Here is a 108,835-nt window from a genome sequence, read left to right on the forward strand (position 1 = left end):
TTGCCTACGAAGGAGAACACACTTAACCAAATTCTACTGTATTTTACTTGGAGTTGTCTCTTTTTAAACAGGTTTACATAAAACTACATTGTGTTTGTGCATTATGAATATTTTACTGAGGCCGAACAGCGATCTTAATGAGCTCAAACTGAGCTCAATATTTGATTTCCGAATTTTCGCTCAAATCATCACCTGTTCATAATTAGCCTCTGGAAAACCACAGTGCTTAACATTGTCAATGTTAAGAGTTTGGAAAACTGCAGCTTTTGAAGAGGCAAGTTTTCCAACGGCTGCAGATCATATGTGTCCACTTGCTAAAGGGCATTCTTTCTGATTTAACTGTAATCCTGTCTGGAAACAAGTACAGGGGCTGTTCTCAGAAAGGCCCTCACGCCGGCTTGACCTTATTTGTAAAGTTTCTTCCTGCCCTTCCATAGGTTTCATACCTATTGCAATCTTGTTTCAGAAATGTTAGTAAGAGTAGGTACATATGGAGCTAAAGCTAGCAACAGTAGCCTGCATTAGGCATTTTGTAAGTGGTTTCTTTTTTAGAGAAACAGAAAGTATTTTAAATTGTGTTTGGAGAGAGGAGATTTATTAACACAGTTCCTCCATCTTTGTTACCCCCTAGGGAGTGGTAGAAATAATGTATTTTTTTCTTTATTATCAATCAGTAACATTTTGATAAAGTATTTGAAGAAATAGAGTAAAGTGGGTTGAACAGTGAAATAGTTAAGTAGTTACGCAATAGTTTCCCTTCTACATTTGCCACACAGGAGCAGGAAAACAAGTCACAGGTCTACTGTAGGAAGGCTGCTGAACTAATGCAGTAACAGCTTGTTCTGCCCTGTTTCTAAGTCGCTATGTACCACTTGCACTTATACCTTGTTACTTTTAGAAAAAAAGCCCCAGGACCTGAATAAGAGTGTTTCCATATCCTACTATACTTCTAGGTCATGAGGTTGCATTAGGCAACGCCAATGTATATAGAAAAGGAAGAAGTGATGGATTTCCAGGTAGATGTCCTAGCTCTGTTGTAGCTGCCCAGATGCAACAGATGTGCTGGCTGTTCCTTGTAAGAGGAGGTGCCTTCTCTCTCTGCATCTCAATGTCAGGGTCATTTGGGCACCGAGCTCACTTAACTACCTGCAAGAATATTACCTGAGTCTATGGGTGGCTGATTTTAAGAAGAAGCAGTTTCACTGCAACAAGAGATGAAGCTCACTTCACCTTTAATGTTATTTTATCATTGGTATGATAACCTAACCAGAATGAACTAGGTTCTTCTCTGGGAAAACATCAAATTTTGATGTATCAAAATCTCCTGAGGGTTTCTGGGTTCCCTGTAAAGACATGAATGAGCTTTCAGACTGTATGGGTAATGAAGGCTCCATAGAGAAATTTTGCAGAAAGTCTCTCTTCAGGTCCCTGGGATCTTCTCTGGATGTCTTTCAGAAGCCATCAGCACCCATAAGTCCCTCCACCATCAGTGGGAGCTGGAGGTGCCAAGAACTGGAGGAAATCATGACACTTGTAAGTAGGTAAACAAAGATGGATTTAGAAAATTACCTTTGAGGGTGCAGGGGGGGCTTTGGCATCATGGCCTCCTATGTATATTTGCACTTATGATGAACTTCAGGAAACTCTCTGCATTTATCTGAGGTTCTCTGCTTCCCTCTTCCCACCCCAATTTTCCATTCCCCTTGTGAAAGACACCCCTCTGCTTCCTTGGTGATTGCAGGCAAGGCTTTTTGTGGGACAGAAGGGGCGTGCAGCACCTTGGCTCTGTCTCCTGCTTTAGGATGGTTACTGTGTGAGGGAGGCTGCCTGTCCTGACTGTTGCACGACGGGGGACAGGAATGATTCCTGTAGCCCATGAAGGCAGGCAGCACCCCAGCATTCACCGGTGCTCCTGCTAGCTGCTCTTTTCACTGGACTTCCCCTCTGCATTTTGGAACTACCCGCCCCCGACCTCAATGCAAGGCAAATGTTTTATTCGTATTGCTGAGTATACTTTATGAAAAGACTAATGCACCTATACGGTCATGGTAAGATGTTCTGGGCCTGATCATGTGAAATACCAGCAGGATTAACATTTAAGAATCTTTAGTCAGTCTGGTAGTTGCAAGCCCTGATATAAAGCATGCAGGATCCAGGGCATAACTGATAATGTATCTCATGAGATTGTACAAATTGCTCTAAGATCATTCCAATTTTACTGCTCAACTAATTCTAATTAACGACTACATTGAGGCAAAGAGGGTAAAGTACATGTGTGTATGTCTATGTGTATGTTGGGGGGAGATTGGTAAGGAGTTAAATAAACCTTTGATAAACTTATTTTTGCTATTTTTTATTTCCGCGCTCCAGAACAAAAAACACTGTGTCTAGAGGTAGTATAATCTGCCTCATTCTCAGGTCATCTGGTTCAGAAACACTCAGCTTTGCTTCACTATCCTGTTGCTGGAGCCAAAACTGTTCATGAGAAACCCTATAGTACAATGGAAGTACCTTCAGGGCACCATATACATTTATGTAAGTGTATCTCTTTGTGCATCCTTTGGCTGCCAGACCCTCTCGGCTTTGCTACCTATAAAAACTGTTCCCTGAGTACACCTATACACGTAGAGGGAATGAGTGGAGTTATTTGGTTTTATTAAATAATAAAACACAACAACAACCTCCTAGTTTTTTAACATTAAAAGCACAATATTCAGAAGTCTTCAGAGAGAAAATTAACATTGAAGGTACAGGACTTTCTCTCAATATATCTATATTTTTATATATGCTCTTTCAGAAAGTGGGAGATACTAGAATAATATGGCAATACATCGAGATAGTTATTTGAAGTATGAATTTCTACCTAATAAACCATCCAATTCAACTGAGGAAATATTTCAGAGAGAAAGAGAGAAAAAGGACCTGTAAAATCTGGATTTGGATTTGTTTTGAATAGCCCAAAGTCTGGGAATACATATATAGATCTGGACTTGAGCAGCTGATCTGGATAAGGAAAGAGGCAGTTTGTAAAATTTGGACCTGGCTGTTATGTTGTCCACTGCTCAGAAATACTCATTCCCAAGGTTTCAGGCCTATAAATAAAGATTGTAATGAATGATCTGCAGACTTTGGAGCTGGATAGAATTCCAGATTCATTTTCTAGACTCATTGTAGACAAAGTGTACCTTTTTAAAAAGACAGCTGAAAGAGATACTCACTGATCTTCTGCTAAAGATGATTCCAGTCATCTGGAATACGTACTTTTCAAAACAAAAGTGTATTATAATTTATATTATATTTCTATATGACAGCAAACAGCCTTTGCTTTCAGTGTTATTCATGAGCTTTGAAAAACTGATGTTGCTACAATCTCTTTGCTCTCTCTTTGAAGAAACAGGAATCCATGGAAAGCAGCTATACTTTTCTGTTTGGAATAATTTGGAGAAATCCGTTTTTAGATCGATGATGTTTTTCTCCTAGCCACTTCATGAAAAGCAGTAGTTTGTCAGCTCATACCGATTTTACATCATTGTCGTTTCCCAGGCTTGCAAGGAATTATAGGAGCTGAGTTCAGCTGGCCCTGCTTGATGGATGAGTTTATGCAGAGGAGGAACGGTGCACCAATGTTAAGCTACTGTGCACTTCATTCTGGGTTGCCTGTAAAATGTGTGTATCACAGCTGCAGTTATATGGTAATTTTCATGTTTTAATAGTGGTCTAGTACTTTTTTTTTTTTTAACGCAAGAAACTTGTAAGCCCTGATAGCCATCAGCGATATGAACCTTGCAGCCTCATCACTGTTCTTCTTTGTTCATTTCCTGGTCCGAAGCAGTGGCTTGCCAGAAGCTCATGGATATTTTAATCCATGCCCTGCTGGTCCTGTCACAGCTGCTAGGGGGACATGAAGAGACCCACAAGTTTAAAGAGGATTTTAGTTGACTGCCTGTGAAAATAGACACAGTCATCTCCTAAGGCAAAGGTTGAAAATGTCTGCCAGGGAAAAATGCCCATCTGGAAAAACTCTCCCTCTCATGCCACAGTCACTGAAAATTGCTGTGCTAGTTCACATAAGGGCAATACTCCCGTATTAACCTTCAGGCAACCCTTCTCAGTCCCACCACCATGAAACAGATGTCGAGAGAAGTCCTACCTTGTCAGCCAACCTCCTGCTGGCCTGCTTTGGGTTTTGCTGTCGTTTTTCTCTCTAATTTTCAGTCTCCTTGCGTGTGACTGAACCAAGAAAAACGCATGCTAAAGGAGAGCCCCTAGAAGAGCAAGGACATGACACTCACCATACAAAAATCCAAAGGCAGTCCAGGGAAGGTGGCACAAAAGAAGCAGTTCGCAAAGACACGTAAGCAAGACAGCACTGCTGCCAACGGCACGTCTATACTGGGAATGCTCCCCCAACAGATACCACAGCAAATGGTGCTGGCAGAGGGTCAATGGCTTGATGGAGCTGACATAGATACTGCTGCAAAAAAAGCAATAAGGCTCCATGTCAAGGCATTTGACAGCCTTCTCCCCTCTGCAACTACCCTACCTGTGCATGCAAACAGCTCTTCCGTGATGATGAACTGTGACTGTGGGTGCACACACGCTGGCCAAACTTTCTTCTCCTTCTGTCCCCCGCACTTCTCTTCCCCAGCAGGCAAAGCAGAGTTTTGCTAATGTGGCAGTGTCAATTCTCTCATTGTGGCATCAGCCAGGAGTGTGAAAAGCAATATCCAAAATGTTCTGGAAAGATCACAAATACTGAGAGAATATTCCTTCCCCATTGCCTGGGGATGTGCTGCCACTTAGCAATACTGTGGCCATGTTATTGTCTCTCTTGATTTCTCTCTCCATTTTGAAAAAGGATGATCTCTATTTGCTGTTTTGATTCAGTGGTCAGGAACTGAGTTAACCCGACCACGCTGACACTTAACACAGGAGTGATCCACTCCTAGTTAATTCTCTGTGCCCATGCACAAATAGACGTGGAAACACACAGGTTGTGTCTGTGCAGCGAATTCCAGCCAAACTTAAATCAAATCAGTCAAAAATTGATGAAGTTACAGAGAGAATGTTGCCAATGTTTATTAACTTATACTCATCTGAGATAAATTTCATTTGATTAACAGCCATCCCAAAATACAGGATACATCTACGTGTTTGAATTCATCTCATGCTTCTCACAGTTCTCTTCAATTGCATGGGACAACGAGCGCCATCAGTAAGTGTCGTTCCCTCCCTGCTTATGTCCCTCTGCCAGGTCACTAATGCAATTATTTGCGGAGGCGGCTCCACTGTCTCCCTTGGGAGCACTCCTTTCTCCCTTCTTTCTCACTATCAGCTAAAGTCCAAATCCTAAGAGATGTCAACCATCCTGGGAAGATCCTGGGCTCCCCTGACAGCTGTGTAAAGGGAGAGTTAGTACAGCCTTTCGCAGGAACAAGCTAAACCAGAGCAGGTGTAGTTGGTGTCAAGGCTTGATTCATTTTTCTTTTGGTATTTATTTCCTGCAATGCACCTTCGAATTTATTGGTCATGACGCTCCAAAAAGGCAATACTTCTCTTTCAGCTGCTTTACAAACATTGACTAACTAATCCATGCAATACCCCTGTAGATAGAAAATGAGGCAGAGAGATTATATGACTTGCCCAAAGCCACAGAAGGAATAAACGTCAGGCTTATTATGAACAGGGCATACAGATCAAAGGAAATACAATGAGAACTCAGGAGTTCCTGTCTCCCAGTCCTGTTTTTGCAACATAGAACAGCACTTCTTTCTTATTGTACAGCTTTTACATTTTTTTTTTTCAGTAAAGGATCTTGTTAAAAGCTGGAAGAAAATCCAAATAAATCATCCCATCTATCCTATATTGGTGAAGATGACTTACATTTGTGAAAGGAACTTGCACACTTGCCAGCTTTCAGTGAGAAATGGTGTTGTAAGATCACAAGCACACGAACTTTTTTCTCAAGTAAAGATAGTGTATCAGTTTACCTCATTGGCCTTAGCTACACAGGTGCAGGTTTTTTTTATATGTGTTTTAAACGTTTTATTCTTAATCACTTTAGTTGCAAATCTGTACTAACTGGAAGTTTAAATTATAAACTTCCCCATAATGAACGTTTTACCTTTTTTGTCATAGCATTTCTGGGAATGAGGAACTTGAAAATAAATGGGCTTGTATACCACATGCTACCTTCTTACGGACCTTTCAGTGGAGTTACTTACTGCACTTCAGTGATTTGTACGGCCCAAGAAAATTTCATGATTACTCCAACTGCGCTCCTTTTCAAACTCAGGTCAACAGCAAAGTTCCTATGGATTTTCAATATGCCAGGATCACACTTCTCATTTCTATTTTGATCTGTAATTACATTTCACTGTGGAGACCTTATCACAGCTCTGAGGTGTAAACTTGTAGAAACAAACATATGCTGCAGTTACATATTGCTTTAAGTATTGATAGCAAACATGCTCTGTTATACTTTGTTCAGGTTTTAAACATTAACTACATTTCCTTTACTGCAAATCCTTTACAGTAATAGTAGTACTGAACTAATACTGTTGTGTGTGTGTGTGTGTGTGTGTGTGTGTGTGTGTGTGTGTGTGTGTAAACACATATTCATACATATATATACATACATACATGCATACACACACACACACACATATATGTATACATATGAAGGAGAGAGGGGATAGATTTAAAACTGTACACAAACCCCTTACTTCTGCCTTTCCAAATGTTTAAATGAAGAGCTGTAGAATCAATGTTCTATTCAGAATGGTTTTCTATGAATGAGTTTCCTAAAATGACTCTTTAAAGAAAATGGGAACGGAGGAAAGGGCCGAGTGGATTGTGAAAGAATTGCAGGAAGAGATGTAAATGCCCTAATTTGGAACTGCCAGTTTGGATCAGAGTCTACCGGCAGGTCCTGTGCTGTGCAGGACTACGTGCTCGGCGTCGGGGTGCTTCTGCGTGACTGCAGGCTCCCCTGTACGCAGTGGGAACTCCAGTGATGGGAGGGGACCCTTTTCCTGCATATCATTTAGAGAGGATCTCATCTTCCCGAAGGATGTCTTCTGAGCACTGTATGACTTGCTGAATTCTGCTGCGTGATGATATTTGACTACTTTTTGCTGTTAATGTTTTGTATAGAGGTATACCAATCAACTCCTCCTTTGAGAGGGTGCTCTTAAATAGCTACAAACTAATTCAACATTTTTAAGAAGTGTTTTATTTTGCCTTTCAGCCTGCTAATTCTCTTGCACCCTTAAACTTTACACTTATAAGTTTTTATTCAGATATTTTATGAAATCAAATTATGCAGTAGTCTATCTTAATCAGTGAACATTTATTCCTCAATTCCTATATTAAGTCACTGAACTAGCCGAACAGTTTGGCATAGACTTAAGTCTCATTAACTGCAATGATACTTAAGCACATGTTTAAATGCTTTGATGAACTGAGGCCTAAAGCCTCTGTATTTTTATTACACTAAATTAAGCCAGCAGTTAAATTTTGCCATTTGGAAAAATGAGTTATTTCTTACACTGCTGTTAGGATGAGTATTCATTTAGGCATACTTTCCACCATATGATTTGACAGAAATACACATTACGTTCCCCCAGCATAAAGTGAAAATAAATAGCAGTGGAAAGGTAAACCCTTGCTTGTGGGGATGCTGGTGTTTCCAGAATGTCTGGATCATGAGGTTTTGGTAAATCAAACCATCACATATCAACCAGCAAAATAAGATGGGAGTAGGTAAAACAGTCAGTTGGTTACTGTCACTGCCTTACTGGATTTTGCAGGTTGAAAGCCTTACATATTACCTTCAATAGTATAGAAAGCATAGCTTGCTATGTTATTGGAGCACGAGGTTTATAACACACTTAGGTTCCTGCATCTCTTAGCTATGGTGTTTAAACAAACATAGTCCCTACCTGCTTTTTGATAGTTTCTTACATTCTGGTTACTTGCTGTGTGCTCACAGAATTAATGCCTAAGCCCATCAGCTTTATTTAGTTTTGGTTCTGCTGAATTTTGTTTCAGATTTGAGCAGAACCAAAAATGTGGGCAGTACTGTGCCACCCTGGTCGCAGTTTGACAGCTGTTGCAACCCTCTGGAGGACCCCTGGGGCCAGGAGAGCCCTGCAGCCCTGGGCAGGCCTTTCAACCGTTCCCATCCTGCCAGGGTGAGAGTGTAGCTAGCTCATCCCATTTCGTAATCAAGCTAAATCTTTGCTCTTCTGCAGTGCCTCCTATCTGGGTAGCCTTGACTTTTCATTATCTAATTAGGTATCCCAACATTTTAAGAAGCAGATGTTGCCTTCTTATGTGTACCCCACTTTATAAAGGGATAGGAGTCCTTTTAGACCAGCTAAAGAGTGGACAAACACATCAGAGCCTTGTGGCACAGAGTAAGACGTAAGAAAGGAACATTTTTCTTGTTTTGGATGAATTTGCTCAACATTGCTTGGCATGCTCTTTGATTTGCTTCACTGATGCCAAAACCACTAAGAGATCTCATCGATTATGCCCACTTGCAGTATAGCCTGACTTCAGCAGTGATTCGTTTAGTAAGTTGACAATACTTTTAATTTTGGATAGCATTTCACTTGTAAATGGGCTGATATACGCAGCGTGAATGTGGAAGTGTGGCTTCGTGCCTCACTCCTTCACTGTCACAGCTTCCCTGATGACATCTTCCAGGAATCAACAAAATGTCCGTGAACTAACTGTGAAGACTCATACGGCAGAGAGCTAACGAAGTGAAAAGGACTGGACAGCAGCATTAGTTGCACTCAGGGCCAGTGTATGTCTACGGACACTTTGCTTCCACGGAGATGTATAAACAGTGGTAAGATGAATTTATTTGTTAGGATGACAAAAATAAAAGTAAGAACTAGCTAGCTGGTAGGTGCCTCAGGGTAATGGTGAGTGCAGGATACAGTCCTGCAGGATGGAATATCTTCACCTCTGGCTAATGTCAGTGGCAGCACAAGGTTATCAGCACCGCCAGCGGTCTGTCTGCATGGGCAAGAGCAAGCCCAAAAAGAAGGGATTCTTCTCATCATACGACAAAAAAATAGTTTGATGTGCATATTGGAAACTTGCCCCTATGAGACACATGTCACTGCTTTCATTGCCCGTTTGCCTCATTATCACTGCTATTAGGGTTCAGATACGAGTTCTCATTCACAGCCGACCGTGGGAAATGACAAGGCTGAACTCCCAGTGTCACAGTTATCTCACTGACCAGGGACTGCAGCAGCACAAATGCAGGCTCACGGCCTCGCTTCAGAACAAAGCAGAAAGGGAAACTGGATTGGGAGTAAAATCTCATAAACACAGATAAATGCAATGAACGCAAGCATCGGTTCCAAAGGCTCATAATCTCATAATCAAGTCCTGCCTGAATTCTTAGTCCTGAACTGATTTTTGTGATTTTAGCTCCAGACTGGATGAGGTAGCTCACAATAAATTAAATAAAAAGCGTCATAAAATGATGGAATAGCCATACACAGCTCTTGCTGTTCTGGGCCAAAACCTCAGGAGGCATCAGGCATCTTCTCTAAATAAATTATTCTGCAGGTAGCTAGCTCTTACTATCATTTTTGTCGTCCTAATAAATAAAATCAATTTACCACTATTTATAAAGGCATACTGTAAATGGTCTGGGCTCCTTCATTTAATCTGAAGATCTGGCCCAATATTACTTGTGTTAAAAAAATCCTTTTGCAGAGAACCCTTAGAACTCCTGCGATTCCCCCACAAATGATCTCAAATTACAGTGAGGCGGGGGGAGGGGGGGTAAGAGGAAGTAAGGAGGAAAGGAAGAACAAGTATCATCATGATTAGTCTTGCCCTCCCCCCTCCATCCACACTATCGTTAACATTGCTTCCTTCAGAAGATGCAATATTGAAAAAAAAACCCTCAACAATCAGCCAGTTCTAATCTCCCAGTGGAATATACTGTACTACTACTGTATAGTTTTATAGCAGAATGTACAGTGTGATCCTAAACCAGCCTTGTTGTGTCCTAAATTTTACTGCACAAAGATTGCTTGGAGGAATAACCCCTTTTGTTTGGCACATTGGAGCCCAGATTGCCATGACTGTGGCTCATGTTTTGTTCATGTGTATACATATGTATACATTTTCACTTTCCACTCCTTTCATTTCTCTTGGAGCACTGAGGCTTGTGTATTTGCTAGTTTGAAATTTCTGCAGCAGAGGAGCTGAGGAGTTTTTTTTTTGTTTGTTTGTTCCCTGAACTCTTCTTGCAGTTTAACAAGTCAAATACAAAACACAGGGGGAATAAACATCCACGCGATGGTACTGTGCGTGATATCGCATCATTGATTGGATATACTGCATTGGAACATCACTCAAAAGAGCCTGTAACCAAAATAATTCAGTTGCCTGCAGCTCTGAGCTTTCAAATTAGGCTAAAGAGGTTCCCCTGATAACCAGCAGTGTTGAAGCTTTCAGTATTATTTAGCTGCCCAGACATCAGTAACGGTTTTCAGTTAGAAAGGCCCGGAGAGCTAACACACGAGTGAGGTAACCCACCTGCCCACTCAACACTTTATGATCAAAACGTCTGTCTAAAAATCTTTAGTTTACCAAGCATAACTGGGAGCAAATGCTGCTCTCCCTTCTTCAACACTATCACAGCCTGTGCAGCCTATTTTGCATCAAAAGATCCATTTGAAAGTAGAGATCCCTTAGAGCTAAATATTCTAAACTGACAGAAAAATTTCTAGTGGCACACCAGCCTAAAGCCATATTTTTATGAGGACATCACTTTCTATTTCTAAGCTTCAGTATGCACTCATGCTTCCTCATCGCTAGGAGCCATGCCACATCAAGTTGCCTCCTCCCAGCTTCTACGCTTTTTTTAATGGAGTCCAGTTTTCCCCCTAACTTATGGCTATCTCCCTGACAAACTGTCAGACACCTAAGTCACTAGGATGGAGGTGTCCTGGTGTGACGCAAGCCAGAAAGGACATCATAGGTATCATTAAAAAAAATACAGGATATCAATTTTTTAATCTGCTTATTTTTGAAAGTTGGGAAGGATTTGAAAGAAAACATAACATCAGAAAAGTCAATATGCAATTTGTTGTCTTTAAGTATAAGCTACGAGCCAGAGATAGGTAAGCCAATCCTCTCCCCAAAGAGCTTAAAGTCCGCGGGCCTGATCCTGTGTTGCTACCTCACAGCCTTCCTGTGAATGAGAGCTGTCCTGGACCCTTGGCATCAGCAATGCTTTGCACAACTACCCTTGGGTTGCAAACTCCTTGGGGCAAGTTCATGACTCCTTGTATGTCTTATTCAGCACTAAGCAGATTGCTGGTGCTTAAACAAACAGCAGTCGCTTTGTTGTCTGGCTAGAGCCTGACCTGTCATACTACTGGGTTTAAAGAAACAATAATAGACCTTTCTCAGTTTCATGCCATGTGAAAGCATTACTCTTACTGTAATGAAGCTCATTTTTTTTCCCAATGAAAAAGGTGTCAGAGTTTAGCTGCTCCCTCGCAGTGCCAGGGAGTTTAACATTCGCTAAAATATTCTAAAGGAATAGCCCAGGATTTCAGTCCGAAAAATTCCACATCCTTCAAAGAAGGTAGGAATTTTTATGTTAAAAGAAGAAAGATGTGCTGTTATAAGTCAGTAACTCAAACGCCTTTATCTATACAGCCTGCAAGACATCTGCAGAACATTCAGCAATTAAACATGCCCCCAGCTGAACAATAGTGTTACTGCTTGGTCTGCATGTAAATCAGGAAGAGTTAAGGGTGGGTGTTCAAGCTGGGCTCTGTTGTTGTCAATATCCTATGCCACAAACTGCCCTTGAAGTCACCTGGGTGCCTGCAAAGGGTGCTTGTAGGGGTCCCAGCCACCCTTCCCCCCCCCCCCCCAGTAAAACAGTGCTCAGGTCCTTTTAACAGAGAGAAATCCTAATCTGTCATCGTTTTAGATAGCTTAGATAGTCTGCCAGAAGACACTTGTTTGAGAAGGATAAGAGAAGAGGAGAGAGGGCATGGAGCACCTCTGGGCTCCTACTTCAAGTGTATATCCAGGCTTGCACAGAGTAGCTGGAAATTTTCACCCTCCGACAGCGGTGGTGGGGTTTTCCCAGAAGCGCCCGCACAGGTGGGGGCTGGTTTTTGGGCTGCTGCCCTCATTGCAGCTTCCCCTGCTTGGCAGCCTTGGCTGGTGGGTCAACGGAGCGCGTTTTCTGCCCCCAGCAAGCGGGCTGTCCAGCTGCGGTTTGGCGCTCGCAGGCATGCGTGTGTCCGTGTGCGCTCCTGCACACTCGGGGGGGTGGCAGAAAGCCGGGCAGAGAGGCTCTGCTTTTCCTCCTGCTGCATCCTTTCCCAGGCTGAACAGAGGATGCTGGCGCACGGGGCTATCCGTGGAATTTTTATTATAAATAAATCTCTCCTTTTCTCTAGTGCCTCCTGTGTGAGGATCCCAAAGTAGTTTACAGATGTTAAAGTATTCAATTAAGGCCCTGTGCTGCTCCAGTGAGGCAGACAACCCAGGGAGGGAACTGGAGGTGCCCACTCCCATGCACAGCAGCAAACGGCTGCACGTGCCCAAGGCATCGCGGCGCTCACCCTCGCCGCCGGCTGCCGGCCCCTCTCCTCGGCCGGGGCCGCTGGCTGGAGCGGAGGTGGCAGCCCGGACGAGTGCTGGCACCGGTGCTGGCGCAGGTTGCTTTCTGCCACCCCTGCTCCGCGGCAGCGACAGCGAGCCGGGCGGAGAGCCGGGCACGGGCATCCTCGGCCACAGGGTCGGGGGTTGCCAGCGCTCATCCGTCAGATCCTCAAGGCATCAACCTGTCAGACGACTTACCACTGTAGCACCTTTTTGCTCACATTAAATTGCCTGACGATTAAAAAGAGGGGAGGTGGAGAAAAAAAGCAAGTATTTACCTTTGCCTGTTGGGGCCTATCCTCCCACAGAGCAACCAAGGCCAAATTTGTCTCAGAGAGAGAAAAACACTGGCTTGCTCTTTGCTCCCAGTAGTAAACCCTGGGTGGATAATCCGAAGAGCACAAGAAAACGCATAGCTAAGTAGCGCAACACCTTGCAGTTTACCTGGGCTCAGGCTCATGTAGTTTTGTAGTAAGGGATCCAACCGGAGCCCTACCATCTCAGGTCTCACTAAGAAAGTGCTATTTGCCCTGCGTCTTGAACCTAATTTTAACACCTCTTTTTTTTTTTTTTTTAAGGGACACAGAATATCCGTTTCCCTTCAGCAACGTTATGGCAACAAACAGCCCATGCCTTCCTTTCACTTTCATTGTCAGTGTTTTTTTTTTTCTTTTTGGCTGTTTGAAAAGGATCCCAGAATTTAGCCAGGTGCAAAAGGCACTTACCTTGCTAGAGACGGTGTAATGGGGACTTACAGTATGCAGGCCAACAGCCTTGCATATCTTGGTAACCATATCAGCGTCTAGGAGAACGGCAGAAATATCCAGAAGCAGTAAATATAGTCAGGTATGCATGGGGCAAGCACAGACCATTAGCTAGGGACCTATAACAGAACATTGCCATCTTTAAAGGCATTTTTGTTTCTACAGTTTTATGACAGTTTTATGGCAATTCTGTAAGTACTGTACTTCACGGCTTCACAGTGGTTCCTTTTTATCTCTTGAGATTATTTGAGGATGTTAGGATGTAATATATGGAGAGAGGAGCAATCATTGCATAGCAAGCTACACATAAAAGAGTCATATAATCAATTGCTCTGATGTCATAAAAGTCACAGTCCACTGATCTGATGTCACCGTGATGGATTGGGACTTTTAATGCTTCATTTATGGGTTTAAAAAAAAAGGGAAAGGATGGTTATGTCAAAACACATGCTATTCTTAATGTGACATTAACAGAGCTAAATGGGATGCAGTGATATTTATTTATTTGACCACAGAAACGGAGATAAGGATCCGATTACACTCTTAGGAGCCTCATTGTATTTAAAGCACCTCAGAAATTGCATTCAGGTGGGTTTACAAAAGTCATCAAGCATGATCCACGTTCAATTTTAACAGCGTAAATGTAGGTTCTTCTCTGTGCTTTCAGAAACCAGTGGGTGAGGGCCAGGAGCTATGAATATGTACTCCAGCTGAGGATCTCATTCAATATTTCAATTAATAATAAGGGAACTATGGGCTCAGCCATGAGTTTGCCCCAGGTCAGGGGCAGCACACGACGGAGTTACCCAAGGAGCAGCCTGGGAGGCTGTGACTAGTTGAGCTGCAATCTGCTCCTGCTTCCCACATGCTTGGCAAAGGAAATACCCTGGACTTGCACTTCCCCTCGCTTGCAGTAACTAGTGCACAGGGGAGGGGAAGAGGAGTGGGGGCTGGAAGGAAGGTCTGCAAGCATTTTTGTGGGCAGAGGTAAATGGATACAGCAGTCAAACAGAGGTAGCTTTGCTCTCTTCACTCTCATCTGTGATCAGAGAAAGCTGCTCAAAGGGAGACAAATCACAGCCCTTAGTTTCCAGATGAGACAGTGCAAGATGGGTCATGTGTGGCCATAAGATTCAAGGCATCCATAGCTCTCATAACGTTAGGATTTAGCGCTAAGTGAAATCGGAGGAGATCGTCTGTCTCTTAAACTAGAACTGCTCATAAACGGGAATTTCCAGCTAGTAGAAATAAATAAAAATAACAATTGAAGTTACAGGAACTGAAGTGTGGACATTTACTATAGATAGGAAATCCAACATTTTGCATTTAGTCTAATCCATTTTGTTTAGAAGCGCCTTCTGTTAGGTAGCCTATACGCCCTTGGACCAGATCACTTAGAAAACTGGGCCTTTGGCAGCTCCTGAGGAAGTTGTCTCAAATTGGAGACGTGCGGAACAGGGAATGACTTCTAGGAAAACCCCAAAATTTTCAAGCATAAAAGGTTTGCAGAAATTGAATTTCTGCCCAAAGGGTAAAATTCAGGGCTAGTTTCTGACTAGAAATTGCTAACTGAAAAAACAAAAAAACCCCTGCATATTATCAGCACATATTTACCTCCCAACAAAGACACTGTTGATACCTGGCAGTGCAACCAGTTTAGGGTTTTACATTCAAGAGGCAATAAGACTTTTTGGAATTGGGCAGGTTGCTACTATTTTCTTAGCCATTGTGAGGTGAGGAGAGAGGATATGTTAAAAAAGAGGGGTTTAAGGCTGGCATTTCCCATCCTGGCTGTCAGTCCTGGCCCCCTTTTGAAACACTTGAGGTGGCTATTTCTGCTAAAAAGTTTACCAGTGACCTTTGAAAGTGCTGCTGACAGGTTTCAGGTTCTGTGCATGCTGGGATTAGTAGCTCATGGTTCCCAAAAAGTGACCTGGGCAGGCAGGACTTGGTCTAAGTTTGATGCATGTTGAGATTTTCTTTGCAATTTGGAGGACTGCAAACACACAGTTACTCTTTAGCAAATACCACAGCCATGAAATCACTGAATATGAGGCTGTTATGAGTAAGAACACCTCAGTTTGTGACAGGCATTCAAGTTTTTGCACCTGGCCAGGCTTAAGTCTGGAAAAAAAACAACCTGAGTCATTCCCATGCAACATTCTTGCTCGTCCTGGCTGCAGTTAAAAGATGATCCTTGTCACACTGCCAGAGAGAGACGTTATCACAGCTCTGCCAGTGCTGCTCTCAGCTGCCCTCTCCTCTCACCCTCCCTTACCTCCCCCTTTTTCCAGCCTCTGCTTTGCTTTCACTTTTTGACCGTAAAGTCCCCACATCATCACACTTTCCTTTGGCTCAGGAAAAGTGAAGGTGATGCCCTTGGAAGCAGATCAAGCAAGTTCTCCCAAGCGAATCAACCCCGCTCTGCCGAGGGCCGGTGAGGTCACACTACACAAGGCTCCCCCACCACAGCCCGGCTTGAACACGGCCCCTTCCCACGCCCCCCTGTCCACCTGCCTGCAAAGCAGGGATGAAGTCTCGGCCTCAGAGTGGGATCCTCTGCCTTCACGTGGAAGCCTGTTGCTGGCTCCCTGGACGAAAGTAAAACCAGTTTAACTTTGCATCCTGGTAATGTCAAACCTTTGACAGACCAGGGTTTATGCTGCCACCAGTAACCCAAATGGAAGCACTGCCTTGTGCTGTGCTACGTCTTTCTACCCACCCATCCATTCATCCATCCATCCATCTATCCATGCATCCAGGGTATTTTCTGCTCCTAGAAGGTGACTTTGGAAGAGACATCAAACCAAGGGATCCACTCCAGATATTTGTACTTGGGCTTATTTTTCATCATCTTTTTTAAAAGTCTCCTACAGTCCTTTCCCTTCATGTTGAAAGTAGAGTAAGAGAACTCAAATTTCATGCCCTCAGGCCTGAATAAAAGAATAAAAACAACACAATATTTGCATCTGTTTAGCAGTCTCTGTTCTAGAAGTTTCCATGCAGAAAAAACAGGGGGAAAAACCTCTCTCTCCAAGTTAAATGGAGTTGTTCAGAGGGTTCTGCAGGAAGGAAATGCGGAGAAGAAAATCATTGTCATAAATGACCTAAGAATTCATGGCCTGACGATTGGGAACACAAAGTCTAAAAAGGTTACGTTCTCCTGCTTCTCTGCCTACCCCCGATATCAATGAACATCAGCTAAAGGTGGCTGAAGAACCAATTTCATGCATCTACTGTAGAAGGAAATGAACTGAGCCAAGGGCAAAAATAAAATTATACAAATGTTATTATAGACTAGCCTGCTTCTGTCCTAGTTTAATTCAAATTTCAGTGCTGCAGGCTTTGCTGCTGGCAGTAGCCTTCCTGAATAAATCAACATTTGCTTACATCTAAATTATTAGAGAAACATGTGACTTTGTTTATTGTATAAATTATACGCAAGGTTAAAGCATTAACCGTTCAACTGGCTTTGTGCAGCCGCACGATCCTCCCCAGCCTGCCCCCCTGCCACCCCCCAAACCTTTATTGCCCAAACACCATTTTTTGGATGAGCCACCTCCGAGAGGCTCGATGCCCCTGGGGAAAACCCTCCGTGCCGGGCAGGGTGCGAAGGGGAGGTAGAAAGCGATGTCCTTCTGACTGGGCAGCGTTTCAGACCGACTTTGCAGGGTGTTTGCGGCTGCACGAGGCGATGGGGAGGGAGGCTTAGTCGCACCGACAGCCCCAGCCCAGGAGGCCGGAGGGGGGCCCAGCGATGCCCCTGGGCTGCACAGCTGCCGCCTCCGCTGCCGCCTGCCGCGGTTGGGGCCTCGGTGGTCACAGCGGGGACGGCCGCGGGCGCCCTCCCCGCCTCTCGCCCCCGGCCTGGCGCTTCCTTGCTGCTTCCCAGCCTAGAGAAGAGCAGTTTGTTTCCCCCTGGAAGTACAATCCCACCGCAATAGTCCTGAACGCCGCAGCGGTATTGCTACAAACGGCAATATCTGGGATTATTGCTACAAAGGATTGGAGGATCCTCTTTCTAAAAAGAAAGCAAGCAAAAAACCCCAAGGAGCCCTTCTTCCCTCAAGCCAGAGTTGTCTCGTAGACCGGTTGGTGCTGTGTTTTTTGTTACACGTATATCAGGATGCAGCAGCTGAGTAAATCATTTCCACAAAGGTATCAGATGCCACTAGCTCACAGTCTAGGATGTGCAATCCAAATATATGTCTCCTGGGTTTCTGCACCGAAATGCTGTCAGGATGTGTCTGTGGCCAGGCTGAACTGAATATTTTATTTACATTTCATTTACACTTACAAATTAATATGTACTTTCAATGCTGTTAAAGGGCCATTGAACAGAGCTGTAGTTTTATATTCAGCAACAGGATGTAATTTCCCTATCAATAAAATTGTTGTTTGTTTTTCTCTGCACTCGATTATTATGGAAATTTCACAGTTTCTCAGCTACAGTGATGCAGTGACGAGCAGGCCACTTATGTGGATTTTTTTAAGCATCCCAACTCTTTTCTCTTTATGCTAATGTTATTTCATGCTAATAGCAGTCTATATTTTGCTTTGATACTATTAAAACCTGACTGGCTTGAGTAAAGGGAATATTTTTGCAATGCTTTCTGGAAATGCTCTAACATAGCAAAACCATCCCCATTAAGAGTATGGTTTTGGAGGGGACTCCGTTCCCCCGCCCTTCAATCCAAAAACTGCGAAATCCTTTAGATGTAAATTAATTTTGCTGACTCCCTTTCTTATTTTCATTCTTTGTAAATGATAACTTACTGTGTAATTTAGCTATGCTGTAAGGAGCTCTTCTTCCAAGAGGAATTCAGGAAGCATATATTGTTTATCTCAGCCTGTGAACATGAGGTTTACAAATCCCATTACCAAATAATGGGATTGGAATTCCTATTTCAATTTTGTATGCATCCCTTTGCAAAAACGTGCCCTCCTTCTCCCTACTGAAGATCTTTCTTCTCCATCAGACTGGCTTTGCTTCATGATAACCTGTCCGTGTTTCCTTCCTGAGCATTGCCACAAATCTCAGTGGGGCTGTGCCCACAGAACCGGAGCACAGTCTTAAAAGAAACACCCCAAATCCACTTTCAGCCTGAAATGTAAACTAAAATGAACTCCATCTCCTTTGCCTGAAATATGTATCAAATCCATGAAAAGGGACTCACTGATTGAAACAACTCAGCGCAGAAAATGTAATTAATATTTAGGCATTTATAACTACAGAGTAAGGCTGTCTTCTCTAATCATTCACCTTCACGCCTGTCTTCTGATCCTTCCACCCAAATGGCAGTGAAAACAACACTGAGGAAAACGAGTTCAATTTCCCTGCACGGAGCCGGCTGGGGAAGGCTCACGTTCAGCCCAGCCCCGCAAATCCCATAGCGATTTTGCAGGAGATGTCTCAACTCCAGGGAAGTCTTCCTTGGTCTCACGCTGCTGCCTCAGAGCTCTTGCACCAGGGATAAATCTGGCACGGCGTCGTCTTCCCTCAGTCGGAAAATTTTCCTCGTCTGACTGACAAGCCCGGGCACCGAGGTCAGCTGGGAGGCCTGGCTTAACAGAAGGCTGTAATGAAGACATTTTCTCTCTCCTGGCTGACCTCCTACTGCCGACAGATTTGAATAGCCTCTTCCCCAGCTGACAAAATGAAATACAGGCTAGCAAAGATCAAAAGCACTTACCATTTATCTATCTAGTTATTCATAACGTCCCCCATCACCATGGTATCTGAATGCCTCCAATGAGCTGGGGAAAGTTCCCCGGGGCCAAGACCCTCAAGTGCTTCCTCAGAGCAATCAGGATTGCTTTCTGAGGGTTTCTTTTCTCCTTTCCCCTACTCAGAATTTTTATCCGTTACTGTGGATCATTGTGTGGATTAAAGGGAGGATTGAGTCAACTGGGCAAAAGGCTTTTGACTGAATTTGCATAAACTCTCGGCTGGCTCCAGTGTTCTAGCTTATGATCAAAACACTTATTTTAGGAATAAAAAAAGTGACTTGAGAGAGCAGTTAGCTGTTTCTAACCACAAAGCTGTATGCAAGAGCCCTGCAAAGTAATGGAGACAAAATTACTGTTTTAACACTAAGGCCAGATATGTTTTACTCACTGAAAAGATAGGTAAGTACATGGAATGAGACATTTTTACAGAAGGATACAGAATTTCACGGTGGGAGTTTTTTCCTTCCTTGTGATTTGTACAGCACTTTAACTGTCACTCACACAAAGCCAAGAACTCATTGTTGTTAGTAGCAAGGAAACAAAGTGCAACAATGCATGTTAGATGAGTGACTCACCAAACAAGGCCCATTAGAGAGAGAGACTGTGGCAGGTGGATGTTTGTAGAGAAAGGCAGAAAGATCATTTGTTGTAACAAAGGATTTTAATCATTTTGGCCAGGAAAAAAATCTCTGAACGTGTTTCTACTTGGTTGGATACTGTCCTGTTCTGTACTCATTCACCTCCCCAAAACGTGTCAGATCAGATGATGGTTGTACGTCCTCGTACACGTAGACTATATTGGGCTCAATTCATTTGTCTAAACAGCAGGGTCTGTGCCATGGGGAGTGTGGAGAGCATCGCACTTGGCCCACAGTTGCCATTGCAGAAAGGAAAAGGCTCCTGAAGCCATGTCTGCCAGATGCCCGTACCAAAGGCGTCACGGGTGGCATCAGATGACTCCACATAAACACTGGAGTTACGCCCTCTGTGTCAGCAGCTCCTGTTCCACCCCAGTTTAATGCCAGCTGTGGTTGCACAAAACCCAGAGATGTTACAGTTTGGGTGCTTCCCAAACTGTAGTATCAGTACATCCAGGCTGTCTCCTCTTATTCTCAGGGTCAGATCACGTTGAAAGTTCACTTTTTCATCAGAGAAGAGCTAACAACACTAATAACACTTCTTTGGAATCCAGCCTTCAATCCTGACTCAAAAGTAGACAACTCAATATTATTGAAATTCTGTCTAAAATCTTCATGTTCACCTGCCACTAAGCTACATAAGGCATAGCCCTTTAAGTTACAAGAATTAATCCCCCTGAATAATCAGTGCAATTGAATAAATACAGTACCAACTCCTGCATTTTTTCCCGTGATTTTTACAACATTCGGCATTTATCTTCAAAAGCCAGCTCCTGAGGTGATTGCATAAAGATTGCAAGACTTTTTAGAGCAAATATAAATAAAGAAAAAATGAAAACAGAAAAAGGTATTTTCTTTAAAAAACATTCCTATAATATAATAACCTCAGGATTTTGGAAATCTGATTCATTATTTCTGAACACTTGGTTCCAGCACGACTAAAAATATCGTAATGTAGATTTTCCCAACCAGGAACTGGAACTTCACACAAAAGTGAATATATTTTCAGTATATGATATCAAAAGCCAAACTCTAAGCAAATTTGGCTCTTCATTTTCACTTGCAGCCTGTTCTTGCTTCTAGTATTCCAGTCTAAAATAAAAACTAAAATAAGGGCTACCAAGGGATTGCAAAATGATGATCAGGTAAGACTAAACAAGGAACAGTCTACTATGTCCTGGTGTTACTAGTCCTTGATTATACTAGTTTCCTCTGAGACTTCAAGCAAGTCTGTCGATTGGTCTGTGTTCTGTTCACTATTTGTTAGGCTCTTTTTACATCACTTTTCCACTTCTCATTGGTCTCATGAGGCCAAATTCTTTATTATTTGAGAGGCATTGAGATACTTCAATGATGAACAAACTAGCATATCTACTAGCAAACTGCAAAAAAAGTTTAGTGAAGGGATGCCCGTGTCTGCATCTTCTGATTTGCATTAAGCAGCTGATGATTTATTAAGGACTTGTTATGTGGCTAACCTTATGATTAAAAAGAAACCCAAAGCAAGAGAGAGGAGATCCTCTACTGGATTATCTTATGGAAAACTCAATCAAGCCATAAAAACAAGCTAAAAATAAAACTAATATGTACTTCATTGACCCCAGGCAGTTGCAATTGGATAGTGTTCTTCAGTCTGTCCCCAGCAGTCTTGTGTGGTGTTGCTCTATGACAGGACTAGCAAGTGCATTCTGCTTGGAGGAAGATTCATTTCAGCCTAAAAAGAGTCACATTTCAGGTGCCTAAAGTTCTATAATACAGTCAGAGAGAAATGGTCGCTCTCATGGAAGTACCTACCTACATCTTCATTTAAACGTAAGCATGACAAGAGATTCTGTACGGATCACTGCTGTGAAGGGCAGAAAAGGATAGCTTTAACAAAATCTGCCCTTTACTGCACAGATGGTGGCAGGCATCTCTGTATTTTCTAATTCAGGCTGTATAGGAAACCGCTATAGCAGAGCTGTGTTTCAGTGGACCACTTTGGGCTTTTAGCACACAATTTCCTGTGTTATTATAAACACATAAATCTAGTTTAGGTAGAAGCTAACACTGAGACTCACTGTAGTAAATACAGTAAAACTATGCTACAGCTGTCAAAGCAAATTAAACTGGTATCTGGTGAAGCATCCTATGCTGGTTTATTTGGTAATCTTTAGTTATATACTTGTTAATTTGCAAAATTCAGAAATTGATAGCGGGGCTTCCACTTGCTAGTACTAAATAGTCAGGTTTTGTCATAAGTGCAAAAGCTTCTTACAAGGGTGTTCTGAGCTCAAAACTCTTCTACCCATACAGGATATCACATAAATCATACACAGAGCAGTATGAAAGTTAATAAGCTTCAGTGTACTGTATGTATAAACAATCTTGATTTTTTGGTTAGGAGCACAGTGTTCTATCACATAAGAAACCTGGGCTGTGGTGTTAACCTCACCTAGCTCAGAGTTTAGGAGCATCACAGAGGTGATGTTTTCAGCCTTGGAGGGATAATGTATCATACTTGAGCACCTTGTTCACAGCAGTGCTGCAGTCCAGAAATAGGCTATCATCACTTCTCGGGGCTGATGGCTTTGTGCTGCAAGGTAGCAGCAGCACCTAATGCTGTGAGGAGCGGGGGGACCTGGGTGTGGAAGGACAGAATTTAATGAGGAAAAATAGTTCTTTGCAGTAGTGCTTAAAATTCCTCAAGCTTTGTGTCTCAGTCTCCTCTGGGTAAGCAACGATAGGCGCAAACATCTTGGAACTTGCACGTGAAAAAAAAAATACGTTTTTATATAGATTACAGTTATGTAGGGTCCATTCAGGGGCTTTACTAACAAGTGCTGTCTGCAGTGATTGCTTCAGAGCTATGCAGTTACACACCACCCCTAAAGAAAGGCTTGGCTTTCCTTTAGGTGTGCACATAATCCCTACCCTGCCCACATCAGAGGAGACCAAGGGGTAACACTGTGAGACATACGCTGCCAAGATGCACTCTTCAGTTCTCTGCCTTCCTCTGCCAGAGATGGTTCAACCTCCTCTCTCGTTTCTGGCTGAAGGGACCGCTAACAACGTGGGTCGATGAATGGGCTCTCCTATTTGTTAACAGTGCTCTGTCCAGTGGTGGCTCCAGCTGGGGAAATGACCTGCTTCTTTTCTTGCCTCTCTTCAAATGAAAGGAGTGGTCCATGATCCATTTGGAACAAGCTTCCAGGCAGTGAATCCCAAACAGGTATTAACTGCATCCTATGACAGATTAAATACCTCTGCCCCAGATAGAAGCACAACTGAAGATACACCTGTTTGCCTAGAGCTTTCTATCACATTGCTCTGCGCCCAGGGAGGCTGCAATTACATTGCTAAAGGTACTGACTGTTTTGGCTCCTGTTCTGAGGTGCTAAGCTTTTGTCAGACATCGGGCAGTGTGTTCTAACACAAGCTTTTGCAGTGATCAGCCACCCAAAAGTTAGCCACTAGCAAATAACATCTCTCTCCCCGCTGCCCCCGGATAAATTTAAGACATCTTTTTTGCTTCTAGAGGTCATGCTTGAAGCAGCCCATAACCATAGGTGGGGGAATTGGTTCAGCACTGCCACAGAGGAGTGGGCTACCTGACTTGCTGCCATTGCAAAGCTAATAAGCTTGGGCACAGTGCTGCAGGAACATGAACACAGCTTCCAGACAAACTGACCTGAAGCATGGAGCATGGGCAGAGGGAACAATATCTGTGCCCACACACTACTCTTCATTGTTTCATTGGGGAATTCCATCCTGCTGCTGATCAGGTTTGATTTTGCCTAGCTGGGAAAAATGATAAAATCAAATTCCAAAGCTTTATGACTAGAAGGAGAAATGGCTGCATGGTTTCTATACTGGCCTACTTTTCATATTTCACACCCCCTTTCCACTGCCATAAAACTAGAAACAGAAGAGTTAGATTAATGTTGATGTCAAATTTAGAATTCTCCCTTCTTATTGTAGCTACAGAAGCTTCTGAGATGTCCACAGGATGCAAGGATGGAGACGTGTCAGAAGTACAAGGGGCAGATATGACTGAGAGACAGAATTCACATGGTGGACCACATCTCCACACAAATTTGGATTAGTTTTAGGGTGGATGTGAGATTATGAACACTTCTGTTCAACTCTTTCTCTGTTTGTGATATTGCTCTTTTCATTATGCATAGAGGCAAAAATGAAGAACACAGCCTGCCAGCTTTCGGTCTTGTACCTGCAGCTGGTTCTGCAGAGTAAAACTACAGACGTCTATTCTTTCTACATTGAACTACACAGGTTAAAGATATTCCTGTTCTGGATGCTGGAAGTTACTACTCCTGCCAGAAGATATGATCTTGTGAGAGCTCTTGGCCAAATCAGGTAGGTGAGGTTATACAGAGGAGAAGACGGCTTTGTTAACTGTCCTTCCTGAAGCAGATGAGGAAGGGCTCGCATGCCCTTTTCCTGGCAGAACTGAGGTGACAATGTTCTCTGGTAGGAGTATGGTAACAACCAGTTGGGAATGATAGTCTGTGACAGGCACAGCTGCTTGCAGAGTCCATGACCTAATATGAAAACTTTAAATGTCAGTGGAAAGTAGCCAGTCAGTGGCAAGCATAATATTTACTGATGGGAAAAATCTAGTCAGGCTTTTAAGCACTAGAGGACTATGGCACATGGTATTGAGGCTGCCAGAGGGTTGCAGGACTCCTGGCTCTCATCTCCCTCCTCCAGCCTCTCCCTGCTTCTGGCCTCCAGCCTCCCCCAGGGGCAGGGTCAGCTGGAGGGATGGCCCAAGGGACGTCCTCTCTCCATGCTGGCAGCCAGCATGGTCTGTCCAGCAGCAGAGCTCAGCAGCTCTGAAATGAAAGAAAGCACACATGCAGCCTGCAGTTTTGGCTGCATGCAAAAGCAAGTGCTGGCCCTCAGCCCTGGCAGCGGGAATGCTGAAGTGCAAAGTGAAAGGAACAAAAGCACAGCTTCCTTTCTCTTCTCTTTATCTATTTATTCAGTTAGTTAATCTAGTTTGGGATGCTGACTGTTCTGTGGGCAGCCTGTGTTATCCCTGAGCTACTGCAACCTTGGTTAAATCCAAGTACCCTAATAACGTGAGAGCTGCGGCTTTGCATGGTGGTTCCACATTGTGCAGGCAGCAGTAGGGAAGTGCAGTTATATACAGCAACAGAGGCAGGCTGTTAACGTATGTGTTAAACCTATGTGCAGCTCACAATTCAGCAGGGCTGGCTTAGCCACATGGCTTTTTAAGGTGAATTTGCTGAAGAACTGGGAGTTGAGGGAGGGTCCTCCAGAAAAGACCTTAAAACTTGGAGCCATAGCACTTTTCATCTCAGTAGGGGTTTGCTTGGCAAACTTCAGCTGTGATTTTTCCTTTCCTTTGCGGCTCGCTCTTCCACATGTTAGTCCCGTTATTGTGATACTTTGGGTATATGATGGAAAAGGGCTTTCAGGTAAGAGCCCTCTTCAGATAGGAAAACAAAACAAAACGAAATATGTCTTTAGCACTGAATTTTGCCAAGTCACTATATTAAAACCCTTAATAAGAGCTGCAGAGCTGAGCTTCTAGACTCTCAGCTTTCTTCTTTTACAGTATCTCCATTCTGAGTTGATCCCTTAGCATCAGCAAGTCCAAGGTTCATGAACTAAAAAAGGAGAGCAAGAGGGTGTGAGAAAGAAAAAGGGAGAGAAAATCAGCCCAGATAGACACATATATATGTATTCATATATAAATATAAATATATGTGTGTGTGTGTGTGTGTGTGTGTGTGTGTGTGTATGTATATATAATCTCTTGATAAATGTTTTTCCGAAAGAGACATATACAGGGGTTCCTACTGCATTGGCCACTGCTAATGAGACTGCAAGGGACTTTTGCTCAGCAAGTGACAAAACTACTTTTGCGTTCTCAATAGATGACATTAGTAGCCTCACTTATTATTTCTAGCATCAGTTACTTGCCTCCCTTTAGGAAGCTGGGCTCGGCAGCCCCCTCAGTGATGGCAGCTATGGCACATGCTCCAGTGGCTTTCTTCTTATCGGTTAAAGGGCTAATGAGTAAGGCTCATCATAGCTGAACAAGTCAGGTTTTTCTCTGAGGATTTGTAATATGCGTACAAGGAGAATGGGGAGAGAGGTGGGAGCTTTTAATCTCTGAGTTTTATTGGCATAAGTACAGCTATGAAAAACAGGGGGTTTGTTGTTCAGCATGCCCATGTTTCACGCACAGTCAGGGAAGTGCTGATGAAGCAGTCACACTTGGGGGAAGAGGAGGAAAGGGGACTGTTTACTCAGTAGGGAAATTATAGAGCCACAGAAAAACATTGCTCATACTCTTCAAAAACTTGCCACCACTCAAAAGGCAGTATCTGAGGTCATCTATTAATAGGATTTACACTACTAAGCAAGCTGTCTGGAGAATACAATAGAAATTAGTTCCAGGGCACCTTTACTTCCTGATACTTTTGCAATCAAATAACAAACGAAAAATCAAGATTGCTATCTGTACTTCTTTGAATGAATAAGCTCCTGCCTGAAATTTGGTGGAGGGTAGGTAAATGCCATCCGATTGCCTTTTTTCTTTCAATCCACTTAAAAAATGGCACAAAGAATTCCTCACTGGCTTCAGTAAAGATATGGGGAAGGCAGTAGAGGTAGGAGGGAGCAGTCTTCCAGCTACCTCAGCCAAGTAGTTGGCTGCTGCTCAAAGCTGTAAGGTGTAGGTGCTGCACGCAAAGCCCTGGTAGTGCTGTTCCTGGGATGCGCGCCTATCTCTGGCCCATCTCATGAACTACACTCCTCGGGAATGCACGGGGGTGCAGCCTGCAGCAGCTGGGTCAGGACACTCCCGATAGCAGTCCCTACCCTCTTCACTCCCTACAGAAAAATGTTCCATGTAAACCTTTGCTGCAGTTAAAGAGCTGCCAGGCACATGTTGATGCTTTTTTTTTTTTTTTTTTGCCATCTGCTTAAGTTCTGAAATTCTGAATTTCTGCTTGACTTTCTCAGTGCGTGCTGGGGGGCAGGGTAGGCCACGCGAAACAACTCTGCTGTTTATGCCCTCGGGGTATGTCTACACAGTCTTCAGCAGGCAGATGTGGGCTTGCTTTGCCCATTCTCTACAATCAACCAAAAGCCACAGACAAGTGTTACCCTGCTGTGGGTCTCAGCTGCCTCCAGCTATGCAGCTTCCCGTCAGCCTGGAGCTACCTGCAAAATAACAAAGATGTGCCTTGTGAGAAACACATGGCCTGAACCCTTGACAAATCTCAAGACGGGATATTACCAGTGGATGAATCCTTCTCTCTAAGTGAGGGGATATGCAAGAAGACCTTGTCACTTGTCGCTCTGTGTGTGTGAAGGGAATTTTTGAGGGAATTTTTAGAGGAGTCATTTTACTAGGTGGAAGGAACAGGCATGTAGCAGAGGAAAGAAGTTCTAGCCCTCCTGTAGATACATTATTTTAATTATTTGCTAAAGGACTGAAAAGTTCCTAGAGCACTGATCAAAGGCTCACGGAGAAGGTACACAACTGGAAATATAAATTTCATACCATGTCGTCTGAAGACAGCAGTACTACAGACATAAAAGAGTAAGATACAAACACAGAAAACCCATAGTTTGTGTACACTAGGAGTGAAAGAACAAAGACCCTTTTAAGATAATGTTCTTCAACGTTTTCTTTTGTCATCTGGAACTACAACATGCCTACAAATACAGCAGCAAAATATGTAGACAGCTCTGAATGATAAACAACAGTGTGGGGGGAATTACATAGTGATCTGCTTTCTTCGGAAGAATGGCCCCATTTAAACAGAACGCATTTCAATGCTAAGAATATAATAAGAGCGGCATGGGTAGTGGCCCATAGAGTAGGGCAGCGGAAGCAGAGAGCACGTGGTGCGACCAATACTGGTGTGCTGCCTGCATTGCAAAGAGGAGATGGGAAATAGCACTGGAAAGAGCACTGAAGAGAGTCATAGAACTAATTGAGCTATGCTATATGATTACCTTGAAAGAGGGAAAATACCGGATACTAAGGAGCTCCTGAACCAGTGCTGGTGACTGGAAGATGGAACCACACAAATTCAAACAGGCAGTCAGGCACAGATTCTTAACACAGGGGGTGATTAAGTGTGAAGCAAGGTGGCCGGGTGGAGTTCTTGTTTCTTGGTATCTATCTTTACATCAAGACAAACAGAAGGATAAAAAAAACACGATCAAATAAATCTTTTCTTGTCTTACACTTGAGGAATCTTGGATCTTAGATCAGTCATCAAAACCTATGAGCGTAAGGAGATCTGTTACTTTGGGCTTATTTGGAATGACAGTATATCATGGTTCAGGATCTGGGTTGCTCCACACAGGAATTTTGATTTCATGTTTGCAAAAGGAGGCAGTTAAAGAATATAGAGTATCAGGTGACCTAAGCCAATGTGTCACAAAAACGGCACTGAAGTACCTTAAACTATTCTGATCTTGTTGTAATGGCAATAGCAGAGTCTTCATAGTAGAGCTAATGCTACTGAAATTTTTCACATGTGCTGATTTCTCTTCAGTTCTGCCAAAAATGGGGCACCAAATGCTTTCCATTCAGGGAAAGGATACATTTCAATTGCAGTAATTGAAGTAATCACTGCTTCACTACTTCTCTTGCCTGTGTTTCTAGCACAGGATTCTTGTGCCCTTTCTGCCCCAGTCTGTTGTGATTTTTGGTGCTGGAGGGAGAGCGCTGCAGACGATCTTGAAGGTCAAGTGAAGGTAGAGGAACTGCAAAACAGCATTACTTTGCACCTAGCTACAAGCTAATTGAGGCAGAAATAGTTGCAAACACACCGTCTGTGGCCTGGTAGCCTAAACCTCACGGGGACAAAAGGCTCTCTCCATTTAAAGGAACTTATTGGCTCTATTGCTTATTGGAACTGTGCAAACAAAAGAAATGAAACCCCCTCATGGGATGTGATGTTCTATTAGCAGATATTACCATCTTTGTTTACCCACTCCTATGCCACAAATCCTGAACATGTGCTACATGCCTTAGGCACTCATTGGTTAATTTAGTTGTGCAGAGTAAGGCAACAAAATAGTAATAATGAATTACACAACATGGTACAACCAGAGGAAAGATGCTCTACAAAATTTCTTTCTTCCTTTTTCGCTTGGTCTTTCCTCTCAGCCACAGATATAATATAAAACTACAGGTGAAAGTATGGTCTGATACATTAATAAATCTTATGAGAAACACTAAATAATTCATTAAAACAAATTAACAAGTTAATAAGAGCAGAAGTGAGTTAAAATACAATAAAATATTATTAATACATTTCAGCCAGTATCCAGAGCCTGTTTAAAGTGAATCAATGCACAATTAATGGGAAGGTGAATTCCAGATTCTGTATGATTATGTATAGGGCATATCATGCAATATCATCCGATCTGCAAGCTGTTTAATCTCTTTGTCACTTCTTAAATGGAACTAAATGTGATCCGGACTTCAGGCTGCTCCGTTACTGCAGTGATGGAAATTTTAGAAATAAGAGAAAGTGGTACTCAGAAAATAGCATATACTTTGCGAGATAACTCCCTCCCCCCGACAAAAATTGCAATTTTCTTTCTTGTAATTTTTCAGTTTAAACAGAAACTTTGGTTTTGGACAAAAACATCAGTTTTTTTTCATTAAAAAACACATTTTTAATTGCAAGAAAATCATCACACACTTGTTTTGAATGGACTGTTGGACACAGCATTGATCATGAAGCTTCCATTTGTTGTTATGAGATTCCTATGGCAGCAAAGAGTCTGAAAAAGGAGGCTATGATGAGGGAAAAAGCTAAAGGAAATTTTGGAGGCCAGGAAAATGAATTAATGTGCAACCCTTCTGAGATTTAAAGTGAGGGTAGAGCTGCAAGGTCTACTGAGTCAGTCCATTTCTACGCTATCCAGGGAGCTGTGATTTCACTGGAACTTTCCAGATTTAGAAAGGAAGAATTAGAAGAATCCTATCAGCTTCTTTTTTTTTTTTTTTGCACAGTAATAATTAGATATGTTGTAGTAAGTACTGTGTCTTCTTTTTTTTTCACTGTAGTTTATCATGTGTTTTATCCTTATCACATAGATAAACAACCCAAGAACTCAGATAAATTCCTAATTCAAAAAGGTATCAGGTAGAGTATAGTAGAGTTTTATCTAAGTAAGCAAACTGCCAGATTTGACTCTGAGAGAGCTTACTGTGAAACTTGAACTTTCTTTTGGGATAGGAACTGATGAGAAGGAAATGATGTGATCTCCTCCTTTCCCTTCCCTCCTCATTCACTCCCTTCCCTTTCTTCCCCCCACCGCCCATTCTCCAAAAGAACATATTTTTTCTCTTGTAGGAGTGATGAAAGAGCATCATGAGAAGGTGAAGGATTCTCTTTGTCAAAAACAGCACAAAAAAGCCATTCTGGATGAACCCCACTCTTTTTGCACTAAAACTGTGACGCAAAGGTTTTCTGAAGTCTTGGAACACCTGAGGAAGGGAGATCTGAAGCAGAAACTAAGAGCCAGCCACAGGCCCATCTTCTTCGATAAACCTGGGTCTAAGTGGGGGGGAACTTGATGTTACGGGAACCACAGCACACAGGGATATTGGGAGTGTGTTATAGCACCTGTCACAACCCTTAGGAGGGGTAGCAATGCCAGGAAACTCCTCCAGGCCACGGAGCACCCAGCACCGGGAGGGCACACAGCCAACTACTTCCTTCAATAGGGTCTGGGCATTGCGCTGGCCTTTTCAGTGCCTCGTGACCGCATTTCACCTTTGATATCTCAGAACAATGGTGTGCTCCCGAGGGACTTTTAAAAAGGGTATCGCTTGGATTTTCTTTTTACTTCGGTGGGTATGGCGGAAATGAAAAAATTGTTGCAGCAGAAACAATTTAGATTGCTGAGTTTTCACTCTCACAGAGAACACCATAACGGGAAGGAAAGCTGAGACCAAATCTTGGTTTCAATGAAAGAAGGATATTTTCCTCTTTTACTTTAATAAGCAATGACAGCTGCAAAGGCATGCCCAGCTTCATAATACGATAATTTGTTTGCCTTCCACCTAGCCATGAATAGGGTCCTTCCAACTGCCTGCTGTTAAATATGAGTAGCCCAGCCTGGAAGGAAGTGCAATACACAGCTCTAGACGTAATCTGTAAGAGAAACATGTGGATCGAATTGGTGAATTGTGAGAAATGGGCAGCTCCAGAGACCAAAGATGTAGCGGTAGGGAGTGTAGGAATGGGGGCATACAACCCTGGGCAAAGCTCGCTTGGTGCATGTCACCAACACATTCAGCACCAGAAAAGTAGTATCCCCAGCAGAGCTGATTCAGAGGAAAACCAGGAGCAAGAACATTCTCTACAGTGATCTCCTAGCTTTCCTTCTTCTCCTCCTCCAGTTTTTATGAGGTACAGTTGAGAGAGATGTCAGCTGCTTTGCTGTGATAAAACTCCAGATGCTGCTCTGAATAAAACTCTTCTCTGAAGTCAAAGCAACGGCTGTCTTCAACGCCCTGTCCGCTTGCCAAGCTGGAAGGAACCCATCCACCTTCTGGACAGGTGTCTATGATGGATTTGATAAATCTGCTCTGAACGTGCCTGACTCTCTCCATCACTGAAAGGCTTAGATATCCAACTTTCGTATAGCTGAGGAAGTTTCCACCATTGGTCCTTGGTAGCCTGTCTTTATTTTAATACTGCCTCCCTGAAAAGGTTGGCTTTTCACCAAGGGCTTACTCGTAATGCCCTTCAAGACAGGGAAAACTGAAAAACAAGCCAGGCTTTGACTAGTCCTTTGTAATCTGATGACTCTAGGGGAATTATATGTTCCACATTAAATTAGTACTTGAGTTACTGGCTAATATTAAGGTCCAATAGGACCAATTTGAAACTCTCTGTAGGGCCACCTCAACATCAAAGGAGCAGCTTCTGCCTGAGTGGGAAGATCAGGACTCCCCAGTGCAAGGGTGGCCCTGTGTGAAGGTGCTTTATGGCTATCCCTACTAAACTCAGCCCTGTGGAAACTCCCAGGTCTTCCCAGACTCATGGGAGGGGTTGCCTTCTGGAATTCAGCAGTTTGGGGTAATAAGGATAGGCCGAGTGAGAGTGTCCCTGCAGTGGTGCTGACCCAGACCAGCCTAGTAGCAGTTTTATTTTTACCTCCTATATTCAGTTTGAGACCTTTCCCTGCATTAGTTCTCAGTCCTGAGATGCAGATGTTCAGCAGCCTGCATTCTTCCGAAAATAACGTGTTATTTCCAGGGCACTGATCGTCCCTATTTAAAAGAAAGAACCCCTGTTCTTGAAAAAGAAGAAGTATGGCTCTCCTACTCTGCCATCTCTCCTAATGCGTTGCAGTGAGGGTTAAAGGCGTGTCTCCATCTCCTCCCCAAATGTCTTTATTAATAGCTTTCAAATATTGACCTCCTTAGGCCATGGACAGATGCGACTCTGGACATGCTAGAGGCTGCATAGCACTCAAGGAGATAAGACAGTTTAGTTTAACACAGCACGAATGATTCCAGCCTCAAGTCCCAATCAAAGAGATTTACAGCTGTTTTAAAAAGACAGTAATGTTGACTTGACTGGTGAAAGAATGCATAAAACCACTCTCAATAAAGGGCCTGGTTTTAACAAGTAAATAAATGTTAGAAGCACAACATACATAACTTGATTATTATTTCTTATAAAATTAGCATAGTATTCTAATTATAATGCATCAGTGATTTGTACTTTTGGAATTAACAGTCAATACCCCATAAGAAAGACACATCCTTTCGTTAAAACAATTAATAAAACAGACAGTGAAACAGATCTCCTTTGGCACCATTTAGGAGCAATTTAATACACCCTGTCCCTAATATTTTGCGATGCAGAAATCCTATTCTCTAATATCCTTCTCACGCCTCTATCCCAAAGGCTGTTAATTTTGTCTTTTCTATTTCTTTAACGTAACATCCCTTGCTCAGCACCTCACTGGATCAAGCCCTAGGAGACGCGTTAAACGACAAGAGCAAGAGAGCCATTCCCCTCTGAAAAGGGGACAAAGGCAATCCCACGCCTTGTAACAGGGGGATCTGCATAGGCGCTAATGAAGTGACCATCTGCAATCTGCGTGAAATAATTATAAGTTGCCTCCCCTGACTGCACTCCATGTGCTGGCACAGCCTGGTGGGAGGTGCACCTTCCTCTGCGGGCTGCCGACGCCGTGGCCTGCTCGCGGGGGCAGCGGGGGCTTGGAGGAGCCGATCATGTTTAGCCCTTCACTACGAGGCACGCAACCTGCTGAGCAGACAGGTGCTGGCTGTGCCGATGTCCATGGGCAATGAAGCCTGGTTGTCCTAGTAGCTGACATCTATATCTAGATCTATCTGGATTTTTAAACTGATACAACATGAAGAATGTCACTCTCTGTTACTGTGTATGTGTATCTTATGAATATCCTTTAAGCACAATGCCCTGACCATGTCTGCCCTCTTTTCCTCAGCTGATGGATTTTTGCCATTGTAGTGGGCTATTGTTTTTTGTCGTTTTTCTTAACTTATCCTTCAATTCAAATGCTTCTGGATGTGATTCTGGTTAGACACTTTCCCCAATATTGTAACAATTCAAATGTTTCTACTTACATTTTGAAACACTATGAACTTTCCCTCCTTAATAAAGCTTAGCTACTGAAACCAATGGATATTCTGCCTTAACTTCTACAAAAGCTTTAGAGGGAGCCTAATGCACTAAGTATACTCAAATACTATTGATGTCAGAAGGAAAAGATTACATTGGGTGTACTACAGTACTGCAATAAATTTAGCGGTTCTTTTCTTTTTCCTGTTTCAACCTTGTATGCAACTGCCTCTCTGCTGATACTAAAAATATATTGTTGGCTTTGCTTGGTCCAAAGTTTAAATAAAGCAAACACAAGCTTTTATAAAAACTATCTCAAAAAGTGTGTTCCCTAGATATTCTTCAGAAGGCAAGGATTACATATATTTTTACATCAATGTACATTCTTCAGTTGTATTTAAGACCCGGCTGCTACAGGACTAAAAGGCAGGTAGAGATAAAGACTGTGAACAGAAAAGAAATCCATCTAATTGAGTCTTCACTGCTTTGTTCACAAGAGGAAACAATTAAGCTGTCTGTTCAGAGGAGTTTCAGACAAGTACTGTGGGCTTCTCCTAGGGAAAGATCAGTAAGACAGGTCTTATCTAGGTCTTAGTCCATTTCAAGGAAGCAGCATCTTATAGCAAAGCCTTTTCTGTTCAAGATCAGAGCTGAAGTCAGAGGGGAGAGGCAAAAGGAGGTTGCAAATTTCAGCCTATTTCTGTTTAGATGCAGTCTCCCGCAGTCTGGTCCTCCAGCCACCTGGCCACCAGTCTCCACCTGGCTGGGGTGCATCAGGGAGGGCATCATGGCTCTGCTGTGATCCTCACCTGCCTTGGTTTCCTGGGAAAACCAAGGCAAGTATTTTCTAGCAATGTTGGTTGTGACGGCCTTCTAGCAGCATGGATACTGCTTTGGATAGAGGTAGTGAGGTCATGGTGTACTAATAAGCACCTATAATGACTTTCTGATGATGGGGCTGATGGGACAGTACTCCCCACTGGCAGCACCGAGTACGTGCATCTGATGTGCTGATAGCTGTCTGGCTGTGCAACATGCTTCCTCCTGCTCTCATTTCATGGAGCAGCTGATTCCAGGACTGAGCACACCATGGTTTTCCTAACAACCTGCCTGTACACACAAGTAGGGGTAACTCTAGACAAGTGTCCCTGGGAGATGATATCAGGCCCCTTGCTCAAAGTTGCTTTATGCTGCTCATCTTGCTATACAATCTGATACCTCAGACAGTCTTGTGCTTGTGCTTGTCTTTCCTATCACACCCTCATTCTTCCCAAGTCTTCCTTTGCCCACACTATGGTATCTATCCGGCTAACATACAGGGAACTACAGGAACAGAAATTGCTATGATATGTAGGAATAGTGGATAATCTGTTGGGATTATAGGGACATTTTCATATATCTTTAAAACTAAGTTTCATTTTTCTGTCTTTAGGCTATCTTCAGCATCCTTTATATCCTTGTAGATAAATGAACTTAGCAGAGAGACCGCCTCATTAAGTAAAGAAGTTTTCCTTTTTCCAGTAACCCAGCTGGCCCCCATGCAGGGTCTTCTGTGCCCTTGCAGATTCCCAGGTAGGAGCTCAAGTGGTGCGGGAGGGCTGGCACTGCCCCTTTCCAGTGGAAAAGTTACATTACTTTTGCCACTTCAAAACTACGATAGAAGTGCTTGGGCTGGAGCATACAGCCTCTGTCTCCAGCTTAGCTGGCTGCTCAAGGCTCCTTCCCTTGGGAGCTGCTTTTAAGATGAGGCTCTTGCCCTTAGCCACTGCCGGAGCTGCGCTACAGCTGGGCCTGTGCCTGGCCATGGCCCACCAACCCCAACCTACAGCAATGCCTGACACCCCCGAGGACTGGGGCTGCCCTGACTGGCAGCTCCCCAACACTGGCCCTGGCAGCCCCCTGCCCCCGCAGAGCCCTGGCATAACATTATCCATGCAGGAGGGCCAAAGTAAGACCTCTAAATCTATGTTTTGACCTTTCAGTAAAAAGGCTTGATTTTTGCAAACACTGAATAATCACAGTTTCCAGTGACTCTGACACGATTTGCAAGTGCTAACACCCCTGACAGAACGACTCAGTGCTGAACGGCCTATTTCCAGCTCTCAGGTTTGAAAGGCCGTGTCTCACGGCCCCACGCGACACCTGCAGTGATTGCTTGGGCTTTCTGAGACTGACACACCGGAGCTCTAACTCCTTGCTCCAGTTGTGCTCGATGGTGCAGAGAAAAGTTATTGATAAGATAAAAAGATCTTTCCTTCTGTTGACTTTTTAAATTAAAATGAGTGTTTTCAGCTGGCAGGAGCCAGATCTTACAGAACCACTCCTCTTGCAGCTGCCTCTCATCTTTCACCCTTACACTATCACACAGGTGGAGGCAGAGGGGCTGCAATAGATCCAGGGTGAGGAAGAGGCTTTGGGGAGGGCTCAGGCTGACACTAGGACAGAGGGAACAATTTTACATTGCTCTGCAGAAAGACTCTTGGGTTTCCCTGTCCCTTGGGCTCTGTAGCCTCACTAAACAAAAGAAAAATGAGAAAATTCTGCTGCAAAATTCATTCTTCCTCAGAGAGCCCCCTCATACCAGAGTATGACTTGAGGCTGGATCTGCCATGAGGTAGGTGGTGCAGCCAGTCTTTACAGGGTGAAGAGCATATGCTATACTGGACAATGCTAACAGTCCCCTTGACCTCCCTTTCCCTTCCCCACCTTTCCTATAATCCCACACCTAGGACTAAACACAGAGTAAGGTATGCTGCTGTTTTTAAGCAAAATATTTAAATCTATCTTTAAACAGATTCAGTGTTCCTGTTTTTTGATGTAGTTCAAGTGGTGTTAAGCAGTACGTTTTTCCAAAAGTAACATTAGCAGTAACATTTTTTAGAGGAAGGAGTTAGTCATTTTGAGCCAGGACACTCATTTTTAAAATCAAACCAAGCCAAAAGTGACTTTTAAGCCATGGTTTGGTACCACCAGGGCATCAGGCAAAAATGACAGAGAAGTGATTCATGAAGTGCTGGAATAAAACTACCTAACAGTAATTTTCAGACAATTATATAAACCTAAATCAGAGGGAAGATAGTATAACTTTTTATTCACTGTGTTCTTGTACTTGTATACGAAACTGTGGGGAAAGACTTACTGTGTTAACCAGTTTAAAACATAGAGACTTACCTTTCAAAGGTCGTTTTTTTAAGCAGATATATATTGCTAACAAAGGAACTATACTTGAGCAGTAATAGCTAATGTCAAAGATCTGCAAGTCCTAATTCAGTCCACTCATATTAGTGGAAATATTTCCACTGACTTCAGTATGCCGTGGATTAGGCTCTTGTTACAATACTTGTCTGATCAACAGCATTGTGCTTCAGGCACTACTGCAACAACTAATCCTTATGTGGACTTCCAGCAAATGGAATTATCCTCCTCAAGCTGGGGCTAAACAGCCTAAATGATGTGTGGGGGAGGAACTGGGAATTTAGGGTACAAACCAGCAGAAACCAGCCTAGCAGCACATTTACCACTCTAACCTAGCCTAAACCAGGTGGAAGCAAAATGTAGAGAAAGCAGGCAACCATCTGACTTGCTAGAAATTGGTGCCTTTTCTGGGCAGTATTTACTTTTTTTTTGCTTTGATCCTAAAGCATGAACTCTCCCTTGGAGCTAGGGGTCTGTGCGAGATTAGCTGCTTAAGACACCCTCATGTCTGGACTTTCCAGTTTTGAAAAAAATGAAGAATGGTTTTAGCCTTTTTTGATTTAAAGAAGCCTACATGTTTTTCATGGGCACTAACCACCCAAAAAGAAGTGAAACCTATTGAGAAATACTTACTTTCTTTGCTCATTTTTTGGTGACTCCATTGAAGCAGTCCCCCAACACCCAGAGGTCCCAGAAGTCAGGTACTAACACACTGTCTAAAGCTATGTCCATTGGCAGCACTGCTGTTTTCCCCCCAGGATCTTTTCTGTCCTAGTGTGATTTCAAAAGAGGTTCAGGGTCTTGAATCCTGATTAAAAGAAGGGACTTTTTCTAACCTGGAGTTAGTCAGCTTCATTTCCAATCCTTAACCCCTGCTTTTCTCTCTTTTGTGCTTGCTACTCAGTTAGCTGAGCTTGTTCTGATTTGCAGGAACCATTGCGTTACTGGGACGCCTGGACAGCAGAGGCACCAGAGACTGCGGGTCTAATGGGCAGCACGGTACCTGAGAAGAGTGGATGGCAGTTCCAAGTGTAATTTTGGTGAATTTTGTCTTCTAGACACTTTCTTAAGTTCTCAGTAAGGTTTGGTAGCAGCAGAACAGATTTTAAGAAAGTCCCCTTTAGAAACGTAAAGAGGCAAAACTACCTGCTTTTTCCAAAATAACCGAAAGCTACTGATCTGAAAGCACATTAAGTTTTGTATCACTGGAGGTTGTGGCTCTGCTGGACAGAGTAGTCATCCAGGGTAACTCCCTTGGTCAAAGTGGCCCCTCTGCGTAAAGGCTGTGTGTTGGAAAACAACTTTGCAGATAGATTATTTTGAAGTCAGTGGGTTTCACACACACTTTTTTTGCAGAATGAGACCTCATGTAACCTAGAGTTTACTGGCACCTTGCTAGGGAAGTGCCTGTTGTGTTAAAATGCTCATAACACCTGCAATGTCAAAAGAAAAGCATTATAAATGGAGACTATGCATTCTGCAGTGCAGAAGCTTTTAATGGCTAACCACTTACTTACTTGGGGCGTTAAAGATGAAAAAAATCCATGGCTAGAGAGAGTTCATTCCTCATAAAGGACTATTGAAATTGTCAGAATCTGTGTAGCAAACATAGCCAATAAAGGGAAAAAAGCTCAGAATACTGAAAAAAAAAAAAAAAAAAGAAAGTTGGTGATTTTTGCTAAAGGATCTTGTTTCTTTCCCAAGAAGAAATTGGAAGTGTGCAACCATGTTGCAACCTAATGTTCAGAAATCAGTTTGAGGATTTAGAGGATATTGCTAATCTTTTCTACCTTAGTACATCCCAAAAACAATCGCACCAATTAGTCAAGGTAAGTGTCTCAGATTTCTGCCACTGAGCTGCAGTATAACATCTGGGATTTAGTAAAAAATAGCAAATTAGGTTTCTGCTTTGTAGACTGCATTCTTCTAGAAATAGCAAGCTTGGTAATAACAGGGCCATGAGGTCCAATTGTAAATCAAATCCTAAAAATAGTCTCTGCTTCTTTTAATGCATTTAATTCTTTTGAGAGGTTAGGGAATGCCAATGTGAAACAGTAAAGACATTTATCTACATTCAGATACAATAGCACAACACCATCTAACATCTGCATAGCCAATAGAGGGTCCTTCCAAGCTGAATGAGCCAACTTCAGCCATCACTTTCTCCATGATGGCTCAGTCTTTAGATTGTCCAATACGATGGACGTTCAAGGTGCCAACGGAGACAAAGGTGTGTTTTTGAGATGCAAACATCTGCCTGCAAAGAGCTAGAAGGAGACCACCACTTCCAATTTAGAAATGCAAATAAACTATGGCGGGGGAGGAGGATGACTGTCAGTTATAACTGGTTCATATCAGTGAGCTCCAGGGGAAAGTTTTATCCTTGTTAATACACAAAATCTCTTCACGACACCAAATACAGTTAAAGAACCCAAATGGCATCTTCCTGAAATATCTTCAATCACCTGAGCTATATATATACATTCTTCTATCCAGTGGGAAATACTGGCCATATAATAGTTTGCAGCTGTGTTCCCTGACTTTGATGTAGCTGCGGGAGCTGGCAACCTCTCTCCAGATGTCTAATCTGCTGTTGATATTGATTGATTTGCCTACTGCTGCTTCCTGCAATTGTATAAACATCCATTTCTCATCCACTCTACGCTATTAAAATTTTATAAAATTTAGAAAGATAGCCTTGGTATTTCATGAGCTGTAGTCAACACACACTGAGCAGGAGCTCATTAGCCAGGTCTGAGGTGTGTGCTCAACCCAGAGAATGTCTATGCTGAGCACAAAAAGGCAATGACAAGTGGGATAACTGAAAAGCAGATTGAGGCTTATCTGTTGTGGATAATAAATATCTCCTATATACCTAAAGTGTTATTCATAACAGCTTCTTCCTGTCTTTGGATCTATTGAGCTCTACAGAAGCAGAAGAGAAACTAGCTTTCAATTTCTTTCTGTACGCAGTTTTGAATGACAACAACTCAGGCTCATTCCATTGTATTAGGAGCTGATATTCTGTAGGTAAATATTAGAAAGAATTCGAGATGTTGTTTATACTCCATAAGGGAAAAACTACAAGCAACAAGAATAATAACCTTTTTTTCCTCCGTCAGCACTTGCACTTTTCTGCCCGGCATATTTTGACAGAAAATGTGTTACTGTGATCTGACAGTTGTCAATTTTTTTAGCCAAACTGTGGCTAAAAGTGAAAGCCAGCGTCTTTCATGATGATTCTTTCCTACCTGGCCAACAATAATTCTGACCAACCCATTTCTGTGGTCAGGAAATAATTAAATCCAGGATGTTCTGGTAGGGGGATACAAATTCTTATTTTCCTTGCAGACAGTAGAAAGTGACCAGCTAAGCCTATCTCAAAAGATTTACTTTGTGTCCTCACAGAGAAGAGCGTATGATGGGTTTTAACCTTTCAGATTTTTCTTTTCCCTTTTTTATTCCTCATCTGTATTCAAGAACAATTAAGAGACTTGCCATGGAGGGGAAAAACTGCAGCCACCACATGGCCTCCTAATGACAGTAGTAAAAGGAATAAGAGATTAATATAAAGAGGTCACCACTGGTTTATATTTTTATAGTTTTCTCTAATGAGGTACAACGTTGGGTAACTGGTGTCATGTGTCATGTCATAATGCATCATATTCATATTAGGTTCTGTCATGTCACAGAGTATAATAGGAGATGACAGATACAATGAGACACTGTCAGCCTAGAAATCTTTTTTGGAAAATTTTTATCTATAAAGATTTACAATTTATCAAATATGTTAGGGGTAAGTTAAAAGGAAGAGAAGAGACAAAGAAATGGAAGAAGGAGTGAAAACAGTCTTTGCAAGACAAAGTGGGACAGGGCAAAAGGCCAAGTCTCAGAAACATCAGTCAAAAAGTCAAGCAAGCTGAATCCCTGTCACCTAAACCCACAAGATCAGCTTGGCAATAACACGGGAGCTACTCAGAATTTGAACTCCAGCATTTGGGACCACTCAGGTTCTAGTTCAGCCCATTATTTTTGGTTCATCCCAGGCCACCAGAGATTTAGATTCAGATGTACATTTGTATTACTAATGCCCTGAGAGCTCAGGTCTCTGAGTCCAGTTCTGAACAAAAGATTTCCTACTTCCCTGTGCCAGACCAGAGCTTGGCTCAGCAGATGCTGTGGGGAAGGAAGGGAGCAGAGTCATCCTTTCACACCTACCTGAAGGCCTGGGGCAGAAGGGCTGAACCAACACAGCCTGAGGCTCGTTCACATCTGGCATTTATTGCGGTTTCTGTGCATCCTACTTTGACTGATCTGCAGCCCCTATTGCATGAGTAGCATATACACTAGTATTATTAACTGCTGACTAAGCTGCCGCCGCACCACACTGCCGTGTTTCGACAGATGTGCCAAGAAAATCTGGTCAGATACCCCATTGTGCATTGTTCTGCTGCTGTATGATGGCATACAGGAGGACAATACAGTCTGGGGAATGAGCTATACAGCTCCCATCCTTCTCCCAGCTACATCCTACCACACATCTGCTTCTCATGAGACAGCCAGTGCCATTTCCCAGCTAGCAGCATGGAGGAGACACTGTCGAGTGCTATAATCCTCATGGTGATGAATATAAACAGGCATTTGTTAGCAGAGCTACAGTCAGGCTGTGACTTCACGGCTCAGGACACCTCCAGCAGAGCCTGAAATCAAGCAGACGTTTTACTGGGATTTTTTTTTCCAGGAATCTTCAGCTTCAGGGTTAGAGCAGGTACCACTCTCTGGAGGGCAGGATGCTGCTGCTCACTTGAATGGGCCACGCTGCAGAGTATCAAAGGATCATTTCCCAGCACACCAGTAAGAGGTGGCGTCATGACCAAGGCGATGGAACGGTTGCTCTGGGCTTCCCTCTGTGTGCTAGAGAGGCATGGCCATCCTGGCCTGGAGACTCATCGCACCACCTACAGCTATTGCTGGACTGCTAGCCAGTCTGGCTCAGTCACGCACAGGAGGTTTATTTGGTGAATTTATGTGATTCTGTCAGGGCCATGTACCTGCTCTTTGCTGCTGCCAGCCTCCAGCTGAACATCAAAAAGGGTTTTTTTCCAGCAAGGTCACAAGGTGTACTGCACCGTATGCAGCAGCATCCCCTGAGCACCCTTGCTCTATTCCCTGCTGTGAGAAAAGGAACTTGACCCCGAGGGCTGTGAAGGCAGGCGGTGCAGATATTCCTTCAGGAGGACCAGCTTACTCTCTGGTTAAAGCCCTATGAGCATGTTTGGATCAAAGCAAGGAAATTTTGCCATACCCATATGTTTCTGGAGGACTGAAGGACGAATGGAGGAGTCCAATGTTAAAGCTCATGGCTGATGAGAAATAGGTACATCTCATTTTAACAGCTCATTTTGCTTTGCAAAACTTCCGTAAGACAAAACTTTTGTTTATGTGAACAGCAAGGGGAGGCTAGAAGATGCACTAAGTGACCGGAAAGGGAGCTTCCATGAAACACTACATCTGCTTGAAGTGTACAGTCAGGGGTGCATTGTGCTGCTACGTTGCTATTCATGATGGCAGAGCATTAAACGTGTGCCTTTGTTTTTGGCTTTAATCCTAAATTTGATGTATGTACTTTTCATATGTGAGTTCAACAGTAAAAATATTATGCTTTTTGTAGAGGCTTTTTTTTACTTTAGGTAGAGATCTTATAGCCCTGGAAGTTAGTGTTTTAAGGAACCAACCAGGAACCATTGTTTTAAAAATGTTTTCAAAATATTTTTAACAATAATTAAAACTAAATATTTTGAGCAAAAGAAAGTAGGAGACAGAAATAACACGGAAAAGTTGAAATTTTTCTCATCTTTATCCTAAAGATTTCACCATTTTTTTTTTTTAATACACGGTGCACAGAAGCAAGCATTTGCAAGGTTAAAGTTATATCTGTGCAAGATGCTCAGGAATGTCCTCTGTTTCTTAAGGTTTAGGGATAGTGGGAGAAGGACCCACCCCTTCTGGAATAGGAAGTAAAGTGTGTCTTCCCTCAACCATGCTCAAAATTCTGTGCTTTTTGTTGCTGTTGTTACCTTGTGCATCTAGTAAATAACCTATTTCTGGTCCCTGTGGCAAGGAAGGCCTATCCCAACACCTGGAGAAATCCAGGACAAGTGATGGAGCACATGGAGTTCATGGCACAGAACTTGCCTGAGCATGGAGCAGCAGCACAGCTTCTTACTCAACACAGAAATTACAGGTTAGACAAAAGGGACATTGTCTTTTTTCTCATTTTTCCCCACTAACTGTCTGTGGTACAGTGGGTGCCAACACTGATTTAACACCTGTCTTCATCCTTATCCGGATGAAAGGGGACTCAAGAGATGACATGTTGAAGGAATTTGTGTGTGCATTCCTGGGGCGGATAGCGCAAGGGTGGGAGAGGCGGCAGAACCGCCAGGCAAGGTGCCTGCAGAGAGTAATGTCTCTGATCTCAGAGCCACAGGTGTGGGGATGCTGGGGAAAGCCAGGTTATTTGAGCACCTTTGCCTTAAACATTTTGTTTTTAACACCTCTGCATCAATATCAAGCGCACAGAATTCTGCAGTAACCCCAGGGTGGGGAGTGGTTGTGAATTTATTTAAAGTCCTTTAAAAAAGATTTTGGGGTAAGAGGGGAAATATTTGTATCGAATAGTCAGGTCTCATAAAAACTTCACATTAGCTCAAAACTAGAGGGAACTAGTGAAGCTGTGAGACATACATAGAAATAATCTCAGTGCTTTTACTTTTCTGCATCTATTGCTACAACAGAAGCTCTTTCCATTCCAAGTCCTAATTAATCTATGAAGTGCCACTGTTTCTGCCAGAAGTGGAGTTGGCAAAAAAGGGCTGGAAACGGGACAGGAAGGAGATGGTGCAATAATTACCATTAGAGGGTGTATAAGTGTGAGTTGTTCCTGATAACAGCAAACTTATTCAGTGGCTGTACAATATTGTATATCATAATTGTATATATATACAAAAATACAATTATTGTATAATATAATATAAACACAACACAATACAATACCTACAGTATAACACAATGCAATCCATAGCACGGGCTACGGACTGTAGGTCTAGCACGGACTAGGCTGCAGGTCTAGTCAAGGCTGTATTTATATTAAACATTTTGCTGTTTGCCACTCTAAACTGTGAAGTAAGCTTCCACTACTCTTTGGCACTTATGCCAGGTGAACTTCCCATGACCTGTAGCCCAGTTGACTCCTTTTCGGTTTTCTGTATCACTGAGGAAAAGCTTTCTTGTTCTATGATAAGAATAACTGTTCTTGATACATATTTTCCCCATTCATATATTTATTTACTACTCTAAGGAAAATCAGAGAAGATCCCCAAATACTGGTACTAATGAGTGCCTATTTTGTTATTTTCTACTTTGCTTATAAAATAAGGAGATGGAAATTAGGAAGCGTTTTGGTTTTTTGCTATCAACAAGCAGGGTATATACTTCGGCAGATAATCTTCCTGTCTAGTCAACTTGTTGGTTTGTCAGCTGCTACAGCATTTGTACTGAAATCAAGAAATGAGGACGTGGTAACATAGCAAGACTATCCTGCTAGCTAGCAGCTCTTTTGTACCTTATGAACTGATAGAGTTCAGCTTCAGTGCAACTTCCTACCTATCTGCAGCTGATTTTTACTAGTCAACAAAATATATAATGGGACATAGCTCCCCTACAGCTTGGATTTGTGCTGGATTCAGCTAATGCCTCTGGCTATGATTCCTAGTGTTTTGGGGGAATTTCTGGGCTCCCATATGCCATTAAGATAGGCAAATCTACAAAATCCCCAGCTCCAGGATCACTCTGCTCTTTGTTTGTCCAGGGTAACAGCAGTGCGGTGTTAGTGAGAGAATCCAAAAATACAGTGGCTGGATGATAGGAACTTCTTTTGAGAACACAATCCAGCACCAAATGCAAATGAGAAATCTGGCAAGATCTTCCAGGGAGTGCCATCCCTTATGGACAAACTTCTTTGAACCCTTCCCCGTGTTTACTTACTTTTTTCCAAAGCTTTTTCTCTATATCTGTGCAAGATTCTGTCTTTGGAGTCCAGGTCCAGAACTTCATCATAGTGAAATTACAGTGAAATAAGAGGCACATGGCTTGGTAAGTGGAGTTATGCATGTTGAGAAACCATAAGTAGATGTGGCATGTTTTAAATGGAAATGCACAGCTCTGAAGCTGGGACAGCATCATGATATAGGGGAAAATGTGGCACTAGGAGATGCTAATGGGATGGGGAAAGGCTGTGTCCCAGCTTGACATAAATTTAGCGTGTTTCGGAATCACTGTTCCCAACAATTGGCTACACAAAGCTTTCAGCAGTGTGGTAACATTTCAGCAGGATGTCCCTGGGACAGCAGAGGGCATGCTGACAGCCTGTCAGGATGCCCGAAATACTTCACAACACATTGAAGGACAGCAGTGGGAAGCAGCAGTCGGTTTGGGGTAGGGATGCCTTCACACCTGTTTTGTGGAGGGCCACTCATTTCTCCGAAACAACCACTGCTGTAACCATCCACTTCGGAAGTCCTGGGATACAGGCATAAAAGATTTCTTGATTGCCACATATTTGCAGAATGATATGCAAATAACTGTGCAAACATTATTATGCCAAGGCAAAGCTGTGGTTCATCGCATGGTTCTTCATTTGCTTTCCTCTTGCCCACTTATGTGGCTGGTTTCTTTTGGCAGACAGAGCCATCTGTCTGTATGAGCAGTCATGAAATTCATAGCTCCCTTCTGTCTCTCTCGCTTTGTCAGACTTTGTGAGAGAGGAGTGGAACCAGCCGCAAGTCTGATCTACGCTTTTGCCTCTGAACTCTGGAACTTAATACCGTGATATACACCTCACACAGCCAGAGAAGACTATCATTTCATAACAACACACGCCAGGGAGACTACTTGTTGTACATCTGTTTTTCCAGTGAAACTCAGAAATGTATTTGGTTGAAGCAGCTTTCTGACCACAGCAGTAAACTTTGCCCAAACGGGCTGGACATTAGGGATGTCAACAGATGGGTTGGTTGTGAGGAATAGATTCTTCTCTGGGTCATGTTCCCCCAAGAGCGTTTTAGTAATTAGGCAATGATGTGGCTGACTGATAGACATCATTTGGGGTATATTTTTTTCAATGTACAGCCAAGAAAGAGAGAATATGAATCAATCGGAAGAAGTTATTTAGAAAGACATAGATATTTATGGATAAGCCTAGCTCCTACTTTAGATTTATTGCACCGCAAAAGTTACTGAGCTAAACCAAAATTTCAATTTCAGAAAAAAAAAGCTAAACAACCCAAATCATATCAGTATTCTCTCTCTCACACTCTTTTTCTTTCCTTCTCTCTTTTAACATTCTGGATAAAATATGTTAATCATCTTAACCTACCCATCCCAAAACTAAAGAAATATATATGGTTCCAAGGATTTAAAACCACCCAGAATTTACTCCAGGGATCTGTCTGGGGAGAAAAATTTCAGGGATGAAAAATGTCCTGTATGTGTGAAAAAAGAGAGCCACTGTCTTTCTCTTAACAGTTTAGGCATTATTCAGTCAATCAAACTTTAGGCCAGATCTTTAAATGGCATTATTCAGTATACTTTCACTAAGTCTATAATGGTTTATTCCAGTTAAGTACCCAGTCCATTACCCAATTTTTGACACAAATCCGTTGGCATTACAAAGTTGTTAAGATTACATGTGGTATCTAAGGAGGGCGGAAGAGCATTGCGTTGATTAATACCTTGCAATGTATTATGCATCTTGTTCCAGAAGCTGTTTGGGCTGATCACCCTTCGCTCATCTGCCAAATATGAGTCACTGCTCCTCGGTGGAACTGCTTGTGTGTGCCAAGAATTGTGTATGTTGTCATGAAAAATAGACTATCCATCTTCGATACTTCTGTAAATTCTCGCTTTTGTGCCATAATATCTAAATGTGTTTAATATATTTATCCTTGCCAACAGCCCGGAAGGAAGGAAAATGTGATCTTTACTTTATGCAGGAAGAATTGAAGAATAAAGATAGTAAGGAAACAGACAGGATATCTAGGATGGAGAGCAATTAAATCCTTGTCTAAGACACATTCCAGAACCAGGTACTCTCTCCTAGTTATCCTAACATCCTTAATGGATCACACTGTTTTTAGGAGTAAAACTGCAACAGCCTTATATGATCCAACTGCTTTTTATGTGACTAAAGAGCTTAGCAAATAAGAGGTATTCACTAGATCAGCCTGTGGATTTTTGCAGGTGGGAGAATCATTTATTTAAATTAGATTCATAGGATAAGTGAAGCCAATGAATATGTGCTTTTCTACCAGTTAAAGACTGGTATTGCAGTAGAAAAATGATTTTACTCCAGTGTCTCCGCATTACCTAACACAAGAGAATTCATTTCAATTGTTTATGTTTTTAACAACCTGTGTTACACCAGGTGCTTATCCTTTGATGGAAAATCTTTCTGCTAGGAAAAGAAAAAACAAAACAAAACAGTTTAGCATTACCAGCAGCTTCCCTACTGCTACCTGGCAGAGGGCAAGCAAAGCAGCTTTCCTTTCAGCTGGTTGTTTGCTGAGCTTCACCCTCCGACAGCACAGGATCTGCACTTTGGCGCTTCCTTCTCCCATGTCATGTTTTGAGTAATGCAGCCTATTACCGAGTCTTCCTACTCAGTTATTGGCAGCTTGTTCTCCTGGAGTATTGCTGTAATATATCTTTGGAGCTGAACTTCAGTCTGAGGCTCTTCTAGTGTGTAATACACTTTTCCTGCTTTATAATAAACTGTTATGAGAAGCGGGAGAGAGAGAAAGAGAGAAAAGGAAACGTCCATGCAACCCAAGAAAATTCCTTCCAAGAAATAACAAATATGCCAGAAGATTAACTGTGGTATGAGAGTTATGTTGATACAGCAAGTATAAATCTTGAAATTGACCATATATTCTGCTCCTCTGTTATACGGTAAGAGCCTGACAGCCTGTTTTTAAGAATTTTACTTCTGTACAAAAGGTGTGGGGAAACAAGTAGCAGCTACATTGCGGAAACGATTTAAGCTTGTCTGCCCTGGAAAAATGCAATAGCAAATGTAGAGATGCCACATGCTCTTCAAGAAGAGTTCCTTTGTAAATAAATGCATTCTGCACTGCTGAGGAAGGTTCTCTCCCCCTTCCTTTTTGGCATGGGCAAGAGTGATTTGAGCTACTAGAAAAAGAGCACAGTCACATCAGTATTACCCATACTAAAGAAAATTTTTTCTAGAATTTGGGATATTTTTCCAAGGATAGAGCAGGCGCTTTTGAATGCTACTATCACTCACACAAATACATTATGTATATTTTTAAAAGAGCTTTTGTATGACATTTTTTCTTAGCCTGTGCTTGCTGACTGGATCACAGATTGCAGAACAAGAAAAGAAAATGTATCTGTGAAAGCGGGAACTGATACATATCTATCTATGTATCTATATATACGTGCATATGTATATGTATATATATGGAGAAACATTTTAGACACAATAATGAGAGAGAAAAAAGGTCATATTTCTTCACTTTAACAATGCAAGAAATTATGTGTGATTTCTCTTTAATCCCTTTGTGCATGATTATCTAGTAAAGGGCTAGATAGCACAGCCTGAATGTAGGGAGTCTTCTGTTGTTTTTTAAATCCCATTTAATGTTTTCATTGAAAAGTATGGGAACAGTCTGGTGACCAAACACCTCCTAATCCCCTTTTTAGGATAAGAGTCCAGTAAAAGACCCAGTGAGCCTAATAACAGTTTTGCCTTTGACTTTCAATCAAACCATGCTCAAGTTCAAACTAAATACTTCCTAGACTGCTGTGTAACAGCCTGTTCTGCTACCTTTAGAGTCAGCATCTAAAGTAGCACTCACTTAACTGTAAGAAATTCGACTCAAAGGGTGAAATGGAGACGTTCGATGTACACTAGTACTTTTTCTTTTAAATATAATTTCAGGAGACATTAGGTGTTCCTACAGCTTCTTACAACTTCAGTCAATGTGTAGGGGAGATGAGAAGGAACTGGTCTATACTGCAGGGACAAACAAAAGTAGCAACATTGATTTTTTTCTGTTCTGTGATATATAGATTATATTACACTCAGAGCTTCTCTACATGGGGAAGTTAACGCACAGTGGTGATATGATGTACTTACTAGGCTGCAAAATGGTCCTTAGTGACTTCTTCTGCTTTGAAAGTGGAGGAAGGAGCTGATTGGCTGCCAGGTATGTCATCGTGGAGAGTTGGGGCAGAGTAAGGAGCAGGCTATGAATTCATACCCAGCCATATATAAAACTAACTTTTCCATGCAGACATGCGTTCAGACTTGGGACTGTGCACCCACACTGTTTACCTTGCAGCAAATCCAGCTGCAATGCTGTAAGAAGCTGTGCACCTCCATATATATCCTTACTTGGTTATAACTGCTGAATTAGGTTATTTTGCTTCCATTAGAAATCATGACATCCCGGGGAGAGCATTCCTAAATACCTCAGTGCTCCTCTGGTGGCTTGAGAATACTATACTGGGTCAGAGTAAGACACCATCTAGCACAGCAACCTGCTTCTGATGGCAGCCACCGGTGGGTACTGAGACACTAAGGAACAGGGCGAGGATAGAGATTCTTCCCTTAGGACAACTCTGGAAGCCAGTGATTTAGGGAGTTTCTGATCTTAGGTGAACTGAGTTCATCATCTTTACTAGGTCATTTGATGCCTTTCTTTTTGCTCCTTTTTGAACTTCATCCACCTTCACAGCTTCTCATAGTGATTTCCACTGTGTACTTTTGGGAAAGCACGTTTTCATAAGTTTGCTTTAAATATACCACCTGATCATTGCTCAGAGTGCGTTCTAGTGCATGTGCTATAGAAAATATTGAGCAATCATTCCCCGTTCCCCTTCTGTGTACCACCAATGATTTTCTAGATCATAGTTAAACTCATTCTCTGAGTATTAACCTATTTTTTTCCTTTTCTTCTTGGTCTGACCTTTTCCTGTACTGCATGCATGTACATCTTCATTCTTTGACCTGTCTCAAACAAAGGCAGCCCAATCATCAGCCCTCCCTTTCCTTTTGTGAAGTGTAACATCCTGTCACCATACCAAATTGAACTCCTTCCCTTCCTACCCATTCTCTGCATCCAGAGGAGGACCGCAGTGACCATCTCACCCCATCCTGTGCAATCCAGCTCCTCACAGCCCGGCCTGCAGCTCCCCTGCCCAGCCTGGACTCTGGTGGGACAAGGATGTTCAGCTTTGCCTCGGCGCTGCGCTCACCCAAAATACCCTAGCCTGAGCTGGTCCTGCTTACTTTGCACGTCCACAGTGGTACAAGGAAAGTGTTACATGCCTCAAACAGCTGCAAGAAAGGAAAGAAGCGTGTATTGTGGACAAAAGAGTTGAGAGAGACAAAGCTATAGGGAGTTCTCCTGGTGCTTCAGTCAGCACCTGGGAGATAGCTATCACTTCCCTTCTCCTGTCCCTGTTACAGATGCCCATCTCTACCATTTCAACACCACTGCTTTGTCATACACCTACTCTAAGAACTCTTTTCCATGCAGAAATATCCTGACCTGTTTACTCTCCCTTATTTCCCTGACTCCCTTCTGAGTATCTTTCCTAATGTGAGCACACCCTTTGGAAAAGGAATAACTAATCTTATTAGCAGCACTGAAGACACAGATGTAACATGCACTTATATAATGCTGCAAGGATGCTATCATCTGTTTTATTTTCAGTGCCTTTCCTAACAATTCCCAACATACTATTTACCTCTTGACCGCCATGGAACTGACTTGTCAGAACACTATCCATAATGACTCCCAGATCGCTTTTCAGAGTGGTAATAGCTAATTCCCCTAGCTAATAGCTAATTTAGAGTTCATCCCTGTGTGTATAGTTATGAAGATAGGTTTTTTTTCTCCTTCATGTGCCTTACTTGCATTTATTTCATGCAATGAAATGACATTTCATTTGTGATCTTCATTGAATTTCATTTGTGATTTTATTGCCTCGTCATTCAGTATTGTGAGATGCTTCCATAGCTGTCCACAGTCAGTTTCATATTTCACTATCCCAAATAATATTGCTTCTTCTATAGGCTTTACTGCCTCATTTTTAACTTTCTTTTCCAGATCAGCCTCGACTTTTTTGAATGCATTGATTCCAGCATAGGTCTTGTGGAATCCTTCTGGTAATATCTTTCCACCAAGAAAACTGATATTTTATCTTTGCTCTTTTTGTCCTGTCTTTTAACCATCCATTTATCCACAATAGGGCTTTTATTTCTTAGCTCAATTTATCTGAACCCTCGGTGAGGTACTGCCATACTCTAGGAGTCAGTCTCCCAACAGATACTTCTATTGTATCTTTCCAGCTATCCCTGTGCTATATCTTGGAAACCTGCTCCCTGTGGCATGCATGGTAAGTCCTTGGGCCTCCTTAGTCTCCAGAGAGAGATTGTGGTTGAAGAAACAATGTCCAGAAGAAATGACAATTTTTAGGATTTTGCAGTGGAAAAAGCCCTCTGGAGTCTCAGCATCATGGTAGAATTGTAATATCAACATGCCACTGTGCAATGCCACAAAGAGACCAAGAGGACTACAGGGATTAGATTTTGGTATCTGTCTGTTCTCTGGTACTTATCTGCACTGTGAAGAACTGAATGGCTTCTGGAGCAGGGCACCAGCAAAGATCTGCATTTTGCTTTGGATGAGGCTGGTGGAACAGAGAATGTCACTTTCAGAGCAGATATAAATAATTCTAAGTCTTAATTTTTAAGTCTTTTTAGAGCTCCCTTTATCCAGTATACAATAAGCTGAAATAAATCAGCCTGTAAGGTATGAGAATAAAAAAATAATTCCTTATGTCTCTATTGTACTAAGGTAGATGTAAATATGTTATTCTGTGAGCCTTCATTATAGGGCATAGGAGAATTTATGCAGCTCTGCTTTCTGGACATATATTTTCCTTGTGGAAAGGCTACATTTTTTCTTCTACTGATGAACTAACAGCCCAGCTCAGTCTTTCCTGAATTCTTTGTACCACCAATATCAGACTCACCCGTAGTCAGTACCTCCTGACTACAAAAGTCAAAACAGTCTAGAAGGAAGATAAATTGTTACATGTGTTAAGAGTGATCGTGGGAAGATGTGAATTATACATCTTTGGATATCTTTGCCAATCTACATCATACTGCAAAGTGGCCAGTTTTAAATCCTAGCAAGATTGGTGTCTTATTTAAATGCCTATTAGCTTTTGCCTCTCAGTATGAAAACTGATTAGTTATTGTCCCTTTTCTGAAGCAAAAAAAGTATTTAATGCAAAATTTGGCATGTTAAAAAAAATCCCCCAACATAATGTCCCACTTTGCCTCAACTTGTCATCCATATAGAATTCATAAATATAAGCTTTTTTAAATATTTAGGTGAAATAGGACAATATGGGACTTTTGGCTAACCTTCTAGGATATACAAACCTAAACATGTGACTTAGGATAGAAAAAATAAGTGGTTATATTTCACTTAACTTGACCTTTTAAGCTGCCAACCTTTCTGTACATAAAACGTCGTTATGCGGCTGAGCTATTCTTTGTGTGCTTTTCTAACACGTGAAAAGTTTTAAATGAGGTCCTACATGAAGCACTAGAACAAGTAAATATGTACGGCACAATCTGAGTGCAACAACACATCACATGTCTTCACAAAAATGTCCAACGATGGTCTTAGACTAGGTTGGAATTCCCAAAATATTTCAATTAATTATAATTGTCTGCATACATTATCAAGAAATCTCCCTTCTAGACAGAATGAAACTGCATGTTCTGGCCTGGTAACCTTTCCTCTAAATGTACTGGTACAGCACAGAAACAGCCTTTCCTCTAAATGGCATAACTTTCCATAGCTCTTTTCCCTCTGGAATCAGAGGGGTCAAAAGTGGCTGGAAATGTACTGAAAATGCTATCAATTTATTTTTTTAAAGGGAAAGCAGTCTGCTATGCCAAGGTATGACTCCAGTAGTGTTTTTTTTCCCATGTACCTCCAGAGACACATGCCCACACGATATCCTGTGTAACCACTTTCTGAATTGTGTCGTGAAAGCAACATAAACATAGAGAGTAAATAGTAGGCTCAGTAACTAAAGACATGCCCTGGCTCTTTGTGCACCAGGACCAGCTGTATATCCAAGGCAATAGGAGTCTTTCTATTAACACTGTAGAAAAACAGCGCAGGCCTCAGAGTAGTTCCTAATACTGAAGCGAATTAAATAATAACCAGTATTAGTAATAAAGAAAGATACGGCTCTTGGGAAAATTCCCGATGCCCTTACTCCAATTTATAGTCCTGTCATCACCAGGCAACTGATCTGAGAGAGGAATTCGTTTGGAGTTTCAGCTGCTGCCCGAAGCAGCTACTGGTTCCTGAGAAATGCTGGTGTTAAAGAGATCTTGTATAGGAAGGAGGGAAATAATTTTTATGGGCTTTGGTTTGCCTGCACCTGTATGTTTTGATATACCTGTTTAACCTGCTGAGAATCAAACAAATCTGTGGGAAAATTAAACCTAAGTCTCTCGAGTTCAATGTCGTAGCTACGAGGCTGGTTTTCATTGCTTCAGTGAGAACCTTCTGTGTCCTTTGGGGTTTGACTCCAAGTAGCAATTTCTTTCTATAGGTTTCTTGTGAGAGTCCTCTGTCTGGCATAAGTCTGCCCTCTACACACATCTGCAGCTGATGTGGGTTGGGATGTACTGTATATGCATAAATAAATAGCTGCATCCATATCTGCATATTGTACCAGTAGGGGTAATTAGCACCTTCAAGCATGTTGCATTTTATGCTGTAGGAACATATAAAGCACAAGGACATGGACTTGGACTGTCCTGATTTGCAAACAAAGCAACAATAGGCCAAACAAGGCTCCTGACTTCAGAAAGGTTAGAATACTCTGTGTCTCTGGTTGTGGACCAACCACCGTAGGTTTCCTTCCTCCAAGAGCTCCTATTCTTCCCTTCCTCTCTGTTGTTCTTGCTTAGGCCTGAACTTTTTTAAGTAAGAGAACAAATAAAACAGTTTTTAGTTGAGAATATCCTTGGAAAAAGGAGTCAGAAAAAATTGCATTTACAAGCATGTTCCGGCCATCTAGCATCTGGTCAAGTTAAAAGCTGGCCTAGGCCAGTCTTTTTAACCACGTAGTATCACCAGCTGTGTTGGAACTATTTGCATGAATTAAGGCAACAGAAAGTTGTCTCAACCTCAACCCAAAGCTATATCATTAACATGTTTCTTCCTCTATGTCTATGGATGTGCACTGTCTACCTTTCAATGTGGGTAACTGTTGTTGCAGTAAATAAATTTATATTAACTCACCTTCTTGGTGCAAGAGACTTCTCTCATTCAGTCCCTTGCAATACTTTCTCCTGCATCTTCTTACCTCAGTGCTTCTTGCCTCCTTCCAACATCTTATCCAAAACCTACTTTTTTTCTGCTTTGCCTATAGCTTTTAATTTCTCTGTATTATGCTATAACTGATTAATTTTGCTGGATGTTGCAAATCATATAGCATGAAAACCTTCTGTGAAGTTAGACTAATAATTTTTTGTCTTCCTCAGGGATACTTGTGTTTTCCCTCCCATAAATAAATAAATAAAAATATTGTTCCTTTCATGTAAAAGGAGACATGCTCCTGTGGATAAGATGTGGGGTATTAAGGAGACCTGTATTTCCTTCTGAGTGCTGCCATTGTTTTCCTGTGACCTTGGTGGGTTATCCGAACATTGTGTGCCTCTATTGTCCCAGTGGTCAAAAGTAGATACAAAACCCAAATGTAACCAGCATTTAACATGGTTGAGATATATGGATGGAAAGCAGTAGGTAAGTACTTTGGATATCCACTAATATCTTTTGAAGATATGTTTTTACAAGAATAAACACTCTTATTTTAAAAATTTGTAAAAAGAGATTAAAGGAAAAAAAGGAGAACAGAAGCTAGATTCCATCAACATCAATGGAGAGGTACGCCCTGAATTCAGCAGATTTGAAGTAAGTTATTAGCGCTGAGTGTATTAAACAGATGTTGCTATAGGTCAAATATTCTGTATTACAATATCCAGAGTCCACACCACCTTAGGACTGATGTGATTGTAAGCAAATGCTCTGGCTGAGTCCTTTTCCCGCATAAATCTCCACTGAATACATGGAGAGAAGGAACCACTTATGTACATCAATTTTCAGGCTCAGGAGTATATTTTCCTTCTGACACACTGGTTGGAGAAACATCTTTTTGGGAGAATCTGCATGTTTAAACATCCCTAAAAGTGGAAATACTGTAATTCAGAGACCCATTGTTTTAATTAGTAGAAGAGCACACTGCATCTTCCCTCAGCTGAGCTATTTTTTGGTACTTTGTTCAGCTCTCTGGATGTTTAATCTATTAATGAACATTATAAGCATGTATGTCCTCATCCTTACTTTAAAAGATTGTTTGTGGTTCATTACGAGCTATTAGGGAGCACACATGAAGCACTTGCTTTGGCAGGCATACAGGAATTTTTCACGTGCTAGCAGGAACAGTTTTCTTCTACTGAAAACAAAGGCTTCATGGTTGGATCTGCTGCTCTCTCCCTTCTCCCGAGCATGCCTGCATAAAGTAAGCACCTCTGTTATTTATTGAAGGAGAATGTGGCAAGGAGTCATTCTCAAACGGACAACTGTAGCTTTCATGTGCAAGGTGTCTTTTCCCTCCCTCATATTCCAAAAATAACAGCACAAAAATCACTTCAGCAAGTTGGAACCTCAAGATCTACAGACTGAGGTGCAGGCATCAGGAGGCTTTGAAGTAAAGGTGTTGTCAGCAGCCACCACCCTTGGGAAAAGGGCTGGCTGAAAAACACTACAAGTGCAACTCTAAGAAGCTTGTGTGTGGAGTTTCTACGTTCGAAATTTGCAGGCAGGGCTTCCCATGATAAGGTGCTTCTCATTTTGGCAGCAGAAAGAGAAAAGCAGAGACCAATATGAGTCTCTGCCAAGCTACGCAAAAGCTGCTATTGCGGTTCTTACACTCTCCTTCACCTCTTTCAAATTGGAAAAACTCCAGAATGCATGGATTTCTGTCAGAGAACTAGCATAAACTCCTGTGAGCTTTGGCTCAGGCAACGGCTACTTTTTTGGCTAATAAAGGCTGCTCAGGCTATAGATATTTTCTGGAGCTCTCACACATTCTCCAAAATGATTTACTTTTTTGGTTATTCTCCCTGTGTCCCGTAGAGGCTGTAGTTCCCACCTTTGAAGGTGGTGTGATGTGAAAGACTAGCCTAGCAAAGCAGAAGATGACGCATTTCTTCCTAGTCATAAAATCATAACTATAAAATATCCAGCAGACATTTGCAAAAACAGATCAAGTAGCCCCGGTTTAAATTCTTGATAGTGAGTTTCTTGGGGGCAGAGACGGTATGTGTGATGTTTGTTCAGAGATCAGCCCCAGAGAATGCTAGTCCCTCAGTGGGATCCTGTACCAAAACAATAACTTCTTGGAGGGCACCAGTTCCTAATATTCCTGCTCCTAAAAAAAGTTCCTCTCAATCCTGTCTATCAGTAGGGCAGAAGGGTGTTGCCTTTCATGTGGCTTGAGAAAGAAAAGTGCTCTGCTGCTGACCCTTCTCCTCTGATGGCAGCACCCACAGCTATGCTCACCCTGTGGCTCAGGAGCCTCTTCAGCGGTCTACCGTCTCATGATGGGATCATGACAGCGATGTTAGCAAGCTTCTATTTCACAAAACGGTTTTCGTGGAAACTCTCAGCTACTATAGCTCAGACTGATGCATAATAATATAATATAAGCAAGTAATTCTGAACAACTTACAACAAGCTTTTTGATGTTCCCAGACCTTGACTGAAACTCACTTAAGCTGGGTTCTATTAACTTCAGCCAGAAGTTAATGGTGGCTTCAGTAGGCACTAGGATATTATTTTGAAACCTAAAAGGCAGTCCTTTCAGCCTTCAATGTTGTTACAAATTCAACAAGCTAATGGTTAGCTAACGGTTTCAAAAGTTGCCAGGTAATTTACAGAAGCTGCAACTAAGACGAGGAGCCGAGCACTGAGAAACAAATTTGACAACTTGATACAACGCGGGTTTATATCTGTTCATCCAGCATTTGTGAATCGCTGCGCTTTGTCGGGGCTGACTCCTGTGCAAAATCCCCATCTGCGGCTCTGTTGTTTCTCCACACTGGAAAAAGTTGTAAAAGCTATAGATTGTTCCCTCCACATGCAGGCGATTTCCCGTGACCAGTTCAAACTCTGGCTTTGTATGTGGCTATGTCTCAAATGTAGAATTAGTTTAAATTGCTCTAATCTCCCTTATGCACAGTTTCTGGTCATTCGGAGCAGCTCTGTTCTGGGAAGTGATTGAAAGGAGTCTTGCTCACTGTCCTCGAGCAACCTGGCAACTTGGAAAAGAGTCTTTTGAAGGAGGCCAGCGCCCGGTGTGCTGCCTGCGGGGTCCTGTGCCAACAGCCCCAAAACACCAAGCCTGCCCAGCAGGATGACTGCCGAGGTGGCACGACGCAGGTGACATCCGTGCTCCCACAGAGAACCTCGTCGCGTGGCATCTCTGACTTGGGCTGCACGCAGAGAGAGGAGGCGGATGTCGAAATCCTGTGCTGGGGTTATTTCAGGCCCCCTGACTGGTTTTCTGCTGAGAGGTGGCGACGTGTGCGGTGCCGGGAAGGTGTGCAGGGGCGGTCAGAGCCCATCAAACAAGCTCGCTCCCCTCCTGCTGGCTGCGGCGCAGAACTGTTTCATGCTGTGAAAGTCATCGCCGCCTCGCTGCCTGGGCTCTCCGTTGTGATATCCCCACACCGCTTAGGGCAGTTCGGCAGCCCTATTCTACAGCAGCTCGTGGACTAGGCAAATGGCACGGCAGCACGGCAAATATTCTGTCCAGTTAAAAGAAATATATCCAGGAACTTAATGACCGGGCAAAAGTAGACTCTAATCTGCTTGAAGAAGTGTGTTTGGAATGAAATCCTGCATCTCCATCTCGCTGGTTATTGTCCAGACCCTGTATAATCCTGCACCTCGATGCCAGGTGAGAAATCCCATGTAAAATAATCACACTTAAAGCCACATACTTATGTAAGGCAAGAGAGTAGCAGCAAACACTTCATCCTGTTGGCTCAGAGGGCAGAATTGCTTAGTACTGGAGGAAAAAACGCAGCTAAAACAAAGCCACTTATTCACATATGCAAGCCGAGTCTGAATAAATAAGAAGCAGGGATTATGACCCGTTACCACCTGGAATCAGCTATACATAGAAAACAAGCACAAATGCTTTAAAGATATGTGGAGTTAATAGGGTAGAGATAAAAATTAGATAGTAGGGGAGGGGGGTGGGCTACAGGTAAATAGGCTTTTTGGGAGGTTAATTATCTAACAAACCACACTGATCCTTGTTCACAGTAAACAGTCCCTGCTTAACATTCAAGTCATTCACTCTGCAAAAAGATCTCCACTTTCTGCCCAGTGGGAGCAGGCCCTAGAAGTCCCAGGATGCTAGCTGTTCTTTTAAATTCTTAATTTTCCTAGTCCTTGAACAGAGATAAATGCAAACAGCAGACAGAAACTGCTCTCTCTCCAAAACTGTAACACAAGCCCCGGTGCCATGTGCTCAAGAGATAGCTACATCACACACATATATTGTCTTTGTAACTGGAAGAATGAAAGCAAGAAGTCCAGCCCTTTTCTTCTGCAGCAGGTTTCCGAGAAGAAACTTTGGTACCAAAGTAACACAACATTGCCTCAGACATTCTCTTAGGCCCAGAGAAATGGACAAAGCCTCTGTAAGCCTCTGTGGCTGCTTCATTTAGCAACCCTTTAAAGGCAGGCGTGAAAAGTCCTATTTGATGCAAGATACTAGAGTCAAGTCTTCAGCCTGCTTCCTAAAATACTTGACAAAATTTGCTAACATGTCACCTTTCCAGGTAAAAGCCTCTCTCTTCCTGCACCATCTAGATGACTGTGTGGAAATCAATATTTGGTATTGGTGTTTAGTCCTCTGCCCAGGCAAACAGCTGGTATGTGGATGCATCTGCTGTGTGTGCTCACCAGGCCGAGGTGCTCACCGACTGCATATACAATTAATGACACTTGTTTAGCATCTCTGTTCCCAGGTGAGATGGACAGACAGCACTGGAGGAAGCTGCCTATCAGTCTGGTTCTGCAAGCATGACTACATGTACTCTGCTTGACTTCCTTCTTGTTCAGCTTCTTTTTTCTCTTTTGTTCTTCACATCTCTCTCCATTCAAATGCTCACTATCAGCTTGCCCTTGAGTCATTCCACGGAAGCCACTAACCATTAAGTGTCTACACACAACAGGTGACATGTTCAAACTGCTCAGCTAGAGGTAAAACATCTCTGAGTACCAAGGTTGCCAAATGGCATACTTTCACAAGTCTCGTGACTTTGGAGAAATTCTACTTAATTGCAATCTGCAAGAAATTCCTGGTGGCTAGAGATTTCAGACCAAAACCTTCTTTGAAACGGTGCTTGAGCCACTAGATGCTGCTGTTGGTCACCTTGAATTGGGAGAGCTGCTCAACTACTACCAACTCACTTAGTATTATAGAGGGCAGAAGAATGCTAGATGTAGCATCAATAGTGGTTGACACCACAGGTCCTTCCCTGTCAGTCCCCAGCCAGTAGTGGTAAAAACAAAAAGGGAAAAAAAGGAAAATGTGCCCAAAGCCTTGTCACAATTTATACGCCACAGCACTTTCTTCTGCCACCATCTCTTGCTGAGGCAAAGGTGGTAGAGAAGATGAAGTTCACTAGAAGGTGTAGAGGCAGAGGGAATATGAAACAGCTTAATGCCAATTGAAGAACATTAAGGGGCAGTCTCCAGACAGGGAACACAACCCAGCCATTTGTCAGGAATCAGAGAATCTCTTTACTCTTTTTCTGGTGGCTTTTCCTGAAAACTTTGCCCCTAAGAAAAGGGTAATGCAAGAGTTAAAAAATCACAATAATCCAGATGACTAAAATATAATAAGATTTAAAAAGAAAGAGTAACAGTCCCACAGGATTCTTTGCATATCTTGATTTTTCAACCAGAAAGCTTTGCAATATTGATATTCCATTAGCAGATCCCTAAGCTTTCTAACTGCTTACTCCAAGCTAATCAATGTCCAAATTCTCTAAAGTCTCTCAGAAAGCATACACTTGTGGTGAGGTAAATGATCTCTTTATCCCACTCTTCTTTCTGCTACATGAAGTATTGCAAGAGGACGGAGGGATAAGTAAGATTTTGTATGAATATCTGAGAGCAAACATTTAAATGGAGGATGAAGATGAGAGCAGTATGTTTTTTTCTTGCACTTAGCATATGGTGTGCCCAATCTATTGGTTGCTGCTTCATATTGCATCATGATTCAGGATTCAAGAATATGCTTGTGTACCTCTCTTAGCTGATGCCCCCCTTTACCAAGGCTACTACTAATAAAGGAAGGAACCTTAGAGTTCCTTGGGTGGAAATTTAGTAGTTGCTGAAGAAAAGCTGACTCAGGAAATGAAGCAGTGGTTGCTGCTGGTTGCATGTCATCTTCATCTCTGCCTTTCTTGCCAAGATGAGATTTTTTCAAAAAGTGCAGCAGCAAGGCTTCAGGATGAAGCCAACATTAAATAAGCACATGGAGAACTGCTTTCTGGTGCCAATGATCACGGAACAGTGTCAGAAGAAAGAGAAGCTGCACTCTTCCTAAAACAACTTTGTCTTTCTCCGCCTTAGTGTGGGTGCTTGCCACTCCCTTCAACCTCTCGCTTCCTGAAAGATTTTCCAGGAAACTGAGAGGTCCCATCTGGAATTCAGACACGCAGCAAAGACCCAGCTTCCCTATTCTGCCTGCTCAGTTTAATACTTCTTATTCAAAACACTTGAGGCCTCAGGAGTTGTTGGGCAGTGGGCCTAGAAATGTCGCAGTGCAGAGCTCAGTAGCTGTTCCTGAAGCTGTGGTGGTTCTTTACGGGCCAAGAGCTTCCTGGGTTCTACACACTGGCTGAGGAACCTCAGTGGAGCACATGTTAAAATCAAACACCAGGGTTATTTCCTAGTGAGCTTTATTTAAAAACAAAACCACCAAATTATAGAGTGGTTGACATTGGATGGCACCTCTGGAGATCATCTGGTCAAACCCCCCTGTTCAACACATGGTCAGCTAGAGTAGGTTACTCAGGACTCTGTCCTGTTGAGTTTTGAGTATGTCCAAGGATGGAGACTCCATAACCTCCCTGGACAACTTGTTCTAGCACTCAGTCACCCTCACAGTAAAAAAATCTTTTCCTATGTTCAAGTGCAATTTCCTATGTTTCAGTATGTGCCCGTTGCCTCTTCTGTCACTAGGCACCACTGAGAAGAGTCTGTCCCCATCCTTCTTACACCCTCCCATCAGATATTTAGACACCTTGATAAGATCCCCACTGAGCCTCCTCTTCTCCAGGGTGAACACTCCCAGCTCTCTCAGCTGGGATGAAAGATTCTCTCCTTGTATGAAAGATACTCCAATCACTTAGTTATCTTTGTGGCCCTTGCTGAACCTGCTCCAGTAGCTCCACGTGTCTCTCATACTGGGAAGCCCAGCACTGGACCCAACACTCCAGATGCAGCCTCACCAGGGCTGAGTAGCAGGGAAGGATCACCCTGCACCTGCTGGCAATGCTCTTCCTAATATAGTCCAGGATGTTGCTGGCCTTCTTTGCTGCGAAGGCGCACCCCCGTGTTAACGAACAACTCTATGTGTAAAGTACATACCCTCCCGGGACACAGCACCAGTTCATGAAGATTCTGCACACAGCAGCCCTGGCATTTACCTCCACGTTACACTCCCCTCAAAGAAAGAACTCCGTAAAAAATTAAGTCAAGACACAAGTGTAATATCTGTACATTAAAAAGTCACCACATACTCCTAATCTGTTACGTATCTGTTTTTTAACTACTGCAAATGTTTCATTGACCAAGAGTGACAATACTGCAATAATGTCTAAGTCTTTGCGACTGTTGTTACATCTCCACATCTCAGATGTAGAAACTGTCTTTTCTATACACATAAAGGGAGGGATACCCATACCACAGGTTATGTAGCTTAATATTTACAGGGAATTAGAAGATGATCTGAGAAGTGGCTGAGAACAGGCAAGTACCCGGGCTAAAAAGTGTCATGATTTCCACTTGTGATACTCAACGACAGACCCATGGGAGGGGAAAAGGGACACTGCATCCAGCATATCATCAGGGACCTAGTAAAAGACTAATCCCAGACTGTTGTATCTGCAGTCATTTCGTTTTTCGTCCTCAGGTATAGAAGTTTCTCTCCTTCTGTGGCATAGCATTAAATTTCTGTTTCAGCAGGCCCCAGGGCAAATCCTGTAGTTACACACAGTGAATTTTTCTTAAAGTTATTTCCAGCGCAAAAAAAGAGAGATCTGAAGGTGGAAATCAACAAACAATAACAGCAACAGGGTAGAGTTTGTATTTACATAATGCTCATTTGCCATGTATAGAGAGGATCAGGCTGGCTAATATTTGGGTTTCTGAAGATGTTACACCATCCTGCTGGGTTGAAAGTTGGCACATTGGAATGGCAGGAGTTGAAGAGATGTTACTTAAAATAAAGAAGCCAAACCACCCCAAAGTGCATGGAAATCCAGTTTCAGTTTACTACAAAAGTGAAAAACATGATTAAAATATTTCATTAAAGTACATAGTATGGAGGGATTTACACTAAGTACTGCAACTAGTTATAAAGCTAGGCAAACATGGACATTTTAGTGAGAGGGAGGGAGAAAAAATATTCATCATTCAAATTGTCATATCAACTAGTGAAGTCTAATGTAACAATGCAATTGTCAAAACTTTTGAACTGAAAAGATTTTTTTTAAGGTGGCAAATTTGCAATAGTAGTTCCTAAACCAACTATTCTTTTAAAAGTATGCAATTTCTAGGAATTCAGGTAACAAAGAGGCTTTTCTCAAGTCTGTACTATCTCATATTGCTAGGCCTGTTCTTTAAGAGTGTTGTAAAGTGTTGTTTTTTTCCCCTCTACCACAGAAGAATTGTGCTGTTTATTGAATAGGAACATCTGATCAGTGGTGGGAATTTGTAAATTGCTTTTGAAATTTCCTCTAAAATACCGGTTTAAAGATAGGAGGTTTTTTGGGGGGGGGGGGTATTGTTTTGCTTTGTTTGGCTTTTAGCAAAATAGACTTCTGCCTCTTCCACCCCATCCGGCCCCAGCACAACTGAAAACAGCCCATGCCCTTGCACAATGCTACAGCACTGCATCGTCCCCATTTCCCTCCGTCTCCTACTTCAGTAATATCCTGTCCTCAAACTCTCATGTCTAAAAACCATTTCATCTTCTGTCCTCACCTATTACTTTACAATTTCTCTCTTTCCATGCTGTAGCATTACATTTCTTTTTCTGTAGGCCCCAGAGCAAAACTTGCAAATATGCACAGATTCACCTCTTTATTTCCTCCTCCCTTTTCTTAGTGCAGTCATCAGCTTGCTATCTACTAAAAGGAAATCCCTTTCCAGTCAAACGAAAAGGGCATCAGGCCTGCTTGATTTCTGTTTGACATCAAATTACCATGATACCAAATGTCTAATAGAAAATTGTCATATCAAGATAGCCATATACTCAGGGCCTGTCTGCACTCAAATGTTTTAAAGGAAGACACGATAAGCCAGTGAGATAGAAACATGAGAGTCTCAAAAATTATCAGCTCTCCAAATGATCCCCAGAGCTATAAGTGAATAGATCTTTCTCACAAGGTCATGCAGATATGCTGTCTCCTAAAGTCAGTGTTAAAGAGGGAAAAAAAGGTTATTGTGAGATGCATACAGTTGACAAAGGTTCTTTTGTATTTCTAAGGGGACGTGTTATGCTAGCTAGACATCCCTTCATTACGGTAGTAGAACTTATAAATTTACAGTAGCCCTGAATGGGATTGTGTAGACAAATGGGATTTCACTCTCCCTTTCTCAGAATTTGTTTTCTCATAGAAGTCATTTTTACCCTATATTTCAACAGAATCTGGATTTTATCCAGACTGCTACTTACTTATGCCACTATTTTAATAATAAACAATTCACTATAAGGGTAAGTTGACTTCATTCTAGAACACTGTGCTGTATAAATAAATAACTTTCCTTTTGTGTTCAAAGATAAAAGCTAGCTTACAAAAACAGCTTACAAATATGCGTACTACTATTATTCAGTAGCCAAATCCAAATTAAACTAATTTGCCACATAGCCCAATCAGTTGAGGCAATAGGATGGGGGAATCGGAAAATGTCGTCTTCCTTAATGTGTCAATTATCCACACCTACGCGTAGATCCTGAAACACCACAGTTAGCCCCACGACGCACCTTGTATCACAGTGGGTCTTTGAAGGACATAAAAGAGAAGAAAAGAACTCCATAAGAAACATCAGCCAACTTGCCTGGGTTCCTAAAGGCCGCAGCCGAAGATCTAGCAGAATTAGACCCAAGCTGTTATGTACTGGCTGCACTTTTGCTTACATTAAGCCAATCAACACACCTGGAGATCAGCATACTTCTATCGGTTATGCATGGCATCATAATAGCACTAATTTAACTCCTTTGGGGTCCCTATAAGACCTCTGCAAAAACCAAGTGGAAGAAAGTCTGTAACTGCTACCTTAGGCCTTCTGTGGGCGTTACATATGTGCAGGTAAATAGCCGACAAACCACATATTCAAACTAGCATATGCATATTCACCCATTTTACTCACGTTTGCATAGGACTGGCTTTAACTTGATCAAGAAAAGGTGTTTTTCCTTTTCCCTACCACTGCATATAAATACCCTAAACTCTACTTGGTGGATGTGGCCTAAAGAAGAATAAGAAAGAGAGGGAGGATATAGGTATCTACTGTGTGCATGTACATCTTGTAGGATCAGCTCCCCACCATGCCTCCTAGGCGTCTAGAGCTTTTTAGCCCAGAAAAAGCAACTGCATTACAGCAGCCCTTTATTCCCATATTAACTCATGTAGCCTGGCATAAGTATTCTTGGAAACAGTGGAAAAGGGTGGCCATTTTTACTGGGGAGACTGGAATATAAGATAGCAACAGAACTACAGTCTCAGGACTAGGATCTCTCCAGGAGCAAGGTGGAAAGTTGAGTGCCTCCTCGTCCTGCTCCCTGCTGGGGTGGGTGGTCACCACTGGCACCTCTGAGGTGGGAGCTGGAGTCACAGCTTTCAGAGCAAGCGGGGAGACAGATAGCATGGAAGTGTCCAAGACGCCTGATGATGTGGTAGGCTTTACGTTTGCTTTTGTAATGTCTTCACAACTATCTCCTGCTCATATAGCATCATGACAATGAAATATCAGAAGAGTGTGAGTTTGGAAAGATAAAGGACTCTCCCTCCATTTCCCATATAGTCAGGAACAAGGCCAAAAGAGCTTTAAAACTATGGGAGCGTATTTCTCAAGCTCACATGCTCTGGAGTTGTCACTGGACTGAGAGCAGACGAAGGCGACATCTGGTGTTGTCCCACTAGAGCTGGTGTTTTCCCACTACTCTTTCTTTTCACTTTCTCACGAAGGTTTTAGTTTGCAAGATATTTTAGCATTCATAGTACCATTTTTTCCTCCTTCCTTGCCTGTCCGCCTTGGGCTCATTGCAGAACCTAGGAGCAGTAACTGCTAGGACTCAGGGATATTTGCCCCATTTTATCGCTCACTGAGAAGGGCTCTGCAGAACACCCTTCTCATCCTTGAGTGGATGTGATCAGCAGTCAGCAGCGTTTCCAACTCTTCAAACTAGCAGTGAACTGTGCCACCTGGCTTCCTGCTGCTGTGGCAAGAACAGCTCCTCTTCAGTTAGATTGAATCAAGTCTGAGACTTATTCTTACCTCCCTGACACTGCTTTTTGGGCTGCTCTCCCCTCTCCCCTACTGACCCTAGCCCTATTCCTCTTCAGCATGTACCTCCTCACTAACTACTCCTCCTTTCTTGCTCTTCCCAGTCCTCCTCTTCCCAGTCCCTTCCCTCCCCTACTACTCTCCTTCTGCTCCAAAGTATATTTAGTAATATACATTAAAAAAATTGAGATAACATTTCCTTTCTTCTAGCTTTTGTGTATCTTTTGACAGACATAATCTCTTCAAAGAGGGATAATATTACGTACAATACATAGAGTAAGTCTAACCCATGTAATACATCCAACACAATGGGTCCTTAGGGTAAGATGACCCTTTCAGCTGCTTGTTAAGTATAAGCAATCATTTAATAATCATTGAGTACATTTGACACTGGAATCACTTTATCAATGTTATAAACTTCTATAATTTATATGCATATATAAATTATATATAATACATAATACATACAGTATAAAATATAGTTTACAAATTAAAGCATTATGTATAGATATTTAAAAACATACACAGTCTCACTTGTTCCTACTCCTAAGAACTGCTATTCCCCTCTGCCTCTCTCCACTTTGTTCTAGAGTCTTGGATGCTCATCACTAAAGACATCTGAAATGCCTTGATGAACATTAATTATGCTCATTTTGCAGACTTTTGGAAGTGATCTGCAGGCCTATGGCTTCTTCTGTCAATCTGAAAGAGAGTCCATTATCTGAATGGACAGGCTCCTCCTCTCCTGTTAGCCTTGCCAGTGACCTAAGGAACCCAGGGCCAAACCTTTTTTTCTGGATACAGCCTCTCTGCTGAGTAGAAAATAAATCATGCTAGTGGCCAAAGTTTATTCTTGACTTCTGTGGACATTTCTTAAGCATATCCTTTTCCACCGTCTCTTTTGAGGAGGTGCTGGATTAAGCATCATTGGCTTTCTCAGACCTTCCAGTTCTGATTCTTTAATTTTGTGTCTCCCCTGATACTATGCTCTGGGAACTTCACAGCCATTTTTGCTCTGAGTGGCCTTCCTACTATGCCCCTGCATATCCCTCTGGTAAGGACTGTTCAGCAGAGGTCCTCCTGGATATAGAGAGCATACATAGTGGTCAAGGTCTGCTGCATACTTACTGCCTTGTACTGGCACCCAACCAGAACCTACGGTGCTCACAGCTGCTGCACCTTTTTTGCCTGTAGCACATTCTGAATTAGCATGTACTGAAAATATTCATTTCACAGATGTTCAGCTTCAAATTCCAGTGTTTGGAAGACAGCCTCTATTAGAAAAAAAGCAGATTTTAAGAAAAGAATCTTTCAGTGGACGAAGCAGAACTTCTCTCTGAAGCTCTTTCTTTGCCTTCTCTTTGGAGTAGAATCTTTAACAAACAAAATGTCATTTGCTGGACATGTTTGTTTCATTCATATTAATTGTTGCTATGTCTGTCTCATGTTATGCCTACACTCACACTCAGTGCACTGACCCTGAAGTAGTTAGATGAGCCTCAGTAGGATCTAAGCAGGGTGACCCATCTATATTACAGTCTGCACATTAAGTTCAGGATTCCTACGGTAGGCTGGTTACTGACACCTAGATTCTGTATTTCACTCTTTGATGCTCTTCTGATATAAAATCCTGAACTAATTGAATTTAATGGATATTTGCCAGTTATGTCAATGGAATCAGTATTTCAGTTCTAGTTTTTGTTTTTGCCTTTGGTGCAAGGCAACAAAATCTCAGAGTAGTCTGAAGGTGTCTTTTTCCTTTCTGCTGCACAGCATAAATTTTACTTTTGCCTTCATCACCAGGATAGACATTACCGGGAGCTATCCTTTGGACAGAAGGAATATGAAAAGGACAGCAAAATTCTGGCTTGATGAATGTTTGTGAGGAATATTTTCGAATGTATTTTTCCTCAAGGTTGCTGCTTCTGTGCGCAATGGCTGTTCATTTAATTCAGACAGCACCTGTCTCTGATCATTATTTTTTAAAGAGTTCTAGTAATCTACAAACTTAATCCAGAAAAGAAAACACACCATTGCTAAAATACTCTGTTAGCATCACGCTCTTGTTTTGATTACTCATTCCTAAAGTGCATACTCCGAAGCACTTTCTTCACCGGATATGTAGTCTCTTTCATGCCTCGCTATAGTCTTCTTCCTTCCATTTCCCAGTCTTCTTCCCAGTCTTCACTACTTCAGAATTTTCCTACTGTTCTTGAAGTAGAAATTCCTCTGAGTAGCACTTACTAACCATTCCTGGAGCTTAAGGTCACTCCAGAGAAGAAATTCCAGATTATCTCAATGTTGTAGACTAGAGAAAGTACCAGGCTGAAAACCACCACTACTAGTGCACCTTTTTATTCAAGTCCCTGTCCCAGCTTGGAATGTGCCTTTTAATTCCGTGATGTACCACTGGCTGGATATCTGCGTAATGTTGAACTTCCTTCATGTTTGGCGTTAAAAACATAAGAGAATTTATTTATGGAGGACTGCTTATGTCTGTCTTCTGCTGACAGCTTTTGTCCTTTCCAGCCATATGCAACACAGGTTACTAACATTAACACTCTCTCCCAGCTTTTTGCGATGAATATTTGCCATGAAGACAGTGGCTGGTGAGGCCAGAGATGAAAAATGCAGCCATAAATTTCTCTTTCTCTACTAATTAGGAACGTGTAGGTGATATTTTATGATGCTCAGATAATGAAACCAACTTTATCTTTTTACTCATGTTTAGGTTAAGAAAAAGTTGTTACACCTTGGAATGTCTTCTGAATTGCATTCATAATTAACTGCAAAACTCAGAGGGGAAAAGAACAAAGGAAAACCTTTTACTGTATCTAGAACAGCTTTCCTTCAGCTGCATTTTCATACATAATAAGATGCATGCATTTTGTTGCCACTGAAACTTTGATTCTAGGGACAGAAATCAGCTTTACAGCTAATGGTAGCATATACTGTAACATATTACAAAATAGAATGTTTTACCTCCTTAGCTTTTAAAAAGAATTACTCTGGTGTCCTCCAAAGCACCAGAATTTGTGCTGTCGAACTGCTATGAACTGGTCAAGTCACTACAGGAGGGCGAAATAATTTTATATTTATACAATTTTCCAGTGGAAGGTATCTTTTCTGTAGCTGATGGAATAAATCAGATCTAATGATATGAGAAGAAAATTTTCATGAATTAAGCAGAGACAATAAAAGAAGTGGTTTCATCATATTTAGGAAGTAAGTGATAGGTTCCTTAGAACTGTTAAGACCTGAAATGAATTTTCCACCTGAGCAAGAAGCTGAATATTTACGTTCCCTCTTCAGAAAGGCAGGACTTCCGAAGTTGAAAAGGAGATGTTGAACTACACTTTACTGTTTACAGACTCAGGCACTACCACGGAATTTCAGTGTAATGACTCATCTAGCTGTGAACTATGATGGCTGAGGGAAGGGCACACACTATTTTCACCATATCTGTTACAACATGGTATAATTTACTACAAAAATATGTCATAGGTTGCAGGAGGCAATAGTTACTAAAGTCATTGCAGCTAAACCCCTCTGTGATCAATGATTAATGCCCTTTAAAATTCAGTGGTAAAGTTTGTAGTTCTCTAAGAAGTGCAAAACTCCATAAAGCTCTGTAAGCATATAGACGAGCAGTATTTCCTGAGCTCGGAATATAATTTTCCTTTCAACACTCCTACAGTCCTGGCATTTGCTATATTTCCTTTGGTACTGAAGTTGTGGATAGAAAACTCTAAGAACATGCATAGCTGAGATATTCTGAGATATTAGTACCAGATTATTTTAAAAAATCAGCACTTAGGTAATATTAAAGAAGAATGGACTAAAGCAGTGGTTTGTTTTTGATGTTTCTGCTCATGGGCTGAACATAACATTTGACGTATAACCCCTTCTTAAGGATGGTGACTTTTTTCAAAGGTCAGACACAAAGTAATTCGGTATTTTAAGTATAAAAGAAATTTATATGTTCACACTCTGATTTACATGTAGCTCAAGTTCAGTATTTACTTTGACTCCAATGATGGGTAATACACTATATTAATAAAACCTTTGAATAACAGAATGGCCCACCATCTTTCTCATCTAATATGGCAGCTTTCTTACTGCATTACTGAGAACCAGTGCATTTTTAAAATCCCTACATCTAATACAGTTGAAGTGTAATTTACCGCTCAGTACAAACACGATAGTATCTCCCTCATTGCATTGACTCGAGAAGTACTGATTACGGTTAATTTATTTATGTTGTCAAACTGATCTCTGACAACTTTCAAATTCTACAAATAAACAGTATTAGTTTGTCTTCTGAACCCTCTGAACTTGCGTGAAACCTGTTTTCTTGCCATTACCCAAGTGAGGCCCCTCTTTAGAGTCTTACAGGGCCAGGAGCGTTGTGTTGCACCCGCCATTAGCCCCTAAGCGAAACTGCAGGCTCTGCGATCTTGAGAAAGGGTTGCTCAGTATGGAGGAAAGTGGGAGAATAAGGATTTCCTGAAAATAGTTCCTTTGGCCCTCCAAAACTGCCATAGAGTCTATTCCTCAGTAAGAACAGTGTAACAAATCACTGCCTCTTTTGGACACTCCTTTACCTCCATTACTTTCTGCATGAACACCTGCATTTTCTCTCTGGAGGCCCAGATAAGCATATGAGAATACTTTTCATTTTATTTCTTTCATCCTTTCTCCACCAATTTTTCCTTTTTCCCCATCTAATTGCAATGGTGCTGTGTTTGTGTAATACAGTTATGCAATCTCAGTTGCGTATTGCTGCAAGCTGGTATCTGGGTGAGACGCCCTTGGAAAGAGCTGTTCGATCAAGCAGGAGACCACAGCGGGCATTCACTGTCCCTGACAGGCTATCTGCAGCTGTGCTGAACACACTGATGCTGATGAAGGTTCAGCTGGGTTATAGCAATTTTTGCCCAAATCAGGATGCTAACTCCGAGGTTTCCCTGGCAACAGGAGCCTCAAGTCCAGAGTGACATCTCATTTCTACTAATCTTTCCTTTTATTTTCAGTAGGTAATTGCAGGTAAATCCTCCTACAGCCGATCTGAAGCAGGATGAAATGGTCAATACGTCTCATTCTGCTGTCTACAAACAGGCTCATACTAGGGAACAATGTCAACAGATTAAGACTTTTAGCTAAGCCACTTAATCTGTGTATTAATTAATCTGTGTATTAATTAATATTATCTGAATAGAGGTGCTCTTCCTTTGCAAAATTATAACATGCACCAGCAATGAAATATCACTCTTCTCAATATGTGACTAAATAGAAATGCAGATCATACTATTCAGGTGGATATCTGTGCATCATTTAGATAAGAGAACTGAAGATCAAATTCTTACTCTATGTCTCTGTCGATAGCACTGTGGACTTCGATATCACTCAAGGGGTGACAATCGCTGTTTCTGTTAGTAGAGAGAACAAAAGAAAGTGGTCTATTTAATTCCCTTTCTTTTTTCTTGATAGCATTAGTCAAAGAGCAGCCTCAGTTTCTGAACGTTGTAAACGCAACAGATTTTGAAAGAGCAGTTAATGTTAGATGAGAGACTTTCCGAATGTCTGCAAACATCTGGCAATAATTGTAGGCGTGAGTTGTTATGAAGTAAAACATAGCACTGCTTGTTCCACATTGGATCAGCTTGCTGTCATGCAGTTGCTTTGCAGAGTGAGCGCTTTACAACGTAGCTCCCTCATCTGCACTGGCTCCAGTTAGTTTCTCGCAAAGTGTTAGGTACAGACTGAAAGACTGCTTCTTACTCTCCAGGTGATAGCAAGCAGCTGTGGTTAGCAGCTGTAGTAGGGCTGAAAATCTTAACAGACAAGTAAAAAGAGATTAGGGAATTTTCATGAGCTGTCCTTAGCACTAGAACTCATGTCTTTTGCTAGGACTAACAAAGCTTTGTTTCATTTGTGGGGTTTGACTTTATTAAGGCAGAGGAAGCTTTCATAAGGAGTTGACTTAAAAGGCACAGGATGATCTGATGTAAGCAGCTGTTATTTTTTTAGAGTACTGAATAAACATGCCCTCTTTTTTTTATGAGAGAGAAGTTTGGTTTTAAAAGAGAAAATGAATCTTGATAGACAATATTTGCTTTCCTGTATTCTTATTTTGTACAGGGTAAAAACCTTGGTGAGGTGATTTTACAACTGCATCTAAAGGCAAAAAGAGACAGAGAAGCAGGGAAAGAAATGTTAGCATTCATCTTACCTCTAGGTAAAATGAGGAGTTTGTCCAAAAACTGATCTCTGCTAATTTTGTTAGCAAAAGACAAATGAGCAATTCCATTTTTTTGGCCAAAGATTTGCAATTAATGATAAGTTTCGAACTTCCTGAACGCTGCTTAAGAGGCTTGGAGGAGAAGTAAGGGGGGAAGAAAAGAGGGCAGGGAGTAAAGGACGTAGAACTTGTATTTCTCATTAGCATGGTCTTCCAGGAACAGCAGCAGCACATTTCAAGCTGCCTGCTGGTTGCTTTCAGCAGTGGGAGTCCCCTCTGGCATTTGTATCTCAAATATTCCCTTTGGCTGCTCAGCCTGAGACTTAATAAGCAAGGACACAAGCTACTAACAAAAGAAGAAATGTTTTACTTATTATTCAATCTTGGAGCAATACTTAGAGCACTTTCTTTGTTTATTTAACACAGGTAAATCTAGCGAGGGCAAAGCCAATATAGCAGATATATCAAGTTCCCCCATATAATCTTTTTCCATACAACTCTCCAGCACATGTACAGATCTTTATCTTAATCCCTGGAGTCTCCCCCATTAAGAATTTAGACAATTCATTTAGTTTGTCTGGAGGCACCCAGATTTCCTCTACCCATCTTTTTTCTATACATTTGGATTTCCTCTACATATCAGCTTACTGACCAACTTCAGTGCCTAGAAAAAGCCTGAAAATCTGACACGTGGATTTCAATCAGGACCTCAGAACTCACAGACGTAGAGCTAGAAAGGAGCTCAAAGGGTCTTCTAGTCTATGCCTCTGTCCAAGACTGTATCAACTGTCATTTCTGACATATCTTTCTCTAACTTGTTCTTGGAGATCTCCAAGAATGTCCGCTTGGAAAACTTTCCAAACAATACATTCCTTATCCGTCAGATTTGTCCTAGTATTTCATACAAGTTTTCTTACTGCAGCCCATTATTTATCTTCCTGTCCACCATAGACAATGTATAGTTACATTTACCTATCTACCAGAATGTCCCCTTCCAGACCTCTCTTCTGTAGGCTAAGCATTAAGCCAATCAGGCTGGTCTTTCCTGTACCAAGTTTTCTAGGCTCCTGATCATTCCTGTGGCTCTCCTGTGGACTGTCTCCAGTCAGAGTACCACTTTCTTGAAGTTCAGTGCCCCAAACTCAGAGTGCTCCGAGTAGAATGGAAGAATAAGTCTCTGTCTGAGTGCTACTTTTTAGGGCTATCATGAAGAAGCTTGCTCCAACTTCCTCAAAAGCATCTTCTCCTAGGAGACACTCCAGTTGGAGACTGGTTGAAAACAGTGTACAGGGTCAACCCACTCACAAAGCTTGTTCTGTGGAGCTCTTATTAGAAACTAACAGACCTGTAGGTCTCAAGTAGGCTGATTAATGCTCTCTAATGTAGCCTGCGAAATTTGCAATCTGTTATATATGTGCTGTTGCCGGTCTATACCATCCCTCATTTTACAGTGCCTTGCTTAATTGCTAGCAGAGCTAGCAAGACAGTCATTGTTAGAGCAGAACAAAGTCCTGTGATGGGTGCAGTCTGGAGATAGAGGACAGCGGAAGAGAAGCGTATTCCTTGCTCCCCAGTGCTCACAGAGATAGAGCTGTGTGCAGGAGAGGCTTTTCCTCAGGCAACTGGTCCTGCCTGCAACCATGTGAAATTCAGGGATAAAGCAACTGGTCTGTCAAGAGATTTAGCCAGTGGAAGCACAGACTAGCAGCTACCAAAGGGCTTTTGTACTCTCTAAGGTCATCAGTAGAGTCAGACTTTTCTCTTAAAATTGTTTGTACATACGTGTCTCATTTAGGAAGAAAAGGGAAACATTCCACTCTGAAGGAACAAAGACTTTATTTGATTTGCTGGTTGCCGTCTTGAAAGGCTCTTGTCAGCCTGATTTTGCCTACAGGGAGAGAATGGCCATGGTGTGAGGCTTCCAGGCAGATGGCTGGAAGCAAGCACCAGGCTCAGCGCCTCCCCGCCAGCCCAGCTGTAGCTCCCGGACTGGAAAGATCTCACACTCTTTGCCTCCAGGTAGAAAAAGTGAATGATAAGAGCCTGCCAGAAATGTCAGCTCATAGCTATGTGACAATTCCTCTCCAACACAAATTTGAAATACAAGTCAGGTAAAATTGAAAACAATTCAAAGAAGTATCATCTGATAGACAGTTATTAAAAGGGCATTTTCCACTGGAAAGAATGATATCCGTTTCACTCTGACAGGAAATTGCCAACCATTTCTACTCATTGGTGCCTCAGAACTCTTCACTGTCCTTTCCTGGATGCCCCTTTCTTGTCAATGAGCTGTTGGCTCTGATTCCCTCTTGTGACCTCTCTCACAGTCTTTCCCACAAACCTCATCCTGCTTACTTCACATGTGCGTTTTCCCTGCTGCCTTTTCTACCCCTCCCCCCTTCAGTGCCTCTCTTCTGTTTTTCCAACAAGAGAAAAAATAAAGCAAACAGCAGAAGTTACCAAGCAGAATATCCTGATACTAGTGCTTGCAAATTATAGCATTGCCCAGCTCAGTGATGCCAGCTTTCTTATTCTTTCTTATTTCACTCTTTCTTATTCTTTTGCTCCACTCAGATTACAATTTTTGGGGTCTTTTATGCTCCAGTATTTATACAGTGCCTTGCATTTTGACATTTCAGCTTCAGCAGGAGTCTCTGAATGCAGATGCAGACTTAGTTGAACAAAGGGAAAGCGGGGAGTGAAGGCAAGGAGAAGAGGGAACCATAAGGAAGCTGCAATTCTCCACTACCTCTGGCCTAGCAATATGTGTGATTACATGGCCGATACAGTCACAGCTGCACAGGCCCTCCATCAATGCACATTATTAGTGGATCTTGCTCCTCTTAAATGCTATGCATAATTCTATTAAAAAGCCTATCCTTATAACCATTTATCTGTCCTTTATCTCTGTCACATTATCAGCAAAATTTGTTGGAGCCTCCCAGTAGGGAGCTGGAAGTTGCCAGCCTATCTGTTGAAGGTGTCTTTCTTGGATAACCTCACCAGTGCCACAATGCGCTCTCCCCTGAGACAAAGAGGTTCTTCGATTACAGCTCAGTATTGTTTGTCTTGCTCAGCTAAAATTTATTGCCAAAATCACGAGCAACCTGCTGTCTACTGACTGCATGTCACTGTTCACATCAGTTGACAATCAGTACTTAGGGAAATACGGTACTCCAATGCTATCCATTCAAGGAACTTGCTGGGAACTCGACTAACTTCCTGAGTTACCGGATCGTTCATGACTCACTCTGGTGCATCTGTCTGTTGTGCAATGCTTTCCAGTGCTAACACTCCTCGGCTGGAGCGTTACCTCTCTTTAATAAGGTGAGAAATAACAATCAAAGTCCTGTAGGCAGCTTGCATGGTTCTAGGCAGAGCAGGGCGTGATACGTTTTCTTCAGATTCCCTCTAAATCAAAATCAGCTTCTCTGGATCCCCTGCTGATATCTTCAGTAGGAATTTTTGATGTGTGCACTGCAGGCCTCACCTTATGCATTTCTAAATATGCATGTGCATTTATGTGAGGTCAAGTAATGTGACACTCAGCTCTGGGGGGCACGTTCCAAGCACAAATAGTGTGTCGGCTGACTCTCACTTAGGGGTCAGAGGGGTAAGTAAAGCTAGTGCATAAGCATTGTCTCATTTCCCTATACCTCCAGCTTCACTTACTTAAACAATCAGCTGCAAAAGTCACCATTTTCTGCTAGCTAGCAATGCACTGTTACCAGTAATTGCAAAAGCCATTAATAAAAGAGGGGGGGGGGGAGGGAGCAAGACACAAAAGGGAATAAATACTGTACATAGCCAGAAGGCCTTTCCCTCCCACACATATGATTCACTGTTGTTCCTTGCCTCACATGGGAAAATGTTGTCCTGCTGAATATGTACCTTAAAGGCAACTCTGCCTCAGAGACATCACATATGCATATTGATAACATGCACTTTGTAGTGCCTGGAGATGTTTTTAACGAGGCTTGCTGAAATGTACCAACAACTTTCTCTCTTCTCCTTCTGTGTGGCACAGATGATTTTTAAGTGTGTTTCCTGGTGGTCCTTATCCCCTGTGAGGAAGCAAAAGGATGGCACAGACAAGAATTCAGAATGGCAGGAGAGGAGAGAAACAGCTTTCCATCTTCCACAGTAGTGCAGGCTGGCCTGGGCCTGGGGAGCCCAGCTAGCTTGAAACCTCCGAATAAGTTTTTGGGGTTTCCCTCACAGTGACTAGTGAAACACGACCAGCACTGCTTAACAGGATTATAAGGAGAAGGCCAGCAGAGAGGGTCGCTCTCCCAGCGAAGAAGCACTCTGTGCAGGTGACATGGGAAGCCTATGTGCTATGGGGGCACTGGTACCCCGTTAAACTCTACCTCTCTAAAACAAACCAGAGACTCTGAGCCTCTGGTTAACCTTACTACATGACTGGCAGAAATCATGTAAAGCTTTCTTATTTTTCAGAAGTGGTGAGAAGAGCAGTGAACAGTGCACTGAATCCTTCTAAGGCTAAATTTACAGTTTTTCTTTGTGCAGCCCTTTTCCAGTAGCAAACCATTAAATTACTAGAATTTATTTTCAGTGTCTTTATCGTGGTGGCATGAGCGATTAAAAGGGAGATTCAGAACCACTGGAAGTGCAGCTAGAGAAACACTGGAATCGGGGCACATCCTATTCTGTTCTCTGTGGAACAGCTGAGCCCATAAGGCACAGTTCTGGTCCCTTTCTACCACTGGGCAGTACCTACAACAGTAACTCCACTGCATTTATGCTCTGTGGACAGTTAAGGAGATGCAGTGCCTGCTCCAAAAACTGTGCTTCTGAAGGGTAAACCTGGAGCATCCACCAGCACAGCACTGAGGACGTTTCCTACTCACAGCTGCTACGAAATGCACTCTCAGTGGCAGGCAGACAGGAGATCACGTCTGAAGACAGGCAGGGGGAGGATGACTTTCCTTGCCCAGGACTGCATTCACAGGCAGACGCACGCATTCATTAATCCACGTCCATTAATGACCAGCTAGCCGAGGGATATGTTGCCAGGCATCACCTATAGGGCACCATGCCACCAACCTCTTCAAATAACTGAAGTAAGCAGTGTATCTCTACTGGACCATATAGCACTACGTAAAGATGCACGAGCTCACTTTAAATGGCTTTGTTTAGGCACCAGGATCAGCCCAGCTGCAACACTGTGAACTCTGTAAGAGCTAATTTTGTCATTTGCAGTGGGATAAATTAGCCTGCTGTGAGCCTGCCGGTGCTGCAATTCAGTTGTTCCTAGTACCTGAGCCAGCATTTAAAACCTGTTATTTCCTGGTAACCAGGTCTGTGATGGAAGAGAGGCAGAGGAATTGTGTGAGGCTTCATCTCTCTCTCGTCAAGGAAAACGATTACAGTGGGCAATGCCAATGGGGTGCTATACAGGCTCCTCTTTCCCTTATTTCCCCACAGAAAATTTATCTATCTCGTATACTTTCTGAAACTTTTGGGCTATTCTTACTTTTAACTACTGAAATAGTGCAGGTAGGCTGCTTTAGATGTCTTAAAAGCAGCAGCTGTGATAGATTACTACTATCATTTCTGGTTTGTGATAGAATTCGGAGGACTTGCTTAAAGTGATAGGTGCAAAACTTAAAGCTCCACCCTTTCACAAAAGCTCCCCTTCCTTAATTAATAAAATATGTTACTATAAGTTCATTCCTCAGCGTTGCATTGGGGAACATAATCAGACCTATCTGTCCATAACAGCAGGGATTTTCTTCTCATCTGAGAAAGCTTCTGCATGCTGGACCAACTTAGAAATCTATACAATTTCTAGTATAGTTAAAAATATTTCTAAAAGACCATACCTTATTCCTTTTCTTCTTTTTTGTTTTGTTTTGATTTTTTTTTCTGCAAAACTAAGAAATGCTTTCCTGAAATAAACATTTGGATGTCCTTTTCCATTAACATGTGACTTCAGATGATAGTTTGGTTTCTCGGTGTACCCAAATCCACAGGCTTCATTATTAAAAGAGAGAAAATTTATCGGTAACCTCAGAAAAGTTATCTTACTCAGCATCATGAATTTACACAGATCTATTATTATAGGATTTTCGCAGCAAAATGCCTTTAGGGGAAAGCAGATCTTTTACTTGAAACTGTCATACAAAAGTGGAACACATACACAAGAGGCAGGCTCCATCCTTCACTGGTTACGAAAGCACACAGACTGCTTCCACTAAAAATCAAAAAAATTAGATGATTGGTCTGTAGAACGTTGTGAAGTTTGTGAATCATCATACAGGTTTGATTGCAGGAGACATCATGTCTCTGGACCAGGATTCTTAATAACTCAGATATTTTATAAAGAGAAGGCTGCTCTATGAATACTAACACAAACCAAGAGCTCCCTGGGAACACATCTTCAATGCGAATGGTTGAGAAGACAGAGCCAAGGCAGTATTCCAGCACAACAGGAACGCCCAAATATCTTCATTGTGCACTGCCCACCTTGACATATTTTCGAGCAGCACTGAGCCCTAAATTTTGTAGATTTCCCCTGCTTAAGTCAGGGAGAAGAGCAGCATCACTGCAATGATGACTTTCTCCATGACTTTGTTAAGTAGAGGTAGGTGCTCCATTTAATTTTGTGTATAGTCCTTTAATAAACTATGCATACATATTCTGCAAAATATACTTCAACTTTCATATAGCATATTCATCTGAGTGTTATCCAGCATCAGCTCATTTATATCCCTGCAGATATATATGGAATGTTTCTCAGCCTTGAAAGTAAAAATCAAGAGACTAGAACTAGCAGCTACTGGCACTCATTTAGGTGAGAGTTTTTGCCGTTTCTTGTACAGGTCTATCTTTTTATCCTTTTAGGATTAAAAGAAGAGCTCATAAATCATTCTTTTATTTTGGAAACTGCTAGAGGGGAAGCTAAGGAAGAAAATTGGAAGCCTTAAGGCAAAGTCTCAATTAAGAGTGTTTACACTTTCCTTTGCCACATATCTGAAAACAAAAAGGCAGGAATGAAGAAAGACAAACATAGCTCTATTCGGGAAGTTTGAGTGCGCTTATAGTTAGAACAGAGAGAGTTGCTGGGAACAGAGAAGTGAATGGCATGACTGGATTCCTGGCTGCAACGCAAACCCATTTGTTTTGTTTCTAGTGGTCAGTTACCAGTGGTCAGTAATACAGTTCTGGTCCCAGAAAAGTCAAGGGGGGAAAGGTTGTGCTCTGTGTATGAAGCATTGCTTCATACTACCCACAGTAGCAGATAAGTAGCAAAAAGGCTACCAAGACGGTGAACTGAACAGTGAGCCCACATTGCCAAAGATAAAGAGCTTCACTTCAGAAATTTGGAAGAAGGTATGAGTAATCTCTCTAAATACATTGGAAGAAAGCAGAAGGAAGAGGAAGAGGTATTTTAAACCTAGGACAATGTTGGTTAAGAAAAAGTGAGTGTAAGTAAGTTAGCCATGAATAAATTTAGGCTGGAAATTAAAAGGAGCTCTGAGATCTGTAAGCTGTGGAGCAACCTTCTGAATAAAATAGAGACAAACCACTTAGCATCATGATAAGAAAGCTTGATGTATTGGGTGAAAGGCACTATGTTATGTGGTTACCTGGGACAGTAAGAGATTCAGCCCTGTAGCCCCCAAGAGACTTTCCCAGTCTGTGTTCATAATTAAATGAAGTATCTGATTGCCACCTGTCATGCTGGGTGCATGTGAATGAACAGGCCAGAAGCACAAAATCCCTTCTGTTCCTCCTAGAGCCTCCCCATCAGCACTCTCTCTAGAACACAAACCTCACTGCAAACAACAAAATAAATGCAAGGCATGGAGAACAAATAAGCATCCTCAGGGGGAAGGATGCTGAGCAATGAAACTCTCAACTGTTTCCATGCAAGTTAATGAGAAGGACCAAATCCTGACAGCCTTGTTCCCATCAAGACGAATCCAACTCTAATAGCTGTGTCAACCACAAAAGTGATTTCTTCTGGTAAAGAAAACCGTAAGAAGGTGACAGAAACTGACTTAATGACAAAATTCCTTTAAAATCATCAAATAGAAAGTCCAAAAGGAATGTTGCAGGAGCTCATTTAACTGTTTTCCCAGAGGCTGGGCAGGATTGATATCTATATAACTACAGACAGCATTGCCTTCCTCTCTCCGTTTCTAAGTCGAGCAGTGCCAAGATAATTGTGATGTTTTAAATATCTTTATCATAGATTTTTAGCACCATACCAATAGGCGTTGGTTCAGTAGAAATCCAAGGTAAGCATGCAGGTTGGTTTTTATTTGCTCAAAACAACTCTGCTTCTCTTTAGTAAATACCATACATCTTAATGTCAATAATTGGAGGTATTGGAACTGCCTGGTTATTCTATCATTTAAATGAAGGACAGACTTTAGTAAGATGAATAAATATCAGATGAGCAGCAGCAGAAGCTGCCCTATAGACGGAAGAAGTCTTCAGACTGTTTTCTTATTTGCTTTTTATGCTAAGCTGAGCAGGCATGCTGAAGTAAATATAAAAGGCAATGAGCCATAGGGAAAGTAAAAATACAAATGCAATTGAAGTCAGAAATACCAGGATGTACGCACATGGCTTCTGGGTGCCGTTACGAATCTGTCCTGCAGAACGCCAGGTCATCTCAGGAATAGCCTTTGCTCAGAGCGTGCAGTGCAATCGGTGAGGACTAGCATGTACCATCATTTGGTACCAGGTTTTATTCTGATGAAGAAGCCAGGAGTTGAAAGGAGGAAAGCCTTTGTGTTCCTCACGCATAGGAGGTTAGGTCAGCTTCTGAACCAGCAACTTGAAGTGGTCAACAGATATTGGATCTCCAAGGCTGACCAGGAAATTGGGGAAAGGTAGAATTTGCCCTGTGACTCTTGTTTTGAGACAGTGCCAAGTTACAGCAGTAAGAGACGTTGATGCCACGGTCACACGCCTTGAGTGCTCAGAAACTTCTATCTGCTTTTAAATGTTTGATAGGCCTCCTCCTTGATAGAGGAGTAATATCAGATAAGCAAGTCTGATGCAAAAGATGTGCAAGGATGAAGTGTTTGAGCCCTAGACTACCCAAATGACAATTCTGTGGGATGGAAAATGCTGTGAGGACAGGAACATCCCCAGTGAGAATGGGAGGGCATGCCTGCAGAGAGTGGAGGTGAGTGGTAGGAGCATTGCACTGGAACAGGGGAAAGGGGAAGGGGGCATGGTTTGAGACATAGCAAGGGAAAAGCATCAGAGCAAGAGGTCAGATGCAGAGGGAGAGGAAGCCATGGGAATGCACTCTTCAAAATAGATCTGATGATAGAACATTGACAAAATAATGGCAGTACTTCAGCCACCCTCTTACTCAAAATGCTGTAGCAGTACAAAGGGATATGAACTGGGCCCAATTTGCGATGGAGCCAGAACAGAGACATTCAGTCAACCAGTCTGATGTTATCTGTTAAATGCTGTGCTGTTAATCAACAATCCTATTTCAGTTCCCATATGCTTTGGCATGACGGCCATACATGTCATCGGCAAATACTAAGTCTGATGACACATAGCCTCTATTTTAGTTTGTTCACTGTTTCAGCTTCTTTAGCCCATGGTGCATTGTTTGACATGAAGCTTCAAGTCTGTTTTCTAAATACATCACAGCATACCAATTTAATACTTTCTTCCCTTATCTCTTTCACAGGAGAAAAAAAGAGAAAAAGAGAAAAAAGATAAAAGAAAAACAAAATAAGGAAAAAAGAAGAAGAAGAAGAAAAAAGAAAAAGGAAAAATAGAAAAAATAAAAAAGAAAAGAAAAATAAAAAAGAAAAAGGAAAAACAAAAAAGAAAAAGTCAAAAAACAAAAACAAACCAAAGCAAACCCCTGCACGAACACCACTGTGCAATGATGAGAAAGAAAACAACTGGGGTTGCCATAAGAGGGCACACTGCAGCTGCAGCTTCGACACAGCCCAGCAAATCTCTCCCAGGAATGAAAAGTGGCAGGTGCTTCCCCTCAGAGACCGTACGGTGTTTGTACACTGGAGAAAGTGTAGAAGGCTTTCTATCAAGTTTCCCAAATGTGTGTTTGTTGCTTTTTCCTTATAGCCACCTTGACTCTTTATCCTCCTTACTTCTCGGCCTTCTTATTGCGTCTATTTTTTATTATCTCTTGCTAGCTTCTCCCTCTCCACCCTGCTTCTCACCCTTGCAGTCCTTTTTGGATTGCCTTTGAGTGAAATTTCAAAGCTTGCAGCATTGTTGCACTTAAAGTTAATATATCTGGCTACAGTTTTAATGCCTCTGTAACTTCTTGGGCTCAGTGTACTATAGCCAGGAAACACACAGAATCACTTTGGAGAGTTTGTAGCGGTAGTAAGAGAGCAGAAGATGCTAGGTACATAGAAAGACATCCTGTCTTGGGGTGGAGAGGTGTAGTCTCTCAATGTGTATCACAGGGGTCACATCTGCAGCATTTTTGAAATGAGTTCTAGGCCTCACAATGCTAAGAAAAGAGTGCAGACAAAAATCAGAAAAATGACCAGTGAGCTGAAGGAAACCATGTGCAAATCAAGAACAGCAAGTGTAATTTGATTAAAACAATATTAGCAGAAAACATGCTACTTGAAGGCCACAGACTTCCCAGATAGAGAGAAAGTATGTAGTTTAGTAGAAATGGGGCAGAGCAAAACAGAAAAAAGAGGCAGCTGTTACAAATCTACTCCTGATTTTCAGAGCAAGAACAACAAAGTACCTTTCCAGGTTGGGCGGAAAAGTATTAATAAACAGACTGTGGCAAAGGATCTGTCACTGTCAAGGGTACATTGGATGGACTTACCAGTTCTTTCCCCAGTTAGTGACTGTGATACATATCCAGGGAAGACATTAGCAAAGAATTACCTTTGTATTCAAATGGTACTTAGTATAGTCATAGAGGATAACATTTTGCAACTGAAAGCCCAAACATATTCTGTGACTTTCTCTTTCCTCTTTGTAAAACTCTGGTAAGAAACCAAATTCTCCTGTAGGTCCATAATATACATATTGACTAACAGTCATTGACTTACCATGTCAGCATTTAAACAGCATTGTATGCAGCTCGCACCTGGTCTGATGTGATCCTCATTTTTCTGGCTGACTCTTCATTGTTTTACACTCCCTCTGCTCCTCAGTGCTTTTTCTTTTATACACCCTCCAGGCAACAGCCCTACAGTTTGAGAGCCGGGCTCCTGGGACAGAGATCATTTCTTTGTTATACTGTACAGTTTATAGCACAGTGAAGCCCTGACCTCTAGGTTATCACACAACAGTTAATTCATAATAATGATAATCTGACCTACCGGTACAGAATATCATGTAATAAAAAGTGATAAACATTTGTGCCAAGGATCAAAACTCACAGTGTTTCTAACCAAGATAACAAGGCTATTATCACATCTCTGACTGCTTGAAATACCACAGTTTCTGTATATTGTTGTGAATGTGGTGGTTGACAAAAAGATGAAATTATCTGCCTTCAAGTATTATGACACTCATGTTTGCTATTAGGAATCCCCTAAGAAATACTGAGATAACATTTGCTGTCTACAGGACATTATACACTCTTAGCATGCTACCTGTTGGTTTTCAATCCAGCTGACACTGGGAATCTTCATAAATCCTCCCGCAGAAGACTTAAGAAGTTATGGACCTCGATGGCGTGTTGTTGTCCTTTTGTTGCCTCCTGAGCAAAGCCTTTAGCACTGATCATGACAATGGTCTTCAAATGTATCAAATGAATGCAAACACAAAGATCTCAGTTTAAATAATAGTCACAAACCATTTAACTGAGGTTGCTTTCCCAGTATGAATACTCACTCACTCTGTTCCAGGTTCTGTGGGAAGTGGGTAATCTGGAGCAAAGCAGAGGTGCAGAGTAGTGATACACAAATCCATTCCAGCTAGGTCTGTGCAGAGGTGTATGACTATATGCTGAAGTTGCTTGGTAACATTTGCCCCTCCGGAACACTATTTTAACATCAGCAGAGCAAATGCACTCAACAGCAGCCTGTACCAAGAGAAATGATTAAAAACCAGTAACTAGGAACCCATGCAGATCAGCCTAGACTGAATCTAGATCTGAAGATCACTCAGTGAAAACATGCATATTGACAATTTTTCAGGGTCCCACTGTCTTTGCCTGTGTCAGTGATGGAAGAAAGGACTGCAGACCTCTAGAAGTGAAGCTCTGGCACCTAGATTTAAGAGGTTCACTTCTGAGGAGCTTGGCTTCTTTAGGAAGCAAACTTCAATTGGCTAACCTCAGCTCTAGTAGTTAATTAGGACTCTAGAGCATATCATCTTGTTATTTGAATAATTTATTTTATGCTATCACTGGACAATACTGACTTATCCTTGCAGTACATTACAGCTTTGTTTCCATACATCAGAGTTACTGAGTAGGTGACATCCAGTATAAAAAAGAAATCTCTTTTCTTAAAAGAGATTAGAACAACTTATTGCGGCCTCTGGGACTGTAAGTTCATCTTCAGGTTGGTCTTACTAATTAGCAGCATAAACTGCTGCCTCCCTTATGAGATTGGTTTGCAACAGGGTTTTGACAGAAGCTCTGAGGGTCGTGTAAGGAATGTTCTGAGGGACTACTTAGGCTGCTAAATTGAATAAGAAGTACTAAAATACAGTACAATTCCTAATGTGAAACACTTAATGCAAGATAGTGCTTGCTGTGGAATGTCTTTTGAAGGGCCTATTTTCATGCTTTTTATTTCAGCATCTATTTTTAAAATAAATTTTACTCTTAGCACCAATATTTTCCCCCACAGTCTCTTTGCATTTGCGTTAGCAAAGTTATACCGCACAGAGCACTCTACCACCTTTCTCTACAGCATCTCTGGCAATTTATTTTAACTGTTGTCTGAGATAGCTTACAGGTCACCCGAGGTCTGGCCAAGTACTATGTAGACCAAGACTTCTGGTATCAACAGATCTCTTCCTGTACAGGAGGTTTTTACCATACCTTGCTGTGAGGGGAATGACCACCTTAATCCCCGATAACATTTTGTCCAAGAGTCATCCCCAGTGGAAATACTTAGCCTGGCTCACTTACTACAGAACTACAACATCATTTAAAAAGGAAGGGGCAGCGCAAGCATATAACAGCGCTGCTACTCACAAAACGTTTCATTATCAGTCTCGTATTTTCCTTATATATCAGTCTGGTGTCATGAAATTTCCTGCCCTCACAGTTGTAACAGGGGTGCTCACATGCAGTTTAGAAAAGCAAATAAACAAAATGTTTTTAATTTAAAACTGCTCTGATTTTTAAAAAGAGACTATTGTGACTCTGGGGCCTAGCACATGACTGGTAATGTTTTGGAGTTGGCACATCTGTTACCATTTACAGCATTGTTGCAAATCTTGTCTTTTAATGTGTCACCAAACAAACACAAATTTAACTTCTCTTCCCCTTCCCCTCCTCATTCCTTACCTACCAGTCAGCCCTTCTCCTACCTTTTTTAATAGCTGCTATATACCCCAAGTTACTCATTAACAATCTCTTTCAGTCTTAGAGTCAAATTCATGGGTCTGGGGTGGGGAACGCCAGACCACCCATTGCAACCTCCTCAGTTAGGAGAGCTGGAGGGAGCTCTGGCCAACCAGCCACAACACCGGTGGCTGAGCTGGCTTTCACAGCCCAGCTGCTGTCCTTTACGAAGGGATTCATAGGCATAAGCACGTTTGATAAAGATAATACTTTTAGCACTACCCTTCTTTTAGGTTTGCATGTGGGTCTGCAGAGGAAAAAATAGCTGACCTCCAGGAATGAAACACCTGGCTTATGCATATGTCTCTTAGGCATCAACATCAGTAGTAAAGCTTGTCCTGTAAAAAAAAAAAAAAGATCTAAAATATCCTTTTTTTTTTTTTTTCTGTTGGTAGATTATCACCACCGGAGGTGCTCCAAACAGCTAGAAGGATCTGGGGGGGGTAGCGGGTGGGCAGGGAGAGAAGCGCAATGAACTGGCTGGATATGTAGGACTTCCTGATCTAATTTGACAAGAGAGATTTTGTCTTCAAGAAGGTACAAAGCAGACAAGATAAAACCATTGTGTTTCATCAGAAGTGGAGTTGTATTATGTCCGCGCAGTGCTGGTGTTCAACAATTTGATATTTACATAGAGTATTTTTAGCTTCTTATTAAACCAAACCGTGTGGAAAAGGCTATTCCTTTGGGAGCAGACAAAGTCCCCCTTTTCAGATTTATCTGTAGATAAACACTTTACGTTGGCTGAAGAAACGTTAACACTTGTAAGAGAGAAAATACCAGCATTCAGAAAAGAAAATGGGAGTCAGGCTATCTGTGTAATCTACCCTGTTAAAGCTTACTATTAAACCTGTGGAGTTCCCAGACCACTTCAAGACTGCTTAAACAGTTGTTTTAAATACATCCACCCACCCACCCACACGTATACACATATGTATATGTATATATGTGTGTATATATGTATATTTAACTGTAAAATTCCTATAACTATACCCTAGAACTGCATGATTTAATATCTGGAAGCTGTTTTAGCTATGAAGTGCTACAGGTTTTACAAGTGAGAACTGGAAACATGTTATTTAGGTTCTCCTGCTCCATGAAGGTGGAGGTAAAGAACTCTCTTGCTGTGTTTGCCTGGCTCTGCAGGGGCTATCTGGGGAGCAGCCCCGAGCAGCTCATCCCCAGATTTCCCAGCTGCTCATCCCCTTCTCTGCCTGCCCTCAGCCTGCCTCCTCGGTGATTATGGCTGTGCCTGAGCCTATATCTAACTTCTTGCTGTTGTATTAAAGCCAGATGAGTTCAGGCGTGTGACACCCTGCCTGCTCTGACTCTTTTGCCCATGGTGACACTCTGAAGAGACAGTTTGTCTGGTCCCACTGGTGGCAAAGAAACCTTTAAATGATTACATAGATGTTTCCTCTGAGCTGATTCAGCCCCAAATTGTACAAGGCAATTTTTTCTACATGATAAATTAGTTGGGAGCCCTTTCCAGGGCTGAAGGATACGATGGGGAATTCCCATCCTCTGGCTGCAAAACTGAAAGTCAGTATCTAGGTTTTCACTTCATGTTGTTAGCAGTATACATTTTCAGCAGTATATATTTTCTACTTAACCCTGAAACCTTTAAGTGATGTTTGACTGTTGACTGATGTTTGTGTTTGCAGGGATATAACACGGCAGTTTTTCAAGCACTTTCCAGTATTCAGCACTCCAACTATGCCATATACAGCTGCCAGACTGTGATTTTTCTCCTTTTAGATAATGTTTACATGTTGTTGGCACAAAAACCCTTAGCCCCTCAGACACAGAAAATGTGGAAAAAATAGAACTGAATCTAAGAAATACAAACATTATTTATAAAAGCAATTGTATCAAATATGCAAATTTTGAGAATAATTTTTAAATGATTAGCAAGATAATGAGAAAATGAATAGAAAGGGCAGGACTTAAAGGAAAAATTAAGTCCATCTTGAAATACAGCTCACAGAAACTTTGTGTGTTGTAATATGGAAGACATCAACTGAAGTAAAAATGAAGATCTGAATCAGAAATTCAGATGCTTGCAGCTTCATTGCAAAAATCTCAGCAGTTCTCAGAGATTTCCAACCCCACTGAAGGGATTTTTATCTATACAGGAAATATAGACAAATGGAGAACCTGTGACAGAGGATGCCAATGGGTACTGCAGAGCAAAGACATTACAGCAGCAAGAAACTTTAAAGCATCTTCAATTCACAGTCTTTGATCACCGAAAAAAAGGAAAGTGAAAGACTTTTTGCTGGGTGAGAAACTAAATGGTAGTACTTAATGCTGTAAAGTGAAGATTCAACTTATGTAAAAGATGAAATAAAATTAGGAGGTCCTGAAAGGAACACAGATCTCTAAGAGGAAAAAAGACTTAACCCTACACAGAAAACAACAGACAAACAATATTTTTCTAACTGGAGAGAGAAAAATATCAGTTTGCTTTGACTTTTCCTCACCACTCAGACACAATAGCAATAGCTTCTATATATAAACATTAGATGCTCTTCAGCTGTACTCAACTAAAGGATATTTATTCCAACTCAGGAAGGCCAGTGGTAAAAGCGGTTGGGGGATGCTTTATTTACACAGTGATAAATTAACCTATGGAGCACATCTCTGAGGATAGCTCTAGGAATGACTCGGATGCAAAAAGATCCAGATGGACTTTTTGACCTCCTCTTTTGCAGCTCCCTCTGTGACATTTGCTAGGCTTTTTCAGAGATAAAAGGTTGGAGGACACAAAGCTTTATTCTCACATTTTAGTCTTGAGGCTACAGAAGCTTCTGCCTTTATGCCCGAGCAACGTTTGCCTCCAGTAAATGTAAACTGTGCTGGGCAGCTGTGGAAGGAGGGGAAAAAACAGAAAAGCCTTGTGTCTGAAACATTTGTGTTTGTGTGCATCCTACCCAATACAGCTGGTCTGACTCAGCTCTGAGGAGATGCTGTGCAGCTGTTTCTCTGGAGCAATACCTATGGGCAAACAGCAGCAGAGTCCGACATCTATGTACATCTTGCTGATCTCTGGAGTTCATTTTGTCCCTTCTCTGTCATGTTTAATCAGGAAATACTAGGTTTTTTCTTACTGGATATTCATGTGCATATGTTCAATACTTACAGGGCCAATCTACCATTGTTTGTTGTTTTCACGTTTTTTTTTTTTTTTTTAAATCAGAGCCCAAGGACATACTGCAAGCCCAAATCCAATCTTTTCAAAATTGCTTACTTCTTTGCTGGGACACTGTTGACTCTGTTGCAATTCTGGAAGACATGGGTTCAGCCGGTGCAAACTGACTTCATCTCTTCAGTGAAGCGAAGGAAGGATTTAGCCTCTAATCTCTGATATATTGTACAGATCCAGCAAGTCAAGGCAGATGAGAAGCTCTCCTCTGGGCACAAATCTGCAGCTGCCTAGAAAAAGTGGCCCCAAATCCAAAGCGGCAGTAGCCGCTTGCAGAAGCCCAGAGGAGGAGGCTCTAGATTCCAAAACATCTCGTTCCAACTCTCATGAGCTCATTTTGCTAGCAAAGCAATGCATAGTATAAAATAAAATAGGCAAATCATGCATTCTAGTCTGAAGGCAGGACCAGCTATCTTCAGCTAGGCACTGGGATACCATGAAGATGAATAAAGTTTAAGCAGTGGAACAAAACAGTGCTGATATCAGTGAAATTATCAAAGGATTTTTTTGAGAAAGAAAAAAAAAAGAATTTCCAGTGCCCTAAGCTATGCTGTTCCAAAGCAAAGCAGCAATTCCCACAGAACAAGTGGGGCTAAACTTAAAGTAGAATGGGATAATGGTAGAATATTTATAATGCTGTAAGGTTCCAAAATGTGCAAAGTAAACAATTTTTAAGTTGTCCAAGCGTGGAAAAAAAAAGCTCATGGCAAATGATGCTTGAGAGGAAAAGTAACAGAACCCAAATGGCTTCATGGCAGGGGAGGAGGGCGAACTCAGCCATGACCCCTCTTCATGCTAGATGTTGCATGGCTCAGAAATAAGTAGAAATAAATGACTGAGTCATTAGGATCCCAGTGGAGTGTGACACAATCTCAGATGGCAGCTGATCTCCAATGATTTTATCCACTGATCTCGTCCACTGCTGGGAAGGAGCAAATCCAGCGGCTGTGCAAAGCCCTGCATTCGTGTGCAACTTGCTCTTTCACACAGACACAGAGGCTACTGGTACAGACTTTCAGACGCTGTGAGTTTCAGCGCTTTCTGAGGAGATTCCTAATCAAATGGGAAGTAGACACAAAATGTCATATACAGGCAGGTGCTATGCATGAGTGCAGAATATAGGCTGGGATTACTGTTTGCCAGGCATAACTAGTGAGCTTCGCAGAAAACTTGTGCCTCTCTGTTGCATGCACCAAGGTGAGAGCCAAATAATAGAAGCTCCTTTCTCCCTTCAAAAGAACCTTGTGATAGGCTTTTTTAGCTAGATTGTTTCGCAGCCTTTGTACTTGTGAGGATTGCGTTTCTAATGGGGAAAGAAAGGTCAAAAGACATTAATAACCAAGATAACAGTTATCAATCTGATATAAATAAAGCAGCTTATAAAGTTTGCAACACACCACAATCTGCAGCAGATAAAGGAGTTGAAACCCAAAGGAGGGTTATAAGAAAGCTGCTAATGGGAGTGTCTATAAGTTTTCTTTTTAAGCAAATGACGGGGACACAATTGTCACGTGCAATGGTTGCTGTAGAAGCCTGTGTTGCCCCCGAAGCTTAGAGCGAGGACATCACTCAGATCAAGAGGTCACAGTCTGTCCTCCTCTGTGCTGCTCAGCTGCTTAGGCATGATCCCACAAGCAGACCTACACATCCATACACAACAGGAACCCCATTTTTATCCTGAGTGATGCCACAGTGCCAGCAAGCACTGTTAGAGCTACACTACGAAGCTCTTCCTTGCCCACGCTCTTGCTTTACTGTTTCTCCCAGGACCTTGCTCTGTCTTAATCCTGTTTAGTTTAGTGATAACTAAATCACTTTACCTTTCTAACTCTCTTGACGCCTAGATTCCTGTTTTGTGAGTGTCCCATAATGTCAAAGTGGCTCCTGCCTTAAGTAACAGTGACCCAAAAGGATGTTCTTGCTGTTCTGCCTAAATTCCCTTGGAAATCTGTTTCAGTACAGTCCTTACAGAGCATGTGTATAGTAAGACACACATTGTCCACCCGCAAACACACCCTGAGCCTCCTCTGAAATAACGGCGTGGTGGATCCCATAGGCGCACCCAGCATGGCGCGCTGTTAGACAGGCACGCTGCCTCCGGGAGCGCATGACACGGGGTTAGTTCTGTCTGCACGCGGAGGGGATTTCAAGCTGGGGACCCATGGGCTAAGCTCTCTGCCCCTTTTCCGCTTGGCAGAAAGGTTCTGCAGGACAAAACTGGCACATGACACTCGTGTAGCATTTAGGGTACTCTGTTCTGAGTATGGAGCCAGACAACCTAAATGTAATTGCTGCAGGACCTCACTTCACTTGCCTATGTTCCTTATGGGAGCTGGGTCTTAAAAACCACGCCTCAGTGAAAGGACCTATATTGCAAAGGACTTACCTATATAGCAAAGTGCCTATATCATTTCTGAAAAAAAGAGGGTGAGGACACTTTCATTACTCCTTAGCTCTTCACTAGTTTACATTAGTTTAAAATCCATCTAGCAAAACTTATGACCAACATACACTAGCATAGCTTTTGCTCTAATTAGTTTAGCTTGTTTTCCTAATGATATTGAATCACTTTCACTCATCTCTTCATTGACAGAAATATTAGCCTGCAGTAAATCATTCGTTCTCAGCTGCACACACTTCCAGACTCTTCTTGGACATGCGCTATTTGTCTAATTTTTTTTCTTATACCTAGGTCATGAGCTGTAGGATTTTTAAATATTTTCCAGTGACCAAAAGACGCTTTTTCTTTTCTGAACAGACAATTTATTTGTAACAGCAGTGTGAGATATTACAAGTGGAAATCAGATAAACATGCAGTGTTTCATAGCATATATTTCAGTAGATTAGTCCAAATATCACATGAGAAAATTTTAAATCCTTTAACATTAGTTTTGGTATTGTGGTGACTAGACATTTCAACAGAAACAGTCTTGTGGAAAAATCCACACATTTAGCTTGCTTTAACCCATTTGTCCTAAATTACAGAGATCGCATCACTATGGCTTAGATCATATAAGTGTGTAACAAATACTTCAGTCTATATATGCATAATGCCTGCTTAACAAAGTCCTCAAGAAATTCAGATACACACAGGTTGATTTGAGATACAAAAAATTTTGTATGGTGTTTCCCTCATCCATCTTGGAAAGAAAGGTTCACAATGTAAATTCTCACATATTCTATTTAGTTTATAAATATTGGATGGTATAAAACATTTTGTTAACATGGGTTAGCATAGGCTGCAGACAAAATGTTGCAGAGCACAACAGCAACTGCTCCGTAACCAAGTACTAGAAAGACAAAAATCTTATTTGAAGACTGTCTAGCTTTTTAAGTAGCAACTGTGCTTAACTATTAATAGAAATAAAACATATTTCAAACAGCTCATGTACTAACACAGATGAAAAAATAAGCATTGTATGTGCTATGCAGTGTTTCACTCCTGCTTCCACTGAATGAATGAAAGATACAGCTCCCAGTACTTTAATAGGAAAAGGATTATGATACCTCAGATGCTGTGGGGAACTCCCTCCTCTCCCTGAGTAGTTAGAATTTGACTCCTCAGTGTCCATACAACCTGAAAGGTATTTGTGTACCTCAATGTAACCCACCTTCAGATTTCATCCTTTCTCTTCTGAAGTCTAGTGATTATATATTTTGAACCTATTTGTTAGAATGTAAAAAAAAGTATTGGAAACAGTCCTGCCTTCATGGAGGAGCAAGATGCATCCACCTTTTATATTTTAGGTCCCTAGAATTATGACAACATGCCTGGCATCCTTACTGAGATATCCACCAATGTATCTAAACAAAGACATTTGCCATTTCCCACTAATAAATACTTTAAGAAAACATCAAGTTATATTACTAGCTGCAATTTAGAGCTGAAGGCTCTAAATCTAACTCAAACAGTATTAAAATATATATTTTAAAATTATATTAAGGCAAAAGTACTTGCAGGCCATGAAAAAGTCACACTGGTCTATTATTTAACCAAATGTAATTATTTTATGCTGATGATACCACTGGAAAACAACTTGGAGAACAACATACCCTGCAGGTTAAAGCTGAATCAAGCCCTGAGGCACGCTAAAGTGTGGTATTCCCTGCCATTAGTGGTGATCTCTTGTGATAGGGTAGAAGCGACAGTGGTGACAACTATCACTAGGAATTTACTTTAGGGTGGGTCATAAAACTCAAGTCGAATGAATCTCCTTCTAGATTTAAAAATCTTGCCCAAGGGCTCCACTTTTTGTAAAAACCACAGTGAAGCGTATGAGAGGAGCCATCAGGTCCTGAAGTAGCCCAAGATCATTTCCACTCTAGTTAAAGAAACTTTTCCATGAGTTCTCTTCAGTGGGAGCAGGAGCAGACCTACCATATCTCGTCTTCCTGCTTATGTCTACAGAGAACATCCTTTACTGATGAATATCCTGTTTATTTTGGCTTCCCCTCTTTCCCCTGATCTTTGCTCAGCAGCCTGTACCTTATCTCCGATACTCTCCTTCTGTGAGGAGTTCTCCTGGGACCGGTTCTGAGAGTTTACCACAACTCATTAATGAAGAATAAAAAGAAAAAAGTCTCCTGACTTAGCTAATATTATACTAGTGTTATGCTCATCTCAGCAGTAGAATTGAGCAGGGTGAAGAAAATATGCATCACGCCATTTGTGTAAAAGGACCCTTAAGCACAAAACAAGTCACAGCTTTTTTAAATAATACCATGCAAAATTCACAAATTATGAGCTTCTAAGGAATGTTTTTAAATATCAAAATGCAAAACTTCTGAACAATCCACCAGGGCTCTATGTGCATTACTCTTTACTTTGATAAACCTTTCGCATGGCTTCAACAGACAAAGTGCCCCTTTAACAAATAGGGCATTTGAGCAGGAAAAAAGGCAGATTCCTAAAGGAAAAAAAATGCACAAGTTCTGTACTTTCTCCTTGAATTTGTTTAGCCTGAAATTTACCCATCCAAGAAGGACCATGTGGGGGTTTAAACACATCTGTACTGCCCTCCCCACAGCAGACTTACTCCTTGCTGTAGGAAGGACCTCTTACCTGCCATTTGAAATGGTGTCTTGAAGGCCCCTAACCATGCTCATGCCCTAGCAATGCTGCTGCTGTGTAAGGCGTACAGCTAAGGATAAACACTGAGCTGCTTTACCAGAATCCACAGGTAGCCACTACTGCGATGCCTCAACAGTATGAGATGGGGCTGGTGGGATAGCTCAAGTGCTGGGAGAGGGATAGTGTGACTGGGGACAGGGCCAGATTGGGTTGCTCTGGAAAGTACAAGTTTGCAACATGCTGTTCAGCCACTCAGAGGAGCCCAGTCCCACACCCACATGAGGCACGTGCCGTGCAACCACTCAGGGAAGCCTAGTCCCATGCCTATGTGTGCCACAGGTGGTGCTCAGCCTATAGAGCCAGAGCTGTGGGGAGAAGGAAGATTGTGGGCAAACAAAGCACCTGGCAGAGTCCTGAATCTCACACTCAGGGCAGGGAGGCTGTGTGAGTGAGGCTTTTAATACAAGAAAATTGACACCAGGAAAATGAATATAACAGGATACGCTCTACAACTATCCAGTGCTAGGAGCTGGGATAACAGAACTGCCCTTGGATCATAGTGCAAAAATTGGAGTTTAGCAGTGCTTTATTATCTCCTCATTAGAGACACCTAATTCCCTCCAATAGAGATTGTGTGTAGAGTAACGTCAAAGAGCAGATAAGTCAATTACAGGCCACAGTCAGGACCCATGCTTCCCCCTGTCCCCTTATTGGTAAGTAGGCAGGAATAGACTTTCTTTTTAAAATAAAATCTATACAATTACAGTAATGAGGCTATTGACTGCCTCTGCAGCTGCATACTGGAAAACTTAAAACCACTGATTGAAACGAAAGCCAGTAACAGAGTCAGTAACAGCTTTATAGAAATGTTTTCTTGGGTGGGTTATGTCTAGCGAAATACTTCTGTAAGGGAAAGACTGATTGCTGATCATATTTCGTTCCTTTTCCCCCCTAAAAAACCTTGCAAGTGCTTGCATTTCTTCCTAACAATGGATTAAAAAAGCTTTGCCAGAGATAATAATTAAGGCTATAGGAACAGTGCAACAAGCATGGATCCTGTTCAGCTAGTTAGAGATCAACTATGACAAAAAGCCAGAAGCAGTCATATTTTTTATCATCTGTTATAAGAAAAATCCCAATCAGTGTTTCAATACAATTAAAAGTTAAAAAACCCTCTACATTACTAATAAATTAAAAATCCCATATCTCCCACCATCTTGTAAGAAAGTAGATAAGTAATTTAAACCTTTAGTTTACATAAATTGGCACAGAAATGTTTATTTGAACAAGTGCACTGAAAACAGATATACCTTCTTTTCTTCTGATATCTCAAGTTATTAAGTAACAGGAGAGCCTTCATATTCTCTGCATGACCTTGAGAGCCTGCTAGCACTAAATGGTCAATAGTCAAACCTCAGGAGAATGTTTCACCAGATAGACAGTGACATGAGCTATCATGAAGAACAGCCAAATGCTTTGCAGCCTTATTATAGTAGGTTTTAATTTTCAGTTTCAGTGTATTTACTCCCGGGAAGATATGAAGGTAATATGTTCATTGGTTTGCAGTATAAACAAAATTTGACGGGGCTATAGATTTTTAGAACCTGAAAAAAGTATTTTTCAGAGGTAGTTTGCAAGGCAATAATGATGTATGCAAATGGAAACAACATTCCTTTGCTTGACTTTGGATAAAAGTCTTAAATACCATTGATGTTGTCCCTGGACCTAGCAAAGAATGCTTAATGGACAAGATGTTCTAATCAGAGTTGACAACAGCCAATTAAGTGTCAGAAGAACAATCTGATAAGTAGGTTTTCATGTCTATAGGCATTTTCCAATACGTCTTAACTGTCAATTTGAATGTTAAACATCTCCATCTTCATCTCATTATTGACTGATTTATTAAAGAAGAATGCTTTCACCTCTTTTTTTTTTTTGACTTTGGGGTTGTTCCATAAAGAAGGAGAGGAAGAGAGCAGGGATGTCACTTAATTTGAAATAATATAGGGGGAATCCTAATTCTGGTAGAGTTCTATTATTCCTTGTGAGTGGTATAGTTTGGTGATGCCACTACCACGCTGCTGCCTGCGCCACACCTTTTAAGAAATGGTAGATGATCAGTTTACAGGAGATCTGTTTCTTTAATAGGTGGAAGGATATCTGTGGACACGCTATCAGGCTGCTCTCTGCTTTCAGTGCTCCTTGCTAGTCATACAGAAGACAATACCTCGCTGGATGGATCTCTTGCCTTCTTGTCTTCACCCCTGTCTATATCAATCACATGAACACCACCAGGCTTCAGGATCAGGTCATCGGTCTCTACATGGCTCTTGTTATCCTCCACCTCTATGTATTTCCCTTTGGATGGCTGAGTGGCCTTGCTGAAGGCATCTTTAAAACGGCGTTTGAGTTCAACATCTGGGCAGTAGACATATTCATAAAGAGCACCAGCAAGGACTGCTCCAATTATTGGTCCTACCCAATATACCTACAAAGAGAGGTGGAAAAACATGGGCATTAAGCTATAGAATAAATAAAGAATTTAGACAAAACCAGATCACTGTAGACTTCATCCAGAACAGTTCTAGCAAAGAGTCCTGGTGCAGTTGTTTCAGACAACTCTCCTTTCTGGAAATGCAGTCACATAGTTCCCTGGATTTCATGAACCAGGATGGATTTGCCCTCCATACCTTGTCTATAGGGTAGAGAAGCATAACTGCCCTAGCTTTCACAGTTGGTGGCCTGGAGCTGACTCATATGTGACTTCTAAAGTCACAAGAAATTGGTCAAAAGCCAAAGACTTAAGGAGTTAATGGCATTATTCCCATGTTACAGGTTACTTCTGTGTTTCTGTATTTTTCTCTTCTTGCAGTCTCTCTCTCTCTCTCCTCATGCATATTTTATCCTCTTCAGAAATACTCCAGGCACCTAGAATCCAGCTACCTAGTCATCTATGGGTGCTGCTTTTCCCTAGAATCACACTAGGGTTTAGGGAATCACTAGGCACTGTACCACAACAGAGCAGCCAAGACAGAAGACACCTCTGAAGAAGTCTTAGTGAGGTAAGGTTACTACTTCCCTAATGTCTGAAGATTTCTATCCACATATCTAGTTACCAATCTACTGGCACAAACCAGCAGAGGAACAGTTAGGCTATAGAGTCCTCCAGTGGATGGACATGCAGGCATCCTCTCTGCACTGCTTTCTTCTGTTAACGGAGAACAACTTTTTTTTCCTCCCCTCTTTGCTCTTTGGGAGATTTAACCTATTTAACTTTGTGCAATATGACAAAATACAGGTTCTTCTTCAACCTTCATTAGTTCAACTATGGCTGTAAAATTTCTTGAGGTAACAAGGCCATTGATCCTTTTGTAGTCATACATGACTTGTCATATATAGCTCTGTGTCACATACAACACAGAGTTGCTCTGACATAGCTTTGTTTTTACACTACCAGAGGCAAGATGATAGAGAAATAGGCCTGTATCTTCAAGGAGAAATAGTTCTGTTGAGCTTTGATATGTCTTTTTCCATGAGGTCTTCTCTGAATTTTGACTGCTTATTTGTTAGCTGTAGATAACATTTGTGCTGCTTGCAGGATGACAAAAAAAAATAAACACCAATGCAACAAACTGGTTTCCTTGCTGTTTTCACCCAAGAGGACAATAAACTTGTGAGGAAATAAAACTTTTCAAAGCATATAGATAAACAGAACAGGTCTACTTCAATATTTAGGACAGGTAATTTGAAAAAAAAAAATCCAGCCTTGGCCTCTGATCCTGCAGAATCCAAGAGGCAGTCAGATATCTGATTACTTCATTGAATAAGCAAATACGAAGGACATGAACAAGTACCCTGCAAAGCTGAGTATTTCAGTACAACTTATAGCAGGTCTTAACATTAGTAGGTGCAGAAGCCCACCAGGCTTCTGCTCGTGACATTAGCATGCTATTATTTTGAAGGAGGAGGAGAAAAGGTAATCTTTCCAAACGACCAGGACAGCAGTTAGGTATCTCCTACAAGCTTCTACATGGTGGATTTGTTTATTGTTTACAGCTTTAGTTACAGGTTGCCTCAGAGTACGGATAATGAATCTTGTGAAAAACTACAGCAGTTTTTCCACATAAACAAGCCATTCACTGATAACAGGGTAAATCTGCTTCAATAGGATAACTCTTGGGAACAAAGTTACACATGGTTTTGTATTTGCAGAACTGCAGCCTTAGGGTCTGAAGACAATATATTTCTGTTATTAGCTGCAGTGGGAGCAATGTGGGCTCAATATTTTAAAATTAAGAAAATCCTTATATGCACTGTAGTATGCAGCTCTTTCAGTACTAACTGAAAGTGTCCCTAGAATTGCTTGCTGTATCTTTAACTAGGCAAAGCTGAGCTGCAATCCATCTCTTCCTATAAAATGGAAATTGTTTAAGAAGTTTAATAGTTGGATGCTATAGAAAATTACTACATCATTCACGATCCATTTATCAAATGGTTTCCTGCACAAATACTCTTAGTCAGGCTAATGCTTGCTAATCACAGCAGGTAACATCTGACCTGACTTGTAAAGGCCAGACTGTAAACCTTTTGTCTCTCACTGGCGAGCATTTGCCAAGGCAGGTTCTTCCCCTGCTCCCCTGCAACCAGATCAAGGTCCCTGCTCTCATTTTATACATTTGCTGCAGTTTACTGTAGAACCAGGTGAAATGCAAAGCCAACAGAATTACTTCCATAACTTCTCACCAGTATGACCAGGGGGTTTGCAATCTGCCTTAGAGGATTTTTCTTTCTAGCGGTTCAATTCTTTCAGTCTCACTGGATTGCTTGTTTCGAGCTTCATGCATGATTTCCTTCCTACCCTAGCTACTGTGTTCACAAGAAGACCCGCCCAAATAGCAAGATACCATCCCACATGCAACACTAAAATCCTAAGCAAGGAAGATAATTATAGCAGAGCTTGTGGCAGGCCAGTGTCCATCTTCTTCAGTGATGGCCTCTCTGGTATATGCTAGGATAGATAACTAAAAGCAAATAAGCTATGAAAAATCCTGCTAGCTGTTGGTTGCTATGGTGAAGGAAGCATTAAAGCAGTTACCCATTGGTTTTCCCATTTCCCCATGATGACAGCAGGTCCAAATGATCGAGCAGGGTTCATACTGGCACCAGTGTAATTGATCTACAGAAAAGAAAATTTTACCTATTACTAATAGGTCAAAGGCAGTTATACAATTCCTGCTAGTTCCCACTGCCACAGCCACATCTGTGCACCCAGGCTTTGCAGAGCTTCTAATCCCGGTAGAGTATATTGCTACTCTCCAGGGTGTTATCACAAGAGTAACAAAGCCATCACACAAACAAGCAGACACGCTCTGAAGCGAGGGTCCCATCCAAGGGGACCCTCCCACTGTTTCCTAGAGGGATTTGACTTGGATCTGTAAAGAAGTGCAGTTGAAAGGCTGCAGAAGTTTCCACCTGTTTCTGAGGTAGGCATAAAAGGATTAGGTTTCTATTATTTAAACAGAAGCCATTAACTTACAGCAAATAAATGTCCAATTGCAACAGAAAATCCAATTGCTAAAGCTACTGAACCAGTGACATCACTTCGTTTTGAATCACAGCTGGCAAAAATAGTGAAAACCAGCTGGAATGTAATTATCAACTCCACCAGGAGTCCGTGGCCAGCGGAAAGATCATCATGTACCTGGAGGAAGAGAAAGAAACATGAGCAATGAAGCAACTGTGAGCTTGTAAATCAAAAAGCTAAATATATATTTTAAAATAAAGATAATTTTAAAACTGTACACAGGGAAAAGCAACAATAAACAGGTACAGATTCACGTTTTGTTGTTTTAAGTTTGAAGGCTATTGAAAATTATTGCTGGACTGGCAAAAGAAGTCTTGACAGTAACATCCAATAAGAACTTCAAAGTTAGACTGCAGAAGTATAGTTTATTTTTTACACAGGGATTTGCAAATGCTGCACTTCTTTGCTTTTTTCCTTTGGAGCACTGTAATTTACTATTCAATTATAAATTCATTAATTAGCCCTGACTTAATTAATTTAAATTTCAATTAAAAATTAAGCAGTGAACAGCTCAAGTGCATTTTTAATAATTCCTGCAATAGGGCTAACTGATGGCATTCCTTATTAGTTTAGAACAAAGCTGAAATCTAAGCCACAATCTATTTCAAAAGTGTGTCATTTTAAATTGATGTTTTTTCAATCCCCATCATAATGGCACAGAATTAATTTCCCCCTCCTTGATCCATCTGAAAATAATATATGCATGAAATGCCATTTAAGTGGTATATGTAAATTAACAGCACCTGCTGTCATCAGATTTGGGGAAGTTTTAGAAAACTTCCATAAAAAGAATGGCTATACCGCATTGCGTCAACCCATCCTGAGGGGAACTTTAAGCCATGTCTAGATGCCATAAGGAAACCAGCAAGCTCCTGAAATCTCTGCTTGAGTGCTCTTTATTCTACGTGACACTGCTTACATTTTCTTAGGCTCTAAAAGCTAGTGTACTTCAAGAGCAGAAGCTATTACCATCGTGACTCCCAAACCACCCACCACACTGGGTGGCGTGACAAGGTAGAGGATGCCTGCCCCCACAATGGCTCCCAGGCACTGGGCGACAATATAGAAGACGGACTTGGCAAGGCTGATCTTCCTTGTGCAGACCATCGCAACAGTCACCGCAGGGTTAATGTGGCCTCCGCTAATGTGTCCGAAACACTGCACCATGGTGGCAATGCTGAGTCCAAAGCAGAGAGAGATAAGGACCATGTCAACAGGCAGGGGCTTCTCAGATCCACCCCAGTTGATTGTAGAGCCAAGGCTGAGGAGGACAAAAATTAGCATGGCCAAGAACTCTGCTGAGACAGCTTTCCAGAAGGGTTGAGTCCAGACTCCTTTGAACGCCACCATGATGGTCTCGCACTTGCACAGACGTCCACACTTACTGAAAAGAACAAAACAAAACTCCATCAAAAGTCACCAAGTAAGGCTTATGCCTTACTGTTGGGAGGTGTTATCTGGCAGACTTTGGAGGGAAAGCAGCAATGAAGAGCATCCTTGGACTGGGACAACGATAGACATAGGCATTGTTAGAGCAGATTGCCCTTAAAACATGACCAGGGTTCAAGAGGCTGCTTTTAGCGCGGGACACAGGCAATTAATCATCCTGCTGTGATATGCCTGTGTTTATAGCTTCAGTTCAGGAAAAGCAGCCTCTATTTTTAGAAAATAAGTGAGTGTGAAAATAAGCTTGGTGTTCTACACTATTTGAACCCTGCCTGACAGGCTCTGTAAAGCCCTACTACTTTCAGTGGCCTGTTTACCATCATGCTCATTAACTCAGTGAGTATCTACGGTCTTTTCCTTCAGCAATCTGTATTTTCTACCAAACATGTACAACAGTTCAGTATAAGGCAACACCTCAGCCAAAATGATTCTGGTAACACTGCAGTTTGGGACATTAGCCTGGAGTTTATAAGAGAAAGTCTATTGTTCCAACACTCTCACAAACCTATACTTCAATTTTAAATGTATTCAGAGAACAGTTTCTTCACTGTGGACATAGAATTTAGGATTACTTGTATCTTCCTGGCTGAATTCAATTTTTACTCTATCTTTGGAATCAATCATGCAATCAATAAGATGCTTTCTTTTGGACTAAAGGTGCAGGGTAAGTAGTCAAATAGAACAATATTTACTGTATGTTTGGTGTACAGGCCTCTGTGCAGCAAAGAAAGAAGTGTCTTGGTTTTCCACTGTGTTTGAAGAGGCTACCTATTAGTCTACATTGCCTTCCTGACAAGTTACAATTCTGCTAGATGCTCAGATACCTATGAAACTGGGTCACTAAAGAAAATTTGCTGTATTAATAAGTTAGGAGAATAAGCCAAAAGGGAAGCATTTTAATGAGTTTCTAAGGAATACTAACAAGATTCTTCTTTAAAAACAAAAAACTTCAACCCCTCAGAAAAGAAAACGAAAATATTCAGTAGCTATACTTGGAGTAGAATTTCGAGTTGAAGGATGGATGACTTTAATGCTCAGTTGTCTGAGGTAACTGAGCTACAATGCATATTTAATACCACTTACATGAGGGAGAAGCATAAAAGGCATGTCTGGCCTTTTCAAGTTATTGCAAGAGGAAAGGCCCATGAATTTCTTAATAGTTGCAAAGAGTTAGGGAAAAGCAGTTTAATCCTGTGACTGGAGCAAGTAATTTGTTTTCCCTGTCTCATTCCTTATGCTAATTTACTAGGTATTTTGGATAAGTCTCTTGAACTCTATCTCAGTTCTCTAGACTCTCAGATGAGAGCAAGAATTACATTGCCTACTGCAAATGGCGGCAGTAAAATGCTTATGAAGTCACCCGAGAGACTTGAGTTGCTCTGGCTAGAGAAGAACTGAAACCTGGGGTGGGGGGGAGTGAAGAAGTCAACCCCAAATTGACTTCTGATTTTAGATCAACCTCAAAACAAACTGAAAGCCATTTTTGTAAGATCTCATATTAACAGGCAGTTAATGACCGACTAACTAGATCAGACTTCTCATTCCAAATGGACCCAAATTCACCACCTTCCCCAATGCTAAAGCTAACAGTTGCCTATAAGAGGTGGCACTTAAATCCAAAGGTGTAAATCTGACACAGCTACTAACCTACAGCTACTTCCTCAGGAACAATTTAATTTAGTGGCCTGCCCAAGAGACAGGCGATATGTCCATAGTGGAACGAGCTTTGTATCTCAGGGCATGCCCTGATTAGACACTGTACATAGGGATGAGACATATCCCGCTGTCCACAGTAAAGAAACCTAGACACCCAGACAAGGGCTGCAGCACTCGCCTCCTGTTTCCCCTGTAGTTCAGTTTGGATGCAGCCCAGGACTCCCTGAGCTTTATTTTGCGCTTACTTTTGCTGAGCAAAGCACAAGCATGGGTACTATATTCCAGACTTCTGTAGTATGTCCCACCGCACTGAAGGCGTGCTGAGGGGACTGCAGCTGTTTGGAGCACGTAAGAGAAGGGGTATAGTGTCCTGATTTCTTTGTCCCAGTTTGCCCCATCTCTTTTTATATGATGGGAATAGCAAGGTCCATGAATTAACTGCATTCCTTCATCCTGTAGGGGCAGACAGAAGAGAGATGTTCACATTGGATACTGAAATAATGCAGTTCACTTCCTTCAGGTTGTGAAGGGTTTAGGAAGCATGCATTAAGTGTACAAGTGGGACAGCAAAGAATCAGAAAGTCACACTTTCTGTTGAGCTGCTACTGGCTCTGTCTAGGAAAAGGCCAACCCTTACAGCCAATATAAGCAGATCCTACACTGCTAGTCCAGCTGAGAGCATGTGCTGTCAGTTCAGTCAATATTTACAGTCTTGAAAAAGCAAAAATGCTATATGTAAACCAAATGCACCTATTAACGCATAACTCAAATAAAAGAAACTGTTAATCAAAAAAAATTTCTATCCTGCTAATACAGCATGCTGCATAAAAGAAAAAAGTCAAAAGAGTAAGCCTATACTGTGTCACCTTATTTGGATAGTTAACCATGTAAATATTCATTTTTAATGCACACATGTTTTTCTGAAATAGTCTGGGTAAGACCTGGCAAAACGTCCAGCTGCCAGAGCCAACTTTTTATTACGAATTACATACCTTTCTCCCCCACAGCAAACTCCCCTAAAATGCTCCCGAAAGCTTAACTTGCTAATGAAAGTGCTTAAGCCCTGAATTCAGGTTCTCACTTAAATTCAAAGGCTATCAGTAACTTTAGATATGGTGTTGATTTCAAAGTCTACTATTTTTTCAGCATGAAGTTAATTTAACAGCTTTAGATAAGGCAGAGAAACAGTGATGGCTGTGCCAGGTCTGAAACTGAAATGTGACTTTCTAGCAGCTGAAACGTGCCATCTAAGTCGCAAAACAATTTCAAAGTAGTTGCAGTTTGCCAGCACACAGTTCTCTTAGATAAATACAAAATACAACAGAAGAAAAAAAAAAAAGACACTTTCATATCATGGTCGCAGTTTCACATGTGGTTGCACTTTGAAATTCTCTGGTCTAGACTACAAGATTATATAGAAGAATGACTGATAGGATGCAAGGTGTGTTTTACAGCACGTATCACTTCAAGACGTAAAGTAACCTGAGGGTAAGGGCTGTATCTTACATTCTTCTAGATATTGTGTGAATCTGAGTAAGGCAGCAGGCTTAATTACAGCTTTTAAGCCATAAAAATATGAATAACAACAACAGCTTCAGTACAAAAGTCAACTGGCACTTTTTAAATTCTTCCACTTCCGACTAACATGCTTTGGATGAATAAGGCAAGCAGAGCAAACAAACTGGAGGCAGGCTCCCAGCCAACCCTTCCACCCAACACCGTGGTCGCAGAGAAGTTTTGTGCGTGCTGCAGCTATTTGCGGTGGCATCTCCGCAGCAAACTCAGATAGTTCCCGACCTGTGCTGGCACAGCCGGCAATAAGCTCGAATGGATATTAGGCACTTGCTTGCCAAACCTGGGGGGGGAGAGGGGGAAGAGGGATACTGTTGCAGTGCAAAGGCACTGTCTACAAGGCTTTTAAAGAGTCATTTCGTTTCATCTTACGATAAAATACTAAACGAACAACTGCCACGAACATAGGAGCTAGGAAGGGGGAAGCCAGCACAGCAGCTCTCCGGCGGCTGTGAGCTCGCCTCCCTGTAGCCGGACCGCGAGCGGCAGGCAGAAAGTTTTAGGGTGCAGAGAAGCAGGGCGCTCGCACCCCTGCGGCCCCGTTAGCTCCTCCAAGCTCCCGAGGGTGCTCGAAAGGCTGCGGGAGCGGGACGGGGCTGCGCGGCGGGGGGAAGCGACCCCCGGGCGCACGCAGCCGGCGCACCCCGACGGGAGGCTGCGGCTCCCCGACCGCGGCGCGGGAGCATCGCGGAGCCCGGACCCGCGCCTCCGCGGGGCACGAAACGCGGGGCGCCCGGGGGACTCCGCGCGAGCCGACGGAGCCAGGGCCAGGGCCGCCGAGGGACCCCCACCCGACCCCCCATACACCCGTACCCCACTCGCCTTTCCCCCCTCCCCCGAAAACCTCCCGGGAAAGCCGCCCGCGGAGAGCCGCGCACTCACCCGCGGCGCGGAGCGGCCGCTGCGTCGCTCATGCCTCCCGGGCGGGCGCGGAGCGCGGCAGCGGGTCAGCGCCGCTCGCCCGGGGGGGGCGCAGGGGGCACGGAAGGGCTCCGGGACATGCAGCGAGCGAGAGCGGCAGTCCCAGTCACTCTCCCCTACCTGCTTTCCCTTATAGGTGAAGGGTACTTGAGCAACTGCCGCCAGGCCGCCGGCTGTTTCCTATTTGCGATCATGTGAATATGCAGATGAATTCAGGTGGTTTGCTGCCGCTCGTGAAAAGAAGCCAGGGCAGGAGGAAGCCCACTGTGCTTTTGCAGCGGGGGCTGCGTGGCATGGGGGATGATTCAAAAAACGTCTCGGTTTCCTCCTTGGTGCTGCCTGCTGCACACATTATGCTATGAAATAAACTCTAAGCTACTCTGCAGCCAGTTAGCTTTATCCATCTAAAATAACTATCGGTACGCTACCATTACGTTACTGGCTGCAAAAAAGAGGCAAGTTGTTTAATTCGTTGGAAGTTGCTGAGTTCAACAAAGTTCTGCCCACTGTGCAAAGTCACTGAAAAACGTGCTGGAATTAGATCGTTATGCTGCTGAGAAATTCGGATAGTTCCCACCTCGAGAAGGACCCAGTGAATCTACAGAGTGAAAAAGACGCAACCAAATAACAGCCTTTCGGTAATAAAAAGCAAAGTTGCCTAAGTTTCCGGGCAAGATTATTTTGTTAGGGAACGTATAGAAGTTGATACTTCAACAAGGCAAGGATGAAAATGGAACAAGGTGTCTAGAAAACCCTTTTTCGGGGGGTTTGCACCTTGAATGCAATATAAAGAGTCTAGGAGTAAACTATATAGGAGAGCGTTTTCAATGATACATTGTGCAAGTGTTAAACCAGGTTATAAGAGCATGCACAGAGAAACTCCATCTACTACTGTGCATGCATACAGCAACAGAGAAAGAATAAAAACTAGTCATGACGATCTGCCAGCCTGACCAGCAGATGGATTACACTTTACTAGGCAGTCTTTCTGACCATTAGAAAACAGCGTGAGAGCTGAAGAACTGCTTTGGGGAGGCATGGAAACCATGGATAGAAAGCCCTCTTTTAGGCTCTGCTAGGAGACTCTGGACCCTGGGTAACTATTTACGTGGGTGCAAAGCAAGTGCAATGTAAAACACTCTCGGTTGAGAATGTCCTGCACAAAACTGCACGCGCAGTAATAAAGAAGCAGTATCCATGTGTTAAATACTTACCAATCAGAGTTTATGGTAAATACAAGGTGATCATAAAGTACAATTGTGTGTGCATGTGTGTTCTCATGCATTCTCAAGCGTTTCCATGCTCTTTCCTTAAAGCCATGTCATAAAAGATACTAAAACAAAGTATTGCAAGAAACATTTGCAATTCACCGACAAATAAAAACAACTGCTGGATATTTCTGGTTTTCAAACTTTACTTCATTTGCTTATGTCTACAGCTTAGTTAAGAAGTGGTACAGTCACCATTATACAGCTCTACTCTTTTATTCGTTGCATTTGGTTTCTCAGTTTACGCCATTCACAGCTTGTTGCAGCGATTCCAGAAACTTCATGTTCTAACAGAATCATATGGACACATAATCCCATCATACACTCCGAGACCAATTTTGTTAGCATCAAGGTTGCAAGAGGAGTTCCTCACAGTGAAAGGGATTTGAATAGAATATTCCTCTGCAGTGGGTTTTTTTTTCCTATTCCCTTTTTTATCTGTACCCTTTTTTATAGTGTACAAAAAGCTCTTTTGTAGTGCTCTGTTTTGAACACCCGTGGGCTCCCCAGCTTGACTGCACCGCATCTTATCCCACCTGCATTTGGTGAAGTCATTATCTGATTATTTCAGCCTTTCACACCATGGCTACTTCTGCCATACTCACCTTTACTGTCTTCTTTTCTCTGTTGTTCCAAAGGTTACAAAAAGCTCAAGTACAAAACTCAAATTTCCTTCCAGTTTCAGAACTGGCTCTTTCAAACAAGAGCAGAGGTTACTTTCACGGCTTTGCCCAGGCAACGTACTTGCTCTTTGCCACCTTGCAGAGTCTACTTCTGAGGTCCCCCAAAGAAGCAGTAATCACAAACAAAGCTCACCTAGCAAAACAAATGATTGCTGTTCCTTTTCTTGCAGTTAGCACGTATTTGCTCTTTGTGATCTGCAGAGCAGGTCACTGTCACATGGAGAAGCCAGAACATTAATAGCTTCTGTCACTACTCGCGTTCTTACTGAGAGAGATCTTCTGGAGGATTAGACAAAGGTTGTGGCCACACAAACAGGGAAAGGCAACACTTAAGGCACAAACCTGGAGCAAACTGCACTGTGCCAGCCCTGATCAAAAAAGCAGACTGTGTTCTGTTGAAAGCACAGAAGGCAAGGAAGCCATCCCCTGAGATGACACTGAAAAACACAGGAAAGCAACCCAAGTTTTTTGCAAGGATAAATTCGTTATTACTGGGAGTTGGGACCACATGGTTTCTTTTGTTTGCTTATGTGTTTTCATCTTTTTAAAACCTGGGTTAGCTCATTTTGGACGTCTTCCCTAAGAGAAAATACTCCTCCTCCTGCTGTGCTCAGCACAGCTAAGGAAATAACTAGTAAAAGTATATATATGAAAAATTTAAAAATGGTGTTAATGCTCAATCCATGTCTGAAGGGGGAAAGATATGCAGTGGAATCTGTCTGCATCTCTCCTTCTCCTTCAGTAAACATTTCATCAGAGCATCTGTAGTCATTTTTAGGGCATCATGAATTAAAGATCTCTGTAGGAAAGTAAGCCCTGGTGAGCTGCAACTCCTAAGACACGTCCATGTTCTGAATAAGGACTTCTCAGACAGCTGCAGAGGTTGGATCTGGGATTTTGGTTTGGTCTGTTATGGAGGAGAGGGTAAACTGCCAAAGCTGGAAAGCAGTGTGCAAACAGCTAATTCTAACTAAAATAATAGGAGGGCGGAGAGGCAGAAAATCTCCCGGGACTAGATTCTGTCACCTTACTGAAAGCAACATGGGCAGAGCACCCTTCATTTCTATGGCAGTTCCTACGGATTTTCATCCTGGGCAGCTGTGTCAGATCTGCTTCACAAGGTTTGTCAAAGGAGACTGAAGCAGGGAAAAGAAAGATGATTCCCCCTTCGCCCCCGCCGCCCTGAGACTGACATAATTTAGAAGCACCCTGTGTTTTCTCAGTGATCTTAGTTCTTTTCCACTTGTACCCAGAGGATCTGGATTGTTCTCATTTATGCTGCTGTTTTTAAGTTGCTCAGCTCTCTCAGCTCATCTCTCATCACCACTTCAGGCTTTCAGTTTCCAAAAGCAATGAGGCTTACATGAATGTGCTCTCTCTCCCTCTCTCTTTCTCTCTCTCTCTCCTTCTCTTTCTCTCTCTCTCTCTCTGCTCCTCTCTCTGCATTCCTGCCCTTTCCAATAGTTTTTGAACCCATAGGCCAATTTCAGCTACAGCTGACAGAGGATCAAAAAATCCCCAAACTGTTTAAGTTCCTGCCAACCATGTCAGAATGAGTGCCCACGCAGGGTTTGCAGGTAACTCACAGTGGTCGGGAAGCTTGCTGCTACTCGGAGGAGCAGCTCCAAAAGGACTCTCTGAAGTGCCCGAGTGACGAAGGAAGTTAGCTGCCATTTTCATAAGTCCTAGGAGACTAAATTCTGTTTACCTCCCTTGGCTCGTATTGACAAGAGCATTTGAAAACAGACTGTAAGCCTTTTAGAAAGCATGGACATTTACAGAAACTCTCAGACCTTTCTTTACTGACTGACTGAAAGTTTTACTCTGTTGTCACTAATAAATCCCTTTTCCCTCACCAATTTATGTTTTATAAATGTGGGTTAAGCCTTGTCTACTAAAAGGATCTTAAATAAAACACTGCTTACTAAAATGTGATCTTTGCACATTTCTAAAGTTTTAATTTTCCTACAGTGTAATCTTGTTAGTTAGGTCATTCGGTTTGTCACGCCTTGGTATCA

At 42.1% G+C, this 108,835-nt stretch overlaps 1 protein-coding gene and 1 long non-coding RNA gene across 5 annotated transcripts; both read right to left on the reverse strand.

Moving 5' to 3' along the window:
* Positions 1 to 18,424: 18,424 nt before the first annotated feature.
* LOC138066200 (uncharacterized) lies at positions 18,425 to 83,084 on the reverse strand. 3 transcript variants are annotated; one of them, XR_011139443.1, is made up of 4 exons: positions 82,935 to 83,084; positions 71,006 to 71,068; positions 27,803 to 27,972; positions 18,425 to 18,994 (listed from the first exon to the last, which is right to left on the reverse strand). It is a non-coding gene; the product is annotated as an uncharacterized lncRNA (long non-coding RNA). The 3 variants fall into 3 exon arrangements; XR_011139444.1 differs by lacking the exon at positions 18,425 to 18,994 and adding an exon at positions 26,964 to 27,001; XR_011139445.1 differs by lacking the exons at positions 18,425 to 18,994; positions 27,803 to 27,972 and adding an exon at positions 30,752 to 30,969.
* Positions 83,085 to 91,356: 8,272 nt separating this feature from the next.
* Positions 91,357 to 105,496, reverse strand: AQP4 (aquaporin 4). Of its 2 annotated transcripts, none has more exons than XM_009667042.2 (5): positions 104,987 to 105,496; positions 100,241 to 100,655; positions 99,224 to 99,388; positions 98,783 to 98,863; positions 91,357 to 96,175 (listed from the first exon to the last, which is right to left on the reverse strand). In XM_009667042.2, exons 1-5 carry the CDS (start codon positions 105,058 to 105,060, stop codon positions 95,897 to 95,899), a joined length of 1,014 nt encoding a protein of 337 aa, XP_009665337.2. In that variant the 5' UTR covers positions 105,061 to 105,496; the 3' UTR covers positions 91,357 to 95,896. The 2 variants fall into 2 exon arrangements, with proteins under 2 accessions (XP_009665337.2, XP_068788522.1); XM_068932421.1 differs by having other exon boundaries at positions 104,828 to 105,023.
* Between the last annotated feature and the right edge of the window lie 3,339 nt (positions 105,497 to 108,835).

This window comes from Struthio camelus, chromosome 2, assembly GCF_040807025.1.
Source record: "Struthio camelus isolate bStrCam1 chromosome 2, bStrCam1.hap1, whole genome shotgun sequence".
NCBI lineage: Eukaryota > Metazoa > Chordata > Aves > Struthioniformes > Struthionidae > Struthio > Struthio camelus.

What these genes read in the sequence shown, in the direction of transcription:
- AQP4 (XM_009667042.2), bottom strand. Translation starts at nt 105,060, where the DNA reads ATGATCGCAAATAGGAAACAGCCGGCGGCCTGGCGGCAGTTGCTCAAG. An exon ending in TCACCTATAAGGGAAAGCAG is followed by an intron (nt 100,656 to 104,986) that starts GTAGGGGAGAGT and finishes TGTTCTTTTCAG; the next exon opens with TAAGTGTGGACGTCTGTGCA. An exon ending in CAATTGGACATTTATTTGCT is followed by an intron (nt 98,864 to 99,223) that starts GTAAGTTAATGG and finishes TCTTTTCTGTAG; the next exon opens with ATCAATTACACTGGTGCCAG.